At 40.1% G+C, this 143,057-nt stretch overlaps 2 protein-coding genes across 4 annotated transcripts in view; both read right to left on the bottom strand.

Moving 5' to 3' along the window:
• The window catches only part of LOC127971003 (GRAM domain-containing protein 4), a 192,411-nt gene extending 180,867 nt beyond the window's left edge, over positions 1-11,544 (bottom strand). Inside the window, exon 1 of the mRNA XM_052573743.1 lies at positions 11,289-11,544. Coding sequence (XP_052429703.1) covers positions 11,289-11,317 — 29 coding nt within the window. The 5' untranslated portion in view covers positions 11,318-11,544. The remainder of the gene's footprint in view (positions 1-11,288) is intronic.
• Positions 11,545-22,086: 10,542 nt separating this feature from the next.
• Positions 22,087-122,249, bottom strand: LOC127972522 (cadherin EGF LAG seven-pass G-type receptor 1-like). Of its 3 annotated transcripts, none has more exons than XM_052576099.1 (34): positions 120,994-122,249; positions 119,629-119,851; positions 118,719-118,834; positions 115,021-115,109; positions 89,297-89,454; positions 88,243-88,406; positions 88,019-88,144; positions 58,031-58,203; positions 57,725-57,910; positions 57,527-57,640; positions 56,048-56,222; positions 55,775-55,916; positions 52,042-52,162; positions 51,718-51,901; positions 51,486-51,587; positions 50,545-50,639; positions 50,207-50,416; positions 49,162-49,345; positions 48,885-49,028; positions 48,082-48,241; positions 47,763-47,930; positions 47,517-47,592; positions 46,959-47,159; positions 38,434-38,608; positions 36,755-36,867; positions 36,584-36,663; positions 36,366-36,492; positions 36,090-36,215; positions 35,722-35,816; positions 30,979-31,073; positions 30,685-30,828; positions 30,340-30,567; positions 24,005-24,269; positions 22,087-23,298 (listed from the first exon to the last, which is right to left on the bottom strand). In XM_052576099.1, the coding sequence occupies exons 1-34, from the start codon at positions 121,613-121,615 to the stop codon at positions 23,274-23,276; spliced, it is 5,406 nt and encodes a 1,801-aa protein (XP_052432059.1). In that variant the 5' UTR covers positions 121,616-122,249; the 3' UTR covers positions 22,087-23,273. The 3 variants fall into 3 exon arrangements, with proteins under 3 accessions (XP_052432059.1, XP_052432049.1, XP_052432069.1); XM_052576089.1 differs by having other exon boundaries at positions 47,517-47,643; positions 120,994-122,248; XM_052576109.1 differs by lacking the exons at positions 115,021-115,109; positions 118,719-118,834; positions 119,629-119,851; positions 120,994-122,249 and adding exons at positions 107,019-108,881; positions 109,969-110,134 and having other exon boundaries at positions 47,517-47,643.
• Between the last annotated feature and the right edge of the window lie 20,808 nt (positions 122,250-143,057).

Raw genomic sequence — 143,057 nt, 5'->3', positions numbered from 1 at the left:
GTCTGTCTACTGGCGCCAAGTAAGCCTATCTTTGCATAACTCTGTTTTTTTTTTTTTTTTTTTTACAATAACGAATGAAAATACTTAGGTTAGATACATTTGAGTAGGCTTGTTTTGTTAAAAATCCATAGCTGTAATGCTTCGGTGCAGAAGGAAGCCTGTGAACCACGAAGGTAACTTTGCACGCAGATTAGGCTAATTTCTGCCTATTACAGCCTAGTCACCTCATCATTTTTTGTTCTGCTTCACTTTTATAGCTCTTAAACGTTTAAAATAGAGTTTAGGAAGATGTATGTAACCACAGTTAGCTTTGGTTAACTATTGAAGCCTTTTCTCTTGTCAAAAGGCTTAACGCGACCGTCGACTTTATTTGCGGCAGATTAATTTGCGCCTTAATTTTTAGATTTTTCCTATTGGATGTTTGCGGTGGTACGTGATGAAAGCAGTTACCAGCTCACCACGCCCTTGGTACAAGCTACCACACCCTTGGCAGTATCAAACCATCTTGTTCCGTCAAAATCACTGTAGTGAGTCATGAGTTGGAATTGTGAGTATTGAAAATGATCAGGATAGAGTATTTTAGCATCTATTTAGCATAGCATTTATATAGTTATTTAGATTATTTTGTGTAGCCTATATCATTAATTAGCATAGTTGTTAGTATAACCTTAGTATTGTTAGAAGCATAGTTAGTTAGTAGCATAGTATTGCATGCGTTAGGATAGCTTCAAGTTAGCATAGATTTATTTACAGTGGTCAGGATGGTAAGTGCTGGTTACAACAGCACGGATTGTATAGTTTTCCAGCAGACTTGAAAATTAGTCACCAGTGGTTGCATGCACTTGGCCTGAAAGACTGTGAGTTCCCGCCTAGAGCTGGAGTGTGCAAACTGCATTTTACGCACAATTGCTTCTCCAACCTAATGGAGGTGGAAATGGGCTTCTCCACACAGCTCACGTTGAAAAGCGACGCAGTGCCTTACTCGGAGACTGGCCCCATTCTCTCTTGCGTGGCTGCTTCGCTACCAACGCCGGATGCCTATCAGAATCTGGGAGTTAAGACCGCAGTTTGAGCCAGTGGTTTGAATTGATATGACTCAGGCCCTGGCCCTGTGTCCTCAGACACCTCGACATCCTCCACTTCAGGTGAAGATGGGGGGAGAAAAGTCCTCTACTTCAAATGAACGCTCTGTTGCAAAGCTACTGGCGTCACTAGAGTCACTCTCCATTTTAGCGACTCTGACAACATTTTTCAATTAATCTGTCACTGCGTGTCTCAGGTTCACGCCCCACCCGCTCAGCCCTGCCCTCGGTTTGTCCCCTCTATCTCCACTGTGGTCTGCCCACTTTTCTGCATTTTTCAAATATTGCCAGTGGGTGGAGTCAGGCTCTGACCAGGGGTTTGGTTACCCCTTAAAGCCTTATCTCGTCAAAAGGCTAGACGCGACCGCAGACTTTGATGAACACCGCTTGCAGCAGTGACGTCTGTGTCTGTATCATTCTTATCAAGAGGCACCAACCTGAAATTAACAGACCAACCTGGATGAGCTGAGGTAAACACTAGCATCTACCACAGATTTGTCAGCAGCAAATCTACCCCCAACAGAAGATGGCTTCCAGTAACATGTGCTGAGAGCCATGTACCAAACAGCAGTGTGGCATCACAGCCACCTGGCCAAACCTCTTCTCTGAATCCCAGTTGGTAGAGGATGGAGGCTCAGAGAAGGTGGCTGCATTTAATCTGTGATGTTCCAGAAGGCACCAGCAACTAAAGGAGTTAGAGACCTCACCCACCTCTACTGTAAAGACGGAAACTGCACCGATGCCACCAAATGCCAGTGTCTTTCAGTGGGCTTGACCTGCACAGAGTTTTGCTTTGCCCTTTCCCAGACCGTCCAAATATGACCCACTTTGTCACTGATGACAATGTGGATGAGTGGTGTGTTGCAGTCGTAACATCATGGGGGGGTTGACCCCAGAATGTTTCAAGAGGGTCAGGCTGCAGGCTTGCACTTGCACTCTCAGACTTGCACACTCAGACACTTGCACTTCCGCTAGTGACATCTCTTGCAGTCTTTATTTTTTATTTTGTTGAATTTTTTTATTACTTTTCGTTTGAATTTCATATTGAATTTCAAACATTTTATATAGCCAGGTGGTGAAGACAAGAAAAAAGAAACTGAATTACAATGTCACTTGCAATCGCTACACTCTAGCACTCTTCGCTACCTGTGACATCACTTGCAATCAACACAAATCGTACATGTTGCCAATGGAGACAAGACGCTGTGGTGGTGATTAAATGATTAAAACTAATTTAGTACTATAACGTACAGGGTCCTGCAAGAAAAAGACAAGCCTGGCAAATCCATGGCCAGAACACCAGAATATGAACGTTTGCGCAAAGTCTCTAGCTAAGTGTAGAAAAAACACTTAACATGGCTTAATATATTAAGATGCTATTAAATTATCAAATTAAATATACAGTTCATTAATATATGGAATATGTATATAGTATTTTCCACACATACCATAAAACGTGGCATAATGGACCAAGATAATAAAGGCCAAACTCAATATGCTTCTCTACATTATTAAAATACATAACTAATATGTCACGCTCTCAGTCTCTGTTTTCCTGGGTGTTCCCTAGTGAGCTCACTTCTCCTTAGGCACTTCACCATAGGCACTTTAATTCCTCTAGTCTGGTTGTGTCTTCACAGTAATTGCACTCCAATTAGAATCGCACAGGTGCTGACAATCCTCTGTCATTAGTCTCCCTATGTATAGCTGTCTTTCTCTGTCATCTGTATGGAGTCCTTACCCTATGTGTGAGTTGTGCTCGTCTCCCGAGTTTTCCCTTACCTTCTTGTTCCTCCGAGTTTCCTATCCGTTTCATCCGGTTCCCTCTTTTATTTGGTTTTGTCTCTCATGACTGTTTATTTTGTATTTTTCCTTTGTTACAATAAATCATACCCTGCAATTGGATCCTGCCCTCACTTTGTGTTTTTCCCAAAACCCAACCGTCACATAATATGTACAGGCAATCAGGTGAGCCCAGAATAAACGCAACATGCAAAGTTTCACATTAAGCATTTTTCCATATAGAATAAACTGTCTACAACTTGTTTATATCACTTTGTCCATTAAGCTACATTATACGTTTTATTTATAATGATTTTCTATTAAGAGGAAAACGTTTAATGTACAATTTAACGCACTGCGTTCTTTACTCGTCTTCTTGCCAGTACGGAGCTGATCCTTTTAAAATCACTTAATGCATAATGCCCGTTCATATTTGTTGGTCTGTATATACTTTGAGTCAACAACAAGACATATATAGGCTAGGCTAGGCCTACTGAATTGTCTTTATCATCTTAGTCTGTTATTAGGCCACATTAAGCGTTATGTTGTATGGGAGGACAAAGTTTGCACATTGTGTTCATAGCCATCTGCTTGCCTTGTAGTACATTGAATAATAACTATATATCGAATTTGATCTTTTAATTGAACTTAATGTTTCTGAATACATAATGCCATATTAAAAGTGTTTGTTTTTTTTCTACAGGAGAAAAACGCTTAACGAAAGACTTTGTGCATTGGGTTCATATTCTGCTGTTCTGTGGCCAAGGTCCGTGCTTTTTGCAGGACCCTGTACGTTATAGTACTAAATTGGTGTTAATCGTTTAATCACCACCACAGCGTCTTGTCTCCACTGGCAATATGAACCATTTGTGTTGATTGCAAGTGACATCACAGGTAGCGGAGAGTGCAAGTAGCGATTGCAAGTGACATTGTAATGTAGTTTATTTTTTCTTGTCTTCGCCACATGGCAACTGTTATAAAATGTTGGGAAATTCAAACAAAAAGTTATCAATAAATAGAACAAAATAAAAAATAAAGACTGCAAGTGACGTCGCTAGCAGAAGCAGTGTCTGAGAGTGCAAGTGCAAGTCTGCAGCCAGACCCAAGAGGACCAAGACTTGCACTTGCACTCTCTCAGACTTGCATTCTCAGACTTGCACTCTCAGACACTTGCACTTCCGCTAGCGAATGTTTTATTTTATTTTATTGATTTGTTTTTTTACTTTTTGTTTGAATTTCCCACCATTTTATAACAGTAGCCAGGTGGCGAAGACAAGAAAAAAATAAACTAAAGTACAATGTCACTTGCAATTGCCACTTGCACTCTCCACTACCTGCGACACTTGCAAAAGACACAAATCGTGCTTGTTGCCAATGGAGACAAGAAGCTGTGGTGGTGAATAAACGAAACGCGTTTCGCGTTAAGCATTTCTCCATATAGAATAAACTGTCTACAACTTGTTTATATCACTGTCTTTGTCCATTAAGCTACATTATGTGTTTTATTTATAATGATTTTCTATAGGAGGAAAACATTTAATGTAACGTTAAATTTAACGCACTGCATTCTGTACTCATCTGCTTGCCTGTACGGAGCTGATCCTTTTAAAATCACTTAATGCATATCATAAGGCAAGTTCATATTTGCTGGTCTGTATATACTTTGAGTCAACAACAAGACATATAGCCTAGGCCTACTGAATTGTCTTTATCATCTTAGTCTGTTATTAGGTCACATTAAACGTTTGCATTGTGTTCATAGCCATCTGCTTGTCTGATTGCCTTGTAGTACATTAAATAATAACTATAGTATATATCGAATTTGTTATTTTAATTGAACTTAATGTATCCTAATACATTATGCCATATTAAGTGTTAGTTTTTTTTCTACAGGAGGAAAACGCTTAACGAAAGACTTTGTACATTGCGTTCATATTCTGCTGTTCTGTGGCAACAGATTTGCCGGTCTTGTCTTTTTCTTGCAGGACCCTGTACATTATAGTAGTAGGCCTACTAATTTAGTTTTAATCGTTTAATCACCGCCACAGCTTATTGTCTCCATTTGCAACATGCACGATTTGTGTTGATTGCAAGTGACGTCACAGGTAGCGGAGAGTGCAAGTATCGATTGCAAGTGACATTGTAATTTAGTTTCTTTTTTCCTGTCTTCACCACCTGGCTACTGTTGTAAAATGTTGAAAGATTTAAACAAAAAGTTATCAATAAATAGAACAAAAAAAATAAAATAAAAATAAACAAAAAGACTGCAAGTGACGTCGCTAGCGGAAGCACAAGTGTCTGAGATTGCAAGTCTGAGAATGCAAGTCTGAGAGTGCAAGTGCAAGTCTGCAGCCAGACATTTCTCGCCAGTCCCTTCTCCAATGGTTACCAAAAGCAGTTCATGTTCCAAATGGTTGCTGCTAGAAAATAAACTAAACAGTCTGAGAAGACAGGGCTCATTTCCCCAAAGAGTGTTTGTTTCTTTAGTTAGATTGCCATTTGTTTTAAGACAGTAATTACTTATATATCATTGCTCTTTTTGTTGTTTTTGATTGCTTCCACTGTCTTCATCTGTAAGTCGCTTTGGATAAAAGCGTCTGCTAAATGAATAAATGTAAATGTAATGTAAATCTAGATTAAAGACCCATCTCTTTAACCTGGCTTACACATAAAATACTAATATGCATTTAATATCCAAATCCGTTAAAGAATTTGTAGGCAGCATTAACCTCTGGCTTGCTTAGTTGGGGTCACTTCATCTACAGAGATATCATTGACTTGATTGCAAATAAATGCACAGACACTATTTAAACTGAACAGAGATGACATCATTGAATTCAATTTTGCATTATTGAAACACTTTTTTTCCTAATGAATGTTGTTCAGTTGTTTGACGCAATGTATTTTGTTTAAAGCGATATAAAGTGACGTGACATTCAGCCAAGTATGGTACCCATACTCAGAATTTGTGCTCTGCATTTAACCCATCTGAAGTGCACACACACAGGTTGCCAATGGTTACCAAAAGCAGTTCATGTTCCAAATGGTTGCTGCTAGAAAATAAACTAAACAGCCTGAGAAGACAGGGCTCATTTCCCCAAAGAGCGTTTGTTTCTTTAGTTAGATTGCCATTTGTTTTAAGACAGTAATTTAAGTTGTACTGTGTGAAGCTAAGTTATAGTTTTATTAAAAAGTTCATTAAGTTAAAACTCCTGGTCTTCTGTTTGTGCTATCGTAAGGTGTTATCTTTCTATTTCAATCTTTGTTTCCATATAGTACAAGGTGCCATATGAAATATTTCATTATTAGATGTATCTTGTATTTGAATTTCTCAACATTCTTCTCACCACTGATAATGGGCTTTGGACATAATTAATATTTTAATCCTTTATTGATTTTGGGGTGTATAACAATATCTGTTAATTTAACAATCTTAGCAGTAAAATATTTTTAGCCAAGAATCCATTTCATATATGGGAGACCTTAGAGATGAGGAAAAACATTGTTGGGTTTAGTTCTACCTCCGGTAGGGGTATCTCAAAAATTCAGGGGCATTGTCACTAGCCTATGAGGGAGCTCTGGATTGGAGGAGGGTCTCAACAACCTCTGTTGAGTGAGCGGATACTATGAGTATCCCACCATTTCCTGGTTTGTACCATAGCATCCAGTCCCAGAGGAGCTGGATGAAATAGAGAGAAACAGAGGGGACATTGTGATATCTTGAGTTCTAAAGAACTCCATATCTACTTCACCACCTCGGGCCTCGGCCCTTGTCTCAACAGTATGCTCCCACAGTCAATCTCCCAGGAATATACATTGCTCCGAATGAGAGAACTTTGTCCTGGGACCACAGAAGTATCTGGTGTGCCAGCTTGTACAAGAGGCGCAAATGCAGATCTCTCTGGTGACTGATATAAGATATCGCCAATGTGCTGTTGGTGTGCACCAACACATGGTGACCTCTCAGGTCTGGGAGGAAATATTTCAATGCTCTATGCACAGCTAGCATCTCTAGACAACTGTTATGCCATGTCAGATGGCGACCGCTCCACAGGCAGGGTGACCACTCAAGATCGTACCCCAATCGGTGAGGGACGCATCTGTCGCTAGCGTTACACGACGAAAAAGAGCTCCCAGCACCAGGCCCTGATTCAAGAACCAAGGTTTCTTCCACATGTCTAAGGCAAGAAGGCATCGCCGCATGACCTTGATAGTGGGTTCCCCCTCGGGGAAAAGCCCTTGGTCTTGAGCCACCACTGTAGGGGTCTCATGTACAGCAGGCCAAAAGGTATCACGTTGGACGGAATTCTGAGGAATCTAATGCAATCAAACAATCAGACAAGTAGACACGGTCTAGATTGTGATAAAGTACACATTAAAGTGATATAACTACCTCCTCCTTATTAAATGGAGCTTAAACAACCAGACAAGTGGTCGGGTGTGGAAAGATTCACATCAAAACTGAAAATGATGTAATACACGCGTTGCCTCGACAGCGCGCAAATAACTTACACTCACACAAACAATATTAATCTCCTCGGAGATTAAATAGCTGCTCAATAACGCTACCAGTATAATGTTAGGCATAACATTATTTGTTGTATACTGGTGCCTATGTAACTTTATGTTTGTGCAACTACAAGCTCGCCGATGCCCTCCGTGTCAATCTCCTCGGAGAAAGAAAGGCAGAGCATCGAGCTCGATGCTCGGGGGGGAAGAACCGAAACTCAGGCTTCTGAGCCCAGGAATCGGGCAGATCTGATGGGTAAGGTAGGAGATAAGGATGTGCCCGTCTCCATTCCCTCCAGCAGATCTATCTGCGAACCCAACGTATGCTGGCGCCGCTCCGCCTCGGTGAAAGTGGGACTGATACCCCGAGGAATGCTGGCGAAGGCTCACTTCTTGAAGAGAGGCCTGTGGGATCGAAGCGTCCGCACTTTGACTGTTTGTATCCCCTCCTCCAAGATGATGACAGCTGCGCGGCACGTGCTTTTATAGCTTCCTGGTCCCTACGTCACCCCGCCCGTAACACCACAGCCTTCCATTGGACAGTTTTCACATGATATTCAGAGTCGGTCTTGCCAAAGGCGTTCCCCAAAGTGTTAGACGCAGCTTGAGTTCCTGAAGAGGAACTGCTTGTTATTTAAGTCACTTTGCTAACACAACCGATAAATGAATAAACTGTGAATGGCACAATCTTCTGTAGAGCTGTTTTGCAAATTTGAACTGAATAACAACATCGCTGCTTTTGTAGAAGAGCTTATTATAGTTGATTTGAACTTGTCTCAAATTGTTGAACTTCACATTGTTACTGATTTGAACTAAATAATGACACTATTTTCTTTTTGAATTGTCTCTGTAGCTGAGTTTCCATAATTAATTCTGTCATTTTCCGATTTATCTTGGTGAAGCTGCACTGGCACAGTCTGTGTACTGTATATAAAGTGCTATAAAAAATTTAAGTGACTTGACTTGACAAAATGTAAATATAAATGAATTAATATTTTCCATGGAAGCATGAAAGTCAAAAAGGTTTGAAACATGGGGTTCAGTATTTTATTTACTTATTGATTTATTGCTCTCCCAGATATAATTTAGTAAGTTAAAATGCCAAAATAAACAGGTAAGATAAAAAAGGTATTATTTACAGAAAATAATGGCATAGATTGTAGATGCAGACAACAAACAAGCGGGTCATGAGCTTTAATTGTAGCCATCTCACCCTGAAATTACATTATAAAACAGGGTTTTCCTTGAGAGCTCTTAGCATGGCCGTAGCCAGCTATGAGGTCACAGAGGTCTGGACCGCTGCTGAAGTGAATAAGTGTTGTGAGCGAGAGAGCGAGATGCAGCCTTTGTGTTGCCAGATCCAGCTATTGTAAGCATTTTTTGACTCGTTTTTAACTTAATTTGACACTTTAGAAAGTTAATAAAGTGGGAGGTAACGGTTTAGGGTCATTGTCAGCGATAGCTTTATCTTATCTAATTTCCAAAATATTTAAAAAATTTTGTTTATTTTATTTATTTATAGGTTATATGTTTATATTAATAGCAATATCTGGTAACATTGCATCGCCGGCATTAGTCTGGCAGTAATTTAAAAAAGGCAGCGGCTATTTACACTAAGTGCAAATAGCTATAGATGTTAAAATAGCAGGATTTTCTGCTATTTATAATACCTATTGCAAATATTATCTTCCCCTCAGTATTGTAGTACATTATAAAACAGTGTTCACTATTTCATGAGTGTAAATTTTAATTCAAATTATTAAATAGATGCCACCTTATTGGGACATTAAGCCCCAATTAAATACTTTATTTTCAACTTTTTGATTATTTACGTCATTTTCATTGAAAATAAATGCTTTTCTGATGTGATTTGAAAAGGGAGAAAAAAGTTGTCCAAAAGGCAGATTCAAACCTGGGTGAATCCTGTCAAAATACGTATGACACGCGGTTTATCGTCTGCACCACTAGATGTGATGATCGCCAATGGTCTAAAAAAAGTCCATGGACAGGGTATTGCTGACAAGATCTGACATTCAATAAGGGAAAAATATATATATATTACTTGTCCCAAACGTTATCAACCCTATTCAAAAGCTGTCTAACACTATAAACATTCATAAGAGCACTAGACAAAGTTATCAGCTATATAACGCTTATAAATAAAAACAATAACAGCAATATGATGTTCCACCCACAAAAATGTGTCCACCGATATAACAAACCGATATCTATACTGCCCACATCTCCACACAAATATCCACCATAACTTACAAAAACAAACAATGACAAGGACATTCATATCAGTGAGAGAGAAATTAAATTCTGTTCATTCAAGATCAAATCAATGATATATAAAAAAAAAAAAAAAAAAAAAAAAAAAAAAACCAAACTTCTTTATTTGTGCATGAGTCATTCTCAGAGTACAAATCTACAGGTGATGTCAACATAAACTCTCCCAGTGCAGGAATACTGGCTTAAATCAAATAAATTGTTTGATTGAGAAAACAGTATATTCTGAAAACAGTGAATCTGAATATGACTGCATCAATCAGCGATCAAATGAATAGTTAATCATGAACCAATTAATTAAAAAACGTATATATCATTGTCTCAATAAATAAATAAAACATCAGATCAATGAATTGATGAGTCAGTGATTCAGCTGATTTAAATGATTTAGTTGATTTCTTAATGGAAAAATTAATCAGTGACTAATAGGTCAATGAATTAATAAATCCATGATTTAATTAATCACAAAATTAAATTGTCAATGGCACAACCGAATAAATGAAACAATGCATCAATGATTCAATGGATTCCATTGATTCAGTTGATTTCACAATAGTGTAATTAGTTACTCAATAATGCAATTATCAATGAACTATTAAATCCATGTATTAATTGATCAAATATGAATTAATATTTTAAACAACAGATCAATGAATTGATGGATCAACAGTTCCATTATTTTTAAATATTTTAATTGATTTTACAGAGGGTAAATGAATGAGTGACTCAGTAAGCAAATTAATCTGTGGATCAATTAATCAAAGGATTAATTTATCAATCACTTATTAGATTAATGAATCAATATATCAATGATTCAATTTATTTAAATGATTTAGTTTATTTCTGAATAAGCAAATTCATCAGTGACTCAATAATAAATATTTCAATAATTCCATAGAACAGTTAACCAAAGATTATTTAATCAATGATTTAACAGATCAGTTAATCAATGGATCAATTACTCAATTGACTTCAATGATTCAATTTATTTAATAATAAATCAATCAGTGACTCAATAGGTAAATTAATCATTAAATTAATAGATCCAATGAAACAATATCGATGTATCGGGTATTTGATTTTAATAATTCAGTTGATTTTAAAACGATAAATGAAAGATGGATCAGTGAACGAGTCAATGAATCAGTCGATGAATCAATAGAGAAATAACAAATTAATAACTCCCTTTCAGAATCACGCGACGATCATCATTATCATCATTACATGACGGTGTTCATCATTATCGCAACATTAGTAACACACATAACTGCTCTAGGCCCTTGTTGTGTGGATACAATATATTCAGTGCTGTGTTCTACATAATGATACATATTGTTCCAAACATGAAACGTGTCTGAACGACAGAATAACGGTCACGTTCCAGCATTTAAATGTGACATTAAACAAAGAATGATCCATTCGATTATGACGTACACATACTTAGCTGTTTAAATCTGCGGGTCTTAGTGCGACACTGTCAGTGATATTAACAGTTTCATTTTAAAGATCGTCGCTCCGAATAGAAATGATTTAATCTATGAATTATGACAGTCCTGTAGACGCATACTGCAAAACGCCTGTTGCCCTCTTGAATATCATTACAGGACACGTTAAAGATCTACTTACCCAGCTCGCAAATCGTAGCAAAGTTTCATGAACCCTGCTGAAAGTCTGTGATAAATCCTTCAGTAACACCTGCTGGAAAACTGCTGGAAATATACACCAGATCCTTGAGCAGCAGCACACTCTTCCCCTCTGCTGTCTAAAAGAGCTGTGCGATGTCCCAAGAGTTTTGAGTATGTATGAATTATGTCAGTCCCAACCAGATAACACGGATCTGTGTGTCTTGATGTCACGGAACTCACACACAGCAGACGGGCATATCTCCTAGACGCGTCCGCTTATCTCTTAAAGGGGCCGCAGCACCGTATTTTTTTATTTTATTTTATTTTAGGTTTTTATTTATTTTATTTTATTTTATTTTTATTTTTGTGTGTGTGTGTGTGTGTGTGTGTGTGGGGGGGGGGGGGGGGTTGCTGTATTTGTTTGTTTGTTACTTTGATTTTTAATTCTTATCCCTTTGCTAATTATTATTATTATTATTATTATTATTATTATTATTATTTTCATTCATATTGCATGCAGCTTGACTATATATATAATATGTTACATGTGTTTTTGTATTTAACATTGTGATTATTGTGATTAAGTATTGGTCAATAATTCAGAGGTTCACTATTTTTCCACATTATATATTTTTAAATCAATTAATACATTTTACTTTAAAAAGTATTTATATTTTATATAAAGAACCTCATGATATGTAACTCTTCACTGTTTTCACTTTCACTTGAATCATGGCTAATTGCAAAACAATAGCAACAATAATACTGTTATAAAGACTTGTATTATAATATCACAGTTGTGCTTGTAATATTAATGCATTCTCTTAATTAATATGATCTCATAAAAATGAATTTACTATTATTATGTCTAATAAAAATATTCATTTGTGGAAATGAAATTAGATATATATTTTAACCATTTATTTTATATGCTAAACTAAAAGGTACATTTATTCTGTATCTAAAAATAAATGGAGTTTAGGCCAAAACACTGTTCTGTAATTTCTGTCATATTATTTATTGTTCTGCCATTATTTGTATTTAATTAGTATGCTTGCAATAATAGATGTAGTAAATATTTTCTAAATTCAAAAATGCATATAGGTATAGTGTGTGTGTGTGTGTGTGTGTCAGAACCTCATAATCTCATGCTTACAATTTTCAAGCATTACTCTCCGTGACCATGGAAAGAACTCTCAAAATATTTTCTTTGACCAGGCTTGTGACCTTTGACTGCTAAACTTAGCTAATATTCACATTTTAAACATTCACATATTTCACTGGTAATATTACACTGTATGCAAACCAAAGGTAAATCACTAACGTTTGGTTAGTCAGTATCCAGAGGAAAGCAATGCCTTATTAAATGTTACCAACCCAAAAACAAGAACATTCAATGTCTTTATTATTAGTCAAACATACCTGAATGAGCTGCTTTTCCGCTAGATGGCGCCAAAATGCCAGAGATGTTTATTTGGGTAACATTCTTGTCATTTTAATCACATAATTGGTTTAATGCTTTGACTTATATTTCAAATTTCATACTCATTAAACGCTAAATTACGCAAGATCCAACAAAATATTTTTAATTGATCCGCATCCGATGACCCCTTCAATACTAGGTTTCTTTACTTAATAAATCATTGGTGCCATTAATTATCACACTTCCTTACAAAACGTATCTTTAACCCTTTAAAAAAGATAGCGCACTAAGCAGTGGTTATCACCTTTAGTACACTGTATGTCAGTAGACTGCAGTCTTCTCAGAATCCATACGACCCAAGACTTCAGTTGTTGATTTGCCAGTAGATGGCGCTAAAGGAGTTGAAACAGCATAACAAATCATCAATTATCATGTTCATCATATGATTCATAAGTATTTCAGCATAAATAACTCTTAACTAATAAGCTGTTTAGATTGACTGTGTCAGAAAACTATTATTTTGTGAGTACTTTTCAGGAAATAACACCTGCTGGAGCACAAGTCACCCTGAGTGTTCCACATTTTGTTGAGATACATTTACATTTTAGGGGGAGAGTTAGATAAGTGGTTTTATCCTTAGGCAAGATAAATTAGATAAAACAAAGGTAAAACTAATTTGCATATTAATATTTCAGAGTGTCTGCTATCAACTGAAAAAAAGTAAAATACAATTAGTTATGTAAAGCTTACCCCAGAGCATGACACACTGCCTCTCAATTATCATTGTAGAAAAATATACTATATTCAGTAATTCACAGATAAGTCATATTGTTTTTCCACAATTAAAAAATAAAAATAAATACATTTTACAAAATGTACATGGTTTACACAAGAAAACGCCTCAAGGTTATGTATGTAACCCTAGTTCCTTGAAGGAATGAGACGCTGCGTCGAGCGCTTTGGGGAGCGTCCCTGACGAGACCGACTCTGATTATCGTGTGCAATCTTTCCAACGGAAGGGCGTGACGTCACAGGAGGGGTGACGTAGCGACCAGGAAGCTATAAAAGCACGTGCCGTGCAGCTGGCTTCAGCTTTGAGTAGGGAAGCAAGCGCCGGCAGGGGTGCCGGGAGTATGGCTCTGCGATGCAGCGTCTTGTTCCTTCAAGAAACTAGGGTTAAACACTTAACCTTGAGGAGTTCCTTTTCAGGAACTCGAGCTGTATCGAGCGCTTTGGGGAACGATGTGCCCACGCTGCCAGACTTCCAAATCCCTGCCTAGTGTGTATCCAAAGAGCACAGCTAAGGCGAGAGAACAGAAGAGCCTGGAGTGACTCGCATATCAAGGTTGTAGAATCTGACCAATGTAGAGGGCGTGGACCACCCCGCAGCGTTGCAGATGTCCAAGAGAGACACACCTGCTGAAAAGGTCTTAGAGGCCGCTATACCCCGAGTAGAGTGAGCCTTGGCCCCCAAAGGAGGGGGAAGACCAGAGGACTCATAGGAGACGTTGATAGCCTCGACTATCCAACGACTTAGGGTCTGCTTGGTGGCAGGAGAACCCTTTTTAGTAGGACCGTAGCAAACAAGCAATTGGTCGGATTTTCTCCACAGGGCAGCTCTGTGGACGTATGCGTCCAGTGCTCGCACTTTACACATACAATTTAGCTTTTCCTGGTCTGGCTCCCGAAAGGGAGGAGGACAAAAGGCCTGCAGTACGATAAGTTGTGGTGTAACAGAGGGAACCTTCGGAACATAACCCGCTCGAGGGTATAAGAATGTTTTGGCCATACCAGGGGTAAAGTCTAGATAAATAGGGGCCACCGAAAGGATCTGAAGATCTCCAACTCTCTTTAGTGAGGTGATTGCCAGTAACAGGGCAGTTTTAAGTGATCACGGGAAGTCGTGGCCTAATGGTTAGAGTGTCGGACTCCCAATCGAAGGGTTGTGAGTTCGAGTCTCGGGCCGGAGGGAATTGTGGTTGGGGGTAGTGCATGAACAGCTCTCTCTCCACCTTCAATACCACGACTTAGGTGCCCTTGAGCAAGGCATCGAACCCCCAACTGCTCCCGGGCGCCGCAGCATAAATGGCTGCCCACTGCTCCGGGTGTGTGCTCACAGTGTGTGTGTGTGTTCACTGCTCTGTGTGTGTGCATTTCGGATGGGTTAAATGCAGAGCACAAATTCTGAGTATGGGTCACCATCCTTGGCTGAATGTCACTTTCACTTCACTTTCACTTCACTTCATCAGCGGTCTTTCTAAGTTCTTCTACATCTTCAGACTTGATCCCCTCTCCCTCATCAATATCTCCCAGCAGGTCAGCTTGATAAGCTTGTAGGACTGCCATAGTATGAAGGCAAGCCCCAGCCTGACTTGCTGCCAACATAACCTTTGCCCACTAGCGAGGATGTAACTCGAAGAGGCTTAGTGGGCAATGTTGGAGCCTTTAGAGACGATGCCGAGCCGGGCGACAGATAGCCCCCGACGCCCGTGGCATCGCTCTGTAACCCCGCTCTCCCAGCCCCATCACGTTGCCATAGTATAGTGTATCGGGGCCAAAGAGGCGGGTCGAATATGGGTGGTTCCACGATCTCGATATTTCATTGTGGAGATCGGGAAAATACGGTAGGCTTCAACGTGGAGGTGGTTGCCTCGGCCGCAGAAAGCGCTCATCTAGCTTGCTTTTCTGCGGCTCAGAATGTTTTTCGGCAGGCCATTCAATTTTTAATTTATCTACTGCCCGTGTAACCACCTCCAAAAGCTCCTCATACTGGGGCGACAGGGGTGGCGAATCCCCAGCAACCGTCTCCACATCAACCTCCTCGGAGGAAAAGAGGTGAAGAGTTGATTCCTCACCCTGGGGGGAAGAAACCGACGAGCATGCTTCTGAACCCAGGGTTTGGGTGCCGGATCTGGCAGATGAGGAAGGAGATAAGGACTGGTCCGTCTCCATTCCCTCTGACAGATCCACCTGCGAACCCCACGAGTGCAGCAGCCACTCTGCGGGGAACGCTTGTGAAGGCTCCCTCCTCGAAGAGAGCCCTCCGGGATCGAAGCGTCCGCATTGGCAATCGCTAATTCGAGAGCTGACTCAGCGTGCTTCGATCCCAGGCAAGCCATGCACAGACTGTGTGTATCCCCACTCGTAATGTAGCGAGGGCAGGGAGGAACACACAATCTATAACGTGGCTTGGAATCGCCCTTTATATGTTTGGTCTTTGCTTTGACTTTAGGCATATTAAGCTGTTTTAGCAATCTTTTTAATGGCTAAGGGACAGACAACAATAAATAGGACCAACGGGACAGACTTTTGACATGCACACACACACACAGCGCTTGCTGACAGACACGAAGATGAAGACAGCTGCACGGCACGTGCTTTTATAGCTTCCTGGTCGCTACGTCACCCCGCCCGTGACGTGACACCCTTCCGTTGGACAGATTGCACACAATATTCAGAGTCGGTCTCATCCCTGAAAAGAAACTTAATTTCTGTTTAAAAAAAAATAGAAATTTTTTGACATGCAAAACGAAAATAAAAATATTAAATAAATATTACATTATTCATTTAGTTAGAAAGACATAAATCAAATAGTTAAGACAGGTTTGAACATTTAATTTTTTTAGCTGGACTTTTGACTTTAGAAAAGTTTAAATATGCATATCTTACATGATAGCAGATAAATACTATTGAACTTCAGAAATAGGTTCAGATTTTTGGGCAGAGAAGATAATTAGAGTAATGGGATGGTAAATCTATTCTATTTATCTGGAATGAGATGTGTGCCACCTCCTTCCCACAACACCCTTTAAGGGTGCAAAAAAGACATTAGGACTTTTCCCAGTCAGTCTATGCGTAAGTGGGGAATTGTTTTAGGAACTATTTCTGCAGCTTACACTGTAACACCATTGGGTGGAGACAAGTCTTTATGAGTGAGTCATTGACTCATTCACTTAACTAATTAGTTTAAAACATATTCATTCGTGAATGAAACTCAATGAAAAACTTTGTCTTTAACATATTTTCTTTACAGTCTCAATATGTCAGATTAAGAGGAAGAAATATACATTTAACTGGACTTTTGGCTTAAAACCTAATTACTAAATTAGACCGAAACAGTGACAACTTTTCCTTGTCGTTTACTATATTGATGATGTTATGCTATCATTGCATTGTCTTAGATTAGCAGAGATAATACAAATAAAAAATAACAATTGGGTTCCATCACACCTGTAGCCACTCTTTCCTCATTAGCTCTCCTCTATTTTAGTTCCTCTCGTGCTCTTTTGTCAGACCGTTGTGATTGTTTAGTGCTTTGCCTGTGATCGTCTTGTCCTGTCTGCCTAGTCCTGCCTTGTCATGTTTTAGGCTCCAAGTGTTTTTTTGATTTGTGTTTTTCCCTCTGGAACTGTTCATGTCAGTCTAGACTGGTTCTGCTTCCGGTCCCTGCATCACCTTTCTGTTGGGATCTTCCGAGACCTGACCCCAGCTCCTCTCTGCACTCTGTCCTTTCATTCAGGGATTTTGGTGAGCCTTCGATGTTGTGTCCCAAGGATTCTCAGCTCAGTGTGACTTTGACGTTGCGTCCCCAATGACGCTCTGGTTGATGTGATTTGACATTGCGTCACAGAAGACGCTTGGACTGGTCCCCGCTGAGAGGTTTCTTTTGCTCTGTGGAGTGGTCATTCTTTTGTTTTTCCTGTTTGCCCAGTAAGGGCTAAATAAACTCTTTGTTACCTGCAACTGAATCCTGTGCATCCCTGACAGAACGGTCTGACCAACGATGGATTCAGCAGGTGCAGACCAAGTAAGAGTCGCAGTCAGCCAACAAGGCATTCTTCTGGGACAGCATTCCAGCCAGTTGACCACCACCTCAAGGGAGGTTGAGTGCCTCAAAGCCCAAGTAGCGGACCTCAATCTCCAGATTCAGAAGCTCCAGCTTGAAGCCTTGGCCAGCAGATCGGCTACTACTCGTACTGAGCCTGAACCCCATGCCAATAGTCCACCGCAATATGATGGGGACCCTAACTCCTGCCTTGTCTTTCTGTCCCAATGCTCTCTGGTCTTTGCTCTCCATCCTTGGCGCTATGTTACTGAAGAGTCCCAAGTTGCATTTGTAATCACCCTCTTGAAAGGAAAGGCCCAGGACTGGGCAACAGCTGTGTGGGACGCCCATGCTCCATTCTGTGCCACTTTCCAAGACTTCAGAGATGATCAAACTGTTTGACCGCTCTGCTCAGAGCGATGAGGCAGCTGCCCAGTTAGCGCGGTTGAGCCAGGGCAGGCGATCAGTCACCGATTACTCCATCCAGTTCAGAACTCTGGCAGCCTCCTGTGATTGGAATGAGGCAGCTTTGCGTGCAAGGTTTCGGGAAGGTTTGGATGATGACATCCAGGATGAGATAGGACAGCAATGATGAGATAGGACACCGTGAGGTAATTGAGTTGTACCTCCTAGATTCCCCGGGTGCTCCTGTTGTCCTTGGGCACCCGTGGCTGGTGCAGCACAACCCTCATGTGGATTGGTCCGGCAATTCTGTGTTCTCTTGGAGTCAGTCATGTCTTGCGTCTTGTCTTGGTTCTGCTTTGTCTCCTGGCTCTGTGTCTTCTGTTTTTCAGGTTGAGGAGGGTGATCTTGCCGGGGTCCGAGGGTTACCGTGATCTTTGTCAGGTCTTCAGCAAGTCCCGGGCCACATCCCTGCCTCCTCATCAGCCGTATGACTGCGCCATCGATCTCCTCCCAGGCACTTCTCCGCCCAAGGGTCGTTTGTATTCCCTGTCTGGTCCTGAGAGAGAGGCCATGGACAAGTATATTCAGGACTCCTTAAATGCCGGCCTCATCCGTCCCTCTTCCTCACCTGCTGGGGCTGGGTTCTTCTTTGTTAAGAAGGATGGCTCCCTGCGACCCTGCATTGACTACCATGGCCTCAATGACATCACTGTAAGAAATGGGTATCCTCTGCCTTTGATGTCGTCAGCCTTTGAGATGTTACAGGGAGCCAAGGTCTTTACCAAGCTAGACCTCCATAATGCCTACCACTTGATCCGTATACGTGAGGGGGATGAGTGGAAGACAGCATTTAACACCCCGACGGGACACTTTGAATACCGGGTCCTACCCTTTGGGCCTACTAATGCCCCAGCTGTCTTCCAGGCCCTGGTGAACGATGTGTTGAGAGACATGGTGAACAGATTTGTCTTTGTGTACCTTGATGATATTCTTATCTTCTCTCCCTCATTGCAGGTCCACACTCAACATGTCCATCAGGTGCTACAACGGCTGCTGGAGAACCAGCTGTACGTCAAGGTGGAGAAGTGCGTGTTCCATGCCAAGTCGGTTTCGTTCCTGGGGCATATTATCTCGACGGAGGGGATCAAGGCCGATCCCGCTAAGGTAAGGGCCGTGGCCGAGTGGCCAACCCCTGACTCACGGAAGGCGTTGCAGCGGTTCTTGGGGTTCGCCAACTTCTATAGGCGATTCATCAGGAACTTTAGCCTGGTTGCTGCACCCTTAACTGCACTCACCTCTCCTAAGGTATCATTCATATGGAATGTAAAAGCTCAGGAGGCCTTTGGTGCTCTCAAGTCCCGTTTCATCTGTGCTCCTGTTCTTTGTCTCCCAGATCCAGAACGGCAATTCATTGTTGAGGTGGATGCTTCTGATGTCGGGGCAGGCGCGGTCCTGTCCCAGCGGTCCCCCAAGGATGGGAAGGTGCATCCCTGCGCCTTCTTTTCTCACCATCTGAGCCCGGCCGAGCGAAACTATGACATAGGTAACAGGGAGCTGCTGGCAGTCAGGCTGGCCTTGGGGGAGTGGCGCCACTGGTTGGAGGGTGCACCATTGCCCTTCTTGGTCTGGACAGATCACAAGAATGGAGTATATCCGTTCGGCCAAGAGGTTGAATGCTCGCCAGGCCTGCTGGGCACTTTTTTTGGGTGGTTTAATTTCTCCCTCTCGTATCGGCCAGGATCAAAGAATGTTAAACCTGATGCCCTTTCTCATTTGTTCAAGAATCCCGGTGAGGAGGTGAGCCCCAGTACCATTCTCTCCAGAGAGGTGGTGGTGGGGTCCCTTTCTTGGGATGTCGAGCGACGGGTAGGGGAGGCCGTGCGGGAGGGGGAGGTCCCAAGGGGGTGTCAGGGGGGTCGGTTGTTTGTACTGGCTGCGCTGCGTCCTGAGGTCCTTTGGTGGGGTCATGAGTCCAGAGTTGCCTGTCATCAAGGAGTTCGGAGATCGCTGGCTGCCATCCGTCAGTGATTTTGGTGGCAATCCACGGTCCAAGATGTCAGGCAGTTGGTGTTGGCTTGCTCAGTTTGTGCTCAGAATAAGACTTCTAACCAGTCTCCTGTTGGTCTGTTACAACCTCTACCCATTCCCTCTCGTCCATGGTCACATCTGGCCCTTGATTTCGTCATTGGCCTTCCCCCGTCGAGAGGTGACACCGTTATTCTGACGGTGGTGGACCTCTTCTCCAAGGCGGCCCATTTTATCCCTTTACCCAAACTCCCCTCCACCAAGGAGACCGCTCAGGTGGTCGTGGACCACGTCTTCCGGATCCATGGTCTTCCTGTTGATGTGGTCTCCGACAGAGGACCACAATTCGTCTCCCGGTTTTGGAGAGAGTTCTGTAGACAGATCGGGGCCTCTACGAGTCTGTCTTCAGGTTTCCACCCCCAGACCAATGGGCAGGCCGAGCGAGCCAACCAGGATCTCGAGCGTGCTCTCCGCTGCCTAGCATCACAGAGTCCGAGCTCCTGGAGTCAGCAGTTGTCGTGGGTTGAATATGCCCACAATTCCCTCCCGGTGGCGTCTACGGGTATGTCTCTTTGTCAATGTTCTGTTGGCTATCAACCACCCCTTTTCCCTGCACAGGAACCCGAAGCTGCGGTCCCGTCTGCCTTGGCCTTTGTCCGTAGGTGTCGGCGCACCTGGAGGAGGGCTGAGGAGGCCTTGGCCCGGGCTTCCAGACGGATCAAAATGGCGGCTGACCGTCCCCAGTACGTTTGCGGTCAGAAGGTATGGCTTTCCACCAAGGACCTGCCTCTACGGGTGCCTTCTCGTAAGCTGGCACCCAGGTTTATTGGACCATGTCGCATCACCAAGGTCCTGAGTCCGATGGCAGTGCGGCTCAAGCTTCCTCCCTCGCTTGGTCGGGTTCACCCTGTCTTTCACGTGTTCAGGGTTAAGCCTGTGTTTAGGTCCCCCCTTTATCCCGTTGTCTCTTCCCCCATACCCCCTCCCCCCCTTCGTCTAGTGGATGGTACTCCAGTTTACACTGTGAGAAAGCTTTTGGATGTTAGACGCCGTGGTCGGGGTTTCCAGTATCTAGTGGACTGGGAGGGCTACGGTCCTGAGGAGAGGAGTTGGATTCCGGCTCGGATATTCTGGACCAGACTCTGATTGAGGACTTCTGCCGGCGACGAGGTGAGTCCCTCCTGGTTGCGCCTGGTGGCGCTGCTGGAGGGGGGGGGGGTGTACTGTCATGACTTAGGTCTGTGTTGCTGTATTTTTGTCTTGTTGTCTGTGTGTCTAGTCTCAGAACACATGGGTTTTGTTTTGACAGCTCATGTGTTCTGCTGTCAGTGTTTCTTCCCCCTCCCACTCATTACCCTTAATTCCCTGTGTTCCGTCACACCTGTAGCCACTCTTTCCTCATTAGCTCTCCTCTATTTTAGTTCCTCTCGTGCTCTGTCTTTTGTCAGACCGTTGTGATTGTTTAGTGCTTCGCGTGTGATCGTCTTGTCCTGTCTGCCTAGTCCTGCCTTGTCATGTTTTAGGCTCCAAGTGTTTTTTTTTATTTGTGTTTATCCCTCTGGAACTGTTCCTGTCAGTCTAGACTGGTTCTGCCTCCGGTCCCTGCATCACCTTTCTGTTGGGGTCTTCCGAGACCTGACCCCAGCTCCTCTCTGCACTCTGTCCTTTCATTCAGGGATTTTGGTGAGCCTTCGACGTTGTGTCCCAAGGATTCTCAGCTCAGTGTGACTTTGACGTTGCGTCCCCAATGACACTCTGGTTGATGTGATTTGACGTTGCGTCACAGAAGACGCTTGGACTGGTCCCCGCTGAGAGGTTTCTTTTGCTCTGTGGAGTGGTCATTCTTTTGTTTTTCCTGAATCCTGCATATCCCTGACAGTATCTGTGCATGCTTTTTTATTTTTTTTGGCTGATATTACCCAAAATATCTTGTGCAACAGAAAACATTTAGTTTTTGGGGATTTTCTTTAGTATAAATAGTTGATGCCTTTTAAAATAACATCAACTATAGCTATGCTAACATAAAGAGTATGTTTGAGATTTTTGGTATTAAGAGACATTTAGATGTGATATAATAGTGTCTTATTAGATACTAACCAATAATACTTTGACTATCAATGATATTTTGCTCAAACTGCTTTAATCAGTTCATTTGTGAAATACGCCTATACTAACACAGTATTCCAGTAGTAAAAAATAATGTTTACTAATATATACACACACATTTTTATAATACTTATCTTTACACATCATAGCATAACTTTCTTTTTATTATTTTTTTATTTTACTTTTATTTTACTTCAATTTTTTTTTCCAGTGTCTCAATAAAAAAAAAAAAAAAATACAGCTATGTCATAAGAAATCCAGTGTCTTTTGTGATAAATGATTTTGAACACCTGCAAGTCTTTTTCACTGCTGCTTCTTTGGAATACGACCTGTGAACTGTCACTTAATTACTAAATAAAACACATTATTTCATATCCTTAAGTCTATGGGGTTGTTCTTCACAGTTCAAATGTTATTAAACATCGTCACTGAATATAGTTAAAGTTGAACAGTATTTTTAATAGACTTTTAGTCTTATGTTTTGGGACTACAGCACTATAGAAGCCCAAATTATTTACCCTGCAAATCAAGTTCAAAACATTTTTGATTTAACCACATTGGATAAAAAATAATTTTACATTAAATGTTATTAAAACGCTTTTCAATGTACAAATGGCCTTCAAATATTACAATTTCAAAACAACAGCAAAAATTTTACACATATATATATATATATATATACAGTAATTACACAAGGAAGGTATTAGATAAGAGACGGATCCCCTCTATGAGGACGTTCCGACCGGGCACATGGGAAAAATTTCAGCATTCTGTGATTTATGCTTCGTGATCAGAAAATGTCTCTACACAGTTCCAGCCTTGTGTGATCGTGTGCACACTTGCACAGTTTTAAGGAGCACTAGTAGTAAAGTTTACAAAATGACAGAGAATCTTATGTGTCTCTTTAAGTCCACCTGTCACGCAGTCAGAGCGTGCCCCCCTGTTTGGCACAGTTTCTATAAATCCTTGCTGACCATGTCTTGCATATTTACATACATTCCCTTTTCTTTCCTTATCATTAATTTAACAGGCAGATGTCTGCAGTAATACTATTCTCCAATGGAGCCTAGACCCCAGGGGCACATTGGAGAGCATGGTGCACCTATAGGGAGGGTCTTTGGGTAATCTTCCTTCACTTTCTACCTTCCTCCCACAGTCAAGGCTCCTCACGAGGGCAGAAGTTTCTCAGGTTTCCTGCTGGGTCAGATTGATGTTTCATTACTGCCACTGTAGTGAGCAGAAAGGGAGAGAAAAGGAAGGAGGATACATGCAGGTTAGGAGGGTGTCCAGGCAAAAATACAGGCCAAGTACAGCAGGTGCATGCCACATGAACAACAGGTTTAAAGAAGACATTCTTCATTTTCGACACACATGCTTCAGCAGCCACCAAGAGCTGAACAGAATCAAAGAGCTCAGATTTAAAAAACATGCAAAAGTAAATGCCAGTTCATTTTAAAATGTGTTATTTTATATTCTTTTTAAATATATATTGTAAGGATGTAATGCTACAGTACCAAGTAAAAAAAAAAAAAAAAAAAAAAAAAAGGGAGAGAAGTAATAATAATACTTAGTAATTGTTATGTAAAACAATTATGATAATTACATTAGTATTTATTATTCTCCAGGAAAAGCAGTAAAATTTCTTCATGAAATAAGCTTGTCTTTATACCAAGAATGATTTGTAGTTTTTATTTTTCACTATTTTTTTTGATTATTTTTTTTTTAATGCATTATCCATATTGGTATTGAGACTTATGGAGTTTCACTGATATTAGTATCAAATGCTGCAAATTTGGTGTTGGGACAGCCCTAATATATTTTACAATCAATTACTAAATTCTATTACTAAAATAATTATTTTAAAGAAAGGAAGAAAGAAAGAAAGAATGAAAGGGTTTGGGTGTAGCAAAATGGGTGTAGAAAAGCGTCTTACTCAGAGTCTGACTGGTTGCCGCCATTAACAGTCCCTGACCTCAGATTCATGGCAATGCCGTTCTGCTGTTCTCGTGGTGGGACATTCAGCCGATGAGGGGGCTTGATTAGGATGTTCTGGCCGTTGACCCCATCATTAGAGGCTATAGAGGGCACGCTGGAGGAGATGGTGGGGGGGTTGTAGTCCAATAACTTCTCCCTAAGTTTGTTTTTCATGTTTTTGTCCGTGATTGGAGGACGATATGTAATCTTATTCTTTAGAATACCTATGAAAAGAAAGTACATGGGAACATTAGCATATATATGTAATGTTTAACAGAGACAACATAAAATCTAAATTTGACTGGATGTTAATAAAAATTTATGTTATCTTAAAGAAAATGTTTGTTTATATTAAATTAAATGTAAAAACTACGCTTGTTTTTGTCACTTGACGTTACTTTAAATAAAATGAATGTTAACTGTAATAAAATTATATATATATTATTGGTGGGCCGTTATCGGCGTTAACGTGCTACGTTAATGTGAGACTCTTATTGGGCGATAAAAAAAATATTGCCGTTAATCTGAGATGTTTTCTTGGCACACTTTAGGCCCCTTAGTACCAATTGGGCATCGTTTAAATGCCACGGCCTACCTGAGCATTGTTTCTGAACATGTCCATCCCTTTATGACTACCATCTACCCATCCTCTGATGGCTACTTCCAGCAGGATAATGCACCACGTCACAAAGCTTGAATCATTTAAAATTGGTTTCTTGAACATGACAATGAGTTCATTGTACTAAAATGGCCCCCACAGTCACCAGATCTCAACCTCATAGAGCATCTTTGGGATGTGGTGGAATCGGAGCTTCGTGCCCTGGATGTGCATCCCACAAATCTCCATCAACTGCAAGAGGCTATCCTATCAACATGGGCCAACATTTCTGAAGAATGCTTTCAGCACCTTGTTGAATCAATGCCACGTAGAATTAAGGCAATTCTGAAGTCGAAAGGGGGTCAAATACAGTATTAGTAGGTGTTCCTAATAATCCTTTAAGTGAGTGTATATATATATATGAAAATTGTAGAGTCACACTGAGGGCATCAAAAACTATGAATTAACACATGTGGAATTATATACATAACAAAATTGTGAAACAACTGAAAATATGTCATATTGTAGGTTATTCAAAGTAGAAACCTTTTGCTTTGATTACTGCTTTGCAAACTCTTGGCATTGATGAGCTTTTGATGAGCTTCAAGAGGTAGTCACCTGAAATGGTTTTCACTTCACAGGTGTGCCCTGTCAGGTTTAATAAGTGTGATTTCTTGCCTTATAAATGGGGTTGGGACCATTCGTTGTGTTGTGCAGAAGTCAGGTGGATACACAGCTGATAGTCCTACTGAATAGACTGTTAGAATTTGTATTATGGCAAGAAAAAAGCAGCTAAGTACAGGAAAACGAGTGGCCATCATTACTTTAAGAAATGAAGGTCAGTCAGTCAATTAAAATTGGGAAAACTTTGAAAGTGTCCCCAAGTGCAGTCACAAAAACCATCAAGCGCTACAAAGAAACTGGCTCATATGCGGACCGCCCCAGGAAAGGAAGACCAAGAGTCACCTCTGCTGCGGAGGATAAGTTCATCCGAGTCACCAGCCTCAGAATTCGCAGGTTAACAGCAGCTCAGATTAGAGACCAGGTCAATGGCACACGAAGTTCTAGCAGCAGACACATTTCTAGAACCACTGTTAAGAGGAGACTGTGTGAATCAGGCCTTCATGGTAGAATATCTGCTAGGAAACCACTGCTAAAGAAAGGCATCAAGCAGAAGAGACTTGTTTGGGCTAAAGAACACAAGGAATGGACATTAGACCAGTGGAAATCTGTGCTTTGGTCTGATGAGTCCAAATTTGAGATCTTTGGTTCCAACCACCGTGTCTTTGTGCGACGCAGAAAAAGTGAACGCATGGACTCTACATGCCTGGTTCCAACCGTGAAGCATGGAGGAGGAGGTGTAATGGTGTGGGGGTGCTTTGCTGGTGACACTGTTGGGGATTTATTCAAAATTGAAGGCATACTGAACCAGCATGACTACCACAGCATCTTTCAGCGGCATGCTATTCCATCCGGTTTGCGTTTAGTTGGACCATCATTTATTTTTCAACAAGACAATGACCTCAAACACACCTCCAGGCTGTGTAAGGGGTATTTGACCAAGAAGGAGAGTGATGGGATGATGACCTGGCTTCCACAGTCACCAGACCTGAACCCAATCGAGATGGTTTAGGGGTGAGCTGGACCGCAGAGTGAAGGCAAAAAGGTCAACAAGTGCTAAGCATCTCTGGGAACTCCTTCCAGACTGTTGGAAGACCATTTTCAGGTGACTACATCTTGAAGCTCATCAAGAGAATGCCAAGAGTGTGCAAAGCAGTAATCAAAGCAAAAGGTGGCTACTTTGAAGAACCTAGAACAGTGGTTTTCAACCTGTGGTCCGCGTCATAAATCCCGATTTGAGCGTGCACGATTTCTAAATCGCTTTATAGCACGATTTTCTGCGGCCCTTACCTCCCGTAGTATGCTATCTGATCCAATCAGAATGCATTGCTCCTAGCGCGAGAACAGAACAGACCGGGCATATGCCTAACTCCAGGTTCACACACTGTCTGTGATGTGCCTTTTTTCAGAGCCCATGTTAACGGATCAGAGCGTTCACACTGCATGCGGTAAAAGGCTAGAAATAAACAAGGGCGAAAATAATTAATATCTAGCACATGAGCATAGAGAGAGTTGTGAGTGTACAGGACGCAGTTTAAGTGAGAGGAGACACGTTTTAAGTGCGCACACTCTCTCCGCGCAGAGCAGCGTGTATCTGAGCAAGCACGTCTGGTTTTCTGACAGAGCAAAGGAAATCTCCGTGCAAACAGAGAGATTTGCGCTCGTGCATTATTTGAATGTGCTTTCACGTTACATTTATGCGCTCTCGCTGCTGACCGCATACACATACTGTATACACACTGCAAACACCTGAGACACTGCCTCAATAAATACAAAGGAATCGCAATACACAACCCTAGTTCATTCAATAAATACAGCTAACAATCTAGCTTCTGAGTACAAAGTTATTAACCCAACAATAGCGGGGTCAGTTAATTTTTTTTAAGTGGGCCGCGCAAACATATATGTGTGCTTGTGTGGGCCGCGAGTTGAAAAACGTTGGGAACCACTGACCTAGAATATGACATATTTTTAGTTGTTTCACACTTTTTTGTTCTGTATATAATTCCACATGTGTTAATTCATAGTTTTGATGCCTTCAGTGTGAATCTACAATTTTCATAGTCATGAAAATAAAGAAAACTCTTTGAATGAGAAGGTGTGTCGAAACTTTTGGTCTGTACTGTATATATATATATATATATATATATATATATATATATATATATATATATATATATATATATATATATATACACACACAGTGGTGGTTTCTCCATTAGGGCAATTGGGCGACGCACCACCAAAGGAAAGGGAGGGAACAGTGACATCCAATAATATTTAAAAACTATTTTGAATTTTAACAACAAGAACAAAAAGAAAAACGACTTTAATATCTTTATCAAATTTGAAAAAAAAATAACACACACAAAAAAAACAGAGAGACTGGGACAGCTATGCTTTTGTCAGCTGAACTTGATCCACATCACGGTGAACGTTGCCTCAGCGGAGATCTATTGTGTCATTGATATTCATTCATCATGGCAATAAGGATAAGTCGTATAAACTTAAATTTACCGCTGCATTTTACTCCATTGCGAGAGCGTAATGGACTTGCATGGACAACTACAATTGTCACTGAAACTCATCATCTCTCTGAGAAGGTGAAAAAACATGAAAGAGCAAAGATGCATATGGATAGTAGGGAGCAGTGTAATATAAGAGAGTATTTTAAGTAAGCAGTGTAATGTAAGTAAGGAATGTGATATAAATAAGCAGTGTAATATAAGTGAGTTGTGTAAACCGTGATTTTTGTGACTTCAATTATTTCTTATTAAACTGAAATCTAAGTAAAAAGTTTTGGGAAAAACACCATCCTGGGGTCTTCATTTGCTGCTGAATTGTGTTTATGCATATAGAAACGGTTTTCTCACAATAAGTTAATATGCAGCCTATTATGATAAAAGCTTCAAATTAATATTTTAAAATGCGTGAATAAATCCAACCACCCCTATAAATTTATGTTTCACTTTCCATAATCTGTGACCGACAGAGGAGTATCTTGGTGGCAGGGATTTCAAACAGGTAGGGTACAAGTGATTTCAAAACATTTCAGCCGGTATATATATATATATATATATATATATATATATTGTGAATATATTATTTACCTGATGTAAGATGCATTTGGTTTTGAGTCAAGCGCTTCATTGTAGTACTACAGTGATTATCTCCTTAGGATGTCTTATAAGTCCTAATATTAACGTTATGTTGTATAAATAATTAAGCATATTCTAGCTACATTAAATTATGAGTTCCCTTACAGACGGTCACTCTCGACGCCACGTCGGTGACCAACACAAAATGGGGTATTGCTTCGATAGACCAATCTACTTCGAGTGTAAACTAAATGAGCCAATGCATACTGGCATGCAATTATTGCATCCAACTGCCGCTGATCACAGCGTGAGTATAAGAAGGCAGCAGGTGCAATGCATACCAGCTTTTCGCTTCAGAGCCGAGTGTTAGTATCACTCTGCTCAACTCGCTCTGCTCAACCGGTGGGCTCCTCCTTCCTCACCACCCTAGATGGCGGTGCAGCGAAGGAGTATTCGGGAATCCCGTCGGTGGAGCGTGTGGTAGCGATGCAATTGTGTCCTAAGTCCGCCTCCTCTTGGCGTGGAGACCCAGTGCTTCCTTCCTGGGCCTGTAGGCACTCGTCTGGTCTGACCGGCAGTGAAACTGCTTCCGCCTTAGTCGTGCGAGCACAGGGATTTGGTGCTCCGGCACCTGAGCCTGTTGGGCCTACGGGTCAACTGGGAAAGGAGCAAACTCTTGCTGAGGCAGAGGATCTCTTTTCTCTGTATGGAGTTGGATTCAGTCGAACAGACAGCACGCCTCACAGAGGAATGGGCGTGGTCAGTGCTAGCCTGCTAGAATATGTTCAAGGCAGGACAGCGGTCCCACTGAAACTTTTTCAGAAGCTCCTGGGGCATATGGCGGCACTTACACTGCTCGGCCTGTTACATTTGAGACCACTCCAGCACTAGCTTTATTGCCGAGTCCCGAGGTGGGCGTGGAAGTGTGGCACTCACCGGGTCCAAGTTACACCGGCCTGTTGCCAAACCCTCACACTGTGGTCAGATCTTGCGTTTCTCCGGGCAGGGGTGCCCCTAGAGCAGATCTCCAGGCATGCTGTGGTTTACACGGATGCCTCCACCACTGGCGGGGGGCCACGTATGACCGGCATGCAGTCTCAGGGTTTTGGATGGGCCCGCAGCTGCAGTGGCACATCCCTGAACTAGTGCTCCTCGTGACAGCCCCTCCTTGGCCGATTCCTCTGAGGAAGGATCTACTGATCTACTGGCTACGTGCCCAAGGTTCCCACTACACCCTTCAAAGACCAAGTGGTGAACCTGCAAGCACTGCCCCTAGAGAAGGCAGACCCAGCCCTTGCTTTGCTCTGTCCTGTCCAAGAATTGAGATGCTACGTAGACCGGACATGAAGCTTCAGGACCTCAGACCAGCTCTTTGTCTGTTACTGAGGCCGGTAGAAGGGGAGTGCCCTCCTCTAAGCAGAGGATGGCCCACTGGATTGTGGATGCCATAACCCTGGCTTATCAGGCTCAGGGTGTGCCGTGCCCGTTCAGGTTGCGAGCTCACTCAACTAGAAGTGTTTCATTCTCCTGGGCGCTGGCTCGTGGCACCTCGCTGACAGATATTTGTAGAGCTGCGGGCTGGGCGACCCCTAACACGTTAGCTGGGTTCTATAGCCTTCATGTACAGGTAGTGGCACTGAGAGGCCCCGGTTTGTGTCGGCTTGCTTAAACTGCTCCAGAGTGTCTGTACTGTAGACCCTGTTGAGACCTTGGCAGCTGGACGTGGTGGAATGTTCGACTATTAGTCGCATATCAGCAAGATTCGAAAATTCTGATTCGACTATGAAAATCCTTACATACTAAATAAATAAACTAAAACTAAAACATTAGCTAAATTTAAAGTGATAAAAAATACAATCTAATTAGGATTTAATCAACTACCTCCTTTTAGTTGGGGATCTCAACAAATTAATATATTTTGTATTGTTTTGATGAATTATGATGATGAATTAATGTATGTTTATTTCCCACTCTCACCCTTCCTCTGTTCAGGCTGGTGGTTGCTGTTGGCTTGGATGGAGGGTGGTGGATGGTCTTTATCCTGAGTGGTCTCTCCAGTGTGATTAAGTTTATTTTCCTGATGAAGCTCCACGTTAACTTTAGTCTCCACTCTCAGTCTCTCTGCTCCTACGGGATCTTCACTGTCACTGGCTGTCATGGCTTCAGTCGACCAGAAAGGCTTGACATGATTAGACACAGAGTCCACTAAAATATGGAAGGGGTTAATGTTTACTGACACTTTAATAACTTGTGAATACATTCCCCAGTTTCAAATTTCCATATATGAATGCAATTCTCAAGGATAAATACTTTCTTTTGTACCCTTTGGCGTGCTGTGTACTGGTTGTCTCTCATTATTCCACTTAGGCTTCATGTCCATGTCCTCGTCCTCACTGTCAGATGAGTGAGAGGAGGCATATGAGCTGCTGTGTTCATCCACAGAGATCTCGCTGTCTGAATCTGAGTCTAAATAAACACAAATTTATGTCAACAAATTGTTTGAGGTGACAGTTAAAAAATATAGATGTCAGACTACATCACGTCTACATGTGGATAACAGGCAGTAAATATACATTATTAGTGCTGGCATGGAAAAGTTTTTCAAGTTTTTCTTACCATCTGCTTTAGTGCCATTACGGAAGAGTGAGCTGTCAGTCTGTCTAGCTTTAGCATTTACAGATGAAACACTGGGTTTCTGACCCAATTCATCCCTGTTCAGGATTGAAAGCAGGAGAATGAGAGATATACAAGACATATGCAGTTGCAATGAGATTAGATTCCAGTGAAAAAACAACAACAACAAAAAAAAAAAGAAAAAAAAAGAAAAACACCACATATGACTCACTTCTTATCAGTTCATGTCGACTGGCTTAAATTCTTGTTGTCTAGAGGTTTAGCTTCATAAAATTGTATGAAGTTGTGAAATTCCTTCTGAACAATATGACTAGCCTGTATATTGAATATTTGGTCACAGTTTATTTTAAGGTCCAATTCTAATTTGCTGCTTGTTTATTGTAAGGTAGTTGTGAAGTTTGGGTACTGGGATGTAGAATATTGTCATGCAAAATATGTGCTTTATATGTACTAATAAATAGCCAATATGTTAATAGCAGGCATGCTATCTATTCAATAGTGGTATCGAATATTTAAATTCTACACAACCTTTCAAAAGTAGAAGTCTCTTATATGCTGTGCAATATTGTATTTATTTAATCAAATTACAGCGGAAACAGTAATATTGTTGAAATATTAATACCATTTAAAATAGCTGTTTTCTATTTTAATATATTTTAAAATGTCTTTTTTTTAATCCACCAATCAGTTCCTCCTGTCAAAAAAATTAATCCAAAATTTGTTCCCTAAAAAATGATCATGTGGGTCCTTTCACGCTGTCTGGTCTCTGTTTCCCTGAGTCTCCACTAGTGGTCTCACTTCCCCATAGGCACCTCACCATAGGCACTACAATTTCCACAAAGCCTTGTTCCTTCATCACAGTAATTGCACTCCTGTTAATTGCACTCAGGTGTCTTCACTTAATAGTCATTACCCTGCCTATATTAACTGGTCTTTTTCTGTTGTCATAACAGAAGGACTCCATCCATGTCGAGATCCAGTGGTGTGGGACTTCATTCCCATTCCCCAGCCAGTATGGTAGAGCGGAGGGCGAAATATATAAAATTAACCACCCTCCGCCAAGAGGGCAATGTTGTGGTCTTCTGCTCCGTCCGGGTGGGCTTCTGTCTCAACCGCACGGATTCGGTGGTCTGCTGCGCCGCCCTGGTGGGCTTCTGTCTCAACCGCATGGGTCCAATTCCACCTTGCTCCTCTCTGGATTCTAGCTCTGTCGGTTCGCCCCTGGGCCACGGAACTTTATGTTCCTTGCTGGACTTGTGTTTTGTTGTTGTTTGTTTTTTTGCTCTTCTTGTCTCTGTTTCCCTCTATGGACCTGGCCCTCTGTCTCTCCCCCTGATCCTCCGCCGGTCCACCTCCCTCCTGGGCTCCTTGTTGTTGTTTTTTGCACTTCTTGTCTCTGTTTCCCCATTTTACCTGGCCCTCCGTCCCTCCCCCTGGTCCTCCGCCACTCCACCTCCCTCCTAGTCTCTTTGTTCCTTGGTTTCTTCTTGTGTTTTCGGGTGGAGCATCTGGTAGCTGCTCTGTGGAGGAGGTCACGCTGTCTGGTCTCTTTTTCCCTGAGTCTCCACTAGTGGTCTCACATAGGCACCTCACCATAGTCACTATAATTCCCACAAAGCCTTCATCACAGTAATTGCACTCCTGTTAATTGCACTCAGGTGTCTTCACTTGATAGTCATTACCCTGCCTATTTACTGTTGTCTTCATGGAGTCCTTTCATTCCGTCACCCAGTTTCCTCGCCTTCCGAGTTTCCTCGTCTTCCGAGTTTCCTGTTCAAGTTACTATTCCTGTTCCTGTTCCTATCCCTAGTGTTTGTTTGTTTGGATTGATTTCTGGTTTTGACCCCTTCTTGTTGGTTGCTGATTTGGATTACCCATTAAAACCCACAGTGCGATTGGATCTCTCGTCTCCTGTGTTTCTTGGATTCCGATCATAACAGGTCCCCCCAATGTCATTTGCTCACTTTAAAATGTCTGAGTAAAACTTATGTAAATATGTATCTAAATGTATGTAATATATGTACATATTACATTTTACCATGTACTGTTATACTATAGTAAGAAATTAAGAGGTTAAATATCATGCTTCCTGTAGCTTATTTTAGTAAATATTCAACTGAATTATTATTATGAGTCTAATCCACCAAACTACTGTTATAAGCATGAGCGCCGTCAGACTGGTCGTGGTGGAGGTGTTGCAACAATATATAGTAATATTCTCAATGTTACCCATAAAACAGGATACAGGTTTAACCCTTTAACTGCCCCACCAAGAAAAAAGCATTTTTTGTTTGCATTTCTTATCTCCTTATGTCATTAGTTACCACACTCAATGTATTTTTTTTCCAACACGTCCCATAATTTTTAAAACATTAGCTTAGCTTTTCTACGTTTACCATAAAGTGACAAATCAACCATTTGGTTGAGCACGTTTTTGAAAAATTATTGAAAACATACTAAAGTTTTTTCATGGCACCAAATAAAATAATTTTGTAAAGTTAGGGCTCTTACAGTGTAATATGTCAAAAAAATATGCTTACCTTGCAAAATTTCACCCAAAATAGTTTACATGGCAGGAGTGATTTCTTTCTCTCTGACATCCATCAAAGAAGAAGTGTTGTGACAAATGCTGTTGATTTTTTTTGGCTTAACATACCTCTACCACATGGTAGAGATGGCTCAATCAGCTTGAATTAAGTTAGGTACTCCTCTCAATAAAATATAGTGACTCAAAATGTGCTCAACCATTTGGTCGAGCGGCAGTTAAAGGGTTAACTCAATACTTCTGCTTAATGTTACACTGTCAGATATGCAAAATAAATCTATTGTATCTCTTGATATGGCTACTTTGTATAGACCACCAGGGCCGTATACAGAATTCTTAAAAGAATTTGCAGATTTCCTCTCAGACCTTCTGGTTACAGTTGATACAGCGCTAATCATGGGAGCTTTAAATAAAAAAAAAAAAAGCTTTAAATCATTTGATAATACAAATGATACATTAGGACTTGCATTTACTGACCTAAATAACTCCTTTGGATTCAAGCAAAATGTGACCGGGCCCACTCATCGTTTTAATCATACACTAGATTTAATTATATTGCATGGAATCGATCTTACTGATATAGATATCGTACCTCAAAGTGACGGTGTTACAGACCATTTAAGTTAATCTATATTTCCCAGTCCTACTCAGTGTTGTTTTAGCATTATTTATATACTATTATAGTATTTTTGAATATTTTGAATTATCTGTTAATTTATTTTGAACATTAAGTTTCAGTAATGTATGTGATTTTGTCATTTTTATTAGTTTTTGTTTGTTAAATATTTCAATTTAGTTTTACTTCTAATTTGTTTAAAGTTCTGCAGTATATTACTGTATATTTAATTAAGCTTTATTTAATTTGCCAAATTATTTTCAATAGTTTTAGTCTTAGTTTAAGAATAACAACATGGGTCATACTGTGAGCTAATTAGTAGGTCATTCTGCTATTATGCTACACAAACAACAAACATGCAGGGCGATTTGTGCTCACAGAAATCATAATATATCATAATGTACAAGCATACATCATATTACCATAATTCTGTATCCTTTAACCAAATTCACAATTATTTACACATAAGGATAAGTGCTTTGAAAATTACTAATGGACTGAATCTATAAACAGAGCATGCACAGAGGTCATAAGGTTGCCTTCAGTGTATACAATAAATAAGCTTACACAACATTCATGGGAATGCACGAATGACTGTGTTTTAGAGTTTGTGTACATTATCGCAGCACTGTTAAAAGCAAAGCAGAAACAATGCATACATGCGCATGAAGAAATTAAGAAGAAATTAGTTAAAGTGCTATAACATTCTTGAAAGAAGTCAAGTAGGATGAGTGAAAGTGAAATGTTACATAATGAGAGCGTGGCACCTTGCCCCAGCAGTAGCACGTTACCTGTGCATGTAAGGCTATGTTCACACTGCAGGGCTTAATGCCCAATTCTGATTTTTTGGAAAAATTTAATTTTTTTGCAAGGCCGTTCACATTTCCAAATAAATGCGACCTTTTGTGATCTCCTGTGTGAACGTGAAATGACCCAGAAGTGACCTGCATGCGCAGAAGAGTACTCAACGGTCAACAACGTCACTCGTTTGCGGAAGTACTTAACGTTAAACATGGATGTCAACAACAGTGTAGTCAACAGCGGAGCTCTTTTTGCAATATTAAAATTATTTTCCCAACGGAGCCAGCACAATTACAATCTTCTCGTTTTAAGAAGAAAATTAAAAAGGAGGAGGAGAGCAGGGTTTTTGGCCATGGCGTTTTGTGGAGCAGTGTTAGCAATGTCGGTACATAGAAACGTGTGGGTGTGGAGTCACAGAAAGGAGTGGTGGGATACTGATGTGAGTGGCTGGCTCTTCTCATTCCCACCTACTTCAACGCAGAATTATGAGGTTTGTAGCATATCAATGACGTACGGGTCGGATACATGTGGCCTGGCCGTTCAGACGGAGGTGGCATTTCAAAAGATCGGATACGTATCAGATTCAGGACCACATACCCAAGTGGCCAGGGTCACATTTGAAAAGATCGGATCTGTGTCGTTCAGACTGTCATGAAAAGATCAGATACAGGTCGCATAGGGGCAAAAAAATCGGAATTGGGTCGTTTCAGCCTGCAGTGTGAACGTAGCCTAAGTAAGGTAGCTGCTGTGACTCTTGGCTGACCTGACTGTGCTCTCCAGAGACACCGTTGATTCGCCGATGGCCGAGCGATATAGTATGTCGTCCTCCATGTATGTGTTATTACAGTTCAGTGTGCGCTTAGGACAAAAAAAAAAAAGAGCACAGTACTGTAAATCAAGCAAAATAATAAATTTCCAAATACTAGACCACTTCACAGCGAATTACATCCTTTGATGCCAAATTACGTGAAATTACCTTCTTATGGCTTGCAAATTACTTAAATGACTTCCTTCATTTATTTGCTACAAGATTAACTGACATTTAAACTGAGCCTAACTGCTATTTCCAGACCTGTGATGGACAATTATTGTATAAATATTTAATAATGCAAAGGTGTAACATTAATTTACCGTCAGTAGGGCGATGCGTGTGGTGCTGGTCTCATCAGGTAATGGTTTCTTCCCTGTGAATAAATTTTTCAGATTTTTCCTCACCTCTTTATTGAACAAGATGTGGAAGAAAAAAATTAATATGCCCTGAAAAACAAACAGGAAATTGTAATTTTAGTATTATTTACATTAAATATCATAGTTATTATTAATATTAAAGGTATAGTTTACCAAACTATGTATGTAAGTATGGAACAATGTAACAGCAAACTGAGGTCAAGAATAGTATAACATTACCTGCAGACAGCTGAAGATGGCAAACAGGTAGTGGAAGGTCATGACATCACTGTTAACAGCCATTAAACCCAGCAGCCAGGTGGCACTAATGAGCAACAGTAGCAGAAAGGCCATTCGCAGAGCAGGACTGGAACACATGGAAAAAAATCACAATGAGTACTATTTAATAAATCATTCCTCAAAAAATGCTCCCAAGGGACAGAATTACAATGTCTTACATGACTCCAGACTTCTCATAGGAAAACTGCCTACGGCCACATGACGCCTTCGCCGCCAGCACAAAGATTATGATGTTGACCTGTTAAAGAGATTGTTTTTGGCATTTGATTACTAAGTATGGAGAATGGAATGAGAACAATCAGAATGAAGAACAAAGTAGATGGACTTACTAGCACCACTACAGCGATGGGTCCCGCGAAACTCCAGATGAGGGTGTCATGTACAGACAGCCAGCAGAAGTCAGGGTTCCCATATCCCTGAGGATCCAAACCCACAGCCAGACCTGATAGACACAAGCATCAACATGACTTTTACATCATCTTCAGAAAACATGCTGTTGTAGGTGGTTGCAGGGCATTGTTATATACTTGTCCGGATGTTCTGGGGTAATTTTTGGAGTGTTGCTGAGTGGTTTCCAATGTGTTTTTAACTTGTTGCTATGCTGTTGAGGTACTGTAGTTTGGAGTTGTTTTTAACACTGCTACTGCATTGCTACTGTAGCTGCTTGCTAAGGTGTTCTGACCAACTGTGCTGTACAACTCCTGAAGAATCAAGCCAAAATGTTTTGATCGCCCCCAGGTTGCTGGACCCAGTATAGGTCATAAACCCCGCCCTTTCCATGTAATCTAACGGGATATGAAACACTTCAAAAAAGAAAAAAAAAAATCCCCAAAGATGGTTGTCATTTTATGTAGTTTTTAAATCACACTGATGTAAGTTCAAGTTAGGGCTGCACAATTAATATAATTTCTAATCGGAATTATAATTATGGATGCCACAATTACATAATCGTTCACAGTCCACTTTTCATATTCTGCATGCTTAAGATATGTTTTTCTTTCTTTCTGCATGTTATCTTAAGAGGTTTTCCATTGTTTAAGTTTTAGTACATTATAATCCCTTTCATATTTTCTTTTTTTAAATTTAATTTACAGAAGAAACCAATCTGATGTTTATTTGACATTTGAAGCTTAATACTATAGAAAAGCATTAAAAGGTTAACAAAAATAAACATCCCTCTAAGTGACAGTGTTCAAGTTGGTTGATAGGGTGTTGCTAGGTGGTTACATAGGATCCATTTTTTTTTTTTTTTTTTTACATAGGATCCATTTCTTTTTACACTGCTGCTGTTTTGAATGAGGGGTTGCTAGGGAGTTGTTATGATATTCTAGGTGGTTGCTAATGTGCTCTAAGTTGTAGGTACCATTACTGTGTGAGTGATAGATGCAGTTAGTATGATCACTCAGAAAAGTACAAGCATATCTCTCCTCTTTAAGCAAAACAGAGCAGGATGAATTACACACTGAAGTTTGTTAATATCCCAAACCCGGAGTATGAGCAATTCATTATAGAATGGAGTAAAGAAAGCAGACAGCCATTCATTAAGCTGGGAGGAGCAGAGAGAAGTCAGGTCAGCCTCTATTATCTGTAAGATAAGGGCTTTTTCACTGCTTTTTTTTTTGCATGTGCCAGTGCAGAAACTGACACCCATTATGGAGAGCAGAGCCCTTGTAGAGAAAACAGAGAAAGAAAGAAAAAAGAACGAGCAAGAGCGCGAGAGCTAGTAATATGAAGACACTGGCATCCTGTCTTTTTCCCACAGGGATCACACACACCATCCAAAAGAAGGGGCGAGTCCAAGCACGATTATATGAATGCATGTGTGTGCTGGTTTACAAACATTTCTAATAGTCTATTGTGTATCTGTATCTGTGTTGACACAGTGGACTTACACTGAGTACATGAGCATACAAATACAAACTTGCAAAGATGCTGGGGCGGGTGAAATGTATGTACATGAAATAGTAATTAGTGAAAAGACTGGAGAGGGTTTGTGTGTGTGTCTCACCTGTAATAATAGCAGGTATCCCCCAGCCAATGGCGTAGTAGAAGCGCATTTGTCCATGGTTGATGTTTCTGACTTCAGTGAGCATACGGTAAATGTGCAAACCCTCCACAAATGTCCAGGCGAATGTACACATGTAGAAGTAGTGAAGAAGGATGGCTATCACTGTGCACACAAACTAGAAAGGTAGAGAAAAATCGTTAGTATACAACACAAACAATCTACCAAATCTAATTAAAACATGTCTGGGTTATAGTTCAACCTAAAATTAAAAGGATAGATAGATAGATTCTGACGAATCATGTTTCCATGGGGCCCAGAAGATCCTGAGGCCCCAGCCCGGCTACATGCCCAAGCTTCCTGCTACCCCCTTCAGGGATCAGGTATTGAACCTCAAGTGAAGCCCCTGGGGGATGCAGACCAAGGATTAACTTTGCTTTTTACCGTCCGAGACTTGAGATGGTACGTAGACCGAACACAAAGGTTCAGGACCTCAGATCAGCTCCTTATCTGTTATTGAGGCCGGCAGAAAGGGAATGCCATCTCTAAGCAGAGGATGGCCCACTGGATAGTGGGTGGATAGGTGTGCCCTGCCCACTCAGATTGCGAGCTCGCTCAAGTGGGCTTATAGTGGGCTCTATAGGCTTATTGTGGAGCCGGTGTCCTCCTGTGTTCTCACCTCAAATGGCTAGAAGCACTGAGAGGCCCCGGTTTAGTGTCGGCTTGCTTAACCGCTCCAGAGAGTCTGTACGGTAGTTCCTCCATTCCCTCAGCACCCAGACGTGGCAAAATGTCCAGCGCCAGGCCCTCACTCAATGAATCTGTGAAAACCGGTAAAGGGCTGGGTTCCATATTTAGAGACCTGAGTGGATCCCATACTATATATATATATATATATATATATATATATATATATATATATATATACACTTCTGCCATTTCCAAGTGGGTTATAATCACCTCTAATCTTCCATATGCACCCCTAAATGGTTTTTCATACTTCAGAAATGTTCCTGTTCCAACTGGAACGGTTAAGTTTTCCCAGTTTTATCCAATCGCATTAATGGGTAGTGCTACGACAAACAGTGACTGGTCTTCTAGTGGTGACCCCCTGGTCTACGGCGAAAAGGGGGTGCAGGACGCTCACACAGGACACTGGAAGGGGCAGCATCCATGGCATTTTGGTAGTGATCCCAATTCATCAGTCATTACTGAAGTGACTTCAAGAGTGACCGACTGATGAAAAATATATCAGTTACATATGTAACCCCTCGTTCCCTGAAGGAGGGAATGGAGATGTCACGTCCTGTCGCCACAGCTGCTGTACCACCACTGAGTGGCTCGGCTCCTCAGTGAAAACCTGAGTATGCATTGTACCTGCTGCCTGGCTGATTTATACTTCAGCGTCAAACCTATGTCATGGTCTACAAATAGATGCACATCCTAAACCGTAGCCTATACCATAGCCTGACAAGCACCTCTCCAAAAATATAACAGCGCGTCAATTCCACACAGACTGCAAGCACTGTGATTGGTCTGCTAGAACCCCTCCCTCCATATGTACTTGAGTTTTGTGTGTTTATGTGCACTTTATGTTACACCTTCTTATATAAAATAAAACAAAACAAAGAACAAGTGTCTTTTCATTTTGTCGATCCTGCAGATTTGCTTTATTCAACATCAAGAAGATCAAGCCCTTTCTTTCAGAACATGCTGCACAACTTCTTGTTCAAGCTCTTGTTCTGTCCAGACTGGACTATTGCAATGCCCTCTTGGCAGGTCTTTCAGCCAATTCTATCAAACCTTTACAATTAATTCAGAACGTGGCAGCAAGATTAATTTTTAATGAGCCAAAAAGAATACACATCACACCTCTGTTTATCAATTTGCACTGGATTCCAGTAGCTGCTCGCATAAAATTCAAGGCATTGATGTTTGCCTACAAAACTACCGCTGGCTCTGCACCCATTTACCTAAATTTGTTACTTCAGACTTATGTGCCCTCTAGAAGCTTGCGTTCTGCAAGTGAACTTCACTTGATTGTGCCATCTCAAAGAAGCACAAAGTCACTTTTACAGACTTTTAAATTAAATGTTCCCTCCTGGTGGAATGACCTCCCCAACTCAATCCGAGCAGCTGAGTCCTTAGCGACTTCAAGAATCGGCTTAAAACACATCTCTTCCATCCTTATTTGACCCTCTAACTTTAACACTCACTAATCTAATTCTATTCTTAAAACAATCTAACTACCTTTCTAATCTTTTTGTATTCTATTTTCTTTTCATTTATTATGCAATTATATATATATGTGTGTGTGTGTGTGTGTGTGTGTGTAAAGACCTCTAACTAGCTTGCTAGCTTCTTTTTTTCTGTTTTCTTTTTATTTATTATATTATTTAAAATCCCATGCCACGTGTACTGTGTTAACCTAACTGAGACTTGTTATAGCACTTATATATCATTGCTCTTTTTGTTGTTTTTGATTGCTTCCACTGTCTTCATCTGTAAGTCGCTTTGGATAAAAGCGTCTGCTAAATGAATAAATGTAAATGTAAATGTAAATGTATTAAACTACATAGCATTATACATCAGTATCAACTTTAAAGAGGTGTGTGAACTTGCAAGCACGATGTCAGACACTGTAATATGCTCTGGTCCCCTCCCTGCTTACCTTGGTGACGAGATGCATAGCAGATTGTCATCACTCAATGGCTGGATGTCTAAGTGGTGCCCACAGAATAACATAGGTTTCATAGACAATTGGACGAGCTTTTGGGGCAGACCTGACCTGTTTAAAAGAGATGGTCTTCATCCCTCCTGGGGTGGTGCTGCTCTTCTGTCTAGAAATATGGCACATAGTCTTAGTGTTTATACTTGACTAACTGGGGCCCAGGTCAGGAAGCAGACAGACTGTCTAAACCGACCGTCTGCTAGCTGCCTCCCGTCACAGAGGTCAGTTAATTCTCAGCACATAGAGACTCTTTCACCTAGATATCACACTATAGAGACTGTGTCTGTTCCCCAAACTAGAAAATACAAAAAACATCCAAACCAAGTAAGGTTAACAATTTAATTGAGGTTCAACAAATAAAACACAAATGCAATATGGATAAACAAATGATAAAGCTTGGCTTATTGAATATCAGATCCATTTCTACGAAAACACTTTTTGTAAATAATATGATAACTGATCATAATATAGATGTGCTCTGTTTGACAGAAACCTGGCTAAAACCTGATGATTACATTATTTTAAATGAGTCCACCCCCCAAGATTATTGTTATAAACACGAGCCGCGTCTAAAAGGCAAAGGGGGAGGAGTTGCTTCAATTTATAACAACGTTTTCAGGATCTCTCAGAGGGCAGGCTTCAAGTATAACTCGTTTGAAGTAATGGTGCTTCATATAACATTATCCAGAGAAACCAATGTTAATGATAAATCCCCTGTTATGTTTGTACTGGCTACTGTATACAGGCCACCAGGGCACCATACAGACTTTATTAAAGAGTTTGGTGATTTTACATCCGAGTTAGTTCTGGCTGCAGATAAAGTTTTAATAGTTGGGGATTTTAATATCCATGTCGATAATGAAAAAGATGCATTGGGATCAGCATTTATAGACATTCTGAACTCTATTGGTGTTAGACAACATGTTTCAGGACCTACTCATTGTCGAAATCATACTCTAGATTTAATACTGTCACATGGAATTGATGTTGATAGTGTTGAAATTATTCAGCCAAGTGATGATATCTCAGATCATTATTTAGTTCTGTGTAAAATTCATATAGCCAAAATTGTAAATTCCACTTCTTGTTACAAGTATCGAAGAACCATCACTTCTACCACAAGAGACTGCTTTTTAAGTTATCTTCCTGATGTATCCGAATTCCTTAGCATATCCAAAACCTCAGAACAACTTCATGATGTAACAGAAACTATGGACTCTTTCTTTTCTAGCACTTTAAATACAGTTGCTCCTTTACGCTTAAGGAAGGTTAAGGAAAACAGTTTGACACCATGGTATAATGAGCATACTCGCACCCTAAAGAGAGCAGCCCGAAAAATGGAGCGCAGCTGGAGGAAAACAAAACTAGAGGTATTTTGTATTGCTTGGCGGGAAAGTAGCATATCCTATAGAAAAGCATTAAAAACTGCTAGATCTGATTATTTTTCTTCTCTTTTAGAAGAAAACAAACATAACCCCAGGTATTTATTCAATACAGTGGCTAAATTAACGAAAATAAAGCCTCAACAAGTGTTGACATTTCCCAACACCACAACAGTAATGACTTTATGAACTACTTTACTTCTAAAATCGATACTATTAGAGATAAAATTGCAACCATTCAGCCGTCAGCTACAGTATCACATCAGACAGTGCACTATAGACCCCCTGAGGAACAGTTCCACTCATTCTCTACTATAGGAGAGGAAGAATTGTATAAACTTGTTAAATCATCTAAACCAACAACATGTATGTTAGACCCTATACCATCTAAGCTCTTAAAAGAGGTGCTTCCAGAAGTCATAGGTCCTCTTCTGACTATTATTAATTCCTCATTGTCATTAGGATATGTACCCAAAACCTTCAAACTGGCTGTTATTAAGCCTCTCATAAAAAAACCACAACTTGACCCCAGAGAACTTGTTAATTATAGACCAATCTCGAATTTCCCTTTTCTGTCCAAGATACTAGAAAAGGTGGTATCCTCACAATTATATTCCTTCTTAGAGAAAAATGGTATATGTGAGGATTTCCAGTCAGGATTTAGACCGTATCATAGTACTGAAACTGCTCTCCTTAGAGTTACAAATGATCTGCTCTTATCATCTGATCGTGGGTGTACCTCTCTATTAGTTTTATTGGATCTTAGTGCTGCGTTTGACACAATTGACCACAACATTCTTTTGCATAGACTTGAACACTTTGTTGGCATCAGTGGAAGTGCATTAGCATGGTTTAAATCGTACTTATATGACCACCATCAGTTCGTAGCAGTGAATGAAGATGTATCATATCGATCACAAGTGCAGTATGGAGTACCTCAAGGCTCAGTACTAGGGCCACTACTCTTCACGCTTTATATGTTACCCTTGGGAGATATCATCAGGAAACATGGTGTTAGCTTTCACTGTTATGCTGATGATACGCAGCTCTATATTTCCTCGCAGCCCGGTGAAACACACCAATTTGAAAAACTAATGGAATGCATAGTCGATATAAAAAATTGGATGACGAGTAATTTCTTACTGCTAAATTCAGAAAAAACAGACTAAAAACTCTGCTTGTAATAACCTAGAACACTGTCTAAGACTTGATGGTTGCTCTGTCAATTCTTCGTCATCAGTTAGGAACCTAGGTGTTCTACTTGATCGCAATCTTTCCTTAGAAAGCAACATTTCTAGCATTTGTAAAACTGCATTTTTCCATCTCAAAAATATATCTAAATTACGGCCTATGCTCTCAATGTCAAATGCAGAAATGTTAATCCATGCATTTATGACTTCAAGGTTAGACTATTGTAATGCTTTATTGGGTGGTTGTTCTGCACGCTTGGTAAACAAACTACAGCTAGTCCAAAATGCAGCAGCAAGAGTTCTTACTAGAACCAGGAAGTATGACCATATTAGCCCGGTCCTGTCCACACTGCACTGGCTCCCTATCAAACATCGTATAGATTTTAAAATATTGCTTATTACTTATAAAGCCCTGAATGGTTTAGCACCTCAGTATTTGAATGAGCTCCTTTTACATTATACTCCTCTACGTCCGCTACGTTCTCAAAACTCATACCTAGAATATCAAAATCAACTGCGGGCGGCAGATCCTTTTCCTATTTGGCGCCTAAACTCTGGAATAACCTATCTAACATTGTTCGGGAGGCAGACACACTCTTGCAGTTTAAATCTAGATTAAAGACCCATCTCTTTAACCTGGCATACACATAACGTACTAATATGCTTTTAATATCCAAATCCGTTAAAGGATTTTTAGGCTGCATTAATTAGGTAAACCGGAACCGGAAACACTTCACATAACAACGTACTTTCTACATCATTAGAAGAATGGCATCTACGCTAATATTTGTCTGTTTCTCTCTTGTTCCGAGGTCACCGTGGCCACCAGATCCAGTCTGTGTCCAGATCAGAGGGTCACTGCAGTCACCCGGATCCAGTACGTATCCAGACCAGATGGTGGATCAGCACCTAGAAAGGACCTCTACTGCCCTGAAAGACAGCGGAGACCAGGACAACTAGAGCCCCAGATACAGATCCCCTGTAAAGACCTTGTCTCAGAGGAGCACCAGGACAAGACCACAGGAAACAGATGACTTTGCTGCAGCCTGGAATTGAACTACTGGTTTCGTCTGGTCAGAGGAGAACTGGCCCCCCAACTGAGCCTGGTTTCTCCCAAGGTTTTTTTCTCCATTCTGTCGCCGATGGAGTTTCGGTTCCTTGCCGCTGTCGCCTCTGGCTTGCTTAGTTGGGGTCACTTCATCTACAGCGATATCATTGACTTGATTGCAAATAAAAACAGACACTATTTAAACTGAACAGAGATGACATAACTGAATTCAATGATGAACTGCCTTTAACTATCATTTTGCATTATTGAGACACTGTTTTCCAAATGAATGTTGTTCAGTGCTTTGACGCAATGTATTTTGTTTAAAGCACTATATAAATAAAGGTGATTGATTGATTGATTGAAAGAATGCCATGTTCTCCTGTTCCGTTGTTGTCTCCTTTTTGTAGTTTTAAATAATGATTTGATATTTATTTGGTGCCGTCACAACTTTAATACATCTTCAACGAGACGCTTCTTCTTTGGATTTTGTCTTGGTACTGCAGGATACACCAGCAACAATGCCTGTGGACACTGCAGACAAGCGGTCTGCATGTGTACTGCACGTAAATGTGGACAACGACGCAGATATATAAATGAAAACTGACGCATAGCCTACAGCGTAAAGGCTACGGTGTAGGTCCGACGCAGAAGTATAAAATCAGCCTTTATACTCCCACTGCGATCAGTGGCAGCTGGATTCAATCATCGCATGCCAGTGTGCATTGGCTCGTTTAGTTTACTCTCAAAGTGTATTGGTCTCTCTAAGCAAGATCTTAATTTGTCGGTCATCATATGCTCTTGACGTTGTGTGACATCTTTGTTCCCTCATTCAGGGAACAAGGGTTACATATGTAACTGAGACGCTTTGCTTTTTTTGGGTTTTACATTGTTTAATTATAACTGTAATACAGTATATTTAGAAAAAGTATAATAGCAGAAAAGTTAGATGTAAATAATGAACATTAAAAAAAATTATTAATTAAAACATATAAATTAATGAATGAATTGAAAGGCAACATATCAAACACTCCCATGACCATTTAAAGGGATAGGACACCCAAAAATTTAAACTCTGTCATTATTTACTCACACTCAAGTTGAGTTTCTTACTTCTGTTGAAACATCTCAAAAGATGTTTTTTAAGAATTTTGGGAACCAAAACGTTGCTGGTAGTTACAATGCTTTCACAGTATGGAGATAAAATACTATGGACGTCAAACTGTATGGTTACCAACATTCTTCAAAATAAAATTTTTACATTACATCAAAACAACAGAAGAAAGAAAATCATTTCCATTACACTTCTGTAAATAGCATCTACTTTTTTCCCTCTTAGTCTAAACATCCGCCACTTTACATTTATGTTCTTGACGTTGTGTGAAATTCGACCACTTTGTATTGAAATATTAGAAAAGATAGGGATGCATTCTTTAGTGAGCTAGACTTAAACAGTGTGTCCAACATGTAGTCAGACCTCACATTTATTACAATAGGCTAATGTGAAAGTGTGTCAGTGTAAATCTAAACCAAAACCAAGTACTAGCAGGCACCAGTCACAACATGCCTCCATGAGAAAACCAGCTGGGAAATATGGAATTTCAACATTAAACGAGCAAAATATTCATAAATACAAAATACATTATGTTCAGTGTTATTTCACATGCTAATAAAGCAATTGCAGTATCGGTATAAAAATCTTAAGTACAGAAAGATGTTATCTGGTGTAATCTAAAGTTCTGAAGAAGTGTCAAACCACATATAAATAAATTTAAACCATTAAAGCTTTTCCCTACTCAGTAAAGGATGACAAATACCCAAAATAAAATCCACCTCATAGTAATCACAGCCATTTGTCAAAGTAACCTCAAGTATATGCAGTTGTTAATTACAGACTTAAGAAAGTAATTAGTGGAATTTGAGAATGGGAATCAAAAATTCTGTATATTGCTGAAAGGGAAATGACAACATGAGACTCTCTCGATGAGCAAACCCAAAACCACATTTGACATTGAAAAGCTCACTTGTGATTTAACTTGATGAAAGATCAAACCCATAATTTTAGTCTTGTAATTTCATGGGAGGTCTTTTGAGTTCCTTCTAACTTACATTTTACATTATTTAGCTATTTCCACTTTTAGACCCATGCTGGTTGCACAGTTATATGAGCCCCTCACCGGATTGTCAGTCTGGTTGATTCCAATAAGGAAGACCAGCTCAGAGAAGAACAAGGCAGCCACCAGGTTCTTGTGGATCCTGTGAAGGTTAGGGCGTAGTTTGTGTAGGATAGCCAGCAGGATGAAGGTGAGGAGGAGTGCCAGTAGAGAGGCGGAGACTGTGGCGTAGGTGACAATCTTCAGGGGGAGAACATCACCATGCTGACAGAATAAAAGAATTTCAGAAAAATTCAATACATATGTACATACATACATAAATTATTTAAAGTTATAGTTCACCCAAAAATGAAAATTACCATCATTTAAAGAAAACTTTTATCACATTTAAGCATTAATCAATGCACATACATAGCACATCAAATATGGTCAAAGGAAACTCAAATTGCACTTTATGCTTTACGCACAAAATTCTGTGAGGTTTGCTAATTGCATAGACTTTTGATGTATGAACAAGAATAATGAGAATATTTTAAAATAATTTTTAATTGTGTTTTCCAAAGCTGAACTAAAGTGAGGGTGAGTAAATGATGACAGGTGGTATTATTTTAGCCACAGTACCTCTCTCTTGGAAATGTCCATAAGCACGGCAAAGCTGGTCATGTGACTGCATTGGCAGCTGATGTGGGTGTGGTTTCTGTAGATGAGGTAACATCCTTTAGGTGACCAGGCACCTGTTTCACCAACACTAACATACAAAATCATATCAGACCGGCATTAATACATTCGAAATACTACTTACTGAAACAAACATGTGGACTGATTTAGGATATGCCTGTGAATGCGTATTAAGGGGTAGTGACTCACGTGATAGAGTGATTCCAGAACACACACACAGGTTTAGTTCTCTCCTCTGTCTCCAGAAGATTGTAGTCCAGTGTGATTGGTCGCTCCAGAGGAATATGCAATGGCTCGCCTTCACTATACACAATTGTGCTTATGATAGGTGTGTTAATGACTGGACGGTTTGGCAACCTGTGGAAAACACAGGCAGCAATAACATGCTAAATGGATCTTCTTAGCATGGCAACAATGTTCTTTGTTTGACTGTGGAATGCCACAAGGCTAAATATTTGTACAAGTGCTTTATAGTTGGACAAATGTGATAAAAAGTGACATTTTGTACCTGAGACTGCGGCGGTCAGGGTCATAGTGCTCTGGTAGGAGATGGCCCAGAGATTTATAGATGATAACTGCAGCCACAGGAAATGGTGGCAAACTCTCTGCATGCCTTTTCCCCTTGTTTGTAGCCAGATCATGTTCTTCATTAGACCTGGTGTGAGATTCTTTGTGTCCCATAGTAAACAAAGTAAATATTACATGATAAGTAATGGTTAAACGATTGCAGAAATGTTATTCATTTTAAATGCTTAAAGTGTAGTCCCATTAACATTATGTATTCTTTGAAATGACCTGCCAGCAGAAATCATACAGAACAGAACAAATTGTTCCTTTCATATTATAATAAAAAAACAGGCATGTGTTTTTTAATAAATGCTGTTGGAATGATGCCACTAATATGATAACTGAATACAATAAAAATTTTAATTCCGAGTTTGCAATATTTATAAGAATTCATATGTCTGCAAAGTTGTTTGTATGTACATAATTTATGTTATATGTACTGTGAATACATTAGTATTATATGTTAAGATGCTGTAAAAGCATCAGTATTGTACATTTCATTGTCTATGCAAAAGTAATAAATGTACATTTTGTAGAACCACATTTTAAGTAATAGATACAGATTCTCATGAGATCACGTTGAAGATTTGTTAGTTTACTCACAAAACTTTAGCATTTTCCCAATAAACTTTGTGAACACTAAAATTATTCATATATATCTATTTATTACAGAAGCTTTAAAAAAAAATGTTTATAAGTAAATCACAATTCAGTGACTTTTTGTTACTATAATATATTTGTTACCTTTATACTCTGAAGACTTATAACTAAATTCTGGGAAAATAACAGATGACTTGAGGTCTTTGGGACACTCCTGGTCAGTCATTTGAAAACGAGGGATTTTTGCCTCATCTGGATAAATGGCATCCAGATAATCAACTGCAAAAACTGAGAAGTCAAAGAAAGATTAAGGTTAAAAAGAACTGTACAGTGTTCAAAACAATATACTCAATAATTGATTCAATCTACATTACTTTCTAAGTGACTGTAATTTTTAAACAATTTTAGCAATGTCACTCACCCATATTCTTGGTTACAATGATGAAGGGTTTCAGGTAGGTCTTCCTCATGTTCTGCGCCACAGTGTTGGCATATTCCTCAAAGTTTTTCAAAAGATGTGTCGTGCCTCCCTCTGTTCTCTGTATTTGATCCCAGTGTCGTTTATTACTGGCATCCAGGATTGCACTGCCAGCCTTCACTATGTTCTATAATTCAAACACATTAAGAATTTCAGGGTTTAGAAATCTGAATTTGGGCCAAGATGAGACATAATGACTGCAGTCTTAAAATGCATCCTTATCATAAAACCATGTATCATGATAAGTATGCTCATGCTGCCAGATATGCTTTAAATGCGGGCGTTTTCATTCTCATGACAGCAGTCACTATATGCTATGTTATTTACTCTAATCCACTAAACCTCATGGCTAAAAGCTCACAATTTTGGGCTGCCAGAGCTCAATTAAAGAAGAGACCAATAGAAAATTGCTCCAAACATCCCATTATTGGTATAGATATAAACAATGATAAAAGTGTTGCTATGTGGTTGCTAAGGTGTTATTAGTGTTTAGTTTTTTTTACTATTAACTAAAGGGTGTTCTAGGTGGCTGCTATGTGAGTGCAAACTAGATTACATTTAATGAAGAAAATGCGCCTGGCAAGCACTAATTACAAGTCAAAAAAGCCCAACCCTAAGTCTTTGTGATATTTTGGATATTGCGACATCTACAATGGGCAATGCCAATCTAAACAGCTTTTTTAATTATAATGGGACCTTATTTTATCAAGCCACCATATGACGCATATGTCCAGTGTAGACACAGTTTTTGAAAAAATTATGTCTCTCCAACAAGTTAGATAACTAGAGATATAACTTGTGAAGCTAGAATGGTGTGGAAGAATGCAGTTTAATAGCTGTGTTAATGATTTGCTCACATATCTAACCCTTCTGTATGAATGAGCAATAGTAACAGTGAAGCTAGTCTGAAAAGTAACCACTAATAACGTTTAAGTTTTAAAGCTGATGCATATTATATAGATAGTAGAGATGAAGGTGTAAAACCAACCTCGTTGAATTTGGCGTCACGCATGGCGGCCATGTTAAAGCCCTGCTGTTGGCTCTCATAGTGCAGGATCCAGGATATAAGCTGGTAGGTTGTCTTAACATCGTTTCCATAAAAGGACTTGGTCTGGTCAGTGGCATTCTTTAACATCCAAGCCATTTCCTTTGATTTCTGCCCATCCATTGTTGATTCATTATGATGCAACTCCTCATTCTGATCCAAAAGATGTGAGATATGAACAAGAGGAAGGGAGAAAGAGAGGTTACTTGAGATGTTTCCGTGATGACCACAATAATATGAACTTTTCAATGATTGTTCATCATTTAAACACCTAGGCCTACCAGTTTCTTGAGTTGGGAGAATGTGATGGTGGTACAGTTGAAGAGCTCAGGGGGAAGCCAGCCTTTCTCATCACTGCAGTGTCTGACAGCAGTACCTAAAGTCATTTAGAGAACAATATTATTAATCATATAATTAATAAATATTAAATTTAATACAGTATATCTATCTCTCTCTCTCTCTCTCTCTCTCTCTCTCTCTCTCTCTATATATATATATATATATATGTACTGTATACAGTATATATACACACACACACACAACACACACATACATGCATACATACAGTATATAAAATGATTTTTTATTATAGAAATATAAAAATAAATGCTTTTACTGAAAGTACAGTTTCAAAAGTGTCTCAAACTAAAACCTCACTCCAACAAGCAATGTGGTAAATGTGTCTTTATACAAGTGCTGCCAAGCCGTGTCCCACAATACTTTAGTGTTTGCCAACCAACTCCCTCTAGAGATGAGGCCTCATTAACATTCACTTACCCAACCAATAAAAAGATCTAACCGCAATTCTGCCAATGAGAGTTTTCTGTTAACAGGACTTAGTAACGTCAATTGGGGGCAGCAGTGCCAAGTGACAGAAAGCCACCGAAAACATGGGCATTTGCACAATTTTAAGACCATTATTTCACTTAAATAACATACACTAACATTGTAGCAACTAGCTACATCAAAATATATAACTTATTTTTATTTTATTTTGAATCTTAAAATTTATGGTTACACTACTTGGCATTATTAAGAATTCAATTTTATTATATTAAATAAAGCAAGTTTGAAAAACAATCAACTTTGCTATTGACTCAAACCTAAATTAATCTGTCATAAAACAGACTCCTATTTTCCAAGTTTTAATTATTCAGCTTGTATATGATCATTTAGATATTCACTGTCAATTTGTCACTATAATAAGGCCTGTATTACTCACCAACAGATCCCTTGGGACAATTCATGGCTACTGGGCGTCCAAAACTGGTCCTGGGCCACCAGATTCCAACGTCAAAGACCTTTGGGCAGCCCTCATATACAACTGAATAGTGAAGAGAGGACACATGATGATACTCACTTTGCACTTCATTAGTGTAGATGGACCTTGGCAAATTGACATTGCTACATCTTTCGTTCAAACCCAAAGCAAGTTGGAGGAAATCATTATGTACCCTGACAACCTGTGCTAGTCACTTCAGAAAAGGGGCTGTCACAGCGGTTGCACTGTCGGCCAATCACACCCGCCTTGCAGGGGCACTGACCCGTCTCTGGGTCACAGGTACGTGAATTGGTGCCCAAATGAAAGCAGTCACAGGGGAAACAGGTGTCACTGTCCTTTGGTTGATAATAGTTGTCCTGTGTAAAATAAATATGTAAGGATAGTCTCTAAAACATCCATCAACATGTGTGGACAACTAATCTGGCCCAAACTAAAAGGCACACCAGTTTGGGTAAAAATATGCTAAAAAAAGAAAAAGAAAATCACATATTCATACTTTGCAGCGGCATTCTCCAGTAGTCTTGTTGCAGTCAGGGTTGAAGCCTTTGCTGGCATCACAGTTGCAAGGGCCACACATGGGGCTACCCCACCAACCCTGAGGACATGGTTTTTCCACTCTGGTTGAATAAAATTATATTATCAGCATAACAAACTGGGTGAAAACGTACAAAAATAGTGCAGGCCATATCCTGTAGCAATATTTGCTTACAATTTTGTTATTTTTGTTATTACGTTTTTCCTAAATCCTAAAACATATATTTATTTTCTGCAACGAACATTAATAATATATTTATAATTATGTAATATAGTTAGTTATAACATTTTGCTACATTTTGTTGAAAAGTTAAAAGTATTTTTCAAACTATTGTTTTTAATTATTAATTAAATATTTGTTTCACTACCTCATAGTGACGTTGTTGGTAAAGATTGTACATTTTAACATCTTAACATCTCACTCTCAGAGTACCAATGCATCAAGTAAATCAATCAACAAGTAAAAACCATCCCATGAATCACTGGCAGGATTTGTCATGGTATAGAGATCAAGAAATAAGATGTGAGGATTGGAATAACTCGGCAGACTTTAGATGATAGCTAATAACACAAGACTGAAGAGTGGAAACTGATGAGAAACGGGACTGTGCCTATTAGCCTGAGCATCATTTTATGGGGTGATCGAGGACTCTTCTACAGTTATATGCATACATAGTTTATCCTGTGCTTTACACATAAAGTAGGTGATTTAGAAAAGCCATAGTCTCAAAAAATAGTCTAAAACATTGTTGAGTCAAGGAAAATGTGTCAGCAGGGAAAAACTATGTAAAATACAAATAAAATAACACAAATGACATCATGCATAATTGGAATAGCATAAGAAGTAGACTAATCTGCTAATAAATAAGAGGGAAAATGCTATTGATGTCAAAGGTTGTGCATCCAGTCAATGTTAGTGTCGTGTTTTAACCAAAGACTGTACGTCTGTGATGTAACTTGTAGGTTTCCGAAGAGCGTTTTTTTTTTTTCTGCTGTAAAGTTGGAAATTTTAACATGGGGAGTCTATGGGATTGACTTCCTTCTTCGGCCAGCCTCTATCAGCCAGTTGATGAATTACAGCTTAAGTCACTTCCGTTTTTATGTACTTTTTATTTACTGCTGCGTGTAGATGTCTCACTTGATATCTCATCATATCATCTCAGTGGCCACATATGTTTGCAGTTTGCTAACCAAGTATTTGCATAAAGTATGTTTTTGGCCTTTGAAAAGTGCTAATATAGTTCCATGTTTTGTTGTTCAGTTTAGTTATGAAAACGCCCAATAAAAGGCCAGTTGGAGGTAAATACAATTCCATTGTGGACTTATTTCAGTACACTGAGGCTGAAAAAAAAAACTGTGCAGACAGCAGGGCCGCGTGGTGCTTATTAACTCAGCATCAGGTGCTAGCAGCGTGTTTGCATCTTAATCTAATAGTGGACAGTCATTTCAACAGAGTAAGTAAGGAACCAGAGAAAAAAGACATCTTAATTGTTAGTGATGAGACAGCGTGACATTCATTGCTGATCAGAGGGTTTAGCAGATTAAATACGAAAATAAAAGGGAATAAATGATACTGTGAAGCTTGTGTGGACTTGTGACAAGGGTGTATAGGGTTGTTTTCCCTTTGTGGCGAGTGGGGCGGGGCCGAGAGGCGTGGGAACGAGGAGTGAGGCCAGGTTTAGTGATTGGAGATGAGCTACACCTGCGCCCCACCGCCAGTATCGAGTCCCACGTAGGAGATGGAAGGATATAAAACTGGAGCGACGACCGTGAAGGATGAGAGAGGACCAGGCCTGGGACATATTTAATGTTTTGGTTTTTATTTGCGCGCACCAGTCCTCCGCGAGGGGCTGGTGCGCCGTTTGGTATTTATTTTGAATATTAAAATTATGTTTTGATTGTGCGCCGGTTCCCGCCTCCTTCTTCCCGATGAATAGGAAGTTTTTATCGTTACACCCCTGCTTTGTAGAGAACAGCCAACAGACACCCCCCCCCCCCCACACACACACACACATACAAAACCACTGGAATGAAGATGATTGCCATAATGCAAATCATTAACACTGATACACTGCACAACCGCAAAGTAAATTTCAGACAATTTTACACTAAACAATTTTGTTCTGTGCTTTTTCCCCCCAGATCATCTCAGAAAACAAAAAGCAGTATATCAGAAATCTCCATTTTACAATGTTAAAATGTCATTGCAGTGTTTCAATTCCATTCAGAATGCAACAGTGTCATATCCATCTTACAATTATGTAAATTATAGTGTAAAGTCAGCCAGTCATTATCACAGTATAAACCCTGATAAGGGTTGTCAGATCAAAGTACAAATGTGCCATAGAAAATAGGACTATAGGACTGCCTACTATTATTAGCAAGTCTTCTTTACTAAAACCAGCTTAATGTGAACTACTAAGCTAGTCGACTAGTTTCACCTGCTGTATTGCTACTAGTTCTCCAGTCCACAGGCTAGGCTAGCAATAAACCAGATATGTTAAATATATATGTATGTTCATCTTCATCCCAATACATACAGTATGCTTGCATAGGGCAATATATACTGTATAGCATATCTAAATTGTATAGTTGCAAATTCTAGACTATATTGTCACTCAGCTCTAATATGCTAAATGCAACTATAAAGCATGAAGGTATTAACAATGACTTTCTGTAAAGCTGCTTTACAATGTTTATTGTGGAAAGTGATATACAAATAAATTTGACTTGACTTGATTAACTAACGAGACTATGTTTACAGTAATTCATCAGTTTAATCAGCAATCACCTGCTACTTAAAGTTCACACAAAATTGAAAATGCTGTCATTTACTCACTCACGTAATTTCAAAAGACTTTGTTCATCTGTAGAACAAAAGTAAAATTTGAAATTCCCACATCATATTTGTCCACCCATTGAACGTTTATACAACCAACATTTTCAAGCTTAAAACAAATCATAAAGAAATCACAAAAGTTTCAATGCACAGGGGGGAAGTTGTGGCCTAATGGTTAGAGGGCTGGACTCCCAATCGAAGGGTTGTGGGTTCTAGTCTCGGGCCGGATGGAATTGTGGGTGGGGGGAGTGCATGTACAGTTCTCTCTCCACCTTCAATACCACGACTTAGGTGCCCTTGAGCAAGGCATCGAACCCCCAACTGCTCCCCGGGCGCCGCAGCATAAATGGCTGCCCACTGCTCCGGGTGTGTGCTCACAGTGTGTGTGTGTGTGTGCTCACTGCTCTGTGTGTGTGCATTTCGGATGGGTTAAATGCAGAGCACAAATTCTGAGTATGGGTCACCATACTTGGCTGAATGTCACTTCACTTTCACTTTTAGTATCAAACTTGTACTTTGAAATTAATTTTCAAAAATTTGCATTTCATGCCTCCAAAATATTCTTTCTGTGTAAATAAATAACCAAAATTAATAAAAAGTTTTCCATTCGTAGGCTATTTGAAAAAAGTGTTATCAACTTTTGGTTGCATGTGTTTCAAAGATGAACAAAACTCTTATAGGTTTGGAATGGATACATTTCAATTAAAAAGCTCAACCAGCAAGATTCATAAGAAAAGCTAGTCATGCTAGTTTGTTTAGCAGCAATAGCTATGCTGGGCCACCAATCATACCAAAACTAGCACTAACTTGAATAAAAAAAAGTCTAGTCTGGTATTTCATCTGGTATGCGACTTACTTGTTCTCACAGTACTGTCCATAGTAGTCCTGACTGCACTCACATGTGTAACCATGAGAGGAGCTCGGCTTATGAACACACGTGGACAAATGCTTACAGGGATTCAGACGACATGCATCAACACATTCTTTGCCAAAGAAACCTGTGAGTGACAGAAAAAGAGAAAGAAAAAAATAATGAAAGAAAAAAAGAAGGGAATTGATGATGAATGCCCTCAAACTGAAATCAGATGTGTCTTTACAAATGCAGTGAATGTGATGCAGGTGTCAGTACCGGGGTCACAGACGCAGGTGTGTGCATTCCAATGATCTGTGCACTGGCTGTTGTCAGGGCAGATGTTGGAGTCGCAGGGGTTGGCCATATCACAGCCTTCTTCCACATGGATCTTTAATGCCTGCTGCATGTTGATGTTAGCCGTGTTGGTAGCAGTCTCCCCCATCCTGACACCCTGTGAAACATGTTTGAATAAAGTCAGTCACCCTTCACTTATTAATGAGACCGTTTTCTTCAGGGCCAAAACTCAAATTCATCAAAAGTGTGGTGTTAGAGATCTTTTATTATCTTCTCCTTTTTTTTCTTTTTTTTTTTTTTTAAATCAGCATATTAAAATGATTTCTGAAGAATCATGTGACACTGAAGACTGGAGTAATGATTGCTGAAAATTCTGCTTTGCAACACAGGAATAAATATAAAAAGTTACAGTTATTGCAATAATATTTCAGAATATTACTCTATTTACTGTGTTTTTTATTTAATTATAGGTGATTTTCAAATATACTGTCAAAATATATCAATAGTTGTCAGATCTTCAATAAGTAGAGCTGTCAGTCCATCATACATTCTGAATTCATGCTTAATCCAGGTTCAGTTTTACACTTCTCAGTATTTATAATAGGTCTAACAACATAATACATGTACAGTACAGACCAAAAGTTTGGACACACTTTCTCATTCAAAGAGTTTTCTTTATTTTCATGACTATGAAAATTGCATTCACACTGAGGGCATCAAGGGCTATTTGACCAAGAAGGAGAGTGATGGGGTGCTGCACCAGATGACCTGGCTTCCACAGTCACCGGACCTGAACCCAATCGAGATGGTTTAGGGGTGAGCTGGACCACAGACAGAAGTCAAAAGGGCCAACAAGTGCTAAGCATCTCTCGGAGAACTCCTTCAAGACTGTTGGAAGACCATTTCAGGTGACTACCTCATGAAGCTCATCAAGAGAATGCCAAGAGTGTGCAAAGCAGTAATCAAAGCAAAAGGTGGCTACTTTGAAGAACCTACAATATGACATATTTTCAGTTGTTTCACACTTTTTTGTTATGTATATAATTCCATATATAATTCCACATGTGTTTATTCATAGTTTTGATGCCTTCAGTGTGAATCTAATTTTCATAGTCATGAAAATAAAGAAAACTCTTTGAATGAGAAGGTGTGTCCAAACTTTTGGTCTGTACTGTATATGTATTAAAGTTAACACATTGAGTGCAAGAACACAGATACATTTTTATAATAATAAATAAGTTAATGTTGATAAATGCAAAAATATAATGATAAGAATTAAGTTTAAATCTTAATGTTTAAACACCTGCATTACTCAGTTCCATATTATATACAAAACAATTGTTAATATTTTTTTTAGTCTGTACCTGTTTTGCCAAGAATCAGCGCATTACACATATATGATTCACAACTGCCACTGTATGATGCAAGGTGAGAGATTAAAATGCCTTTTCTTGGCCTCACCTGCATGCATCCTTTAAGACCCTGGTGGACATTGTTACTCTGTCCCAGAAGTCCACCTATGAACAGACTCCTCAGTTTGAGTCCAGGCAGCTCATTTCCAATCTCTGCTGACTTCTGTAAAGCATTGAAGACTTCAGTAAACAAGTTTCATCAAAGGAGAGTTCTATTTGGTAAAGACGGTGTAAACACAGAACTGACCATGAACATGTCGTAGTCCAGGAAAACATGTGCCATGTACTTTGTGTCCTTCCCATCTTTGCTGCTCCTCAGCTCCAGGAGGAGGTGGTGCCATTCCCCATCATTCACTCGGACCTCTGGGAAATCCAGCGTGGCCACTTTATACTCTCCCAACAGTACTTCAAAGCGCACATACTTGTCCCTTATCTTTGAAAAAGTAAAATTACAAATTTTCTGTAAATGTATAACTGTCATGCCTGTTTAGGAAATTGTATAAGAATTAACTGACATCAAATGAGAACGACCTGTATGATATTTGATGCTTACCAGAAGGTTAACTTGAGATGCGTCGCCAGCGTTGACTTGCAGTAGGGTTGCATTTCCACTGCTCTGTCTGGTGCGAAACATTAGGCTTATGTACCAGGGCACAGCAATGGTGATGTCAGGGTCAATCCACGACACCATGGCACGACCATCGAAGTGCTGCGGTGAAGGCATTACTGTAAGAAAGTAAGAAACAGTTTATGACTGACTGCATTAAAATGTATGCAGGAAAATGTATGTGGCTCAGAGCCTTTTGACTCTGAGCCACAAATTAGCTACATACTTAAAGGAATGGAAAAGCCTTAAACAAACTGAGACTTATCAGCGATGTACTCCAGTCTACTGTTTGATTTGTGTGCAGCCAAATCAAATAGCAGAAGTGTGATGGTATGGAAAAATGCTACAGTGGAGTCACAGAGTCAAGCGAGGACTTTTTTTCTGATTACTATTTTCTGGAGCTTGAGCTAAATACATAAATTAAACATTTTTTGGCACATTGCAGTGACCAGGAAATTATGTTACACTTAAAGGGTTAGTTCACCCAAAAATGAAAATTAGCTTGTGCTTTACTCACCCTCTAGGCATCCTAGGTGTATATGACTTTCTTCTTTCAGATGAATCCAGTCCGATTTATATTAAAAATTGTCCTGGCTATTCCAAGATGTCATAGTAAATTGGTGTTGTACGTGATTAGTGACGAATAGAGATGGAGAACAAAACAAATGCTGGTCATGAATTAGAAGTACAAACCGAAGATTTGCAAAGAAACATGATTGAGGATTTTGATATAAACCAAGAGGAAAATGATTCCTTATATTATATTATATTATTCCATATTTCAGAGAAGTGCCCGCTGCGCATACGTTCTGCGTCATATGTCGGAACGGCTTCCGTGTATGAGAGATAATGGAAGTGAGAGAAAAGTGTTTATTGTGTTTGAAATATGGATATTTTCCTTATAAAAAATTAATGCATTCACTACAAAAAGGACTTTATTCATTCCCCGGAGCTGTGTGAGACATGCTTTATTTTGAAAGCCTGCACTTTATTTGACGACTTGTGGATTGTTCAACTGCAGCACATGCTAAAAGAAGAAAGTAATATACACCTAGTTTTCGATCATTACCTACAGCAAGTATAAAAACAGGAAGCAAAGCCAAAACCTGGATATTTTAGGCAATATTGAAAACCTGGCCAGGACATGTACAAGAAAAAGAGCATGAATGGTCACCCTTCATTGTATTGTATGTATACAGGTGCTGGTCACATAATTAGAATATCATCAAAAAGTTGATATATTTCACTAATTTCATTCAAAAAGTGAAACTTAATTATATTATTTTCATACGTATATTATTTTCATTCCTTACACACAGACTGATATATTTCAAATGTTTATTTCTTTAAATTTGGTGATTATAACTGACAACTAAGGAAAATCCCAAATTCAGTATCTCAGAAAAATAAAATTTAACTTAAGACCAATACAAAGAAAGGATTTTTAGAAATCTTGACCAACTGAAAAGTATGAACATGAAAAGTATGAGCATGTACAGCACTCAATACATAGTTGGGCCTCCTTTTGCCTGAATTACTGCAGCAATGCGGCGTGGCATGGAGTCGATCAGTCTGTTGCACTGCTAAGGTGTCATGAGAGCCCAGTTTGCTCAGATAGTGGCCCTCAGCTCTTTGCATTGTTGGGTCTGGCATATCGCATCTTCCTCTTCAAAATACCCCATAGATTTTCTATGGGGTTCAGGTCAAGGGAGTTTGCTAGCTAATTAAAAACAGGTATACCATGGTCCTTAACCTGTTAACCTGAACCCCATGTAGCAGAAATGAGTCAAACCAGACAAATCAAAGAGTCTATCAGAGCTGTGTGCATTGAAACGAGAGCCGAACTCCTCAGGAAGTCATAAATCAGTTCTAGTGCCACAAGAACCAAGCAAGATAACCAACCAACCAACTTGTTCACACAACAGCTTTCAACATGAACACCACTAGAGCATTTATTTACAATTTCAATTCGAAGAAGAGATTGTCAAATTTGTTGTTCATAATTGAAATGCAACGCTGGACATCACATGGAAACCCATGAGAGTACTGCACAAGTCCCATTGACTCCCCCCCCCCCCCACACCTAGTGAAACCAGACTGAAATTCCTAAGGGGGAAGGGCTTTAAACCTTTGTCTTCACAGAAAAGTCCCTTTGCCAGAGAATGGCAAAGAAACTGCTTTTTATACATTATATATGGACCAGAATGAACTCAAAAAGACTTGTAAATGAATCGTTCCATTGCTTAACTCCATATTCATTTATGTGTAACCCACACATTTGACTATCATGTATAATCACTTATTGTGTATGTCTTTTGATAACTATAGGATACATAGTCATGTCTAGTATTGACATAATCGAATTTTCTTGCTTGATATTGTCCTGACAATCATTTATTTGTAAAATATATCATAATCATGTTATAGGAATCATGTCCAAAATTAGACCCTGTGAGGCAAGAACCACATGCTTGGTAAGATAAACAAATGATTTATGATACCCCAGACTCAAGACCATATCTGATTGGTCAAGGCAACATTTGAGGGGTGGCCAACAAGGAAGTTTAAATACGTTGGGACCCCATGAAATTTGGCTTTTAGTTCTAGCATTGCTTGTGCTATCAGTCATGCCTTGCTTTTAGTCTGCTTTTAGTCCCTAGCTGCTGCTATTAGCCATGTCTGCTTTTAGTTCCAGCCTTGCTCGTGCTATCAGTCATGCTATTAGTCATGCCTGCTCTTAGCTTTTAGCTTGTAGCTTTACTACCTAGCTTTAGCTTGTAGCATCTAGCCATGCGGTTAGTCATCATTGTTCTTTGAGCGCGGTTCCAGCGTGCCTGCCTGCTGCTACTATTCCACAATGAGAAGGAACACAACCTAGTCTCGTCAAACTTTATTTCTTTTCTTTTCCGTTTGAGAGTTTCGTGTTCTGAGTTAAGTTTTGTAACGTCGACCTCGTCTGCGCGTTTGAACTCCCACCAGCCACACAACTCCAGCTTCAGCCAACGCCCAAGCACGGGCTCCCCAAGACGTCACTTCAGCCAACTGAACTTCCAGCCAATCAGCGACACTGGGATACCCCTTTCAACTGGAGTCCCTTTCACAGAAAACGAAGGCAACGTATTCCCAGATATTTGTTGTGCTGGTGTATCTAATATAATTTTAACCCCATTGAGGAACTCAATGCGAGCGCTAATTACGTGATTGATGGTTGTTCATGTCTATGCAATTTAACGTATTGCTGTTAACTTGGGATTCCATATTTCCATTCTCTTAAACTCATCTTTCCCTAACTTTCGACCTTCCTGCAACTTGTGTGAATGTGCGTATGCGTGCGTTTATGTGTTAGATTAGTTTATATGTCTTAGATTTATCTAATAAAGCCTTATTCATATTGAAAAGAGAAGTATCTTGTGTTTTGTGCTTACAAGTTAATGCCTTAAACTGCCGATCTTGTTACTGTGCTAATTGATAGTGTTTTCACTATAGTTTGGATATTAGTATCCAGCGCAGATTTGATGTTAAACGGCTCGTTCACTGAACCGCAGGCGCGTCTCCGTGAACAGCCGTGAACAGTGATTCTGTTCAAATTCCCTTTAAAATCTTAAATGATTCCCTTTGAGCTAAATTGACCTGTTTCCCTTACATTATAATGGTGGAGAAAATGCGGGCAGTTTAATCTAAATTGTGAGCATAAACCAAGTTTATTTAATCTTTGATTTTGCTAAAGGAATGAAAGATGAGAAGCTTGCGAGACCGGAGTATGTAGGTGTGTGTGTGTGTGTTTGTGTGACGCGTGACGAAAGCAGCGCCCCCCCCCCCCCCCCCCCCCGAATGAAAGGTGCTAGAAGAAACTTTAACTCAAGTCCGTCTCTTCAATGTTAACAGCAGTAAGTGAACTTAAAAGTAAACATCTGAGATCGCACAATAAGGTAGAAATTGAGCGTGTTCCTCATTTGTGTAATGCCTTGTTTTATAGCTGATTTGATTTCACTGCGTGTTCCAGTGTCTCAAACGCTATCTCAGTCACTGTTTGCTGAACGGAGCTAAACTGTTAGTGTTTCAAAAGGGATATAAATCGGTGAATAAAGAATAGTGTTGAGCGGGTTCCTCAATCTATTTATCAAAGTCCCCGTATTCATATTTCATATAGTTTGATTGCCAGTGCGTGTTCCACTGCCGAATCAAATTTGATATTCGACTCCCCTAAGTTAACATTAAACATTAGAGAACAATGTTTGTCCATTTGTATCCGTTCACAAAGTGAATGCAATCTCGCGTAACACTGCGTGTGTCCGAGAGTAATTTGAATGGGAGTGTTTTAAAAGCTTGATCAAGTAAATTTTAACTGTGTACCAACAGCGAAGGAAAACTTTTATGTTTGTGTCCAGAAAAAACTGGCACGGAGAATCAAATTGCTGAGATTGATATAATAACTACAGCAGGAAGCTGCTATTTGAATTAAGATAAATTTAACTCTATACAAACTGAGAGTTTAAGTGCCACATCGCAAAACCAACTGAAAGGCGGTGTTGTTATTTGTACAGTGTTGAAATGAGCCGACATTTCATGTAACATGCTTAACTGTATTTGCAACAATGCAACGATTCATGTGCTAATCCACTAGAATGTGTTTTGGTTGACATAGTGACGACCGTGACCCGGAAGCCTAACGTACTTCCGGAGCAACTCTGAACTGTGCACGCTCAGCGCACAAACTCCGCGGTGTCGCTAAGCTAACGAAACCATTGCATTTACATTGAAGTCTATACTAAAGCCACTAGCCTCAAAGGTTAGCCGTTAGCATTACCATCCAGTGGTAGAATACTGTGTGTTTGGGCAACGCTGACGTGATTTAACCATTTTAAACATCTTAACTAACACTTGTTAGTCCCTTTCTTGTTATCGCTCTCTTTTCTCATTAGAACACTTATTTTCATTTTACTAGAAAGGGAAATACTGACTCACAATTATTAATTGTCAAATTTAAATTTAATTGAAACATTAAATTTATTTTGAATCATTTAAAATTTCCCTCTCAGATCATTTCCTATGATCTTTTATTTCTAGTATTCTCTTTTGGGTCTAATTATTTTAGGAATGAATAAGCCTTGAACTTTGGAAGTTAAGTAAACTTATTCTTCCTAATTTATTTATTACCCATCTGAATATACACTATTCAGACCTTTACTTATTTGAATGCGTTTTACCCTTCTTCCTGTTTTGGTTATACACTTAACCACTATTGTTTTACGTATTGATTTCCTCTTTTTAATTTCATGTTTGCATATTTTGCCCATTTATTAATTTTTAATTTTCCTATTTCTTACCATTTCTTTACTTGTGTATCCTAGCCTGGGAACGACAAACCTGAGCCCTAAAAGGAGACATTGTTATCCCTCACTACGAGTTCAAATAAATTAGAAAGACAACTCTCTTTCACTTAAAGTTTATTTTGTTTGATTAGTTGTGCAGCAACTAACACAACGCTCTCCTTGTAGTTGAGATAACCGCTACTGAGACTTACCATCTCCGTCCTCTCTCTCCTTTACTTTCCTCGTCTCTTTTTACATTTGTAGGACATGTAAGAACCATCAATCAATTCTAAGTGAAGTAAATACACAATCGTGCCAAAGACGACGAATCATTCTTATGAATTTGATTGTAATCATCCTCTCATTTGTTCTTCCTAACCTCCCTACATTTGGAAACGCAATCCAAGTTTTAGCATCTCATCCAACGTTGAGATCAATTTAATAGAGATACGTGTTGAGCAACTGTCGCCTTCGCTGACTCCCTGGTGAGCGGTCCAACTGAAAGGTGTATGGTGTCAATCCTGTCAGACTAAGAAAAGAGATATCAGAATTATTATTGTATTCTTTTGTCCAAAGAAAGAAATATAATAATATTGTTTACGTTTTTGATAACATTTAATTGGAAAAAAAAAATAATTTTCCTCATTTGAAAAACATACATTTTGCTTGTCATTTGAATTTGTTTTTCACCTCTGTCTCTCTTTTCCTCTTCCTCATTAGAGTGACAAAGTCTTCGCATCTCTAGTCTACTTAGACACCCTGAGACCAACACAGTCATCACCACATTTCACTAGTGGTTCACAATCACTGATACAACACTTAGTTGTCCCACCACACATAGGCTTTTACTCCACACAGATCTGTGTCAGTCTCTCTTCTTCCCAGCGTGCCAACATGCCGCAGACTGCAGACCCCATCTCCCATGGGGAAGATGTGAACATGTGGCTGAGAGGCATGACAGACAGCCTCACTCCAAAGACATTTGAACTGTTATTATTTTTAATAATAATCCTAATCCTGAGAAGATTCCTGACACAAGATTCAAGCCAGAACAACAACCACGAGGAGCTAGTCAAGATCACGAGCTCACTAAGCTATGCCTTCACAACCCAGCTGAAACTGAGCGACAAGCACATCACCCACCTTCAAGAGGAGCTGACACGTGCTCAACGTCGAATAGACAAGCTGGAAGTGAAAGTTCAAAATCAACTCAAAGCACCCAGCGAGAGGGAGCAGGATACAACAGAACAAGTTATGAAGCTCCTAGCAGCCCTGGCAGCAGCTCAGCTCGACCAGCAACATACAACGGCTGCTCAGAAAGACCTGGTAAACAGACTCCAGTATGCCGAACAGCTACTGGAGAAAGCCAAGATAGACATCAGAAACAAGAATTCTGAAATCAGTGCTTTGAAAGACCACCTTGAAAGGTACAGAACTGAAATGGACAATCTGACCCAACAACTAGATGATACCAACGATGAGCTCTACATGGTCAGAAAAGAACTCCAAAATGCTTACAAGCACAAACTAGAGCCAAGGAAAGAGAAACCTCTCTTAGCCTCATCACTGCTGAGCAGAGCAGAGTCCCACGTCCAAGAACTGGCATATGACGAAAGGAGCGAAGGGCCACAACCCAAAACCTCACCTGCCTTCGCCACACAACCCTTTCCTGCCAACGAAAGAAAACCTCCCGTCCAAGGCCTTGAAGCTGCACATGGGATGACAATCAAAGACCTCAACAAGCTGTCTAAAAACATCAGCAGGTTCAACCCGAACTCCACAGAGAGCCCCGACATCCAAGCTTACCTGCGAGATATCGAATTTCACCTGGAAGTGAGACCTCATGTGACTGACAGAGACTGGTTATACCTCCTTAGAGCCACGTCCAGTCCCGAGGTACGAAACTTTCTAGATCGACAGCCCAGTCAAACCAAGTCAAACTACCAGCGACTTCGTGAGGTCCTGATTAAAGAGTTTACAGACCCAGAGTCTGAACATGGACTGTTAACTGCCTTGGAAACCAAACAAGGTCGTCAAGAGACTCCACAAGCTTATTACAACCGACTCCGACAAGCCTACTTTGGTGAACACAACAGCCCTGACCTTGAAGAGGATGTGAACTTCAAAAGCCTCTTCCTAAGAAATCTGCACTCTGGAGTCAGTCACCATCTAGGTGTCAAGGCCTGTCCGAACTCCATGACCATCCAACAGTTGCGTGACCTAACACAGAAGGCCTATAACAAGCAGAAGGTGGCCTCAAAGAAAGGTAACAAAACATCCACACTCTTGAACTCTGTCAACAAAGACTCAAGCCTTGCACTGGACAACACCCAGTGGCATCACAACACCAGAGTCTTCCATCAAGAGCACAGAGAACGTGACGCCCATATCCACGACCGCTTTCAGCCCAACTGCTGGAAAAATCCATGGGACCAGCCACGCTTCTCAAGAAACCAAAAGGATAACATCTGGAAACCTAACCAGATATCCAAAGGTAATCACCTGACTCATCCAAGAGCAACTCGTGTGGGTAAGCGACAACAAAACCCACCTCAGCACCACTCAGACATGCACAGTGCTGAGTATGCACAAAAACATGACCGCTTACCATTAGAAGACACGGAACAAGTCATGGAACAACTAAGAGAGTTCCTTCACGACAATTTACATGCATATGACCACAAAGTTGAGTCATGCTCGCTGTGACCAGCGACAGAACGGAAGGCCGGTGATCCCCTGGTGCACCACATCAGAGATGACAAGCACCTGTTCAACAACAACCCAGAATGAACAAGCCTTTAACGGCCAACTGTTGATGAAAAATCTGAGGTACTAAAGGACATCACCTCAGACACCTAACACAGTCACTAACAAACTGTCAAATGAACTCCAACTCCAAGTTCCAAATTCCCTGTCTGTGCAACAGCAACCACCAGAGCACAGAAGGTCAGAAAGTCTGCTACAGCCAGAAGGCATCACAAGAAGAATGCAACATAGGAGACAAGTTTTGCAACTCAGCTTCACACAGCCATGCCAAACTGCCTCCGACTGTCTGCTAAAGAACTTCCTGCCTTGCTGGACTGACCCCTCATTAGACCATGGACACGCCCTCATTCAAGCCAAGGATGCAGAGAGCCAGTCTTTAGTGACATGCTAGAAAAAGGGGGAGACAACACAGACTTGAACAGATCTGACCACACATGCACTACACCAGTAACACACAACATTACCTACACCCAGAGGTAAACACATCTACTGATAACACAGTCAACAAACATATTCTTCCCACAGGTAGAATATCCAACTTTTAGTGTAACAAAGTTACACATACCCACCATGAAGAAACGTGCAGCCATCCTCACAATAGGTAGAACACCTGACACTAAGTTAAGGTTCATGACACACTAGCTGCACCTGACATCCTAGCTCAATAGTAGTTGTAACACATGCTAGGAAAACCCACAGCAGCCTTGTTTTGTTTTGTTCTTCTTCTACCTATCCTTCTCCTTCCCCTCTTTCCTGAGTAGGTGAAATGCCTAGACACCCTGCGAGGGTCGAAGGTCTGATATTAGGATTGACTCGCAACACCTAATATCCGCCAGCCACTCTAAACTGAATGGAAGCCAGAGAGCTCCATGCATGATAGGTCAATTCATTGAATTGAAAATGAAATTACTAGAAAACTAATGGTAAACATGTAAAGTAAGACAACCTAGAAGAACCAAACAAAGTTAACCACAAATTTGATTGATGAATCAAAATAAAAACAATTTCCAAGACGATCTAAACTATCCTCAATGTGCTAAACTACATTGACTAATTGAACTTAACCACGTGTACCTAAATAACCTGATGCCTGCACCAGTACAGTAACTGTCATGGAGGTGTTGTCTTGCTGTTTGCTGTGTTTGTCTGCTTCTTCTGCCTTTGTTTCTCCAGCGATCGACGATGTCTTCACCTAAACACCTCGCCGATCGAAAGGGGGATATATGTAGCAGAAATGAGTCAAACCAGACAAATCAAAGAGTCTATCAGAGCTGTGTGCATTGAAACGAGAGCCGAACTCCTCAGGAAGTCATAAATCAGTTCTAGTGCCACAAGAACCAAGCAAGATAACCAACCAACCAACTTGTTCACACAACAGCTTTCAACATGAACACCACTAGAGCATTTATTTACAATTTCAATTCGAAGAAGAGATTGTCAAATTTGTTGTTCATAATTGAAATGCAACGCTGGACATCACATGGAAACCCACGAGAGTACTGCACAAGTCCCATTGACTTCCCCCCCCCCACACCTAGTGAAACCAGACTGAAATTCCTAAGGGGGAAGGTCTTTAAACCTTTGTCTTCACAGAAAAGTCCCTTTGCCAGAGAATGGCAAAGAAACTGCTTTTTATACATTATATATGGACCAGAATGAACTCAAAAAGACTTGTAAATGAATCGTTCCATTGCTTAACTCCATATTCATTTATGTGTAACCCACACATTTGACTATCATGTATAATCACTTATTGTGTATGTCTTTTGATAACTATAGGATACATAGTCATGTCTAGTATTGACATAATCGAATTTTCTTGCTTGATATTGTCCTGACAATCATTTATTTGTAAAATATATCATAATCATGTTATAGGAATCATGTCCAAAATTAGACCCTGTGAGGCAAGAACCACATGCTTGGTAAGATAAACGAATGATTTATGATACCCCAGACTCAAGACCATATCTGATTGGTCAAGCCAACATTTGAGGGGTGGCCAACAAGGAAGTTTAAATACGTTGGGACCCCATGAAATTTGGCTTTTAGTTCTAGCATTGCTTGTGCTATCAGTCATGCCTTGCTTTTAGTCTGCTTTTAGTCCCTAGCTGCTGCTATTAGCCATGTCTGCTTTTAGTTCCAGCCTTGCTCGTGCTATCAGTCATGCTATTAGTCATGCCTGCTCTTAGCTTTTTGTCATGATTCTGCCCTCGTGTCCTTGATTTTTCCTAGTCTTGAGGCAGGATCATGACAGACCCGTGTTTTGTGTACAAGCGCATGGCCTTGTCTTTGGGCCATGTGCTTGTGTTGTCTCGTTCCCTTGCCCCGCCCCCCTTGTTATCCTAGTCGTGTCGTGATTGTCCTATCTGTAACACCTGTCGTGTCTTAATTGTTCCCCCAATTTAGATCTCCTAGTGTGCTCTGTCTTGCGTCGGTTCATTGTGATTTGTGTTCCACATATGTATTCCTACTGGTCAGTCTTGTGAGAAGTTTACCCTTGTAACCCCCTTTGAGAAGTCTTTGTATTACCGTGAGTGTTTGTTTGTAGTTAGTGTTTAAGAGTTTGTTTTTCATGTCAATCATGTCCTGTTAACTTGTTTTGTTTCTGGCCTACCCGTTGTTTTCCCCCTCGTGGGTTTTTGTTTTCCCTTTTTTGTTAAATAAATCCTGTGTTTCGTTACTTCCTGTCTGCACCTGAGTTCCTCCCTTACCAAGACCCTGACAGAATGAACCGACCACCAAGGAACTCAGCAGGCAGGAGGGCCTCTGAGCTTCAGCGTCAGGCGGAGTTCCGGAGGCTGTGCTGGACGTCATCCCCCGCCGACAGGAAGGGGGTCACCCTCCCATACTCGCCTGAGGGGGAATGGGTCCTCCGTAATTATGCCCGGCTGTGGGAAAGCATCTCCCAGGAGGAGCCACAGAGGTCCCCTCCACCTACCCAGCTGCCAACGATCCCTGAGGGTCGTGTCCTGGCCGTGGCAACCCTGGGGGATCAGGCAAGCCCCTCCCAGAGTCCTGAGGTGCCCTCCTCAGCCAGCAGTCTCCCCATGAAACGAGGGAGACGGTTTTCATGGGAGTCGGCTTCAGAGTCTTCGGCGTCCGAGTCTGCCCTGTCCGAGACCAAACTCCCCCAACCCGCCTCTGACCCAGCTGTAGCCTCTGCACCGCGCCCGAGGAGGAAGAGGAAGAAGAAGGGGCCTGCCGGTCCTGTGACCCTGTCTCCTCCCGAGTCAGCAGCGGTGAGCGTGCCTGAGCCAGCAGCGGTGAGCGCTGGCGTGCCCGTGCCAGCAGCGGAGAGAGCTGGCGTGCCCGTGCCAGCAGCGGTGAGCGCTGGCGTGCCCGTGCCAGCAGCGGAGCGAGCTGGCGTGCCCGTGCCAGCAGCGGTGAGCGCTGGCGTGCCCGTGCCAGCAGCGGAGAGAGCTGGCGTGCCCGAGCCAGCAGCGGTGGGCGTGCCCGAGCCAGCAGCGGTGGGCGTGCCCGAGCCAGCAGCGGTGAGCGTGCCCGAGCCAGCAACAGTGAGCGTGCCCGAGCCGGCAAAGAAGAGAGCTGCAGTCGTGAGAGCGGAGGAGAGAGCCGCGGCCGACTCTGCAGCAAAGACTCTTGTACAGTCGGTCTCATCCCATAAGGAGCTGCCTATTATCCTAGCTGCTAAAGCTTTTTCTGATTACTTGTCCCGTCTTGTCCAAATTTTAGAAGTCCCCGTCAGTCCTGTTTTGTCCCCTGACCCTGTCCCCAGAAGTCCTAAGTGTCCAGCCGTTGTCTCCCCGTGTCCTGTTGATGTGGCCCCGTGTCCCGTTGATGTGGCCCCGTGTCCCGTTGATGTGGCCCCGTGTCCCGTTGATGTGCCCCCGTGTCCAGTAGATGTTGTATCCCCGTGTCCTGTTGTATCCCCGTGCCCTGTAGATGTAGTCGCCCCTCGTCCTGTTGATGTTGCCCCGCGTCCCGTAAGTGTTGCCCCGCGTCCTGTGTCTGCTCCTGTCAGTTATCCCGAGAACCCTCCCCGCCCCTCACCACCCAGACCTGCCCGTACCCCCCGTCGTCAGCCTTCGTCCTGTCCTCCTAGGATTCCTACCCCACCCACCCGCCCTGGTCTGTCCCCCATGAACTTTGTGGTCCCGCCCCCTCCCCTTCCCTGTTTGTTTTTTTTGATTTGTCACCCCAACCCTGCTGTTGTGTACTCATGTTTGCCTTTGTTGTTATTTGTCATGTCCTGTTGGTTTGTGTCTGTGTCCCAGTCTGTCATGTCAGTCGTGTCCCGTGTTTGATGTTCCCTTGAGGAGCGTCTGGAAGCCGCTCCTTAAGGGAGGGGTTCTGTCATGATTCTGCCCTCGTGTCCTTGATTTTTCCTAGTCTTGAGGCAGGATCATGACAGACCCGTGTTTTGTGTACAAGCGCATGGCCTTGTCTTTGGGCCATGTGCTTGTGTTGTCTCGTTCCCTTGCCCCGCCCCCCTTGTTATCCTAGTCGTGTCGTGATTGTCCTATCTGTAACACCTGTCGTGTCTTAATTGTTCCCCCAATTTAGATCTCCTAGTGTGCTCTGTCTTGCGTCGGTTCATTGTGATTTGTGTTCCACATATGTATTCCTACTGGTCAGTCTTGTGAGAAGTTTACCCTTGTAACCCCCTTTGAGAAGTCTTTGTATTACCGTGAGTGTTTGTTTGTAGTTAGTGTTTAAGAGTTTGTTTTTCATGTCAATCATGTCCTGTTAACTTGTTTTGTTTCTGGCCTACCCGTTGTTTTCCCCCTCGTGGGTTTTTGTTTTCCCTTTTTTGTTAAATAAATCCTGTGTTTCGTTACTTCCTGTCTGCACCTGAGTTCCTCCCTTACCAAGACCCTGACAGCTTTTAGCTTGTAGCTTTACTACCTAGCTTTAGCTTGTAGCATCTAGCCATGCGGTTAGTCATCATTGTTCTTTGAGCGCGGTTCCAGCGTGCCTGCCTGCTGCTACTATTCCACAATGAGAAGGAACACAACCTAGTCTCGTCAAACTTTATTTCTTTTCTTTTCCGTTTGAGAGTTTCGTGTTCTGAGTTAAGTTTTGTAACGTCGACCTCGTCTGCGCGTTTGAACTCCCACCAGCCACACAATTCGTCACTTCAGCCAACTGAACTTCCAGCCAATCAGCGACACCGGGATACCCCTTTCAACTGGAGTCCCTTTCACAGCAAACGAAGGCAACGTATTCCCAGATATTTGTTGTGCTGGTGTATCTAATATAATTTTAACCCCATTGAGGAACTCAATGCGAGCGCTAATTACGTGATTGATGGTTGTTCATGTCTATGCAATTTAACGTATTGCTGTTAACTTGGGATTCCATATTTCCATTCTCTTAAACTCATCTTTCCCTAACTTTCGACCTTCCTGCAACTTGTGTGAATGTGCGTATGCGTGCGTTTATGTGTTAGATTAGTTTATATGTCTTAGATTTATCTAATAAAGCCTTATTCATATTGAAAAGAGAAGTATCTTGTGTTTTGTGCTTACAAGTTAATGTCTTAAACTGCCGATCTTGTTACTGTGCTAATTGATAGTGTTTTCACTATAGTTTGAATATTAGTATCCAGCGCAGATTTGATGTTAAACGGCTCGTTCACTGAACCGCAGGCGCGTCTCCGTGAACAGCCGTGAAACAGTGATTCTGTTCAAATTCCCTTTAAAATCTAAAATGATTCCCTTTGAGCTAAATTGACCTGTTTCCCTTACACCCATTATGGGACTCAGAGATGAAAGTGCTCTACCAAATTTATAATTGTAATAGTTTCCTACTTCAGTGTGTTACAAACATAATTGTGGTGTCTTTAGAAAGAAGACCCTTTGTGCTTCACTTTTTATCAACCAGATTTGATAATGCTCACAAATATTAAAAGTTATAGACACTAAAGTTCCTTTTTTTTTTTTTTTTTTTTTTTACCACTCTTAAATATTCTTTTATTTGATATAAAAATACATTAAATGAGTCCTGGAGCAATCTAGAAAAGTAATGGGTTGAAAGCCAAATGTCTCATGAGTTTCTCTTTCAAATCTGAATAAAATATCATGAAAAATGAGACTCCTGCAAATATTTTTCTGAGACTATGTCTACAACCCCCACCCCCCAAATATAAGAAAATATATTTCCCAATAGTATTGAAGGCTTCTACAAACTATTTAGTCAGTAAACATACCAGTGCATAGTTTTTTTCAATTATAAAACACTAGACAGAAACTTAGACATCATATAAGTGATTTATTTGAGCACTAGAAAAATACAATAAGAATAACTTGAGTAAGAAAAATAAGAATGATAAGAAAAAAAAAAAGATTTAACTTTGTTTGCCAATTACAGAACATCCTGAGATTGCTAGAAATGCATCTTTTACAATGAATTACGATGCAAATAAGTGCTGATGTGCTGATGGTGACTTATACAGATGGTAATAACACAAATGTGCCATAAAGTAAATAATCCACTCTCTCTATTCATATAGACGTGTTCACTTTGATAGCCATGATCATACAGTAATAGCGAGCTCATTTGGGCTGATTTGCACTTAAACAGATGGTAATAATGCAGATACATTTATTTAAAAATAAAACAAACAAAGGAAATGCCATCGCTGTAAGTTCCGCCTCCATCAGCTGACAGGTGCGTCAGAGCGCATCACGAGGGAGCGCCAAATTCAAATAAACTATCTTCCGCCTATTTTTCATACATTCTTTTTTCCGGTGGATCGCCTCATTCTGTTTGTGACACTGTACGCTGCAAAACCATGCCGTGCTTTTACTACCAAGACGCAGTTGCCGACCATGAGTTATTCCATAACGGACACAAACAGTTCTGTCGCTGAAGAAATAAAATGTAAACAAAGGAATTATGATCCATATTACAACGTTATTGCTTCGTTGGACTAAACGTGCTTCATGAGATGTCGTTCAGTGGACCCTTCCTTACCTTTCTAACTAAACCGAGATTTACAGCTGTGGATGTGTTTATGACTCGTTATTACGATGGATCTGGTATGTACAGCGTTTCCTTTGTTCATGTTTTTTTATGTGTACTGCTTACACAAATGTAGCAAATACAGTCTTTATAAGCTTTCCATTGAAAAACAGCGATCTGTCGTCGATGCTTGAGGCTTGGATCTTTATAATGATACATAGATTGTCAAGATTAAATTTGTCCCGTTTCATTTAATCTATTCATAAACACTGACACGTGCGAGTTGAGTGGCTTTGAGGACAAGGGCGTCGGGATGCAGACTAAGAGGTTAAACCAGGTACTGGTAGCTTTGGCACTGTGTGCAGGTGTCAAGTACTGTTGGAAAATGAAATCAGCATGAAGTGCTCTAAAACTTTCTGATATGGCTGCGTTGACCTTGGTCCTCAGAAAACACAGTGGACCAACTACAGCAGAATGACATTGTCATGGTTCATGAATGCACCATCTCCTGCTCGTCTCATGTTACGTCATGTTGATTGTTTCATGTGGGCAGCTGCAGCTCATTCCACCAGCCTACTTAATGCCCTGTCTTTCGTCTCTTGTTTGTCAGATCATTGTTTGAGGTCCTTCATGATTCATGTTAGTTCGTCTTCCTGCTCTTCTGCTTCGTGCCTTGTTCACGGTTCCTATCTACAGTGGATTACAGCTTCACCTTGGATCTTTTACCACCATCACCTCTACCAGCGCACTCAAGTCACCAACTCACCTGTCTGTGCTGCCATCGAGGTTCCTGCGTCACCCTCCGACATCTCCTCATCATTACAAACCTTCAATAAACATTCTTACTTGCATTTGCCTCCTGTCCTCCATTATACACGTCACAGAACGATCTGACCAACAATGGAGGCAGTGAGTAATCAACCATCCGCCCTGGAAGAGTTTATCAGCGCCAGTGCTCGGAGGATGGATTCCCAGGAGAGGAATCTTAACGACACTGGTCGCGCAGTTCAGGCTTTGGTGGCGCAGGTGTCCGAGCTCAACCAACAACTACAGCTGCTACAAGTTCCCACTGCGCCGCTCACACCGCTCGTTCCTTCCACACCATCGCCAAGGTGGCTTTCGTATTAACCCTGCTCACTGGGAGGGCGGCATTATGGGGAACAGCGGTGTGGGAGAACCAGGATCCATGCTGCGCCTCGTTCCAGACACTCTCCGCCGAGATGAGGGTGAGTCTTTGATCGGGCCGTCGCCGGGAGGGAGGCGGCGAGGATGCTCGCTGAGCTACATCAGCATGAGAGATTCGTCTCGGATTATTCCATCGAGTTCCGAACTCTGGCGGTGGAGTGTCATTGGAACGAGGAGGCGCAGTGGGACATGTTCCTGCATGGGCTGGCTGACCGCATCCAGAGAGAGATCTACGCCCTGGACCTTCCGACTTCTCTAAACAGGCTTATTGAACTTGCTTTGCTGGTTGATGCATGTCTGACGCGAGTGGAGCGATGAAACCTATCCAGTTCCACACCCAGACTGACATGCGGGCCAGCGGCGGGGGCGTGTCCAGCCCCTCCTACGATCACGAGCCCATGCAGGTAGGGCGAGCTCGGCTTTCCCAGGAGGAGAAGGAGAGGCGGAGGTCCCTGGCCCTGTGCCTTTACTGCGAGGGAACCGGGCATCACGCTTACACCTGTCCGGTAAAAGGCCAAGCCCGGTAGTACGTATGAGGCTATATCAAGTGGGATCTCCGCCGAGAAGACCTCATCATCATCCACACTCCTCCCGGTAAGACTAAGATGGTCAGCACAGATTCACGACTGTCAAGCACTACTGGACTCAGGGGCGGAAGGTAATTTCTTGGACAGTAGACTGGCACACAGACTACACATTCCCCTCAGACCCCTCACGCACCACATCATGGTTCACGCCCTCAATGAACAGAAACTACTGGTCATATCTCACGTCACTGAAGACATCACCCTCATCACATCAGGTAACCACTCTGAGACTATCTCCTTCCACATTCTTGACTCTCCACTGGCACCCATAGTCCTTGGTCACCCCTGGCTTCTCCTTCACAACCCCAAAATAGACTGGTCCAATTCCAATTCTATTCTGGCCTGGACTAATCAATGTCATGAGTCTTGTCTAGTGTCTGCTTGTCTGTCTGTTTCTATGTCTGTGTTTCAGGAGGAGGCAGAGGGCACTTTGAATACTTGGTTATGCCCTTCGGATTCTCCAACTCCCCAGCAGTCTTCAAGGCATTCGTCAACGATGTGCTGCGAGATATGATTGATCAATTCATATATGTCTACCTGGACGACATATAGATTTTTTCCTCTTCTCTCACAGACATGGCACCCCAAACCATCACTGACTGTGGAATCTTTACACTGGACCTCAAGCAACATGGATTGTGTGCCTCTCCTCTCTTCCTCCAGACTCTGGGACCCTGATTTCCATAGGAAATGCAACATTTACTTTCATCAGGGAACATAGCTTTGGACCATTTAGCAGCAGTCCAGTCCTTTTTTTAGGGAGACACTGCCTGTTGTTCAAGAGTGGCTTGACACAAGAAATGCTACAGCTGGGACCCATGTCTTGCATATTGCATATCTCCCCCACATTTTTATATGGGTTTTGTTTCACAATCCTCTCCAGGGTGCAGTTATCCCTATTGCTTCTACACTTTTTTCTACCACATCTTTTCTTTCCCTTCCCCTCTCTATCAATGTAATTGGACACAGAGCTCTGTGAACAGTCAGCCTATTTTGCAATGACCTTTTGTGTCCTCCTTGTGCAAGGTGTCAATGGTCGTATTTTGGACAACTGTCAAGTCAACAGTCTTCCTCATGATTGTGTAGCCTACAAAACTAGACTGTGAGACCATTTAAAGGCCTTTGCATGTATTTTGAATTAATTAGCTGAATAGAGTGTGGCACTAGGTGTCTTCAATATTTAACCTTTTTATAATATCCAAATGTTTTGAGATACTGAATTTGGGATTTTCCTTAGTTGTCAGTTATAATCATCAAAATTAAAATAAATAAACATTTGACATATATCAGTCTGTGTGTAATGAATAAATATAATATACAAGTTTCACTTTTAGAATGGAATTAGTGAACTCAATCAACTTTTTGATTAGATTTTAATTATATGATCAGCACCGGTAAATACAGTACAATGAAGGGTGACCATTCATGCTCTTTTTCCAGAACACGTCCTGGCCAAGATTTCAATATTGCCTAAAATATCCAGGTTTTTGGTTTGTTTCCTGTTTTTATACTTGCTGTAGGTAATAATCGAAAAGTAGCAATGAACATGCATTGGTTAATCATGGCACATGAGAAGGTGGGATCTACAGAAAACTGCACAGTCTGCACAGTGCTGCTTCAAGTTGAAAGCAAGTATGAAAACAGGAAACCAAAACCTGGATATTTTAGGCAATATAAAATCCTGGCCAGGACATGTATGGGGAAAAATAGCACGCATGGTATCCCTACAAAATGAACTGAAGTATCAATTATTTCCTAATGACATTAATGTGACTGAATTTTGAGAAGTTGCCTAGGAACTGCCATCCTATGCAGGCAGAATTACATATTTTACTTGAGATGAACACTCTATTTGTGCTATGGCACAAGTGTAGAGGTGATAATAACTAAATTATGCTTTGCCATTAGCTATAAAACAGAGCTATCTTTTAATGAAAACAAAAATTGGGGCTACTTCAGGCATCCATTTAATTAGCATCAAAAATAATACCCTTTCTTGGCAGGCACGCTTCCCTGCCAAAACATAAAATTAGAGAAGGCTGTTTCAGTCAACACTGTTGTATGTTAGATGATGACATTACTTGATCATCCAGAATTCATAAATGAGCAATGCCCCAACAGGCCTGTGGAGGGACCTAAAAGAGAACAGCAAGTATCATGCTATCCCTTCTTGTTCGGACTTACATAATGTCAAACCACAAAAAACAGCCAGTGGGGATGTTAGGTATATTATCATTCGGGTTGTTCCAACACATGCAAGCACACCCACTTTCAAACACATCTGCCAATTAATCACAGTAGCATTGTAAAGCAGTGTGTAAAGTTCTGTTGAGTATGTATCAGTATTGACTGCCAAAGATGGTAAATGTGGCAAATGTATTGGCCTGTAAACTTTAACAAGCATGTTTTTCCAAACCGCAAGAGTGCTACCTTCACAAATCCACAAAGAAAGAGGTAAGAACAGAAGGCTTTGTACTTCCTGTAGCTCCGAGCATGTGTGGGAACAGTCATTTTAAACTAGACTGTCAGTTACTCCAAAACTGATAATTAAATTATGTCCCAAAAACCAAATGAGCTGTCTACTTAAAAATTGTTACTATAAGTTCTAAGATAGAATCTAATTAGTTAAATCTAAGACAACTTTGCTGTATCTTTAACAGAGATGGCAATCCCAGAATGCATTGCAACAAGCATGGTGAAACAGTTACAAAACAATACAATACAAATTTTGTCGTTGACCAAATACCTTTCCAGCATCATTACATACCATCACAAAAATAAAACTTAAGGGGGGGGGGGGGGGGTGAAATGCTATTTCATGCATACTGAGTTTTTTACACTGTTAAAGAGTTGGATTCCCATGCTAAACATGGATAAAGTTTCAAAAATTAAGTAGTACGTTTGAAGGAGTATTTTTGTTCCAAAAATACCTCTTCCGGTTTGTCACAAGTTTCGGAAAGTTTTTTTCGAGTATGGCTCTGTGTGATGTTCGATGGAGCGGAATTTCCTTATATGGGTCCTAAGGGCACTTCTCCCGGAAGAGCGCGCTCCCGTAGAGCAGAGCACTGAGAGCAGAGACATTCACTGATCAGAGCGAGAGCGAAATGTCACAAAAGAAGTGTGTTTTTGGTTGCCAGGGCAAAAAAACCCTGCACAGATGACCAAAAAAAAAAACAGCATTAAGGGACCAGTGGATGGAGTTTAATTTTACAGAGCATCAACGGAGTTGTGCAAGTGTTTTTGTTTGTTCCCTATGTAACCCCTCTCTCCCAGGTCCTCTCCGAAGCTCCTCGCACTCACTCCGAGTGGGGCTTGAACCCGGGTCTTCGGCATGGGAGGCGGACGCACTAACAAGGAGGCTAAATGGCTACAGTCACTAGTGTCTGTCGCTAGTGCGTCTTTTGAGATCGGGGAGTGAGGTTTACCTGCACAGCACTACTCGCTGGCCTCCGTTACACCTGCATTTCGAAGATGCTTGTTTTACTAACAAGGCCTAGTTTGACGCCGGATTTGCATATCGTTTATTTCTTGAGGATAATGCAGTCCCAACGAAAAAGGGTCACGATCGTGTGTTGGAACCACAGGCGGTGAGTAAAACTGCTTCAAATATCTCTGTGTTGTTAACTTAGCTATCGGCGCATAAGCACATCAAGTAAACAACATGCGATATTGTCATCAAACTGCACTTTCCACATGTACACATAAAAAAAAAAAAAAAAGACGACATAAAGTGGAACTTAGTCATTTTCCAAAACCGCTAAGCAAATATATACAGTTTCAGCAGGGCCGGCCCGAGGCATAAGTGAACTAAGCGGCTGCTTGGGGCCCCCTGGCCAATAGGGGGCCCCCCAATCATGATTTTTTTTTTTTTTTTTTTTTTACAATTAAATAACTTAAACAAGTGATATAAATGAATGAATGAATGAATACGAATGAATAAATGAATAATTCGAGATAAGAAAATTCTGATTTGTGGACAACTGTTGCTGTGTCTGCTAGCGTTTGAGTCATGCACAATTGCGCATAGACACCTGGCGTGCATTGACAATTCGCGCCGGCGCGCAAGTGCACGTCACTATAATAAATGTTATAAATGATAAGCCATGTCACAAAAAAAGGACGTATCCCTCTGGTGCCGAAAAGAGAAAAAAGAAAAAGACAGAGGAGGAGAAAAAAAGAGCAAGATAAAGGTATATTTGCAAGTTGCATGATTATTTACAGTATGTTTTGTGCAGCATCAGCACAAATTTTGCTCATGTCACTTGAGGTAGCAGCTAGTCATGACTCATGATCTTATATATAAGCCATCACCAGAGCTAACGTTAAATCCCCGCCATCAACAGTGAAATGTCTCGCATTATTAATATACATTTATCTAGGTGTATTTCACGTATTGATTATAGATACCATTTTAAGTTGGAGAGAACATGGGAACTTAACCTTCTAAGTGAAAGGGATGCCATATTTCTTTATTATTTCTTTATTAATATGGTGGTGAGTGATGTAGCAGTGCTATCCTCACATTTATAAGCTGCAGTAGATCACCATGTTAAGTTTTCACCATACTGCAATTATGCCTCATTTGCCAATAGAATATTAATTGTTAGGTGTGGTCACTGGTGTGGAATTGCTTGTTGTGTAAGTAATGATGGCAAAACAAACTCATTCTGCTCGATCAACTATGCACTTATGCAATGCTTTTTTTTTTTTTCAGGAACACTGTTAAAGTACTTTGGAGCACAACCAACTCTACCCACCCCTGATGTTTCAGGTGTCAGTGCCTCCACAGCTGATGATACAGCAGGTGAGGTTTTTTATGATGGCAAATGGTTACTTAGCCTGTTAATATGACATGACACATTTAACATAGCTTTTTATTTATTGATTTATTTATTTGTTTGTTTGTTTGTTTATTTTATCATTGCAGGTTCATCCACTGCAGAGTTACAAGCACCTGAAAGTGACGAGCAGTTACAAGCACTTACATTCACTGATACATCGGTTTCAACCTCAGCCGGCATGACAGGTCAGTTAATCTAACAGTTTTTGTTTTGTGTTAGCTTTACTGTAAAATATCCTGTGTTATGTTATAATTCTATTTTTTTTTTTTATCTAATGTCCCTACAGGTCCTTCTACATATGCACCCACTACTATAGATTTCCCATCCACTCCCTCAACAAGCTCCAGCTATCAAGATAGATCAACAGCTCCTCCAGTTGACCCAGTTGAATGGTCAGAATTCCTGTCAGACTCAGAAAGGACTGATCTGGTAAGAAGAGGGCCAGTGCCAATAAGTGACACCTTCACCTTCCCCAAGAAATCAGATGGAAGAAGCTTTCACTACCACTATACATACAATTAGTTAGTGGGGAAAAAATCAAGCGAAGCTGGTTAATTTATAAAAAAAAAAAAAAAAAAGATGCGGTTTACTGCTTCTGTTGCAAATTATTCTCGAGGAAGTCCACAAAACTGTCAACAGAGGGACAGCATGATTGGTAAATGTAGGTGCTTTGCTGAAACAGCATGAGAATAGTCCAGATCATTGCAATAACACGGTGAAGTGGAAAGACTTTGCCCTCCATCTTTCTAAGCAGAAGACTATTGATGCAACAGAAATGGTCCTTTTGGAGGCAGAAAAAAATCGTTGGAGAGATGTTCTCATCCGTTTGATTAGTATCATTCAGTCTTTGGCAGAGAGGAATCTTGCACTCAGTGGGTCTGTCGATACTTTGCATCAGGCCAACAATGGGAACTTCCTTAAAGAGGTGGAACTGATAGCAAAATTTGACCCAGTGTTAAAAGACCACATCAGACGAATTGATAGTGGAATACAGCACAACACGTACCTAGGTAAGACTATCCAGAATGAGCTGATAGAGTGTGTCAGTGACAAAATAATTGAGGTAATGGTGGCAGAAATCAAGGACTGCAAATATTATTCAATTATTTTAGACTGTACACCTGATGTTAGTCACCATGAACAAATGTCTGTTGTGGTGCGCACAGTCACTCTGGGCAAAACACCAGAAATAAAAGAGCACTTTTTAGGATTTCTGATAGCTCCAGAATCCACTGGCCTGGGTTTGTCCAGTCTAATTCTTAACAGGCTTGAGGAATTGAACATCCCTTTTCAGGATTGTCGGGGGCAGTCCTATGACAATGGGGCTAATATGAAGAGAAAAACAAAGGTGTGCAGGCTAGGCTATTGGTTAAAAATCCAAGAGCTTTTTATGTGCCTTGCAGTTCTCATACTCTAAACCTGACGGTGTCAGATGCAGCTAAAGCATCAACGGATGCTTCTTGTTTTTTTGGAAATGTGGAGAAGGTGTACAATTTGTTCGCTGGGTCCACTCAAAGGTGGGCCATCTTACGGAAGTTTGTTTACCTCACCCTTAAGTCCTGGAGTGAGACGCGCTGGGAAAGCCGGATAAAAAGCATTGAAGCTTTGCGCTACCACTCAGAGAAGGTGAGGGAAGCCCTGCTAGAAGTTAGAAATAAAGCGACTGACCCTGTAGTGGCTGTTGAAGCCAACTCCCTTGCAGAAGAAATAGGTTCATTTAGATTTCAGATTTGTTGTGTTGTCTGGTGTGACATTTTGTCTAAAATTAACATCACTAGCAAGCTTCTACAGTCAACCAACATGCAGCTTGATGTAGCTGTTAACCTTGTACAAAAGAACAAAGCCGAACTCATCAGTTACCGAAAAACAGGCTTCTGTGATGCACAGACATCTGCAAAAGAAATTTGTGAGCAGATGAACACAGAAGCAGTGCTGAAAGAAAAGCGACTGCGTTCTACAAAAAGGCACTTTGCCTATGAGGCTGCAGATGAGCCGATAGTGGATGCTATGAAGAGGCTAGAAGTGTCCTTTTTTAATGCTGTAGTGGACTGTAGCATTCAGTCGTTGGAGGATAGATTTAAGTCTCTAAGTGAGGTTAAAGAAAACTTTGGAGATCTGCTCAATTTTAGGGAGCTAGATCGGAAGGTCCGGAGGGAACAATGTGAGCTTCTTGGGGAAAAACTCTCTTGTGGAGAGGAGGCTGATATTGATGGTAGTGCACTGGCTGTAGAGATTGAGAGTCTTCCTGAACTTCCCCAAACTATGATGACCGCCCTTGAGCTTCTCACATACCTCTCACAAAATGAGATGTGTGAGCTTTACCCAAATCTTTGGGTAGCTCTCAGGATAGCCTGCACTCTGCCTGTGACAGTTGCCTCAGCAGAGAGGAGCTTTTCCAAGCTCAAATTGATTAAAACATACTTGAGATCATCAATGGCCCAGGAAAGACTAAGTGGACTTGCAGTTATTAGTATTAATAACAAAGTTGGCCAAGCAATACCATACAATGATGTCATCAGTGACTTTGCCTCAAGAAAAGCAAGGAAGGAACGATTTTGAGGTGATTGTTGTATAATTGCCATCGTTGAACCCTTGCTATTCTTATGTTTCTAATTTATCTATTTTTTTGAAAATTATAATTTTGATTATATTTATGTTTGTCTATTTTGGTTTTATATAAAAGATTGCATATTTAATGCACATTTACAAATTATTTATTTCATGTTTTGTTCAAGTTTGTATTCAAAAGTTTAAGAATAAAGTATTTTAAGTATCGATTGTTTTATTATTTATTTTGTATTAATACATAACCTCACTGTATTCATTTATAATTTAACATTATAGTGTGACATTTGTGGCAATAATCTTCAACCATAGGTGACTTCACGTGGTGGGAGGGGGGCCCCCAAATCAAATGCTGCTTAGGGCCCCCAAGAGGCTCGGGCCGGCACTGAGTTTCAATACATACCACATAGAGACGTCCTGCTGTAGTCGTTGCTGCTGCTGCTCTTGTTAAATTTCAGCCTCTGGATCTGATTCTGGATCATAAATATACGGCTGAATCTGACTGTTAGCCATGGTTTGTTTTGGATGATGGTTTTTTCCTCACGGTAATGTCACAGCTTACACGCGGTCTCAACGCAAAAGCCTACTTGCGCTCGTGATTCTTTAGCTCCGCCCACACGTCACGCCTCCAGGAGCTCAGACAGACTATTTTTTTTACAGACTATTTTTCTCTTATAAATATAATAAAACTAAAGACTTTTTGGGGTTATGAAGGATGCAGTACTACTCTATAGGTACTCAAGATTAACAGGATATTGAGTGAAAATGAGCATTTCACCCCCCCTTTAAAATGAAAAATAAAATGTAAAAGCTATACTAAAAAGATACGATTTCAATCTAGATTTAAAAGCCAATATTTTGGAACAATACCATACAGTGTTTTAAAAACCATTAAGAGAACCTTAAACTCAATTCTACATTTTACAGGCAACCAGTCTAAAAAAAAAAAAAAAAAACAGAACTGGGGTTAATTCTCTCCCTCATCTTTGTGTGAGTCAAAAGTCTAACAGCAGCATTTTGCACTAATTAAAGATGAGATAATTAACTCTGTGAAATACCTATATAAAATAATTACAATAATCAATGCGTGATGATACAAAAGCATGAATAAAATGTCCAGGTCCTTAAACGGGAGAACTGATTTCAGTTTAGAAATCATTCTTATGTGTTGATAAATGGTAGCCTTCACAACATTAGTAACCTGTTCTAAAACTAAAGCTGAATCCATTATAACACCTAAATTCTTAACATGATCTGAAACACTTAACCTCATAGACAATAGCCTACTTATAATTTCCTTGGAAGCAGAAAAGGGTCCAAAGACAACACATTCAGTTTTATTAGTATTAAGATGAAAAAAATTGCTTGCCAACCAAGCTCTAATCTCACCTAAACACTGAACAAGTCCATCAAAGGATTGAGAGCCATTTGGATCTATTGGAATATATAACTATATACAGTATTGTTCAAAATAATAGCAGTACAATGTGACTAACCAGAATAATCAAGGATTTCGTATATTTTTTTATTTCTACGTGGCAAACAAGTTACCAGTAGGTTCAGTAGATTCTCAGAAAACAAATGAGACCCAGCATTCATGATATGCACGCTCTTAAGGCTGTGCAATTGGGCAATTAGTTGAATTAGTTGAAAGGGGTGTGTTCAAAAAAATAGCAGTGTGGCATTCAATCACTGAGGTCATCAATTTTGTGAAGAAACAGGTGTGAATCAGGTGGCCCCTATTTAAGGATGAAGCCAACACTTGTTGAACATGCATTTGAAAGCTGAGGAAAATGGGTCGTTCAAGACATTGTTCAGAAGAACAGCGTACTTTGATTAAAAAGTTGATTAGAGAGGGGAAAACCTATAAAGAGGTGCAAAAAATGATAGGCTGTTCAGCTAAAATGATCTCCAATGCCTTAAAATGGAGAGCAAAACCAGAGAGACGTGGAAGAAAACGGAAGACAACCATCAAAATGGATAGAAGAATAACCAGAATGGCAAAGGCTCAGCCAATGATCACCTCCAGGATGATCAAAGACAGTCTGGAGTTACCTGTAAGTACTGTGACAGTTAGAAGACGTCTGTGTGAAGCTAATCTATTTTCAAGAATCCCCCGCAAAGTCCCTCTGTTAAAAAAAAGGCATGTGCAGAAGAGGTTACAATTTGCCAAAGAACACATCAACTGGCCTAAAGAGAAATGGAGGAACATTTTGTGGACTGATGAGAGTAAAATTGTTTTTTTTGGGTCCAAGGGCCACAGGCAGTTTGTGAGACGACCCCCAAACTCTGAATTCAAGCCACAGTACACAGTGAAGACAGTGAAGCATGGAGGTGCAAGCATCATGATATGGGCATGTTTCTCCTACTATGGTGTTGGGCCTATTTATCGCATACCAGGGATCATGGATCAGTTTGCATATGTTAAAATACTTGAAGAGGTCATGTTGCCCTATGCTGAAGAGGACATGCCCTTGAAATGGTTGTTTCAACAAGACAATGACCCAAAACACACTAGTAAACGGGCAAAGTCTTGGTTCCAAACCAACAAAATTAATGTTATGGAGTGGCCAGCCCAATCTCCAGACCTTAATCCAATTGAGAACTTGTGGGGTGATATCAAAAATGCTGTTTCTGAAGCAAAACCAAGAAATGTAAATGAATTGTGGAATGTTGTTAAAGAATCATGGAGTGGAATAACAGCTGAGAGGTGCCACAAGTTGGTTGACTACATGCCACACAGATGTCAAGCAGTTTTAAAAAACTGTGGTCATGCAACTAAATATTAGTTTAGTGATTCACAGGATTGCTAAATCCCAGAAAAAAAAAATGTTTGTACAAAATAGTTTTGAGTTTGTACAGTCAAAGGTAGACTCTGCTATTTTTTTGAACACACCCCTTTCAACTAATTGCCCAATTGCACAGCCTTAAGAGCATGCATATCATGAATGCTGGGTCTTGTTTGTTTTCTGAGAATCTACTGAACCTACTGGTAACTTGTTTGCCACGTAGCAATAAAAAATATACTAAAAACCTTGATTATTCTGGTTAGTCACATTGTACTGCTATTATTTTGAACAATACTGTATATCACGCTCACGAGAGTTTTAACAGTTTGTACACTATGTGAATTAGAGCTGAAGATCTTTGCCCGATCGGGTTCAGGCTTAATTTATATCATCTTACGCGGGCTCTGGTCGGGCTTGCGCTCCGGTTTGCACGGTAAACGAGCAGTCATGTGATGTGTTTCGATTAGCGTGAGAAAGATGTGAAAATGAATGCTGAGTAGGTGTAACGGAGGGTTGTCTCTGGCAATTACGTTTTGGTTGCACCAGCAACTAAAGCAAAGTCTGAGTTGAGGAAAAGTTTTGACCATGTTTGTAATGAGAATAATGAGTGAATAATCAGGGAGTGCAGGAATGCGGCGAAGACATCTACAGTGGATTCAATAATTTTCCTCCACAAAAACATGTAGGCTTAGCCTAATCTCTGTGATTAAAGGTTTTTCAAATGATAACTAATTTTTAATTGATTCTTATATGCATAATGTGGACAGAGTATTTACCTTAATGTAAAAAGAGTTTTTATTAGTGTGTTGGTCTATTTATAGGCTAAATGAGCCTATGTCTATTTAGAGTGCTGAGATGATAAGATGTCACAGAGGGCTTATTTTATTTCTTTATTCCAACTTCCAAGTGGTCTAGTCTACGTTAGTTATGAATAAATTATGTTAAAACATGCATAAATGACTCATTCTTAACAGAAGCCAAAAGAGCTGTGTGTGTCCACACATTTGAATAATGTTGGGCTGTAAACGGATTCGGGCTTTTAAAAAGCTGTCAATCAAAATGTACTTGTCAAGCTCGGGCCGAAAACTGTCGGGCTCGGGTCCTGTCGGGCCTAACTTTTATGGCCCGATTACAGCTCTAATGTGAATAAGAGGTTAACCCTCTGAGATCTAAGGGTATTTTAGGGGCCTGGAGGAGTTTTGCATTGCCCTGACATTTGTGCTTTTTTCAGTTTTTTATAAATATCTAAATGGCTAAAGTCTAATCTCACTGTAATCAGCACAAACTGGGCTATAATAATAATAATATGTGAGCAGCATGTATGTACATGATTGTATTTTTGAGAAAACGGAAAATGTTATGCATGGTTAGAGAAAAACTAAAAAAATTAAATCATTTGAATAAGGCCATAAAACACATAAAAAACATTGGTTCTCTTGAGAACTAGAGCTTGTAGCCTACAATTTTTCTTTCTAAATTATGTGAAAATCATCTTGTTTACTCACTTACTGAAAACAATATATTGATTAAAATTTTCTAAGACTTAAAATTTTCTTTTTGTTGGTAAAAGTCATATGCGAGTAGCCGTCAACTATCATGAATATCATTGTGATTTAAACCTGAGAAGACAAAGGCTCGCATACTGAGAGGGGGGAGTTACAAAAAAGAATGTGAGGACAAAATAAATATATATATCATTTTATGTTTGTAGTTTATTTTGAATATATTTGATTATCCCACAACATAATTTAATATTCACTTGCGTGCATTGAGTGCAGTTAAACAGTGAAGGACGAGAGAGGACCAGTCCTGGGCTATATTTTATGTTTTGCTTTTTATTTGCGTGCATCAGTCATCCGTGAGGGGCTGGTGCGCTGTTTTGTTTATTTTGTGATTATTAAAGTTTCATTTTGATTGTGCGCAGGTTCCCGCCTCCTTCTACCCGATGAATATGGAGATTTTATTATTACATTATCATTATTATTATTATTATTATTAATGTTGAAAAGAGCTGAGAATATTTTTTCAGGTTTTTTGGGAGGGATAAATTGAAAGAACAACATTGTTTGTTACATTTGTTACAGTTAAATTTATTTGTTAAATGTATATTATTTACATCAAGCTTTTGAATGGTATAGTAGTGTATATTGTTATTGAAACTTCATAATATTTCACTTGATTATACATTTAGTCAGGAATTTTAGTTTGGAAAAAGTCTAAATAGTAAAATGTTTGCACGTTATGTGAAAACTAGTACAAGTATATAAATAAATAAAAAGAGACTTACTCATGTTCATGAGAGACTCATGTTTATGATCTCTGCTGAATAAAGCACTTCATTCTTTTTTCCCTGATGAAATCCAAGTCACATCTTTTTGGGGTGAATTGTGTCTTATTCCTCTCATCGCGAAGCAAACAGTAAAATTAAAAAAACCTGAACACTCTCGCTGCGTTGTCTTCTGTTGTATGGGCGTTTTCAAGCCGTGCACTTCAGTGAAACATTATCATCTCAAAAGTGCGTTCAGCACGGGGGCGTGGTCGCATTAGAAGATAATGAAGGGAGACATGCAAAACGGACATTGCATTGTTTTCATATGGATTACTTTATCACAGAATATTTGTTTTCAGCAGAATTTGTTTAGCTTGACATGTCAAGCTTCCTATAGATATATCTCATGTCTCTTCGTTGAGTATTCACTGAGTTAATTTTAATGACGTGTGTCTAAATGAAGATCACAGCAGATAAAGGCTGCAGACAGCACACCTTGTTTGTTATCTTTATTTTATAAATGCACAAAGTTTGTTGTCATTATGTCTGTATCCAAAAAAAAAATAGACCCTTTACAGATTCGATTGATGTTTTGCTCTTATCTGTACGATCAAAACTGAAAGTGTACACATGTACACATTAACATATGTTAATGAGACACATGTATGCATGCTACTAAATAGTCCCACCTACCCTGATCACAGTTCTTGCCGCCCCGGCCTTCAGGACAGTCACAAAAGTAGGTGTTCCACTTATTTTCACACTGAGCACCGTGCTGACACAAACCCTCATAGCAGAAGTTCTTCTTTGCTGGACAACCTGACAGTAAATAAATATATTGGTTTTGAGTAAAAGCAATCTATAAAACAAGTTCACAATGCCCACTATAAATTAGAATTGTTATGTTTGTGTCAGACCTTCAGTGGTGCCATTGTTAGCGATGTAACTGGCCATGTCTATGGATTTACTGTCAATCATCAGGTTCCTCATGCAACCCACAAAGTCCCGGTTCCGTATGGGGAAATCTTCTGGAAGGTTGGGCACCCCACCAAGCAGAAGAGGCCCAGTGAGATCCAAAGACCTGAAGAGGAAAAACAAAACTTTGAAATGTGCTACCAAACTCTCCAACAAGTTAATGGCATCAAAAGCTCACAATCTAGTGAGCTGACCTGCCTTCCACTGTCAAAAGCTGAAAATATTGACAGACATTTGACAAAGATAAACCTTTCTAGTGCAAATTTGTCAGGTGCCTCTTTAGACAATATCAAATGGAGCATACTTTAATGCATTCGTTTGTGCACTAAAATTAAACTTGAGTTTTTATGCATACATTATGGTAAGCGTACAGTGCATGCGAAAGGATTTTCATCATCAGCATAGTACTTTTAATAGATTTTTAGAACCATGCTTTTTGTACTTTTTGTACAGTTCACACACTTTTGATCAGGTATTAGTAAATGTCTAACAGTAATATTGTGAAACATTATTACAATTTAAAATAAAAGTACATCTCATTGACCCCAACTGACATCCTTTAATATCACAGCATGATAAAAAGCTTTATGAGAAAGAAGACAGGTGAAAGAGAGCTTAACTCCTAGCCAGTCTGTCAATTGCTGTGTCCATGACAACAGAGCCATAGGGAATGGAATGTTGCCATGATGTATAAAACAGGTTGTTGCTTATTAGACTAGAGCTATGGGTTAAACCTTCACATTTATCTGTTGTTCTTTCTTTTAAGTGTTTTAATGCACAGTCGTGTTTCAGCATGCAACAACATCTGATGCTGCAATTGCCACCTTAAGTATGAGAAGATCTTTCACAAATGAAAGATTTTTGGATGTGTGTCCTGAAGGAATCTGAATGGGTGTGAGTGAGTAAACAGCAGTGTAATTATGAATAATTACCAAAGGCTAAATATCATGAGAATGAGTTCTTGTTTGATTTACACAGAGAGAGGGATCAACTCACTTCTTTTGTCCCGTCTGGGTGCCCTGGGCAGCGCAGGAGTAGTTGCCGATCTGACTGCCAAAACGCACAGCCATGCCGATGTCACAGTCATCCACCGCAACTACTGCCACCTTCTCACCTGACGGACCTTGAGGCAACCCCAAATGACTTATCTTCGGCTGAAAAGAGAAGAAATGAAAATGTGCTACTGATTAAAGTCATGTCACCTTTATTTATTCGCACTTTATACAATACAGACTGTGTCAAAGCAGCTTTACATTTGTTAAACAGGAAAAATGTGTGCTGATAATGCAAGAGGAACTAAATTAAAACTAAACAGCATGAGCAGTTTCACAGAAACACATTTTGAATGATTTTTACACGTTTTGAAGACGATGAGTATTATAAGTATTGATATCCATTTCTACAATTTATGTAGACAAAAAAAAGTGCTGTAATGTATTGAAATGTATTGAAAATGCAATTGTACTTCTTAAAATATTATATTAATGAAATAAAAGGCCACTTTAGTACACTTTCATGATTGTTAGACAGATGTTTAAAGAGTTCACTTTGTAAAAAAAGTTTTCTTATAAAGTACATTTTAATTTATTATGATTTAACATTTCTTTGTCATGCTTTAAAGAACTATAATTATTTTTGTGTTGACAATTTACTAAAGCAAATGTGAAGCACTGGCTTACAATTTTATCTACAGTGTGACATTCAATATTGCTTTTAAAATAAATGTATTTTACATGTACGAAATTCTAAATTCACCAAGTGTCTGGAAACATTATATTTAGTTATTTTAAAGTATATTATTACCATAATAATTAAATGTTTCCTGTGTTGGCAAAATGAATCGCAATGAGCAAATTTTCAAAAGATTAGTTATTTTGATTTTCACAATGCCCACAAAAAAACTAAAAAACTACAACTTAAAAATGATTTATGGGAAAAATCAAATTAAAGATTTCTGAAGTTTCCCAAAGCAAAATCACCTATCAACTTTGCATCTTTTCCTCCACTTATTTTTTTAATAATAATCACAAAATAGCTATTTTTGTTTTATCTTTGCTATTAAAAAAAAATTTACGAAGATGCAAATAAAACAAAACTTCTTAAAAGAAGCATTCATGCTGTTTTCTGTTTTCAATGACAAAAACAGTTCAATCAAGAGCAGAGTGTAATGCACACATATCAGATGTTTTTCCCTAACAGTCAACCGAAACTTAAGAGTTAACAAATTATATTTTCAAGAAATACCCACAAAGACGATGCTCTCTGAATGCGGTAAAACACGCTTTGTGAATCAAAAAGCTTTTAATTTTGGTTTTATTGTATTTTCATTTGGAGAATTTGAACACAGTGTGACAAAAACAAAATTTAAACATGGGAAAAACATCTGAGATTAGTTTATTATATCCAGGAGAATGTTTAAATATGGAATTAAGTACATTTGATTCAACTGAATTAGCAACTGATCTAATATTAGTGGGCAAAGCAAGAACATTTAGCAAAATGCTAATTGCTTCAGTTGAAGCACGATACATGTCCATCATTGCAAATGCGACAAAAAGACAGGTTACTTCCATTTACGCTCACACTGCTTCCTTTTATACTGAGATGCCTTCCGTTTGCACTGAAAAGTTCACGCATATCCACATATGAAATCACCGGGCCCACTCATCGTTTTAATCATACACTAGATTTAATTATATCGCATGGAATCGATCTTACTGCTATAGATATTGTACCTCAAAGTGATGATATTACAGACCATTTCCTTGTATCGTGCATGCTGCGTATAACTGATATTAACTATATGTCGCAGCGATACCGTCTGGGCAGAACTATTGTTCCAGCCACCAAAGAAAGATTCGCAAATAACCTGCCTGATCTATCTCAACTGCTATTTGTACCCAAAAATACACATGAATTAGACGAAATTACTGACAACATGGGCACTATTTTCTCTAATACATTAGAAGCTGTTGCCCCGATCAAATTGAAAAAAGTTAGAGAAAAACGTACCATGGTATAACAGTAATACTCACTCTCTCAAGAAAGTAACTCGTAGTCTTGAACGCAAATGGAGAAAAACTAACTTAGAAGTTTTTAGGATTGCATGGAAAAACAGTATGTCCAGCTATAGACAAGCTCTAAAAACTGCTAGGGCAGAGCATATACACAAACTCATTGAAAATAACCAAAACAATCCAAGGTTTTTATTTAGCACAGTGGCTAAGTTAACAAATTACCAGACGCCACCTGATTCAAATATTCCACCAACGTTAAATAGTAATGACTTTATGAATTTCTTCACTGATAAAATAGATAACATTAGAAATACAATAGCAATTCAAGCTGGCGGTTGTCAAGCCTCTTATTAAGAAACCAAAACTAGATCCTAGTGTACTGGCAAATTATAGGCCTATTTCAAATCTTCCATTTATGTCTAAAATTTTAGAAAAAGTTGTGTCTGCTCAATTGAGCACCTTCCTACATAAAAATGATCTGTATGAAGAATTTCAGTCAGGTTTTAGGCCCCACCATAGCACAGAAACTGCACTTGTTAAAATTACAAATGACCTGCTCCTTGCGTCAGACCAAGGCTGCATCTCATAGTCTCATAGTCTCTAGTCTTACTTGATCTTAGTGCTGCATTCGACACCATAGATCATGACATACTCATAGATCGATTACAAAACTATACAGGTATTCAAGGGCAGGCTCTAAGATGGTTTAGATCCTACCTGTCCGATCGCTACCATTTTGTTTACTTAAATGGGGAGTCATCTCATTTATCATCAGTAAAATATGGAGTGCCACAAAAGTCCCCTAAAGGAGGTAGAGCTTTCTCACATTTGGCTCCCAAACTCTGGAATAGCCTTCCTGATAATGTTCGGGGTTCAGACACACTCTCTCTGTTTAAATCTAGATTAAAAACACATCTCTTTCGCCAAGCATTCAAATAATGTATCTTTTAAATTGTGAGTGTAGTTGCATCTGATCAAAGGTGCTTTTTTATTCATTTGCTTGGGTTAAAATAATTTTACTTTGTTGGATCAGCAGCTATGCTAATGATGTCTGTATTTTGTTTCTATATTTACATCCCGTGGTAACTAGGATTTACACAAGCTCCAGTCTGGATCCAGAACACCTGAGAAGAGATGATGCTGACCCTCAGAGGACCTCAGATGATGCTGACCCTGAATCAACAAACAGAACTAACAATTATTGCTAAATGTGTGACTGAATCATATAATGGGCCCTATCTTGCACCCAGCGCAATTGACTTTGTACACCGACGCATGTGTCATTCCTATTTTGCACCTGCGCAAAGCGCGCTTTTCCCTCCACAGAAGCACGTCGCTAAACTACTGAATGAACTTGCGCTCCCTGGGCGGTTCAGCGCAAAAAAGGAGGCGTGTTCCGGCGCAAACAATCCCTGGTGCTATTTTGCTGTACCATTAAACAATTGCGCCACTGACCAGAAAAAACCTAGTCTAAAGTCAGTGGCGCGTTGCGCGTTGTTCATTATGATATTTTAAGGGCGCATGCTTGACCATAGTGTATAGCGTGCACAACGCGCATACACTTTGCTCATGTAATCTACACAGATGCAACAGTTATTTTTGCAAATCATAAACTGTTACACTAAAAAAAAATATTAACACATGAGATGACGGAAATCATTGTGGTGTGCCACGAAGATGTGAAAAAATAGGCATAAATCTAGCTTACAAATTATTCAGGCTAATTGTAGTAATTAAGGATCAGACCTGTTTGAGGTCATATATGTATTTAAGGACAGAACAAGGAAAAAAAATCGATGAAACAATTGTGGCTATTTCCTCCCACGCCTGTTTAACCGACGCTATTCTGGGTGGGTTTCTCCCATCCCCATACAACACAACTTCTCTGTCTTTCACTGCTCTTACAAGAACATCAGTCTCCTCGGCTGTGAACCGCTCCTGGCGTGCGCCTGGTAAATACGCCATAATAATAGCAATCCATAATGGAACTTGCGCACCTGCTTTTAAAGGGAATGCTGGATGACGCTCTGATTGGTTTATTTCACGTTACGCCCAAACCACACCTATGAATAATGAAGCTACTTCAGACCAACCTATTTTAGATTTGCGCCGGGCGCAAGAGCCATTTATCCCGCCGGGAAAATAGCAACAGCGCCGAGACCCGCCCACAAACTTACTTGCGCTTCGCGCTTTGACGCTTGCGTTTCAGATCGTTAAAATAGGGCCCAATAACTTAATTAATAATATTGATAGTTCATCGTCTAGCTGACTACGTCTTGTATTATTATTATTATTATTTTATATTAGTGTGCACATGTATTTCATATACATTTCAAGATAAGGTTTATTTATGTTCCAGCAAAGTTTGAGGTTTATGGCCTGAAATACTTCTGCTAAAACTAATTTCATAATTATGTTGATAATGTAAAGACAATTCCGGATGTTTACAGAATCCTGTGCATACCTCCTCACAGGTCAAAGCTGTTTACAGGAGATATATCTATGTGGTATGTGTTGGCTCTAAATACCTAGCGCGCGGCAGATGTGGACCATCTGTCTGTGTAATACATGGCATGAAAGTGACAGACAGAAAGAAACGTTGTGTGGTGTGTAAGCATTCACTCACAGCATGTCACACTTTCCAAAGCATAGCAGCTTGTAAACTATCACTGCCACTTATACAGAAATAATCTTTTCTACTGCAAAAGCACTCACACTTTCCATTAGGTGCTGTCTAAACATGGCACAATTTGAGTCTATTTTTCTTTTTGCCTTCCTGTTGCTATATATGAATATCTCTCTGTGTTTGCTCCAACTACTGACACACCAAGTCCCAGTGGTAGATTTTTACTCATAATAACAGATTTCAACTTATTTTATTACTTTATGGTCAAATTATAATCATTTTGAAGGTTTTTTTTTTAACTGTCCCATCAATTATTCTTGCAACTTTTTAAATGCTTTTATATATAGATTTTATGGTTACCCTTGTTCTATACCAAAACTTTGAATTTTAAACTAAAAAGTTATGAGTTTCTGTAGCTCAACTGGTATAGCACTGCGCTAGCAAGCACAAGGTTGGGGGTTCGATTCCCTGGGAACACATGATATGTAAAAACTGATAGCCTGAATGCACTGTAAGTCGCTTTGGATAAAAGCGTCTGCTAAATGCATACATTTAATTAAATTTAATTTTAATTTAAACTATAAAAATGCATAATTTGTAAACAAACTAACGAGTGAGTCAGTGAAATAAATATAGAATAGTTTTGCTGTGCATTATTTCCAATCAAATCAAATTATGTAAAAAGCAGGAAAATATGATGTTGATGATTATTATAATATTATGGATTATTATATTACATATTGAGTGTATTTAAGTTTCAAAAAACTTTGTCTATGAAAGGCAAAGATGCATAAGAAAAAAAGTTGTACTGTTTTATATATTTCTTCCCCAAAATATATTTTCCCCCTAATAATAATAAAAAAGCAATGCAGTGGAAGATGGAAATCTTATTTGATTATGACAGTTGTAAAATAATTATCATCATCTTAATTCCATTGAAAATAAATAAATAAAATGACAAGGATGACATATGTCATATGATGGGCAATGTTAAATACATATTTTAAAAATAAGGGTGTAAAAAAAGTATGTTTTAATGTATATATTTTAAAAGCACAATCACCAAAAGTGGCCGTTGTTTTAAAATCACCCAGAATTATACAGTTATACCTATATAAAATGTCTTTCCTACATTTTTTTTTTTCATACTCAGTCTATTTTTCTAGCCATAGGCATATTTCTTTAGCTTCTCAGGAAATGTAAAGGTTGACCAGATAGGGAATCTTAAAGGGTGTGGTCTCAGACACAAACCCCATCATGGGACCAGAGCAGACAAATGCACCTTCGAAGATCTTGAAAAAAGAGTACGCTTTTCAAGGGAAAACATGCTCTTTAGGTGCATTTTGCCACAATCATCTGTCTTGTTTTTAGCAGGAAATGAGGGTGTGAGGTATTATTCAGATGGATATCTGTGGTCATGCTGGGTGCTTTCAACACGTATCTGGCTCATAATCTGGAACCACTTGTATATGCTCACTTTGTATACTTGTATGGCATATATATGTAATTAAATAATTACATATAAATCTTATATTTAAGATTTACACTTAACATTTAGATTTTAGATATTTTTCATATATACAGCATACATACTTATATTAGGATTTAATATGTAGATTTATATGAAGAATTTAAATGTTTGTTTAATTTTTATTTTTAAATAGTTTTAATCAAAACATTTAGATTTAGATTCAAGATGTATATTTAAATATTTTAAAATGCAATTAATTAGTTGAAATTTATGTTTGTGGAAAATGTCTCTAATGCTACACTTATGCCACATATTTAACTTGGGAATTGATTTTGTTTAATGGGTTTCATTCATTAAACAGAACTAACAAAATTCTACGTAAATTGTTCTTGCAGCCATTCTTATATAAACTGTTGCAAAAAAAATCACCTATATAACCTGGCTTTGAGCACAATAACTGTGTGCCTTGTACCATACAGCACAACACAGTAAACAAAATAAACCGTGTCAAGTATGTTCCGCCCACTGCCTTTGATTTAGGAGCTCAACTTCATGCCGCTTGTTTTCACCAACTCATTTTTCTGACCCCTTACTCAGTGGAGTAGAAGAACAACACTCCAGCTGCCAAATGCTGCAGGAAACCAGCGAAAAATCACAAAATGTAATGATAAGACACGGTTCACAATTAGTTGAATGAGACCAAATGTATTGTTATATATAGCAGAGTGAGTTGGACCATAACTTCAAAATTTACTGAATACTTTCAAAATATATGTTCCTGGCTTTATTGTTTAGGTCACATGGGCTATTGGATAATGTTAACCAATATCAAAGTCGCTTCTTAGACCTTGTTTTAGTCAGTAATTTAGCTCTATTCTGGTAGATAACCCACAGTTTTCATAATCTAATCAAATTCTGATGTAAAAAATAACCTTAGTTTTTTATTTATTTATTTATCTCAGAAATGCACAGAGGTCAAATAGGTTGTAGAAGGCTATTCACATTGACTTTATTATACATATTCTACATAGCTTGCTAATGAAAAATTGTTGTAGGAGTACAATAAAAAATACAATATATATGGCTTATAGATATGCTCTTTCATAGCTCAGGATAGTCTCAGTTTGTGTCATTTAATGTCATCGTGAGTTAATACTATGTTCTATGACTTTTAAATACAGGCTTTTGCATCTTGACACATCTAAGCACAGTTAAATACACAGTTGAAACTCCAGAAATCTTTTCTCAGCAGAAACGTCTCTATCTGCAAGAGACTTCAACAACGTCTCCATCTGCTCTTCTTTTAACTGATTGCTTCCTAGGATGAACAACTTATAGATAGATCTCACTACTGTTTCATTCCTAAGGGTTTGTTTGAGTGTTAAACCCTCGTGCGCATGGGTGCAATTTGAGTCAGATTAGCCTCGTTTGCTCTTTTGCATGGTGTAAAATGATCGACGGACCTAAACAAAGACTTATGTGTTGCGACAAAGACGCCATTACCCAGAATTCCTCTATGTTTTGCTATTTCCCAGATCTGCAACCAAAGAAATTTCAAAGATACTTTTTAAAATGTACAAAAATATCTGATGTAAAAAAAATAAAAAAATAAATGAAAACAACAAACCCATGGAATTTTAAATGACTGACGCACAGTGTGTAATGACTAAAACCTATTAGCCTAAGTATCACTAATCTCACTTTGAACATGTTATTCAACTTTTTCTCTGTTCTTTCTATGTGAAAAAAGCTGAGGTCTATAAATCGCTCTGGTGACTCTGGTGATCAGCAGAGGGTTTGTTAGGGGCAGTTCTAGATCTCTGGGGGTTCTGGCTACATGCAACACGTTACTGGAAGAACAGAAAACAAGTGGGGCTCCAAACATGCACCTTTTGCACAGATGAGAGCACTGTTTGGGCAGGTACCGCCATACTGTTTTTATGAAGACTGGAGGTTTTGTACAGTACAGATTCCCGTCAGCTGTTTAACAAAAATATTTGCTACCAGTGTTTTACTAACTCAGTGTCTCAATCATACTTGATCTCAGCATCTGGCTGCATACCATGCATCCCCCGTCTTCTGACAAAGGCAGGTGTCTACTTGTGTGAGGTTTCCACCTTAGGCTGCTTCTTCAACATCCATCTGTGCATTAAAACACTGCATACAGTATGTATGTCTTACTTTAAATGAAAGATGATCAGGGGTGTTTTAAGTGTGATTTTTTTTTCATTGCAGTTCTCCCCAACCTGATTTGGATAATAATATAAACCGATATATATCTATATAATATAATTTCTCTTTGATGGAGGAAATGTTTTACTGTCACTGAATCATACATACCATTACGCAATAATAAACTACATTTGTGGGTGTGCTTGCACCATAATCTGATTTGCATGATACATTTTGTTAAATGAATGCTGAAACAATGCTTATAGTTTTTGCAGGTGCATATTCGGTCATAATAAATCCCCCCCTGGTGTGCATTTATTTGTTAAAGCAGGGTGCGGCCCTCTCCCCCTCTTTGGTTCCCGGGTAATTCTTCTGTGAAATCAGCTTGACCTTTTAAAACTTTCCTTAGCTAGGCTATGGATGACCAAAACAATAGATAATATGAAGTAATTTAGGAAGTGATTATCTTATGTATGTCAAAGGGAGTGTGAATCTGAGCTGTCTTGGTTTTTTAAGCAACAGTCTTAAAGGAATAGTTCCCCTAATAAAAACTCATAATTTACTCGTCTAAAATGTCAATATTTATATTTATTTTTGAAATCATCAGATTTTTCACAGATAATTTTTCTCATAACTTCTGTGAAGGGCATGAAAAAGGAATGATGCAAGAGTGAGTAAATGATAATCGAATTTTAATTTCTGAGTGAACTATTCCTTTAAAAGAGGCCTCCAGCTAAGGTTTTCCCTCCGGAGTGTTGAAAACTCCTGTCACCTCTACACACAGTTCTCTAGGGACGGAGGGTTTGCTGGAGTCATGGCAACACACTTGATCCAAACAGATCCTGACAGAGGATGAGGTCAGAGAGAGAGCCTCACTCATACCTTCATTTCAGCCAATCAGGCCAGGGGGGGAGGTTGGGGGGTACAGAGTAAGAATTGCATAAAAAAAAATACATTAATTGCTTAAAGTAAAAAAAATAAATAAATAAATAAAATAAAAAGATTCTCATCAACAAATGAAGTTTTGTTCAGTTTCCTAACCCATCAGCAATATTAATAAAGCCAAAGTGTAATGGGCCTGGCACAACAATGGTGGCCCGGCACAACTACATGAGAATATTGCTGTAGAGATGTTTGGCACTTGTTTAGGCACAATGTACATTTGATAGCTCATTTACAGGAATCAAAATTGCAGTCTCAAAAAATTTTCGTGCTCCGAGCAGGATTCTTAAGTTACACATGGACATGCACTGTTCAGCCCATCCAGTGTACTACAAGCACAAGAGTAAGAATCAATCACTGATAAGCTAACGTGCCCTGAGTCTCCCTTCACAACATTGTTTCTCAGTGTTTCCACTGCTAACACAAATCAGTACAGGAGAACATGACTGTAAACTGCTGTAAATGGCTTGTGTTTTCCCCAGAGGGCCAAACTGAGATCGGTTTGACAGTAACAGTTGTGTGGAAGCCCTGGAGTTCAGGTAAAACTGCTCAGCTTTCAGATAAATCTGTCGCTGCTGGAACTGGCCTGTCAGTTAAATGGGAAGACAACTGTGTTATGAGGGATTAGAGCAAAATGTCAATCAACGATTTGGTTACACACAAAACTACGAAAACGCGAAAAAAAAAAACGATGACAGAGTCATCTTACACTTTTGTATAACTTGTGAAATTTATTCAGTTATGACTGCTTTCTCAGAGCACTGAATGTGAGCATGATAAGCTGGTTCTTTTTTACTACCTTTTCAGTATTTCAAGCCCGTTCTTTGTGTCACAATGCATGTATCCAAGCATTTTTAAGCTTTAAAGGGATACTCCACCCCAAAATGAAAATTTTGTCATTAATCACTTATCCCCATGACGTTCCAAACCCGTAAATCTTTGTTCATCTTCGGAACACAATTTAAGATATTTTGGAAGAAAACTTCTGTGTCTCTCCACATCACTCAAACTGCCTACGCTCTTCTGTGTCAGCCGTGCCACAAGGATGCGTTCTTTTCTTTCAAATCAAAGCATAAATACACATATGTATGTGTATTTATGCTTTGATTTGAAAGAAAAGAGTGCATCCTTGTAATGCGGCTGACAGAGAAGAGCTTAGGCAGTTTGAGTGATGTGGAGTGACACAGAGGAGACTGTTGCTTTTATGAGTTTGGAACGACATGGGGTAAGTGATTAATGACAAAATTTTCCTTTTGGGGTAGAGTATCCCTTTATGATTTTAAGAGTGTCTCTCATTTAAATAATAATAAACAGGCCTATTAATTAAGTAATTAAGATAATATTATTGTTTATCAAGATATATTTGCATAGTAAGATATATTTAAACATTTATTTTCAGTGATTCATTTATTATTATTCACTGATTATTTCAATGAATTGGTTCAACAATTAATGACTCACTAAGAAGTGTTTGTGTTTGTGTGTGTATTGGTATAAACGGTTTATGAAGACACAAATGTGTATAATGACATGGGTACTACAATGTAAACATGGTTTATGAGGACACTTCCGGTGTCCCTATAAAACAAAAGTCTTAAAAAACATACAAAATGGTGTTTTATGAAATGCAAAAATTGTAAAAGGTTTAGGTGTAAGGATGCTGTAGCGGAATAAAAAAAAATACAGTTAGTACAGAATAAAAACAATTATGCCTCCGGAGAAAGGGAGAAACAACTAAGGTCATGACGTTCATTTTTACAATACAGGAAGTCTAGCTTGAGAGATACTTTTATGTGTATTATATCAAGGAAATATGCTCATTATTAACACCACACACAGACACACACAAACTTCCTTTCTCTCCTTAGAGGAATTGTGTCTGGAGCAGGTGTCATGGCAGAATCCGCCTTTGTATGAATGTCGTTCGGGAGGGGGTGTCTTTGTCACATTGATCTACTTCACTATCAAACAGCATTACCTCGCCCACCCTCCGGCAGTGTAAACCTAGAGCTTTGAATAATTTAAGATAACTGGCCCTGGTTCACACACACACACACACACACCCTCAGGACATACACATAGCACGGTGTTGTTGGCTGGGCTTTGGGACATGGAAGCCACTTATAAACTCATGTTTCTCAATAACACATCTCATTTATCATTGCTCGGCTCTGCTCCAGAGGGTTAGAGATGGACATGTGCTTTTGTCCACTGCTATATGATTAATCCTCAAAACTTGCCTTTAAGAAGGAAAAGCGTGCAGGTACAAAGCTGTCTCTTATTTCAGGTGCTGTCCACTTCTCTTTATCAAACAGATCACTGAAGAGATTCATGTCACATAATAAAACTCTTTACAGTATGGATAGACCAAACCCCAAAACTATTATGTATTCTGCAAACCAGGCAGCCGAAATGTGCGTGAGACAATGCGCAAGAAAGACTGAGTGTGTCCGAAAGACTTTCAAATAATGAACATTTAATTCATAATATTATAAATACAGGCCTATAGTTCCTGCACATTTTTGTTTTTCTGTATTGTGTGAAATGGCTATTGAAAATAGGCAATACAAAACGTCAGAGGTTACGAATGTAACCATAGTTCCCTGAGTAGGGAACGAGACACTGCATCCTTTAGGGGCCGCTATGGGGAACACCTTGTCTGATGCATACATTGAAAAAACACCAACTTGTTGGCCGGTGACAGCCTCTGACTTCACTATCGGCACGAGCATAAACAGGCACCGGGAGAACATGTCATTCACTTCTTCGTCTGAAGCTTGTGTCCGAAGCATGGCAGGGAGCTAGAGGACCCAGTGTCTCGTCCCCTACTCAGGGAACCATGGTTACATTCGTAACCTGAGACATTCCCTTTCAAGGGAACTTCGAACTGCGTCCTCATACCTACGCCGCCATGCTGAGGGGAGTGCAGGTCAGAATCATGGCGGGCACTAAGTACCAACTCTACCATTTCCACTGGAGTTGCCCCTGGGACGTTTAGACGGCTGTCTGTGACAGTATCCCTTACGGCCAAAGGCCTAAGCTACATACCCAACTTAATTGTTAGGGTCTCTGCCCAGGGTAGAGCTGAAGGTTTGGAATCAGGAAAGATTCCTTTAAAGGGATACGGCTAAGAACCTAGCATTTTATACTAAGTCTTCCCTGTCACACAGGGGCTACCACTAGCTTACGCATAAGCTTGCTGAAAGAGCTGTCTCAACAGTTCTCTAGTAGCAACACCCTGTTTAGATAGGTATCCAAGGATACATAGGTGGAATGGCACCCAAGATGAACGGGGCTTTTACCAACTCAAGAAAGGGTACAAAGCAACCACGCAAAGACCTCACCATATAGGATTTTAGAAAGAACGCAGAATACTAGCGTGCAAACTTACCACAGTGTGGATTTCAGAAAGTGTGCAAAGACTTTACGTGCACACTTAACATAGCATAGATTTTCAAATACTGATTCCTCTTACCCTTGCCCGCAGTTGGGGGAGGAGTGCGAGTCGCGACACTAGCCTTCTCTGTCCATCTTTGATCCTCAGATTGAGACAGGCCAGGACCCCTATGTTGTTCGGGCTCGGACCTGGACCTTCATGGAACGAAGGATCTGAAAGCAGCAAAGTGCGCCTTCGTCTCCCTGAACTTGTCAATCACCGTCTCAACGGAAATACCGATAAGTTCAGAAGGCGAAACCTGAGTATCGAGAAGAAAGCCTTTTCTTTCTTCCCGATGTCTGCCAGGTTCATCCACAGATGTCTCTCCGCTGCCACCATGGCCGCCGTAGTCCCACCCATGGTGGAGGCGGCATGCTTGGTAGCATGGAGAGAGGTCCATGGTGCAGCGTGACTACCTGATCAGGGGAAAGGCCCTTGCCTCCATCCAGATCAGCCTGATATGCTTGAAGCACCACCATCATGTGTAACAAAGCCACAACATGACCTGCTGCTGCGAATGCCTTGCCATCTAAGCCAGATTAATTTCTTAAGGGGCTTAGATGGCAGGGAGGGAGCTTAAGAGAGGATGTCTCCCCCGCAGAAATATATTTTTTTGTAACTCTTTCTACAGGGGGCATCCCCTCATAGCCGCTTTTGGGCATCACCATTATCGGCAGATTTAATCTAATGCCGAAACCGAGGGATGCGAGAAGAAAATGGCCTCTTTCATTTCTTTTTGATATCTGTATGGAGATCATGCAGAAATGGAAGGCTCACCTGAGCTGGAGGGCTATGGTCAGAATGAAAATGCTCATCAAGGTTTTTAAAAATTATTATTTTTTTTTTTAATGGCCTTACATCATCATCTTGCTAGAGCATATTCATGGCAAGTCCAACTTTGCCGTGGCACGATCCATAACCTCTAACAGCTCTAACATGGTGGAGGCGGCATGCTTGGTAGCATGGAGAGAGGTCCATGGTGCAGCGTGACTACCTGATCAGGGGAAAGGCCCTTGCCTCCATCCAGATCAGCCTGATATGCTTGAAGCACCACCATCATGTGTAACAAAGCCACAACATGACCTGCTGCTGCGAATGCCTTGCCATCTAAGCCAGATTAATTTCTTAAGGGGCTTAGATGGCAGGGAGGGAGCTTAAGAGAGGATGTCTCCCCCGCAGAAATATATTTTTTTGTAACTCTTTCTACAGGGGGCATCCCCTCATAGCCGCTTTTGGGCATCACCATTATCGGCAGATTTAATCTAATGCCGAAACCGAGGGATGCGAGAAGAAAATGGCCTCTTTCATTTCTTTTTGATATCTGTATGGAGATCATGCAGAAATGGAAGGCTCACCTGAGCTGGAGGGCTATGGTCAGAATGAAAATGCTCATCAAGGTTTTTAAAAATTATTATTATTTTTTTTAATGGCCTTACATCATCATCTTGCTAGAGCATATTCATGGCAAGTCCAACTTTGCCGTGGCACGATCCATAACCTCTAACAGCTCTACATAGGGGAGGAGAATTGAGAAGGCTCAGCCTCAGCTTCTACACCATCCTCAAATATCTCCTGCTTTCCCTGGGTAAAAACCCAGCAGAGCACTAACCTCAGTATCAGATAGTGTTAAAGATATAACATCATCCTTCCGAGGCTCTCTTGTCAAAGCCATTAGGTGCCCAATTTAGAAAATAAAGAAAAAGAAGAACAGGCAGAAGAATAGGAGAAATGAGCAAAAGGTAAAGGTATGCAACTATGTTCTCTCTGTATATTTATTGTGGTATCCATGTCTTGCCATGTATTGACTTCTGCTTATTGTTGAAAAATAATTTTCCCAAATGACAACAATCAGTGCAATTAAAATTTAGCAAAATTATATATATATTGTTTTTTAATTTTACGATTACACAGTAAGAAGAAAATACGATGAAAATGTGTACGTTTCCACTGACTAGAACTATAAATGCTCAGACATTTAGTTGACAAAAACTAACAGGACAAGTTGACGTAATATAATAAAAACTAAAGGTTAGATATGACACATGACTAAGACTGAATAAACTAAAATAGACTAAATTCGAGAAAAACTGGAGAAAAAGAACACCCCTGAAACTTTGCCTATGAAATCTCATGAATTCTAGATTGGTACTCCAAAAGTGCCCAGACCTCAAAAAATCTGATCTCCTATATACCATAATATGATGAATCAGCAGGTCATAACGGTCTGTTCTAAAGTAAAACAGGCATGATTGTACATTCAGCTTGAGGTGCATTCCTCTGGCGAGAGCTTTCTAGACTGAATGACAGCTGAATAGCTGGTGGAAGATCTACAAACCATAGAAATCAGCAGCCATTCTTGATAAAATCCCTTGACATGAATTTCATCATCTTGAGACTAACCCTCTACTAATCTCCTCATACACTAGGCCAATTATGTCACTACTTACTAAAGGTAAACGAACAAAAACAGCTTTATGTGGACAACTGATTCAGAATTGTAGACCATTTGTACTTATCCTGATTGATTGGATGTACTAATGTACTAATCCGGACTGTAAATGTACTAATGTAAATGTCATATACTAATTCTTCCTAAATCCATTGCTCTGTGTGAAATATATGACACAGATTCATAGTTAATCAGAAACCTTTCTTTCTTTCTTTCCTTAAGGAAATTAAGGACTTAGTTTAGAGATTTTCATGATGTCCTTAGATGACTTTTCAGTATGACACAAGCAAAGAGGTCAATAATTCCTGGGTAAAGCTGTTTCTAAGCATTCCCAATAACCTTATTGGTAGTTGCTTGGTTGACACATTAAGTAATACAGATTTTTAGCTTGTCAACCGGTTAGTCACCTGAGCATCACATAGAAAAAGTTCCACAACTTATATTTTTTAAAGTTGAGAATTTTGCTTTGGTTCAGTTAGCACATTTTTTATTTTTTTATTTTTAAATGCATTCTCAGCTTAAAATGTAAAACTACAGACTACAAGAAGTAGTTGTACTACTGTTAACTACAAGAATTCAGTCAACTGTGTCATGTTTTCTATAGGTACCCTCTTCATACAGAGATTTTAAAAGCAACAACTCTGTATAGCTGTATGGAGTTTCATGATGTCATTCTTCCTTCCTCTACAGCAGGAATAGGCAACTCCGGTCCTGCAGAGTTTAGCTTCAGCCCTCATAAAAACTCACCTGCCTGTATCTAACTAGTAATCCCGAAAACACTGATTGCTTCGTTCAGGTGTGTTTAATTAGGGTAGGAGCTAAACTCTGCAGGATAGTGGCCCTCCAGGACCAGAGTTGCCTATCCCTGCTCTACAGGGTGTGATGTGTTTACTCGCTGTGTGTGTCACATCCTCTCTCCTGCCCAATTTCCTTCTTTAAAGCATAAGGTTTCACAATATTACTACATACAGCATTCCTTCAAATATTAATCTTGCTTCTGTAGTTACCTGAGCTGACCTATGGTGACAAAAATAGAAAATATCTACATAATACACCAGTCTCGTCTGGGCTGAAGTGATTGCCCTTATTATGGACAGATGCTGTGAAAAAGACTCTATTTCATAGCTTTATTCAAATTCTTGTATTTCTCTCACATTAAGGGTGTATTCACACCAGAAAAATCTGAGAGTTCACTTGCTTTGGTCCGGACCATTACATTGGAGTTCTTCAAAGCTAAATCAACCTGCAGAAAGCAAAATTTTCCCTCAGTAGATCTTATTTGTTTTCCCTAAAAATATGCTTTTGGGTTAACTGACATTGGGTATGTTTATATATTTGTGCTTTTATTCAGTATGCAGTAGCCATAAGCCATGAGGGAATAAAGGAATATTCTGCAATTAAATTTTCTGCAATTTAAAATTTTGAATTTTTCTGACAAACGGTTCTTGAAAGTCTGCATTCTTCAACCAACACAGACAGAACTCCATGAATACACAACAATGTATTCTATTCACTAGCAGCACAGTAAAACCAGTTTAGCCTGATTTAAAAACAAATTACTCTTTTCAATAAAAAAAAAAAAAATGCTCAAAAATCATTGTTGGATTATTGGTTTGAATTAGCTAAAACACTCCTCGACTATATATGTAATAGCAAAAAATAAATGTAGCTAATAAATGTTTAAAATACACAGTATAAGTAAGTGATAGTGTACATCCAGCCTGATTTTATCTCAGAATAAACACCAACAGGGTGATCACAAACCAAAAATCACTTATTACACATCCTTTCACCACAAAAATAATTAAGGCAATCAAAGAATTAAGATGAAAATGTTTTAAAATCTTACCAGTTATTTAGTTCTCTTATAATCCATTACAGCGTACAAAACAATCGTAGCAAAAAGTGAGTTCGCAATACCAGGATGACATAATTAAATAATCGTAGACCATTTTTAACCGAGTTTTAATATTTTATTAGCTAAACAAACACAAAGCTTCAACCAAGAAAAAAATGTTCATGCAAGAGTACAGCGCCGACTGCTGTTACCTGGATGAGCCTGAGTTATCAGCTTTTACCGGTTGTTATCGAGGGATAACGTACCTTGAAATGTCGTGACTGACCAATCAGAACCAAGTATTCCACAGAGCCGTGTAATAATAGTGTTTACTATAAGCTATTATCTTTATTTTCTGCACCACTACTGTTTTTTTTTTCTTTTTTTTTTTTTTTAATTATGGTTTATCCCCAAGAATGCTTAATGGAAGTGCTGACAAACTCACTAAGTAGAAACTGAGCCTGACTGTAAATTTACCTGAGATTCATATCCCTACTAATGAATCTCTTTGGACACAGATATAAACTGCTGGAGTCAGAGAAGAAGATGTGGGTCTGTATTCACAAAGCTTCTCAAACTACAGAAGAAGATTTTGAATTTGATTGCCTCCTCCCAATGTTGCCCTTTGTCTCTATATGACCAAGTGCAGAACTGATGCGAAAGTAGCACGGGAAACTCTGAGATGCTTTGTAAATGCCAGGACCCTAAGGCTGGAAGGATAGCAGGAACCGCCACCGCAGAGCTACATTAGGTCACTGGATACAGTACCTCCTTATGAGTGAGCTCCAGCCAGGCGGTATAGAGATGGACGCGCAGCACCCCACTGGAGTCCAGCAGGTGCAGGCTGTCCTGCGTAGACCACGGGAGAGAAAGTGGCGATTAGAATGTATGATGACCCCACAGATATTGAAAGCCCTTTTAAAGGTAGCAGCAGACGCTAGTAAAATCAGCCCCAAAGTACATTTACATTTAACAGAGTAGCCTGTCTGCTATAAAACTAAAATTTACTAAAATAATAAGGGACTAAAGTCTTGTTTTATCCCAAGTTAAGTTCTAACAACTTGCCCCTTTTACATTTGGGTCCATGTTTAGTCATCAAAAGTTATGTTTAAACAATAATAATAATAATAATAATAAAAAACAATCCAACAACAAATGGATTGATGGCTCAGTCGGATTAAAAAAAGCAAAAATATGTAAAATGTAAAAACTGTATATATAAAAAGTGTGCATTTTAAGAATGGGGCAGTGGAGGTCAATACTGAACTGATCGAAATTTGCTACATTATTGATTATTGTTATGCACAAAACTAATAATGCGTTCAAAAGTAGTGTACTGTTGTTCACTTTTGTCATTTAAAAGTAGGCCTACTGCGATACGAACTTTTTACATAGTAGTAGATAAAATATTTATTGTAGCCTAAATCTCAACTTATAACATTAATGTAATTAAATTAAATACAAAAAAGTTTTGTCAATGCCAGTACATTAATAATATCATAACAATCATAACATTATAACAGGCACCTTCCTATTAGAGACCTGCACGGCCGCGGGATCCATCAAAGCAGAGTGCGTTGCAGGACAACACTTAATAGGTGGGTAGAGACTCGTATTTCTGAGCAGTAAGTCTGTAAAGCAATATACTGTGAGAGGGATGTGTGTAACCGAGTCCCATACAACTCAAAATAATAAACCACAAAATTAGCAAAATGATTCACTCCACTGTGTTGAGCGAGAGCGCTTCTCTGCTGTCTTCACGTACTATCGAAAACTTCCTATTTCCAACTTATAAACTCATGATCACGAGCTTGATGCATTCTTTTCAGTTAAAATAACAGTGGTCAGTAGTCATCAAGGCAGAAATGGCAATTATGTTAAAACAAGTTCTAGTGACAGTTATGCTTAAGATGCTAATTATGCCTTATTGTTTTATTGTTTTCGTACCAATTATGCATTACAATAAAGCTACATTTTTGGGGAGATTCAGGTGTTTAAACCCTAACCAAACAAACTGAACTTTGTTGTCAAATACTGTTGTTTTTGGTAACTTCTTTAATTCTAGTTTTAGTGTAGTCTTTGTGTAAAGCTGTCATTTTAGTTTTTATTAGTTTTAGTCACGTTCATACTCTTTTTAGTCTGGTCAAGTTTCAGTCAAGTTTTTATTTTAGTCAGAATAATCCATGATTATTTTCGTCTAGTTTTAGTTGAAAAAAAACTAATGACATTTAGTCTAGTTTTAGTCAATGAAAATTGTATTTTAGTCTCTTTTTAGCAATGCAAATCTGTTTAACTCAGTCAATGTAGTATAAGTAAGTTACCTAGTAGTATAGACAAAACCCACATTTTCATTTAGCCAAACTCATTTCAAACAAGGTTATCATATTATATTATTGTTACCTTATAGACTCAAGAATACATCCATTCCAGACACGGAAGATGCTCTGATTTGAATTTACAACATTTTACCAACCAAACATGTTAGAAGTACACACATTGGTCCTTTTCTCTGTGTCAGACTTAACTTTGTTTGAGTTGAATTGTCATCTTCTAAATTCAAACTCAATGCTGCAAGTGGGGCTTGAGGAATTGACGTCGCCTGCGTCTGTGCAGTGCAACCTGATGCAGCCCCTGAAGTGAGACACAGGAAACAGAAATACTTGCAAAATAATAGTAATAACGCGACTAAACGAGACAAAATAATGTTCTAACATTTAGTTTCATCTCGTTTTGGTCACTAAAAATGAAGAGACATTTTAGACATTTTAGAGCAACACTAGTGTCAAATGAAATTGTTCCATTAGGAAAGATTTAGCGTAAATGCATCCAAAATCAAGTAGTCTGCCTCTTGAGTGACATGGATCGTTCAAATAATAAAAAATAATCCCTAAAAAGGGAAACAATTTTAATTTTCTTAGATGTTTGACATATATCATCACACACTGTGGTTTGAAATGCTCTGATAGATAAACTCATTCATTGAGAATGTGAGCTGGCACCCTTAACTATGACCTGAATGGTTTGCCTTTAAAATAATTGTTTGCCTTTAAACCCTAATTCCGCTCTCTTTACTTCTAATATTGTGCAATTCTTTATTAGGCAAACTAAACCGTTTGCGGCAAGTTACTGTATGCAAAAAAGAACATTATTTATTGCTTACTATTTTTTCCCCAGTGGTCCCGTGTTTACTCTCTGTGAGTATAAGTCGTACGTACTGGCACACAGTTAAGCTGCTTTGTGAACCATTGTGCTTTGGTCTCATTCTTAAATGTGATTTAGAAATTAAGCCAAGTTGAACTGAATTGAGTTCAGTGTGACCTGTGTTAAATCAGGTTTTATGTTTTTATGTAGTACATGATATTCATATGCACCTAGGTACTAAGCAATTCTCTGTTGGGATCTAAATTTTGTGCCGATAGATGATAGTATCATGTATCATGTATTATGTACTGATGATTGTTTGACATATCGCCTGTGGCTGATCCCTTTGACGATATCAAGATGATAATAATACAATAATAAAATTATTACTATTATTATTATTTCAATTATCAGGCTAGTATTATTATCTAATTAATACTAGGGCTTATTTGTTTCATCATATTTATTTTCCACATTTTTATAGTGGTGTGCACTATAACCAATCACACATGATTCCGAGTTTATAATTTGATAGAACACTTACAATTTAAGTGTTATAATTTAATAGACCACTTACAATTTGAAGTGTTTAGCAGTCAAAACACCAGAGTGTTCAGTGCTTGCGCTCGCTGATTGAATTCTGCTCACTCGCCAATTCTCTGATCATAAACAACAAAGTTCAGTTGTGATGTAAGTATATGATATTTATTCAACATACAGTGTAAATAGCTTTACTGATTATAACAGGAGTGTTTTTTTTTTTTTAGTACATAAACTGAAACATAACATAACATAAACATAACAGACTGAAGTCTGTGATGATGTTTTTTGACACTGTAAATATTGTAAGGTAAGGAAATGATAAGCATTATAATTAGCAACTTACAATGTTTTTTATTATTAAACTATTTTGTATTATATTAAACTTTACATAATAATATATAATTTACTTTATATACAGTGTATATATATATATATATATATATATATATATATATATATATATATATATATATATATATATTATTGTTGGGCATAGATTAATTTTTTAATCTAGATTAATCTCACTGTGATCTTGAAATTAATCTAGATTAAAATGGCTCATTCGAATTCTGCCGAAGGCATTCAGAATATGTGTGTTACCCAAATAAAATTGACAAACAGTAAGTCTTTGAGAAGGGGTTTATCAAGCTAGGTGGTGTATTAGAAAAGGGGCTCATCTCCTGTTTCCAAAATACATCACAAAGTGCTTGAAAAAGCTGTAAACTAATTCCACACTGCACAAGGTGCAAACAACCTTACGCCTGTTTCACACATACTCCGTCTGCAGTGTATATGCGTTGCATATTTTTTTTTACGTACCCATGTTAATGGATTTCAGTTGCAATCCAGGAGTGTTGCATCTGTAGCAGTGCAGCGATCGTTTACTTACTGAGTAGCAGACTGCAAACGAGTCCTGTGTGAAAGCACATCAATTCCGTGCTGCACCACATACGTAACGCACACAAACTTCATACGCACTGCAGACGGAGTATGTGTGAAACAGGCGTGAGCAGGGCCGTAGCTGGGATGTGCCATTTACACAATGTTTAAGTTTTTTTTCAAGTTTGTAGGTGTCACGGTACAGAAACCAAATAATTAAATGTAAAATAGCACTGGATAGTCTTCAACGTAAAAATGTTGAACATTATTACAGTTTGCTATATTTCACGAGTTCACCCTTACATCTAATCTGAAGGCAAATAGTAGACATATTTTGGCGTGCTGTCCTGGGGGAGGGGTCCGGGCCCGGAGCACAGCCCGAACCCAAATAACTCCCCCTATCCCCAATTTGGGATAAATAGATTAGAAGTGAGGAGTTGGGGTGGAGGAGGGATGCCGAAAACTGTCGTGGGACAGTAGGTAGGAAGACTGGATATATATACGCTTGTGTGGTATTTAAGATGATTAGCTAAACGAGATGCACCTGTGCCAAATTGAATGATTATTTGATCGTGCTTCTCCTGAACTTTGTTAATAAAACCACATATATCAAAAATTATATCTGGTGTCTGAATAATTTTTGGTTTGACTGTTAAAACTACAAAGTAATTCAGTCAAGAGCAGTGAGTGATTTTCATTTTCATTTTCTTGGATTAACATTACAGCAGCCAGTAGCTAAATTAGGCGCGTTCACTTTAAGAGACGATGAACGCATACAATATAATACACATCCCATTTTTTTCCTCAACTGTACTTTCACTTAAGAAATAACTGGCAGTTTTTTCGAGCATAATTTCCAAGGTGGATATTTTGACATATTTTGTATGTATTTGTCGGCACAAAAGCAAAAATAAGCAAATTCGGTGTTCGAGTGTTTTGAGACGCCTTTCTCTGCGTGAGCCTGAACACCAGAACACCGCGGTGCTGAATTGGGCTCTTTCACATATTTTTGTTTGTTCAAACTGCAATTTGTATTTGTTCATTCAGGTGCAGGAGGGACTTCAAGGAGAACTTCGCAGAAGAGAGCTCGTTTCAGTGTCGCTGTCCGTGACACGCAGCTCTCTCTCTCGTGCGCACCGAACACAGCGCGAGTAACCAGCTACTCTGTTCGGCTTTTCCGCATCTTGTGTTTGGAAGCTTTAATGTTTAAATCGACAAGCGGTAAGGCTTAAAGATAAGCTTTCGTGACGATGCGCAGCAGTGGCCCATCTACTGTCCTGAGCATCTTTTTAGGCTGGCCTCAGCCAGTCGGTTATATAAAATATCAAGGTGAAAGTCATCATAGCTTGCTTAGTATAGACCCAGCTCTCAACCCAACTTTGAGAATAGATTAACGGCAATATTTTTTTTATCGCCCGATAAGAGTCTCGCGTTATCGCAGCATGTTAACGCCGATAACGGCCCACCACTAATATATATATTTTGATATATATATTTTGATAGAGCACTCCTAGATCTACAATGATTTACAAGTGCAACTTATGTTACGATGCTTTTGGGAAACAGAACGTAATATTAAGATCAGTTGTATGATCGCTTTTACAAACTTCTTAGGCTTACGAAGCTTTTTGGAAATGCAGCCCACATATGACTATGGAGCATATCACCCAACACTAATCTAAATATAACCGCATGAAGTTTTTCCAAAAGTTATAAAGTCACAAGGGCAAATTATATTTATTTGTCTATTTATGAATATTAAAATTAATCATCCTAAAATATTCTCTTCATAAAAAAAAAAATATATATATATATATATATATATATATTGCACTTGTCTCAACAGCTCAATGTCATAAGTGAATGTTAGCTATAGTTACATGGGGATGTCTGTGATTTTAGATTAGTGTCTGCAATATATATCCAGCATGTAATGAGTACTATGTTGGAAACCAGTTCTAAACTGCAGGAAAATTGAAAGGTCTGAAATTAACTTATAACTTATATATAAATAATAATGCATTGTGTGTAGTCACTATAAATACTGAAGTACACAATGATTAAAATTCTAATATTCTAATGTTGTTACACTATCATACTCTGATAATCATAAAATATACACTACTGTTCAAAGGTTTGGGTTGTTTTTTTTATTGTGCGCAACCAAACTGAATATATTTTATCAAACATAAATTAAAACAGCAATATTGTGAAATATTAGTATAGGCAAGTGGGTTAAAGTTAGTCAACATTTCCCTTACAATTTTATTGGACAAAATAGTTTGTGGATAAAAGCTTAGATTTTGGTCACATAACATAATGTCACCATGCATTTTTCTTCTGACTTACCATTTTTTTTTAAATGAATGTATTTGCTGAGTTCTTTGACACAGAATAAGTTCTAGTATATACCCACCAACATAATCACTCTCTGACCCCATAAATTAAGCACTTGGCATTAGGTAAGAGTAAAGCACTTTGTCTTTCTACAAGTTCCCTTAAGTGCAGCGGGACCTTAAAAGGTTGTGAAATTATGAGCAGATTTTATCTGAATTCCTCAGAAATCCCAAATGACCTCTCTCTGGCGCTGTGTGGAGGTGATAATCAGGAAAAGCATTAACTTGTGGAGGAATTTCTTTAGATCTGGACAGTATACCCACTCCTGACAGTACTCACACTCAAGGAGACATGGTTCAGGACAGTTTCATCTCTCATAGAGAGTGGCTCTCTTGGGACAATGTATGTGTGTGTTTAAATAGTTCACCATGGTCAATCACTGCGCACACTCGACAACAGCTGCAGGCTGTCACACACTTGCTGCCTCTCTGGCCTCTCTTTTTGCTGTGTGTGTATTAGAAGCAGGTGAAGTATTTTTGACACAGCTGTGTATGAGGACTCCTGCTTGGATGGTGGTCTAACACCTTCTCGGGACCCACTATGAGTTGTGTTTATTTAGTGCCTTGTCAAGGTGTGTTTTGTGTGTGTGTGTGTTTGCGTGTGCGTGTGTGTGTGTGTGCGTGTGTGTATTGTGTTTCACCAATAGCAACTCAGGCTTGACGTAAGAGTTCTTCAAACTATTATGTGCTCAATCAAGACAAATAAGAAAGCAAAAACTGCATAACCCATAGCATACTATATAGGGGACCATTTACACTTCATTCTAAACTATTTTTTTAGGTGTTTAAAGGTCCAGAACTCTCTCACATGATGTTGTGGTGTGTTGTGTGGCTGCCAAGTACAGATGCTTTGAAAGTTCTAAAAAAAAAAAAAAAAAAAAACATTTGCGGTACCATTCGTGATTTTACTACAAACACACGTAATTTAATACATGGTTTGTTCAAATGCTTCTTCAAAAACCAATAATAGTACCATGTAAAATTTATAAACAACTGTGATTTAACATTTTCTGTGTTGTCATATCTTTAGAAACATCCAACAATACACTAGTCTGAGATATCTTCATCAATTAAAGTTATTACAGAAAACTGCATTACCCTCTTTGCAAGTAAATTAAAACTTCTCCCTTTACATTTTAGACCTCCTCATTGTTTCCGTCCACCAACAACTGCTGACTTTATATGAGAACAAACATATTCAATACAGAAAATCTTTAAAGCAGTTTTATGAAACTCAAGTTGCAATCTCTTATAAGCAGGAAGACTTCTTGCACATCACAATGGCATATTTAGTTTCTGATGTTCTGGGCTTGGAAGGGTCGAGAATCACAGGACAGAAATAAAAATGACTGTGTCTTTTGTTACCTATGTGCATTAGTTATTTTGAAGCTTACACAAATCCTATGGCCTCCAGTTAGCAGATTGTCTTACCTGGACTGTCACATGGAGAGGGCAACATGAGATAAACTCTATTCATAATCTTCTAGCGGAAGAATAAGCAACACATGCAAAACCATGCTAGTAAGTGCATTAAGACTTAATCGTACAATTGCAGGATAGCCGTTGTTTCCTTTGGGTGTGGAAGCATTTGAAAACAAGCTCCGGTTGAGTGAAATGCAATGCAAGTCAAACATGGAGATTCCATGAATAAAATAATCTGTCTTTCTCAGGTCATATGCAAGTGGAAAGTAAGAAGATCATTGTGGGAACAAACAACATCCATAACTTGTCCTGGTTTTCCAAAATAAGCGTAAATCTTCATGAACAACACTATTCCGATAACTAAAAGCAAAACTGACTTAATGTCTTACCTTGTTGTAATAGTGAAGCTGAACTGAATGCCACTGGCCATCACTAACGCCACCTTGTACAAAAGGTGCGACAGTTGTTTTAGCCTCACCTGGGAAAGAAAGACAATATTATATATATATATATATATATATATATATATATATATATATATATATATATATATATATATATATATATGTGTGTGTGTGTGTGTGTGTGTGTATGCTGCTTTAAATTATGAGCAGGTAAAATACAGTAAAAAAAAAACAGTTATACAAACTACAAACAAAACAATTTATATACACTAAATACAACTAATAAAAGTGGAATTATAAATATATAACATGATAAAAGCAAGAAAAGAGCAATTCAATATTTTGCTAATAATAATAATAATAATAATAATAATAATAATAATAATAATAATAATAGGAGTTCAAATTAATCTGTAATTTTTTTCAAGCTAATTTTCTGACTGAACAAATTTACTACAATACATTTAGTTTGTTTCTTACACTGCATGTTAATTATGTATAAGTTGCAAAAGTTGGTAGACACATGCAAATGTTACAAATTAAAATTAGGAGTATAACATAAAAAAAAAAAAAAAACAGATATAGTTCAAAGAGTGCGTTTTGGTATCCGATGAGGGTGTTTCTTGTATAAATTGTGGCTTTGTCACCTCTGGTCCATCATAAAGTCCAGTGCAAAAGATCCGGTGAACCGTTTTCTTCAACCGGTTTATTGAATCGAACTGTCCGAAAGAAGTACTGGTGATCTGAAAAAACTGATGCAACCGGTTCTTGACTCGTAAACGAGTCAGTCTATTGATCATTATATGGCTCAACTCGGTGTTCATCTTCAGTTCTCTCTTCACAGCTGTTCAGTCAGTGTACTGTTTGAGTGCATGAATTACTCCGGGATATTGGTTTGTTTGAACTCAGAGGGAGTGTCAGCCACATTAAAAAACTTAACAGCTTTTACATTTGTGGATTAATGCGTATTGGAGACGCGTACCTTTTAAAACGATTCAGTTCGATTTGGTGAACTGGTTCAAAAAAATCCGGTTACATCGAATGATTCGTTCGCGAACCGGATATCACAAATTGCTATGTTTTGAACTCTCTCTCACAACAGACACGGAAGAGAAGACAATGCTGAATAAAGTCGTAGTTTGTGCTATTTTTGGACCAAAATGTATTTTCGTTCCTTAAAAAAATTCTAACTGACCCTCTGATGTCACATGGACTACTGTGATGATGTTTTCTTACCTTTCTGGACATGGACAGTATTACTGTTCACAAAGCTTAATGGAGGGACTGAGAGCTCTCAGACTAAATCTAAAATATCTTAAACTGTGTTTCAAAGATAAACGGAGGTCTTATGGGTTAGGAACAACATGAGGGTGAGTTATTAATGAAATAATTTTGCTATTTGGGTGAACTAACCCTTTAAGTGTGTGTGTGTGCATACGTGCATGCGTGCGTGTATGCGTGCGTGTGTGTGTGTCTTCCATGCACATGCAGGGAAATGTTGAAAAGACCATCTGGGTCACTGCATAGTCTCTAGAGCCCGACCGATATATCGGCCGGCCGATATGAGCTAATTGCATTTAAATCGGCATCGGCGTTTATAACGGCCGATGAAACATGAGAAACAGAGTCTCATGCTTCACTCATTTTATGAGTGTTGCATAGTTTGCCCACCAGAGAGCTTGCCGCTGGGTTCAGTGTTGCCCTTCAGATACAACGCGATTTGCGCTGCGCTATGGCGTAGGCTGAGTTTTAAAAACTTTTAGCGGGAGCTCTTTCATAGTCTGTTGTTCCTCCTTTCGGTCAGCAGCAAACATGTATCTGTCCCGTTGTAAGAAGCAAGCGATAGCGCTAGTCCTGCTGATGAGAATTAAGAGAGAAGCAAGGAAGAAGAGGCTACCCTCAGGTCCAGAGAACAATTTGGTGAATTCAGTATTCCGTAATCTTCCGGTAACAGTAGGCAAGACGATGTTTTGATTCAGACTGCACAAAGAAAAGAGGAGAAGATATACGGGTCCGTTGTGAATGTGTCTGTGAGAGCAAATATAGTGTAGTTACAGTAACTACAGTGGGTGCATCAGAAATGATTAAACCAGAGGGGACATGTAAATAAATGTGAGCTGAAAAAACGCTTTTTTTCTTTTTTACATATTGTTTCAAAGCAGCTTTACAGACATAACAGGAAAATGTTGTAATAATATTGTTAAATATAAGTAGGTAATACCTATTGCTTGACAAATATATATATATATATATATATATATATATATATATATATATATATATTTCTCATTTTTGCCTATGTACGAGATCCCTGTTTATTATTATTATAATTCTAATGATGACATGAGTAATGATACATGGTGATATTATTAATACACATGCTTATTCTTTCTATGTCTCTCTTTCTACCTACAGATGGCTGAAAAAGGTGAATTCTGTAGCAGCAAAGTGTGGGACTACTTCTGCAAATACTTTAACTTTAGTATTATAATTTATTTACAGTATACACACAGACTGTTAAAACCAGCTTCAACTGGAAGAAAGTAAAAGTGTTAAATGTTTAAAACCAGACTGTTTTTTGATCATTAAAAATATAAATACTTTTGATGTGCAATTGTTTAGTCATTGAGACTGTAATCTAAGGCTTTTTTACATAATCCCTTCTGGAAAATGGTTTATACAGCCCACATACATAGAACAGGCAGATATTTTGCTATTGAATGTTGTGTAAGTGCAGTTTATAGGAAATGGATCTAATATCCAGATTATTTTCAAAATCAAAATATCGGCTTATAAATGGGCTCTTTTCGAGTTAATATCGGCATCGGCCCCAAAAAATCCATATCGGTCAGGCTCTAATAGTCTGATTAAAGTTTGGAAACTTTAGAACATATAAATCCTTTGTCATAAACACATTCACCTAGAGCAATTCTCTCTCTAAGTGACACAAGGCTACAAAAACAAGCTGTTTAATGTAGCATGATGTTACCTCTGATTGTCAACACTACTGTCTGCTGTCCCAGGACTGAATCTGACATTCAGACAGAAACAAACTCTATATGAAGGCACAAGCGCATATTTGACCGCTTGACTAACGGTACTGTAAGTGCATGGTCATTTTGTACATGCTAAAATTGTGTTAGTATTGTTGTAATAAACTCCAGTACTCTAGGGGACGATAGAATTACCTTCAAACGTAAATTTAACTGACTATTATCATTCACTTAGCTAGCTGTAAAAATGTTGACAATTTAGCTAACTTTATCTAACGTGCTCTGCTAAACTCTCCTCAAATGGTTGCTCTTGCCATAACAGTAGTTGAACTGAAAAAAAAAAAAAAGAAAAAAAAAAAAAACTGGCCACAGAATACATTATTGTTTGTTGTTTACATTCATGCTATAGCATTAGAATGCTGAGAATAATTTGAGTTCACATATTTAAATAAAGTTCAAGTTCAAACTTGAACTTGAAATAAAGTATATTTTGGTAAGGGATTAATAAAATATCGGCACCATATTGGTTAATGGCAAAGTAATTATTGAATAGTTATTTGTGCATGCTCATTTCCCATATTTTTACGTAAAGATTATTAGTTTATCTGCCCTATGATAAAAAAATATTCAATGGCTCATCATATCAGTGACCTGGTCTTCTCAATTGTAACAGTGGCAGGAGTGTTGTACCTGCTGAGAAGGTGAGTTGAATCTGTTCCTCAATGATCTCCACAGCAATGAAGTCGTGTTTCTCATTAAATCGACCATTGTAGAGTAGGAGTGCGTTTCTCTCTCTTGTTGCAAACCTGGACAGAAAAGACACCGATTAAAACAACAAGAATAACAGGTTTTATTGAATGTTTGCACTACCCTTTCATAAATCTTTACATCTATCAAAGGCTGATTGCACTTCTCATATGTTAGAACTCAAGACTTCAATTCATTGAGATACAAGAAGTAATACAATTTTTTTAAATCAAGGAAACAGTAAAAAAATAAAATAGAAATCAGAGAGGAAGTTAATGTAAGGCTAGTGGTCCAGAAACAAGAAGTGGTTCCTCTGCCCTGGGAGGCATATCCCACCTCCATCATGCCTGGGCCGTGGCATAGAGGGCAGAGGAGTCAGAAACCAGCTGCTCTACAGGAAGAAGATACAAATAAAGAAAAACACTGATAGTGCTCTCTCAACACATAGCCCTTCCTGTGTCTACACAGAACAGGAGTCCAAATATTTCTCTAGTGACGCTGTCTCATTAGTTAATTAAATTAACTTTACAACAGTTTAAACAAATTATCCATATGTCTTTCTAGCTTTATAAATCCAACAGATAACAGGCTAAAATAAATTCTACAGAAAGGGCAAAATTGACTTGAGCTTGACATAAAGATTATCCATGTATGACCCAGAATGAGTAGAAGATAAGTACAGGCATGTTACTCAGCCAGACAGAGCTCAAGGTCTCCTTATGCTACCTCTTCAACAAATTACACTTTGAAGGATGACAAGCTTCAGGCAGATGTGTCAGTGTAACAAGAAGGTAAACAGAGGGATGTCATAGAGGTCATAAACAGTTTTCTTTTCACATAACCGAGCACTTACATGAAGGAGACAGTGAAGTGGAATCTCTGTCTCAGGCCTCGAAAGGTAACGAAGGACTGTCCAGGAAAGCTGCGTGTCATCATCTCACAGAAAGGTTTCTCATACTCTCCAGAGGGGCAACTGCATGTGAAGCCACCCACTAGCAAGTTGACACACTCACCTCCATTTTTACATACCCCGGGGACACAGCGACCAGAGCGGGCATCTATTTCACAGTTTTCACCTGTGTAGAATAATCAGAAGTAAAGTAAACTTTTAACTTGACAGGTAGATTACATTGGTACGGAATTCTGCAGGACACTGGCCCACCAGAAGCACTGCTATACTGGCCTTAAATCAAAGTTTCAACCCTGACTTAGTCTCAGCTTTCCATACGGAAGCACTTGACAATCCAAAAGTTCCTCTATGGCACCACCAATTCCCTTGCTGAGAATGGACAAGCAATTCATGCAGTGTTATATATCAGCCATTATCCAGACAAGATCTGAACAAAGGGTGTTTATGTGTGGCAGGGGAATGGGATTGCAGTCCCTCTGCCTGTAATGACCCCTGATTTCCTTCGGATAATCTTTCTCTTGGAGGGAAATGGACAGATCTGTTTCCCTCTAATGTGAGAAAGTCAGAAAGGGTTAGATGATGAGAGGCAGGCTGTCATCACTATTATAATGGATGCAGAATATCAAGTTGAACTGTGACCTTCAAAGCACCTAAGGAGATGATTAGAGGGGGTAATTGGCCTTGATAAAGAAGGGGGAGGTTGTCAACAATAGCAGAATAGCCTCCAAACTGGAGATTGATGAGATATAGTCCTCACTATGCATTTCTTTTTATGTTATACTTTGCCATTTAGTCACAAAGCTTTGTTTGACATGGCATGATCTTTGCTCAAGACTCAATATGTCATAATTCCACTTGTTTGTTCACCTGTGACAAGGACACCCTGACTTTTGCTTCGGAAGGCAGTGGCTCTGGTGGTTTCCCTATTTGTGGTTTACCCCAAATGACTGACAGTTCTACCCTGTGGTTCCTTCAGCATTCATACTGCTCCTGCCAAAACACTGCTCCCTAACCACAAACCTCCAAACCCAAACCATATTCATGCAAGTGTTCAGACTACAGTAAACACACAAATGCTGTATGCCATAAAACAGAAGCACACAATCCTGCCCCGGGAGATCTACCTAGCTGTAGAGTTCCAATTAAACCCTGATCGAACACATCCTTTTGTGATCATCAAATGCTTCTTAAGATCTTAAATGGCTGGTTTGGTTGTGTTTGATCAGGGTTGGAGCTGAACCTTACAGAAAGGTAGATCTCAAGAAACAGGATTGGGCCCCACTGCCATAAAATGTTTTGCAGACTCACCTGTAAAGTCTTCTAGACACTCACAGGTGTACCCTCCTTCTCGACTGCGGCAGCGGCCATTGTTGTGGCATGGACCTGAGTAGCACAGGTCAATCTCTGTCTCGCAGTAGTCACCGGTAAAGCCTGTCGGACAACGGCACCGCAGGCCATTAATCGGATGGATTGGTCTGAATAGAACTGTATCAGAGGCTATGAAAGGTGGAGAACTATCAAACTTTAACACAGAGACGCATTTCATGTAATTCTCGCAAGGTTCTCGCAAGCAGATGTTGTCATCAAATGGAAGGACGCTTTGGCTGGAGATTTTCTGTAACAGAGTTCGGTTCAGGTAGATTTGCTCCTGGAGTTCCTCCGAAGGGAAGTAATGATCCTGAGCTCCTCCAGGAAGCAAGGCGGAGAAGGTGACATTGAGGATGTTGCCGCTGACATCTGTGTCATTTTGGATATTGAAGATGAAAACTCCTTCTCGACTAGTTGATAGAACAGCTGCCACACCTTTGGCGAATAGAGAAAGCAATGAGGATAGGAAGCGTTCCTGGGACATGTTCTCCAGGCGGACAGTGATGCTGTTTGTTAGCATCTCGTCAGTGATGATGGTCACACGGAGAGTGCAGAAGGCCATCACTTGGTGGATACCATCTAAAAATGATCAAAACAACTGCCTGTTAATAATTCAGTTTTACATTCCATGAAAACACAACCTGCCTCCAGTCTTAGAATGCTGAAATTTTGGAATGTTTCAGCTGGAAGTCACTGGCTTCTGGAAAATAACACTGTTCTCTTTTAACACAAAGAAAGTCTACATATGGTTTTGGGTTGGAGAAGAAAGCATGTTAACAAACAGGATTACTACAGAGCTGCACCACAATTAGACAGATCATCTTGGTATCTTGCTTCAGGACACAAACTTATCTTCTCTGTTGGAACTAATGCCCTAACAATTATGATGGAGAATTGACAACCGTAAAACGCTGTAAATGCTTTCATCCTCAAAAGTACAAAAAGGATTGGAATACTTATTATTGGATTATACACAATCATAAGTACAGTTCCATACTCAATTACAATGTTTACAAGTATACACTTTCAGAATATGACAGTTGCTGATTTAATGCATACTGAATGTCACTTATGTCAGGTGGGCCAATTGCTTAGCAACAGACAACAACCCTGTGCATACCTTTGAACAACTTCAGCATAAGAGTGCAAAAAACAAAAACAAAACAAAAAAACAAGTATTTTCTTATTTTACTTACAGACATTAAACTGTACAACTGACAAACTTCCAAATCCTTAAAGGGATAGTAGCCTATTGAACATCATGTTGTTTCAAACCTGTATGACTTTCTTTTGTAAAATATAAAAAATATATTTTTAAGAACATAAAGTTTCCCCAGTGCAGAAATGCATAAATATAATTATTTACAATAATTATTATAATTAATTACAATATTGTGGGGAAGTTGTGGCCTAATGGTAAGGGAGTCAACCCAAAGGTTGCGGGTTTGAGTCTCATAACGGCAGGGTTTGTAGGTGGGGGGAGTGGATGTATAGTGCTCTCTCCAACTTCAATACCACAACTGAGGTGCCCTTGAGCAAGGCAACGAACCCCCAACTGCTCCCCGGGCACTGCAGCAAAAAATGGCTGCCCACTGCCCCCCGTGTTGTGTCTGTCTGTGTGTTCACTGCTGTGTGCGCACTTTGGATGGGATAAATGCAGATCACTAATTCTGAGTATGGGTCACTTTACATGGCCACATGTCACGTCACTTTTCATATGACACAGAATATTGAACTAATAACATTGTATTACATTACAAAGTTATGCCTGGAGCACTGCCTGTGTAGTATAGATAATACAGAAAAGGTCAGATTAAAGCATTCATACATCTGATCTGAATCTCACTATTTTCATGTGGAGAGGATGGATTTGACAGGAAGCTCCCACAAGAACCGCAATGACTGTTCCGTTTTGCTAAGGGAACAACTGCAGAACAGGTGGTATATCCAATTAATACCCCTGGCAAAACAATGTGGCTAAGGCCTTTCACATATGGAGGTGTTGTGTGTCTTTGGTTTGAATTATGTGTCTCTAAATTATATCACAGCCATAAATCACAAGAGAAGGGAGTCACCATTCCCAGTAAATGGAATACATTTCCAACTCTTGTCTGGTATGTAGTGCACTATATTTGGTTCACTGAAGTTGATGACATAAGCACATTGCATTGACTATAAATTATAGTTTTTTTTTCACTGATAACATGCTGTTTCTAATTCAATCAGATTTGTGGCTTTTATGTTTAAAATGAGAATATGCAAAAGCTTGGTTGTGACATCTTCATTCATTACATATGAATGATAGAGCACAAAAAGCTCTAACAAAACAACTCCTTTCACAGCAACTGTGGTTGCATCCATTATACTTTCATTTGTGGCTGCTTTTCTTGCAAATTAAATCTATTAGCTGACACATAACTGTAGGCACAGATAATGCCATTTTATCAAGAAGGGAGGTTGCTGATGAAAATGTCTGTTGGCACCATGCCTAACAAAACAGGAATATCATATTTACTAGTTTTTGTGCTTTTCTGAGATGAAAGATGAATCTAACAAATAGGTATTTTCTCTCAAAATGTGGAAATGTGTTTTAAGACAATGTATTATCATAGGTATCACCAGTAGCTCTTGTTCTGATTCCAAACTAGTCAAGTCACCTTTATTTATAAAGCGCTTTAAACAAAATAGATTACATTAAAGCAACTGAACAACATTAATTAGGAAAACAGTGTGTCAACAATATAAAATGACAGTTAAGGCAGTTCATTATTGGATTCAATGATGTCATCTCAATTCAGTTTAAATAGTATATGTGCAATCATTTGCAATCAAGATATCGCTATAAATGAAGTGTCCCTAACTAAACAAGCCATTGACAACAGCTGCAAGGAACCAAAACACCATCGGTGACAGAATGGAGAAAAAACCTTGGGAGAAACCAGGCTCAGTCGGGGACCAGTTCCCCTCTGACCAGACGAAACCAGCAGTTCAATTCCAGGCTGTAGCAAAGTCAGACTGTGCAGAAGAATCATCTGTTTTTTGTGGTCTTGTCCCGGTGGTCCTCTGAGACAAGGGGCCCTATCATACAACCGGTACTTTTTTGTGCGCCCATGGGCGTGCTGATCTAAAAAAAGAGGTGTGTTCAGGCGCATTGCTATTGCACTTTACACTTTGCATGTAGATTGTTAAAATAGGACCCAAGGTCTTTACAGGGGATCTATATCTGGGTCTCTAGTTGTCCTGGTCTCCACTGTCTTTCAGGGTTGTAGAGGCCCACTGCTGCTTCCACCCCGCCGCCGGCGCAACCTCAGCCTGCTCGTCGCCGAGGGCGCCCCCCTGCGGCCTCCTCCACTCCCGCTCGGCCACAGCAGCAGCCTCCACCCCGGCCGCAGCGAGGAGATGGCACCAGAAGGGTGGCGCAACCCGTCTCTGCCCCTAAACCTGCCAAACGCTAGGCCAAGCGGCGTTCCTGAGACGGGCGACCTGGAGTTGGAGACGTCAGCTCATCAGGAGATGGTATCAGGACCACTCCTTCCCCCGGAGGAGGGCCGGGGGAGAATCTTTTGTTCTCGTTTTCTTTTTGTTCCGCCACTGGCCCCGCGGCCGGTGGCACCCAAACCTTCACTAAAAGAGCTGTTTCCTCTACCTCCGGGTCCCAAGAGGCCACGAAAGACAGCTGGCGACATGCTTCCTCGCCGCTCTCGTTACCCTCTCCCCTTGCCAGTTTCCGTGCAAAGACGGCTCAAGAACGCTTCGCCTTCTCATGCCCTCTTTGCCACTTGGAGTCAGACGAGTGCCCGCACTCCGCCCCCGCTAAGGGACGCTATGCCTCCCATGCCGGGGCTGTCTGCTCCCACTGTGGGTTCGCCTGTAGTCCCTTTGACCCCGCTGGTTCGGTTCCTGGGAGCCTGGCTAGAGCTCCCCAGGCCTTCCCGCTGGCTCATCCAGACGCTCAGGCTCGGCTACGCGATTCAGTTCGCCCGGCGTCCCCCCAGGTTTCGGGGTGTCCACGCGACTATGGTGGGCAAAGATGCCCCTGTCATGCGCGGAGGTCTCGACCCTGCTGGCAAAGGGTGCGATAGAGCCGGTCCCTCCAGCCGACATGAAGTCCGGCTTTTACAGCCCTCACTTCATAGTACCCAAGAAGACAGGTGGGTTACGGCCAATCCTGGACCTGCGTGCCTTGAACCGAGCTCTGCACAGACTCCCGTTCAAGATGCTAACGCCCAAGCACATTTTCGAATGCATTCGTCCGATGGATTGGTTTGCAGTGATCAACCTGAAGGACGCGTACTTTCATGTCTCCATTCTTCCTCGACACAGACCGTTTCTTCGGTTTGCTTTCGAGGGGCAGGCATATCAGTACAAGGTTCTCCCATTCGGGTTGGCCCTCTCTCTCTGTGTCTTTACGAAGGTCGCGGAGGGAGCCCTGGCTCCTCTCAGGGAACAGGGTGTCCGTATCCCAACTACCTCGACGACTGGCTGATCCTAGCTCACTCTCGAGAGTGGTTGTGCGAGCACAGGGATCTGGTGCTCAGACACCTCGCCCGACTGGGACTTCAGGTCAACTGGGAAAAGAGCAAACTCTCCCCTGTGCAGAGGATCTCTTTTCTCGGTATGGAAATAGACTCGGTCGCCATGTTCGCGCAGCTTACAAATGAGTGCGCGCAGTCACTGCTGAATTGCCTGAGACAATTCGAGGGCAAGAGAGCGGTTACACTGAAACTGTTTCAGAGGCTCCTGGGGCATATGGCGTCCGCGGCGGCAGTCATACCGCTCGGGCTACTCCATATGAGACCGCTTCAGCACTGGCTTCACGACCGAGTCCCGAGATGGGCATGGCAACAGGGCACGCTCCGAGTGACCATCACTCCGGCCTGCCGCCGATACTTCACCCCGTGGTTGGACCCCTCGTTTCTACGGGCCGGCGTGCCCATAGAACCGGTGTCCAGACATGTTGTTGTATCAACATATGCCTCTGCCACGGGCTGGGGTGCCATGTGCAACGGGCATGCTGCGTCAGGCTCCTGGACAGGACCCCGACTTCAGTGGCATGTCAATTGCCTCGAGTTGCTAGCAGTACGTCTTGCTCTGCACCGCTTCAGGGCCCTGCTGAAGGACAAGCACGTTCTGGTCTGTACGGACAACACTGCGACCGTAGCGTACATCAACCGTCAGGGTGGTCTACGCTCCCGCCGCATGTCGCAACTCGCTCGCCATCTCCTCCTGTGGAGTCACAAGCATCTGAGGTCACTTCGTGCCATTCACATTCCAGGCAGGCTCAATCGTGCAGCCGACGAGCTCTCACGACAGCAGTCTCGCCCCGGGGAATGGAGACTCCACCCCCAGTCTGTTCAGCTGATTTGGGAACACTTCGGAGACGCTCAGGGCATCGGAGGACGCTGTTTGCCTCTCCAGAAAATTCCCACTGCCAGTTGTTTTACTCCCTGACCGAGGGCACCCTCGGCACGGACGCTGCTGGCCACAAGTATGCGTTTCCCCCAGTGAGCCTTCTTGCACAGACGTTGTGCAAGATCAGGGAGGACGAGGAGCAGGTCCTCATGGTTGCGCCTTTTTGGCCTGGCCGGCCCTGGTTCCCCGAACTTGTACTCCTCGCGACAGCCCCTCCCTGGCCAATTCCTCTGAGGAGGGACCTTGCCACACCCTCTGGCACCCACGTCCCGATCTGTGGAACCTACATGTGTGGATTCTGGATGGGTCATGGAAGGTTTAGGTACCTTGCCACCACAGGTGGTAGCTACCATCACTTCAGCTAGAGCCATGTCCACCAGACATGCCTATGCTTTGAAGTGGAACCTCTTCGTTACTTGGTGTTCTTCACGGCGTGAGGACCCCTGGAAATGCCCGATTGGGTCAGTGCTTTCCTTTCTTCAGGAGGGGTTGGAACGAAGGCTGTCTCCTTCCACCCTCAAGGTCTATGTGGCTGCCATTTCGGCTCACCATGACCCTGTTGAAGGTAAGTCTCTTGGAAGGCACGATCTGATCATCAGGTTCCTGAGAGGAGCAAGGAGGCTCAATCCGCCTCGCCCTCAGCAAGTCCCCTCTTGGGACCTCGTAGTGGTTCTATCAGCACTGCAGAGAGCTCCCTTCAAACCCTTGCTCTCAGTAGAGCTAAAGTTTTTATCTTTGAAAACTGCGCTCCTGACGGCTTTGGCTTCGGTGAAGAGGGTCGGGGACCTGCAGGCATTTTCAGTTGACGAAGCGTGCCTGGAATTCGGGCCGGCTAACTCTCACGTTATCTTGAGACCCCGGCCTGGGTACGTGCCCAAAGTTCCCACCACTCCTTTTAGGGATCAGATGGTGAACTTGCAAGCGCTGCCCCTGGAGGAGGCAGGCCCAGCCCTGGCGCTGCTCTGTCCAGTACGTGCGCTCTGCACCTACGTGGACAGAACTCGGTGCCTTAGGACCTCAGACCAGCTCTTTGTCTGTTACGGAGGCCAGCAGAAGGGAAAGGCTGTCTCCAAGCAGAGGTTATCCCACTGGATAGTGGATGCTATTGTCCTGGCTTATCAGGCTCGAGACCTGCCATGCCCCCTAGGGGTGAGAACTCACTCAACTAGGAGCGTAGCTTTCTCCTGGGCGCTGGCGCATGGCGCCTCACTAGCAGACATCTGTAGAGCTGCGGGCTGGGCGACACCTAATACATTCGCAAGATTTTATAATCTCCGCGTAGAGCCTGTGTCCTCCCGGGTACTCGCCCCTTCGGGCCAGTAAGGACCTGCTCGGTGTCAATCCGCTTGCTGGGCCATTCCACTCCGTGGACTGGATGCGTGCGCTATTTCCCTCAGGTGAGTTCCTCAGTCAGAACCCTGGGTTCCTCCAGCACTGTTGATGTCCAACACTTGTGTACATGCCCTTTGGTCAGCCATGTGTGGGACTAGGTGCCTCCATGTGTCGTGATTCCCCTTCTGGGTAATCCCACGTGTGTATGTCCACAGTAAGTCTCTCCGCAGCGTGTGTCTTTCCCTTGGCAAGCCCTTGCCAGCTCCGTCGTTGAAACTTCCACCCTGCGGGCTGGGTACCTCAGAGTTCTTACGTATCACCACCTTGGTAGATACCTGCTTTCTGTAAGTCCTCCCACGGGCAGGCAGCCTGCTAGCATATGTCCAGCTGGAATATGCTACCCAGTGTATTCTGTGTGAGCTATAGGCCCTCACTCGTGCTGGCCTCACGACAGGGTGCTATCACTCACACGGGTCACTGGAAGACAGCCATGTGGCGTTTTGTAAGGGACCCCATTCGTAACGTCGAACGTGACCGACTGAAAGGGAACGTCTTGGTTACGTATGTAACCCTCGTTCCCTGAAGGAGGGAACGGAGACGTTACGTCCCCTTGCCACATCGCTGTTCCGCTGAACGGCCGGGTCACTGACTCGGCTCCTCAGCGAAGACTTGAATGCGAGTTGCTCGCGTTGCTCCTTATATACCCGCTCTGCGGGGCGGAGCTCGCGATGCAAATTCCGCAGACCAAGGTACTTTGTGTACCATTGGCTCGTTTTGTACCACTCGAAGGTGATTGGGCTCTCGGGCGAGATCCCATTCGTAACGTCTCCGTTCCCTCCTTCAGGGAACGAGGGTTACATACGTAACCAAGACGTTCTGTTTTACCTAATTAATGCAGCCTAAAAATCCTTTAACAGATTTGGATATTAGAAGCGTATTAGTGTGTTATGTGTAAGCCAGTTTTAAGAGATGGGTCTTTAATCTAGATTTAAACTGCAAGATTGTGTGTCTGCCTCCCGAACAATGTTAGGTAGGTTATTCCAGAGTTTTTTGAAATTGCCTGAGTTTTGAGAATGCAGTGGATGTGGAGGATTATAATGTAACAAGAGCTTGCAAACAACACAAAAATAATTAAAAGTCATCAGATATTTTGACTAGATTTCTTCTAAAGAAGGTTTGTCTTCTTATTTAGTTTAACCCACTTACTAAATTAAAATATCCTGTCAGTATTCACAAAATTTGTACAAAATTGTTTTCCAGATTTTTTTTCACCAAACATTGAAGTGTGGTATATATTTATTCTGTCAGCTGTTCGCTTAGTATTAATGTATAGCTCTGTTGCTGTCAATAACCAGGCAAGGCTGCTGTCTCTCAAAATGCTCTCATGTCCTCTTCATGAATAAACAATTTTTGTTATATTGTTTGTCATATAAAAAAAAGAGTACTTATTAAATAAAATGCTTAAGAATACGCTTAAACACAAATTGGATTTAATGTTTTTGGACACTTAATTGCCTGTTGATTGCAATTAGAATAACATATAAATTAAAATGCACTTAAAAGCGCTCTTTCCCCAGTAAAGTAGGACTTAAGTAACTTAAGTAACTTGTTATTTAAGCAGGACTAATATATATATATATATATATATATATATATATATATATATATATATATATATATTGTATAATATAATTGTAGTGTGTGAGTTGGAGGCTAAGCATAAGTTTAGCACAGATATATTTTAGTCTAGATGGAAATAGGGGTCCACGCGCACCCCCCGGCTTTTTTTATGCCACCTGATTTTTTAAAATCCTTAAAGTGTCTATTTTCATAATCTGCCAGGTGCCAAGCTGAAATAATGTCCCAAAGGGTTCTTTTTTAACCCTTTGCTGCACCCGACCGGAACCCGAAAAATCTAAAAGTGAAATAGAAAGTGGCATAACATTAGAAGTAAACAACATACAGAGACAAATGAACACAATTTCCCATACAATTCTGACCCCAGGAATTTAATGGAATGGTTATTTTTGACATTTGACAACATATTGACCTTATTTCTGGACAAAAATAGCAAAAAATGGCCAAAGATTTTTTGTTTTCTCAAGCGCATAGGGTTATTTTTTTTCCACAACATATTATTTCTTTATCATTCAAGTGTCTATTATAAAATTAAATTGGGTACCAAGCTGAAATAATGTCCCAAAGGGTTCTTTTTTAACCCTTTGCACCAAACCCGAAAAATCTAAATATGATTTAAAGTGGAATAACTTTTGATGTAAACAACTCACAGAGACAAATGGACAAATTTTTCAATACAATTCTAACCCCAGAAATTGTTATTTGTCATGTTTTATAACATCTTGACCATCTGTGGTCAAAAAGAGCAAAAAAGTTCATTTGACAGTGTTTTTATTATACTTAACAGCCCAAAATTTATTCGAATTTTTACTTCACCTATCCTGAACCTGAAGATATTTCAAATAGTTTTACTTTTGAAGTTAACAAAACAAAGCAAATTAGCTTAAATAAATAAATAAAATAAATAAATAAATAAATAAATAAATAAAAAACTACAGAAAAAATCCAAAATGGTCCAAAAAGTTGACTGAGCATAAACTGCAAGTTTTTGATTTTTGGGGCTTTGCAGTTGGTGGTCGTCAGTTCATACCTGCAGATCGCCATCTCCCACTGCTCTCTCTTTTGGAAAAATTTCAGTAAGTATTTGAAACTATAATTAAGATATACCTTTGTAGTCATAACTTAAAGTGATTTTTCAACAGTTTTTACTATTATCACAGGCTTTCGGAAATCGAATCTGTATTCTATACTTCATACATACTTACCAAGGGGAAAATTAAACATTGTAACACAGCTGAAGTGCCTCCAAAGAGGATTCGTTCCCTAACACGTATTTTACATGTCTCAACTCTTTCTGAGTATGGTAATGTTACCACACTCAACACATGCAGGTGGGGAGGGCAAGCGAGAAGCTATCATATCTACACAGTATATGAGATATGTATATGAGTATATGAGTATGAGTATATGAGACTCTGTAAAGACGTCAGTTCACCATACCACATGAGGGATATTTGTGAACAGGTTCCATTGAAATTTGAGAACTTGTCTTTGGATACAATTGACTATCACCAATACTGCTATAAAAGCTTTACAGGGAAAATACACTCACCTAAAGGATTATTAGGAACACCATACTAACACTGTGTTTGACCCCCTTACGCGTTCAGAACTGCCTTAATTATACGTGGCATTGATTCAACAAGGTGCTGAAAGCATTCTTTAGAGATGTTGGCCCATATTGATAGGATAGCATCTTGCATTTGATGGAGATTTGTGGGATGCACATCCAGGGCACGAAGCTCCCGTTCCACCACATACCAAAGATTGGGTTGAGATCTGGTGACTGTGAGGGCCATTTTAGTACAGTGAACTCATTGTCATGTTCAAGAAACCAATTTGAAATGATTCGAGCTTTGCGACATGGTGCATTATCCTGCTGGGATGGGTACATGGTGGTCATAAAGGGATGGACATGGTCTGAAACAATGCTCGGGTAGGTCGTGGCAATTAGTGTTTTCTGTGACAAAGCAAAATCCAAGTTCAAGGGCAAGACTGAAGAGCTTACAAAGTTTCAGAGTTGGAAACACAAGGAACCAGGCTGGAAAGTTATTGAACCTAGGGCACAGGAATTAAAGAAAGAGGCTCTTTATCGCAAGGTGCAGGGCAAGGACCTTTTTGCAATGGAAGCTAAGTATCATCCATCATGCAGAAACAACTTCAACACAGAGTACCAAACCCATGAGCATGGAAGGGAGAGAGTAGAAAAGGCAGCAGTCAACACTGACATCCTGCAGGCCCAGAAGATAGCAGCACATAACAAGTCATATTGTGTGGTAAAGGATTACATTCTTAGGAATGTGATTGAATGCAAAGAGGTTGTCCAGCTAAGATCCATGTGCAACTTGTACATGAAGACATTGGAAAATCAAGGTTTTCCTAATCCTGAATACCGCAGTGAGAAATTGGCAAGACGGTTACAGGGAGACAAAGACATCTCTCATTAACTCACATCCTCCAAGGTGCATCAACATGAGTGTATTAAGTTGAACCTCATATACAGCTCAGCATTACTGTAGATGAAGCAGTTGGATGTGCATACAAACTTGGAACAGCTGACCAACTTCAAGATTTATTTTCCCTGTAAAGCTTTTATAGCAATATTGGTGATAGCCAATTGTATCCAAAGACAAGTCCTCTAATTTCAATGGAATCTGTTCACAAATATCCCTCATGTGGTATGGTGAACTGACGTCTTCACAGAGTCTCATATCTCATATCCCCCACCCAACTAAGCTACCAACACTGCTAGTCAAGAATACAGATTCGATTTCTGAAAGCCTGTGATTATAGTAAAAACTGTTGAAAAATCACTTTAAGTTATGACTACAAAGGTATATCTTAATTATAGTTTCAAATACTTACTGAACTTTTTCCAAAAGAGAGAGCAGTGGGAGATGGCGATCTGCAGGTATGAACCGACGACCACCAACTGCAAAGCCCCAAAAATCAAAAACTTGCAGTTTATGCTCAGTCAACTTTTTGGATCTTTTGTAGTTTTTTATTTATTTATTTATTTTATTCATTTATTTAAGCTAATTTGCTTTTTTTGTTAACTTAAAAAGTAAAACTATTTGAAATATCTTCAGGTTCAGGATAGGTGAAGTAAAAGGTTCAAATAAACCCTATTTCAGGCTGTTAAGTATAATAAAAACACTGTCAAATGAACTTTTTTTGCTCTTTTTGATCACAGATGGTCAAGATGTTATAAAACATGACAAATAACAATTTCTGGGGTCAGAATTGTATTGAAAAATGTGTCCATTTGTCTCTGTGAGTTGTTTACATCAAAAGTTATGCCACTTTAAATCATATTTAGATTTTTCGGGTTTGGTGCAAAGGGTTAAAAATCAAGCATTTTGGAGATTATTTCAGCTTGGTACCCAATTTAATCTTAAAATAGACACTTGAATGATGAAGAAATAATATGTTGTGGAAAAAAAATCACCCTATGCGCTTGAGAAAACGAAAAAAGAGTTGATCCTTTACACATCTTTGGCCATTTTTTGCCATTTTTGTCCAGAAATAAGGTCAATATGTTGTCAAATGTCAAATATAACCATTCCATTAAATTCCTGGGGTGAGCAACGAATCGACGAGTCACTATAGAAACGGACGCTAAGAAAAAGCGTGCCAAGCTGTTTCTTTCTTCTTCTTTTGTTCATTAGTTGTTTACCTGCTTAGTGCATATCGCCACCTTACTGATGGCTGTGCAATCATTTAAATTTTTTTCCAATCCTTGAGAATGTAAATTGTATTATTTGTTTTATGCTAATTATACATTAAGTCATATCAAATATGTATTTTGATTTAGAATTCAGACATTATAGAAAATACCACTCCATGTGTGAGATATAACATGTAATAAATAAAATAAATATATATAAGTTAAACATTACCTTGTCATATTGTTTTATAATTTATGCATACCTCTTAATACATAATTTATAGATAACTCTTATATATGCCAATAAAAGAAATAATCATATTAGAATAATATATTACCTTATTTATTATATTAGCGCTTCCTCATTAACATATCATATATATATATATATATATATATATATATATATATATATATATATATATATATAAATAAAATAGGCTATATTACATATTGTAATATTATATAATAATCTGTCACCCCATTGAAGGCTCGCTGTAGTGAACTAACCCTGGAACATAACCTGCTCCAGAGCAGGTTAAGTTTAGAGAGTGAGTTGCTATGACTACTAACATACACCACACACACCATTGTGTGGTGTGCCACCAACAACCTGGAACTAAACACCCAGAAGACAAAGGAGATCATTGTGGACTTCAGGCGGACTAGGAATCATGCACACACACCCATCTACATCAACGGAGCTGTAGTGGAGCGTGTGTCAAGTTTCAAGTTCCTTGGCATCGACATCTCAGATGACCTCACCTGGTCCCTAAACACCTCCACCCTGGTCAAAAAGGCTCAAAAGAGCCTTTACTTCTTATGGAGCCTTAAAAAAGTTCACCTCAGTCCCAGGATCCGTGCTGAATTCTACCGCTGTACCATTGAGAGCATACTCACAAACTGCATCTCAGTGTGGTACAGCAATTGCTCCGCATCTGACGCAAAGCACTCCAGCGGGTGGTGAAAACTGCTCAACGGATCACCGGCACCCAGTTAACATCCATCGAGAACATTTATCAGAAGCGCTGTCTGGGCAGGGCAAGAAACATCATCAAGGATGCCTCTCACCCTAACCATGGACTTTTCACCCTCCTTCCATCCGGCAGGCGTTACAGAAGCCTACGCTCTCGAACTAGTAGGCTCAGGAAGAGCTTCTTTCCTGAGGCTGTGACACTTCTGAATGCCGCACCACCTATCTAACCTGCACCTGCTCTTTTACTGCACTGTACACAGTACAGACTGCACATGGTTAAATCCATTACACTATAAACTGTCTAAGTGGTTACTGTACAAGCACAGTAGACTATTTCTACAAAAAACCATTGCACTACTGTTATTTTGCATATAATAGTTAGTTCAACAATACTTTGCACACTCATTCAACTGTATTTATTACCACTGTTCTCACGTTCCTGCTATTCATAATGTATATATAATCCTTCATTGCTCTGTTCATAATGTACATACAATATCTGCATTGCATTCATATTTATACTCTGTATATACTCTGCTCAATACTGTATATAGCAACTCCACTGTACATTCTGTATATCATAGCTTTACTTACTCTGCACTTTTATGTATATAAAACACTATATTCTTGCACTTCTGGTTAGATGCTAACTGCATTTCATTAGCTCTGTACTTGTACTCTGCATAATGACAATAAAGTTGAATCTAATCTAATCTAATCTAATACCCTGAAAGTTACCTCTGTTTTTGGAACGCAAAGTTGAGGTTATCCGCTTGCTTACTCTTAAACATACCCGGGTATGTCACATAACCTGCTTTCTGGAATACCCCCCTGGGGTCAGAATTGTATGGGAAAATGTGTTCATTTGTCTCTGTATGTTGTTTACTTCTAATGTTATGCCACTTTCTATTTCACTTTTAGATTTTTCGGGTTCCGGTCGGGTGCAGCAAAAGGTTAAAAAGAACCCTTTGGGACATTATTTTAGCTTGGTACCGAATTTAATCTTATAATAGACGCTTGAATGATAAAGAAATAATATGTTGTGGAAAAAAAAATCACCCTATGCGCTTGAGAAAACGAAAAAATAGTTGATCCTCTACACATCTTTGGCCATTTTTTGCTATTTTTGTCCAGAAATAAGGTCAATATGTTGTATGTTGTCATTATTTCAGCTTGGCACCTGGCAGATTATGAAAATAGACACTTTAAGGATTTTAAAAAATCAGGTGGCATGTGAAGGTGCACAAATCGCCGTCGCTTTCTCTCACACACAAAGAGACAGAGAGAGAGAGTGATTGAGTGAATTGACTCGCTACATTTAAATAATATTCTTTGTTGTATTTTCCTGTCAAAATAAGGCCGTTCCTATGGAAGTCTTCAGCTTTTCAGAACAGCCGGGTTTTCCGGTAGTGGGTGGAGTTAATGCGGAAAAGGCAATCCCATTGTTTGGTGCTCACCTATTATCGTCCATGTTTTCATTTCAGCAAATCAGTTCAAGCGAACTCACAAAACCTGATTAATATTCATGAATCCAGCAGCTCAAAAATCCTTAGTAATCCTTCGTGTGTTTTATAGTTCTTATTATTATAATCTGTATCAATAATATCCTATTACTATTTTTGTTCGTTTTTTTCCCAATTTTCTATTTTTTTTTATCAGTCTGGCGAGTAAACTAAAATATTTTCTAGCCAATGGCGATTCAACTGCCAAGGTGTCTGTAGAGGGTTGCAACCTAACCAGTAGTCATTATTAGGGTCTGAGCACAAAAATTACACAAACTGAAATGTGTTCTTTATGATGAGAGGAACGTTCCCCTCAAATTTGAATGAAGATAAAAGCAAATTTGTCCGAACCATGGTGTAACGGTGAATGACTCGACTTGGGATCCATTTGCAAGCTTTTATTAGAACACTCGTAGTCGTACAGGCGAAGGGTCAGGATCAGCAAACACAGTGTAACAGGAATATCAGAATCGTAGTCAATACCAAGCAGTGGGTCGGGGTAACAAGCAAGTATCACAGTCCGTATAACAATCAGGGTTCAAAGGTGTGTAGCAAGGGTTCATAGATCGATAAACAACAAAGGTTGGCAACTGGGAAAACAAGACAGGGTAAAACGCTCAGAAAAGTTAGCCGTGGCAGTAACAAGACCTCGCAATGAGGTGATGCAAAGGTCTGGCTTATATGGCAGTCTCTGATAGGGAACACCTGGCCGGTGATCAGTCCAAGGTACGGGGCTATTGGGTAATGTAGTCAGTATCAGTGTACGTGAGTGTTTGGATGCCTGTAAGTGTCAGTATTCGGGTGATGGTGCCCTCTGCTGGCCACTGGAGGGACTCACGGTGTTCGTTTCCGTGACAGAGCCCCCTCCCTGCGAATGCCTCCTGGCGTGAGGTGGAGGACGACGTCGGGGTCTACCTCGAGGTCGAGGGGCCAGTTTCTCTGGATGTTCTCTATGAAAATCTGTGGTTAAGTTGGGGTCAAGAATGTCCTCGGCATTGACCCAGGAACGTTCCTCTGGACCGTACCCCTCCCAGTCAACCAAGTATTGGAGGACTCGTCCCCGACGTCTCGAATCAAGCAGCTCTCGCACCTGATAGGTCTCCTCGCTCTCCACCTGAACCGGTTGGGGACTCTGCTCACGGGACCTCCCCTCGCCCTCCTCCTCAGGGGCAGCAGCGGGCTTGAGCAATGACATGTGGAAAGTGGGAGAAATACGATATGTGTTAGGCAAAGCAAGGCGGAATGAAACAGGTGTGATTTGTTGTGTGATTTTGAATGGACCCACGTACCTTGGACTTAACTTTCGGCATGGCAATTTCATCCGAAGGTCTCTGGTGGACAGCCAGACCCATTGACCAGGTTGGAAAGTGTGTCCAGGGCGTCGACGACGGTCGGCCTGTTCCTTCAGGCGCCGTACAGCTTGTTGTAGGTGTACGTGGGCTTGATTCCATGTGTCCTCGCTTCGTTGAAGCCAATCAGTTACAGCGGGAACATTGGTGGGTTCACCTGACCAGGGAAACATGGGTGGTTGGTACCCTAGAATGCATTTGAAGGGGGTGATCCCAGTGGAAGGCTTGATCAGGGAGTTCTGTGCATATTCGGCCCATAGGCGATAGTAGGAGCGGAGGAACCGAGTGAGCTCCTGGTTGAGGCGTTCCACTTGACCGTTGGCCTCGGGGTGATAACCAGACGTGAGACTTACGTTGACCCCTAGAGCTTGAAAGAAATCCTTCCATAAACGAGAGGTGAATTGAGGGCCTCTATCCGAAACGATGTCGTCAGGTATGCCGTAAAACCTAAACACCCAATTACACAGGAGTTCGGCGGTCTGAAGAGCAGTGGGGAGTTTGGGTAGAGGAATGAGGCGACATGCTTTGGAGAATCGATCGATGATTGTGAGTATGACCGTGTTACACTGGGATAGGGGTAAGTCTGTGATGAAGTCTATGGCAAGGTGTGACCAGTGTCGTTGAGGGATAGGAAGAGGTTGAAGGAGTCCAGCTGGTAGTTGACGAGGGGTTTTGTGCATGTTACACGTCTGACAGTTCTGAATGAATTTAATAGTGTCGGGGTTGATTGTTTCCCACCAGAAGCGGTTCTTGAGGAGATGGAGTGTGGCTGTGATGCCGGGGTGACCAGAGGCAGGAAGACAGTGGATATGATCCAGGACTTGATCACGGTAGGGGGCAGGTACGTAGGTTTTATCCGGTGGACAGGCGGCTGGTGGTGCTTCTTGTGAATTGTGTTGTTCTATTAGAGTCATTATATCCCACTGGATGGGAGCAACCACCACATGGAAGGGCAAGATGCGTTCGGGGGTTGAGATGGAGGGGTCGTCATCATGTATACGTGACAAAGCATCGGCTTTAGTATTCTTGGAACCTGGGCGATATGTGACATTGAACTGAAACCGGGAGAAAAACAAGGACCATCTGGCTTGGCGTGGGTTGAGTCTTTTGGCAGAGCGTAGGTATTCCAGATTTTTATGATCCGTAAAGACGGTGAAAGGATGAATAGCCCCTTCGAGCCAATGTCTCCACTCTTCAAACGCTGCTTTCATGGCTAACAGTTCTCTGTCTCCCACATCATAATTCCTCTCCGCCGGGTTGAGCTTGCGGGAGTAGAAAGCACAGGGATGAAGTTTCTCCTGAGGGCCTGGTTGCTGTGAGAGAACGGCCCCAATGCCAGTATTGGATGCGTCAACTTCGACTAAGAAGGGGAGAGAAGGGTCAGGGTGATGCAGGATAGGAGCGGTGACAAAGCGTTCCTTTAATTCCTTAAAGGCTTGACGGAGGGCCTCGGACCAGGTGAGACGATGTGTACCTTTTTTGATCATAGAAGTGAGAGGACTGACGACTGTACTAAAATTTCTGATGAAGCGTCTGTAGAAATTGGCAAACCCCAGGAACCGTTGTAGCTCCTTGAGAGTCTGAGGCTCTGGCCACTTGAGTACAGCAGAGACCTTACTGTCATCCATGGCAACTCCCCCCGGACTGATGACATAACCCAGGAAGGTAGTGGATGTTGTGTGAAACTCACACTTCTCGGCTTTGGCGTACAGTTGATGTTCGATGAGGCGCTGTAGCACAGTTCTGACGTGTTGAATATGATCCTGTAGGGTATTGGAGTAGATAAGGATATCGTCAATGTAGACCACAACAAACTTGTTCAGCATGTCCCTGAAGACATCATTAATGAAAGCCTGGAAGATGGACGGACTATTGACCAGTCCAAACGGCATAACCCGGTATTCATAGTGCCCGTTGGTTGTAGAAAAGGCCGTCTTCCATTCGTCACCCTCTCTTATGCGAATCAGGTTGTAAGCACAGCATAAGTCAAGTTTGGTGTAGTATTGGGCAGTGCGAAGTTGTTCTAATGCAGCTGGAACCAGGGGAAGGGGATAACGGTACTTCACCGTGATCTCGTTGAGACCACGGTAATCAATGCAGGGTCTCAGACTGCCGTCTTTCTTCTTGACGAAGAAGAAACCAGTGGATGCAGGGGAAGTGGAAGGACGTATGAAGCCTTTTTCCAACTCTTCCTTGATGTATTTAGTCATGGCTTCGGATTCTGGGAGTGACAGTGGAAACACACAACCTTTGGGTGGATTGTGACCTGGTAGGAGATCAACAGCACAGTCATGGGGTCGATGAGGTGGTAATGTGTTTGCTTGGGTTTTGCTGAATGCTGCCTTGAGATCGTGATATTCCGCTGGTAGATTGGGAACCTCGGATGACTCCTCGTTAATCACCAACGAGTGCACTGGGAGAGGAGAAATGGTAGATAGACATTTTGTTTGACATTTAGTGCTCCACTTTAATATCTGACCTTCCCTCCATGATACTAGTGGATCGTGCAGTCTCAGCCATGGTAGTCCCAGAATTATGGGTGTATTAGACGTGGGCAGAACGTAGAACTGAATGACCTCCTGGTGCAGTAAACCGGTTGTCATGGATAGACTTTGAGTAAGATGAGTGATGATACCAGTTCCCAGGGGACGACCATCTATGGTAGCTACAGACAGAGAGTTAGCACAAGGTATTAATGATACTTTGTTTGTTCTTGCAAACTCAGCTGACATGAAGTTCCCAGCCGCTCCAGAATCCAGTAAAGCAAATGTGGTCACTTGAACGTTGTTAATGGTTAGTTTCAGGGGTACAATCACACAGTTTACAGGATGGAGAGAGTGTAAGGATTCACTCACCAATTTGGACGAGACAGATGAGGGACGTGAAGGACAGCTGGCTCGTTGATGACCTGGGGATCCACAATACAGACATAGACGATTTGCCAAGCGACGATTCTTTTCTTCAGATGAGAGATGATAGGAATTAACTTGCATAGGTTCAGGGTCTTCAACAGACTGAGCTGCTTTAATGGCAGTGCTGACACGAGAACGGGGTTTACGTGAACGTTGCAGATTGTCAATTGCTATTGTCAGTTCGATGAAATCGTTCAAACTTTTCCCTTCATCTCGACATGCCAGTTCAGCTTGTAATTCATGACTTAAACCTTTCCGAAACAGAACTTTTAAGGTGTCACTCACCCAGGTCGTTTGTGCTGCCAGTGTGCGGAAGTTCATAGCATACTCAGCAGCTGAAGATTTCCTTTGAGAGAGCTCTAGCAAGCGTTCACCAGCGCTCTTTCCCTCCTTGGGATGATCGAAAACCTCACGGAAGCGTGTGAGGAAATCGTTGAAGGAGGAGAAAGATGACCCATCCGTGCGCCATACAGCGGTAATCCAGTCAAGAGCCCTTCCGGTTAACAAAGAGCAAACAAAGGCAATCTTACCGTTGTCAGTGGAATAGAGCATGGGTTGTTGTTCCACAAACAGCGAACATTGAAGTAAGAAGCCTTTACATTTATTAGGGTCACCGTCGAATTTCTCAGGAAACGCCAGTCGTGGGTTAATCTGAGAGGGCGTGGGAACCGCATGTGTAATGGCGGCCGCTGGTGGCACGGGTGTTGTGACAACAGGACTGTGGAGATTCTGAATAGCTTTCACCAATTCCTCCGTGACGGCGGTAAGACGATTTAACTGTTGCTGATTAGCAGCGATCTGACTTGCCTGAGCTGCCAGGTTGGTGCAGAGATGTTCATATGCTGCTGGATCTTGTCCTGGCGAGGTCTTCTGTAACGCTGAATGACTCGACTTGGGATCCATTTGCAAGCTTTTATTAGAACACTCGTAGTCGTACAGGCGAAGGGTCAGGATCAGCAAACACAGTGTAACAGGAATATCAGAATCGTAGTCAATACCAAGCAGTGGGTCGGGGTAACAAGCAAGTATCACAGTCCGTATAACAATCAGGGTTCAAAGGTAGGCAGCAAAGGTTCATAGATCGATAAACAACAAAGGTTGGCAACTGGGAAAACAAGACAGGGTAAAACGCTCAGAAAAGTTAGCCGTGGCAGTAACAAGACCTCGCAATGAGGTGATGCAAAGGTCTGGCTTATATGGCAGTCTCTGATAGGGAACACCTGGCCGGTGATCAGTCCAAGGTACGGGGCTATTGGGTAATGTAGTCAGTATCAGTGTACGTGAGTGTTTGGATGCCTGTAAGTGTCAGTATTCGGGTGATGGTGCCCTCTGCTGGCCACTGGAGGGACTCACGGGGTTCGTATCCGTGACACATGGCATGCATGTTTCGACTCACCTACTTTCCATTGCAACTTGTAACAAAGAATTTCCCAGTGTGGTTCAATAAATTAATTCTGAGTCTGATTCTGATATTTAAATAGACAGTGCATGCTAAATATTTTTTTTTTTCAGTTTTTTTTTTTATTTTTTTTAGATATTTTTATTAATCTTCTACATCCATGCACCACATTTATTATACAATAAGAAGGTACTTTTTATGTCTTTATCTTAATACATGGTTTTATTTAAAAAAGGAGCTTTACACACAACCTTATTAGAGCTAATGAAAATGACCTTTATTGTTATACATTTATGTAGTCTTGATTTGGGTGTGTACAGTGGTTTTACACTTAAAAGGGTTGTAAAAATAGTTCAAGTAAATATTAGCACGCCATAGTCAACTTTTATAAGGTAATTTCAAAATGACGGCCAAAGGGGTTCAAAGACAGGGTAAAGTGTGAAATTGGACGTTTGTATGTGTTTGAGAGTGTGAGTTAGAAGGAATTGCCCAAAATGTGTCTAGTAAAAATGCTGTGTGGCTAGTAACTTTGGAAAACCACTAGCCACATTGGCTAGTGAGCAAAACAATTAATGTCAAGCCCTGTGTGTGTGTGTGTATATATATATATATATATATATATATATAATTTTGATTCTGTTGTCTTTGAAATATGATTAATGTGTACTGACAAATATACTGACAAAGCAATTGTGATGCATTAAAATGAAATCTACTGAAACTTGTGCATCATATTTAAATAAAAATGGAACACATTTGTAATGATGAAGCTGTAATTTAGCACTTTAAATGTTATATTGAATAACACACTAGATAAACTTAAAATATAATCAAGTACTTTACATGTGTTTTTAAGTTGGTCAAAGCATAAAAATAAGTCTACTTCTTTGCAGCCTGACAATGTATATGTCTGTCAACTGCTGTCACAGTCTAATGAATACATTAGCACATCATTAATCAAGATAACACAAATTGAAAATAAACACTGATTAGTTTATGAACTAACAGTATTAACCTTATGAGGCTGCAACAAACTGCCTCTAAATGATAAACTTTATTACTATACACAAATCCATAAAAATTCAGATAAAGAAAATAAATTTAATTTGTATGTGTTGTAGTATGTTGATGTTTAACTTGAAGTTGTTAAGTGTGCGATATGCCTCAAACTTCACCATATCACAGGTATTGGATAAAAGCCACGAATATCCCTGCATGCCCGCTGCTGTCAAAATGATTGGCAACGGTTCCTTCCTCTTAGACCGGCGTCTTGTGCAACTCAAGCTGACTAATGTCATTACATGGAGCACATGGGATAACAAACTCTGCCATTAGCATTCCCTGTCATTATCCACAACCGTCATAGAGCAGTGATCTGACACACTCAGGACAGAGGGGCAGTCCAGTGTGTTTCAGAGTGTGTCAAGGGTGGGATGGCATGAAATTAGTTTTCCTCTTATTGGCAAAGGATGACTAAACAACTGGTATAAGACAAACCTCAATGCTCATCCTAAACAGTGTTTGATTTGTGTTTAAAATGGTTTAAAATTAGGGATACTTCTTCAGATGTTCCTTTCTTAAATTAGACAAATGAGTAAACATTACAAGATGCTGCCCAGGGCAACAATATTTACAATAAGTCGTTAAATAGGTGGAGATGTGGCTGTTGTAGGAGAGGTACATATCTACAGGATCCAATGAAAATCAGTTTCTGTGCCAATGTAACCATCAGCATTTTGCAGCCCTCCCTCAAGTTCAAATGTTTGAATCATAACAAAAGAAGCAAAGGTGCCGCTCACAGAGCCAATAACACTTGA

The sequence above is a fragment of the Carassius gibelio genome, chromosome A4 (assembly GCF_023724105.1).
Source record: "Carassius gibelio isolate Cgi1373 ecotype wild population from Czech Republic chromosome A4, carGib1.2-hapl.c, whole genome shotgun sequence".
Classification (NCBI taxonomy): Eukaryota; Metazoa; Chordata; class Actinopteri; order Cypriniformes; family Cyprinidae; genus Carassius; species Carassius gibelio.
The sequence above is the reverse complement of the archived record's forward strand: the minus strand, read 5'-3'. Positions and strand labels throughout refer to the sequence as shown.

What these genes read in the sequence shown, in the direction of transcription:
- LOC127972522 (XM_052576089.1), bottom strand. Translation starts at nt 121,615, where the DNA reads ATGGCCTTCTGCACTCTCCGTGTGACCATCATCACTGACGAGATGCTA. An exon ending in CTGGAGAATGCCGCTGCAAA is followed by an intron (nt 51,902 to 52,041) that starts GTATGAATATGT and finishes TATTTTACACAG; the next exon opens with GACAACTATTATCAACCAAA. An exon ending in AGTACACAGCACGCCAAAGG is followed by an intron (nt 30,568 to 30,684) that starts GTACAAAAGAAA and finishes TCCATATTTTAG; the next exon opens with TGGACTCTGTGTCTAATCAT.